The 120997-nt window shown below is 38.5% G+C and overlaps 4 protein-coding genes across 5 annotated transcripts; 1 reads left to right on the forward strand and 3 right to left on the reverse strand.

Moving 5' to 3' along the window:
* Positions 1 to 37352: 37352 nt before the first annotated feature.
* Positions 37353 to 46804, reverse strand: cbln4 (cerebellin 4 precursor). The gene is made up of 3 exons (XM_023266715.3): positions 45707 to 46804; positions 44210 to 44326; positions 37353 to 42587 (listed from the first exon to the last, which is right to left on the reverse strand). The coding sequence occupies exons 1-3, from the start codon at positions 45971 to 45973 to the stop codon at positions 42390 to 42392; spliced, it is 582 nt and encodes a 193-aa protein (XP_023122483.1). The 5' UTR covers positions 45974 to 46804; the 3' UTR covers positions 37353 to 42389.
* An 8161-nt stretch (positions 46805 to 54965) lies between these two features.
* LOC111566228 (uncharacterized) lies at positions 54966 to 100156 on the reverse strand. The gene is made up of 17 exons (XM_023266721.3): positions 99921 to 100156; positions 98996 to 99124; positions 97753 to 97833; positions 96793 to 96966; positions 96447 to 96604; positions 94866 to 95054; positions 93035 to 93662; positions 92554 to 92716; positions 87105 to 87216; positions 82894 to 82984; positions 79131 to 79217; positions 73898 to 74050; positions 67461 to 67590; positions 67296 to 67328; positions 66856 to 66953; positions 63349 to 63432; positions 54966 to 55411 (listed from the first exon to the last, which is right to left on the reverse strand). The coding sequence occupies exons 1-17, from the start codon at positions 99993 to 99995 to the stop codon at positions 55310 to 55312; spliced, it is 2487 nt and encodes an 828-aa protein (XP_023122489.1). The 5' UTR covers positions 99996 to 100156; the 3' UTR covers positions 54966 to 55309.
* Positions 100157 to 104368: 4212 nt separating this feature from the next.
* On the forward strand, positions 104369 to 112912 carry cd40 (CD40 molecule, TNF receptor superfamily member 5). 2 transcript variants are annotated; one of them, XM_023266713.3, is made up of 9 exons: positions 104369 to 104523; positions 105056 to 105137; positions 106070 to 106192; positions 107090 to 107236; positions 107350 to 107443; positions 109388 to 109446; positions 109917 to 110009; positions 110125 to 110147; positions 111427 to 112912. In XM_023266713.3, the coding sequence occupies exons 1-9, from the start codon at positions 104485 to 104487 to the stop codon at positions 111637 to 111639; spliced, it is 873 nt and encodes a 290-aa protein (XP_023122481.1). In that variant the 5' UTR covers positions 104369 to 104484; the 3' UTR covers positions 111640 to 112912. The 2 variants fall into 2 exon arrangements, with proteins under 2 accessions (XP_023122481.1, XP_023122482.1); XM_023266714.3 differs by having other exon boundaries at positions 109920 to 110009.
* Positions 112913 to 114234: 1322 nt separating this feature from the next.
* Positions 114235 to 115714, reverse strand: irx7 (iroquois homeobox 7). Its single transcript, XM_023266711.3, has 2 exons — positions 115459 to 115714; positions 114235 to 115241 (listed from the first exon to the last, which is right to left on the reverse strand). Exons 1-2 carry the CDS (start codon positions 115678 to 115680, stop codon positions 114486 to 114488), a joined length of 978 nt encoding a protein of 325 aa, XP_023122479.2. The 5' UTR covers positions 115681 to 115714; the 3' UTR covers positions 114235 to 114485.
* Positions 115715 to 120997: the final 5283 nt, after the last annotated feature.

Raw genomic sequence — 120997 nt, forward strand, 5'->3', positions numbered from 1 at the left:
ACAAACAAGCACACTCATTGTCATTTTTGCCTTTTTGGGACCAATTTTACAAAGACACGCATAAAACAACTAACTAGTTTGTGACTATATTTAGCTTAAAAAAAAACTTTGTCTAAACAGTCAACCGTGTCAAACTATTTATCTGCTTTATGCAGGAACTTCTCCTTTTGGTTCTTGAAGACATTTCACCTCTGATCCAAGACATTTCCTCAGTACTAACTGTCTGATGGGAATTCCCAATATCTCTCTATCTATCTATCTATCCATCTATCTATCTATCCATCTATCCATCTATCCATCTATCCATCTATCCATCTATCCATCTATCTATCTATCTATCTATCTATCTATCCATCTATCCATCTATCCATCTATCCATCCATCTATCCATCTATCCATCTATCCATCTATCCATCTATCCATCCATCTATCCATCTATCCATCTATCTATCTATCTACCTATCTATCAGGGCTGTCAAAATTAGCGTGTTAACATGGATTAATCCTGCACCATGATTAATCAGATTAAAATTTTTAACGCAATTAATGCATCTGCGGCGCAGAATGAGTCGAAATCCCTGAAACAAGGCATTTCGGTATTTTAAATTTGACGGGTCGCTTCTATATTACCGGTGCAGCTTTTCCAGTGTTTACAGTATTAGTTTATCACCTCAGGAAACACACAGACCAATTAGGCACGAGTTCAGACATCCCACGTGATGCTACTCAGCCAATGAATTGGTCTCTGCATTCTAGCTGCTAAACATCACAGCTGAGTTCAGGAAACAGGTGAGGGACAGACAAGAGGAGGACAGACAAAAAGATATACAATAAAAGCACTCAGAGAGTGCAGTGCTCCGCCAAGACTGTTCATTCCTCAATTTGTGTATTCAGAAATCATGGCAACATAGAATCTGGTCATTTAATATAGTGTTAACCGTTCCTGCTCAGCTGCCCGACTGTGGTCAGAAAGCACAGGGGAGGTCGGTTCTCCAGGGCCCAAGTTACCTTAGTTCACTTCGGGGTTAACCCCCTTCACTTCACCAGCGGTTGTGGAAGGCAAAGCACAGGAGCCCGGCCTTGTCTGAGAATGCTGCAGCCTTTAGTTGTAAATTGACTGTGGTTATACTGTACAGTTGCACTAACCCAGAAGCTACACTTCTTAACTCTTCTTCTCCTAACCAGCTCTCGTCTTCATTCGCTCTCGCTGCATTCAGGGCCGCTCGGATATCTCGCTGTCTCTCTCTCTCTCTCTCTCTCTCTCTCTCTCATATGTACACACACACACACACACAGACACACTGCTTTCTCTCTCTCACAACAGAGCCAAGCACTCTTATAACAACAGATCGACCCACAAACTAACTAAATAAATAAATAATTACCTTGTGTGAGCACAGCCATGTATTGTGCATGCGTACGTTATGTAGTACAGATGACGAATTGCGTGACGGAAATATGTAACATTTCGAGGGAACTGATGCAGATAAATGACACAGGGTTCACTTGTTGTCATGGTTACGGCGACGCTGTGCCGGCTGCTATATCTCGCAATGGAAAATCCTTAACAAATTCGTGAATCCAGACTAAGCCGTATTACTACCAAAATCTAATGAGGTGGTCCATGTGTCATTTCTGACCTTCCCTGAAAATTACGTCCAAATCCGTTAGTCTGTTTTTGATTAATGTTGCAGACGGACAGACAGATTCACAGACAAATGTATGCTGATCGTCACATAACTCCACCGTTCCTTGGCGGAGTAATAAACAAATCGACACCGAGAGGAAAGTCGCCCTGCACATGTTGACTGTGTTTGGCTCCACATACAGCTGTAAGCCAGCTTCTCAACTATGAATCCAAACTAAATATGGTTCCAGACTCACCAATGAGCTCCAAATGTGTTTGAGAACGACCCTGATACCATTCAGACCATGATTCAGAATACTGACAGCTCAGTAGCTGATGTATATGAGGATCAGGCTTTAGTTAATGCTGAAACCAATCCGTTAAAAAGTCCTGTGACTGGCCTCAGTCCTAATCTTAGGATTGTGGTTGGGGAATCTCTAGTCTTCAAGAACCAAAGAGAAGTCCAACTGTGTTTACCTGAAGCTGTAAGAATCTTCTAGTTAGACACAAATTGTTGTAAAGGTATTCTTTGTAGAACGATCACCTGAAAGAACAAGCAGGACTGCCTTAGTCCACAGTCAAAATCTTTATTCACCTTGCCATTTTCAGTGTGTGGATTGCTGCATGGAGGTTGTTGTTTCCCATAGCCAATGGGATTTGGATAATAGTAACATGCAGATACTAGATAAAGAGAAAGCTACCTGAACTACATGGCCAATGGCAGACTTATTTACCCACAGTCCACATTTGGTGAGTTATCCATCCACTAGCTATATCTGCTTTATTCTGTTGAGGGTCATGAGTGGCTCAGCTGGCACTGTGTGAGAGGAGAGGTAAACCCTGGACAGGTCACCAGTCCATCACAGGTCTTACACAGAAATATAGTGAGACTGTGTACAATCCAAAGAAGCACAGTGCTGAGATGCTGCAGCATCTTTATGTGGCAGTGCTACCTCAACAGTCGGGTTCAAGATAGTTTTCTTGGTGAAAAGAAAGCGACAGATTGTGTCCTCACGGCTGTATATTTCATTTTACTGCAGCATCTGAACTTCTGTTTTAGTTATTTTATACCACTGGTCAGCAGGTGTTACTGACTGTTACCACGCTATACTTATTTCCGAGCTAGTCCAGGGATAAGGTGTTTTAGATTTTAAATAAGTCTGTTTTTATTTTTCTAAAACTTGTGTTAGGCTACTCAAACACCATGAACACACACCTATTGCTACAGAGTAAAGTAAAATCTCTACGACCCTGGAAATTTTCTTCATTCTTCTCTCTAAAACTGATATAAATCGACTGAGGTCTGGAATCTGACTCAGCCACTTTATGACATTACCACTGGTTTTAAAGACATTCCTGTGCAGCTTTAGCTTTGAAGGTTGCGCCTCCAGACACACTACAGTCACCAACCCCTTGACTGCACACAGGTGACCTCTAAAACTAAAAGGTCACACCACTAATAATTAAGGTGTTTCTCATTAAAAGGGATTAAATAGTTTCTCGTAAGTCTGTGTAAACGTGTATTTACTATATTTAGATTGCCTTATACAAATGTGTTTTTACTCAGATTAAAGGGTCTTTTTCTGATGATCAGTCTACTTTGACTCAGCATTGTACAACAATGAAACATGGAATATTTCAAATGGGGTGAATTATAGTGTGAAATTTAATTTTTCATGGATGCATGCATGCACCAGCTGAGAGAGTAATGGATTTATTAGCATACTTAATGAGACTTCACAGAGAGAAATTCACAGGTAGGGCAGCTTTACTTAGGAATTTCTTTCTGTTTGATTTGTGCTTTTTTCCCCCCAGGTAGGCGTATCCATAACAAAACTTAGGATGACTTTTCATCTGTGTGTCATTATTGGACTAGAGGTTCCCAATTTGAGATAACATAAGATCAATGAAGTGGGCAGACTCCCATCAAAGGACGAGCTCAAAAATCCAATTGGAAAAGATTTCTTTGTCCGCTACAGAGAGGGACGGTGTGTGTGTTCACCTTCTTGTGTGTGGGCAGGGATTATCTCCAGCATGCATGCATTCTAACAATAAGGCATTTCTTTCTCTATCTTATTAATCTGACTCGTATGGAGATCAAAGCCATCTAGCTTATCGTAGGAAAAGAGTTGATATATCTCAAGGCAAACTTTGATGACAATACCAAGGCCAGCAATCAACATTACAAACAGTGCCTATGTGTAAACAGGCCTGGCTGTTTTTCTGTATTAGAAAGCTTACTGAATAGGCAAAGATTATGGAGATTAATTGCATAAGGATACCAGCCGCCTATGTGTTGTTGTCTGAGAGCCAGAGGTAGATTTGTTTGGATCATACATCATCATATGCTATTCACCACTGCCTTGAATAATCGCTTCTCATCTTCTTTGTTGCACCATGGGAAGTTACTTTTTGGCCGTTTCGCTGAACTTCACTGCAGAAGACAACACCTGGCCAATTACGCTAGCTGTTAAATCACAAATAGCAAAGGAGTGCCAGGCACTTACACAAACAGATAGCTTATCCTGCACCGTCTAGTGTCTGCATTTTAGGAACCTGACATTATGCAGAATCTGCACTTCCTTTTACTGAATAATTGGTCAATTATTCGCAGCACGGTTCAAGAATGATAAATGCACTTTTCTATAGGAGCAGAATATTAGACCACAGTGCACACTGAGACACTAACAAGTAAAGTATGAGAATCATCAGGAATGTGCTAACTGGATGCTTTAAATTATAGCTCACAACACTGGAGCATGTATGAAAGCATAATTAGTGTCTCATTACCATTCAAGATTGGAAGTCAAATTATGGGGATAAATGTGGGATTAGATGTGGCTAATGAGTTGGTATTGAACGGCAAACGTCGACATCGTGGATAAATGTTCCAGACAACATTAGACAGTGGCTCGTTTGCTGAGCTCCAGCTTCGGTGCAAGAGGACTGTGGGGATTTGGTCAAGGAAGTAATTGGACACAACAACAACCCGAAAAATTGATCACAGCTGCTGTAATTAGGAGAAATATGGGACAATCAATTTTTTCATGTTTCGGGCTCGATGCAAAGTTACTCACAATAATTGCATTCCGATATACAAAAGTGTAATAGAGTGTGATCCTCTTGTGTTTTAAATGATTCTGCAATATTTAAAAATAATGAATCAAGAGACTCCAATCTCAATCACAGTGAAGGTTTTGCATCTTATAGAATAACAATGACTGTCTAAATGCAGATTTGAATAGAATTCTTTCAAGCATGAAAGTTATTGGAGTTGGGGGGGTGAATCAAATTTTACTTTATCAAATAGCAAGAACCCTCCCCAGTGTTATTAAAGTTTTCTTTGGGCCCAATCCCCACCTGTCTTGAAGCAATTGCCTATATTTATTCCAAACATTCGGCTGTATTTCCCACATTGTCATTTTTGAATAAAATGCTGCAAAATAAATGGTTATGACAGTCTTATGCTGAATATAATCAAAGCCAGGATACTAATGTGGATGTAAACAAAGGTTAAATTGAGAGCTGTGAGGAGCCCTTGTCCAGTGATGCTGGGGTCACAGACTATACCATAGTACAAATAGGGGCTATTTCTGTAGTTTCACTGAAAACTAGATGGATTGTCCATTTCTGGAAATACATTTTGCACGAAGCTTCTAATTGTCTGTTTTATCATCTGAAAAATGCAATCATTTTCACCTTCACTGTTATGGTTAAATTTCAAAGCCAATTGACTTAAATCTAATTATCTGCACAGCCAGATTCAAACATTTTCATTATTTATTTTTCTGTACCTTTTAGTCATGTGGATGAAGTTATTTATTTTTTATTTTGTAAAAAAAAACTACATATAAAAACCCAAATGACGACAGCACAACACCCACATGTACAGGCCTGTATACCACTACAATGCGGTATCTACAGAATTTAATGAAGTGACCACTGCTACCAGCACAAATGCTGTATCAAGCTACAGTTGTTTAATAAATAAAGAAAAAAAGAGAAGAAGGCAACATTCTGCACTGTAAGAAAAGATACACCCAATTTACTCAATAAAATTAAGGCATGAGATTAGAAGCCATACTATTGATTAATGGTGTCCCACTCAAGTTGTTTTTGCCCCCAGTCCAATCTGAGTCAGTTTTTATTTAGTATAATATATTTATTTAGTATCATGTACAGGACATGATTATATTGAATACATTTAGCTATATAGATGATATGAAATCTACATATCCACAGAATCATGTACTACAGTGTGTTCAATGTGAGACTCCTGAAAGCAAATTTCAAGATATGTGTAATTCTGCAAATGTGAAAGACCCAGAGCTGCAGTCCAATTTTGCATCTGGATATATGCAAGTAAATGCATTTCATTACAAACTGATGGAAACAGCAATGGAAGAAAGGAAATTTTCATCAGTTTTTATCATCTGCTTTTGTGGAATATGTGCATGGAGCATTACTGTGACAAAACAGGAAAAATAATACATGGCAAGAAAGAAGTGAGAAGGTCGTCCTGCCACTTGTGTAGATGTTTTTGTGAAATGTAGACGTATGAACCATTACAGTTTGTGTTGCTGTATGTTACAAAGCTAGTATGTGTTAAACTAGGTGAAGGAGTTTAATTTTAATCATGCATTTACATGATCTGACTGTCAACAAGCAAAGAATAGGCTGTTTGCAAATGTTAGCTCAGTCTCTGTAATTCACTACAAGAGTTCAACATTTACAACGTACTTGATACACAGTTCAGATTGTTAACAAACTTAAGGAAGAGTTTTATGCCTGGTTTCCACATAGCTTTATTTACTGTCTGCAATTTCCATATATTATCTGGACTACACCCCTTAGTGTTCAATGCAGGGAAATGCATTGAACACACAGCTAGAACATGTTAAACTAGTTAGATGAGTCCCTTTTTATTTATACATTTAAACAATTTGAAGGTCAACATGCTTCTCCAGCTTCTTGGCTCAACACTCTTGAGGCAAATTCCAGATCGGGAAAAAAAATAGGAAGGAGGAGTTTCACAAACGCGTCAGAAATCACATAGTTCTCATAGAAATGAATGGACTTCCTGTTGATCAGCACATGTACACAGAGATTCTTCAACAAGCTCGCCACCTCACCAAGAAACAAGGGGCATAACTTCCATTTTGGGACATAACTGTATTCTATAAAACCTTACATCTCTGTCCATAAAAATGTAAATGTTTGCCGTCATTTCTTTGCAGATGATGCGCTTTGAAAATTGGTAGGTTAGAGGGAAACCAAAAAAAAGCACAGTACAGGTGGCAAAAGCAAGTAATTATGGTTTTGAATTGTTGCACCGGAGTCTGAAGGCCCAAGATGTGACCTTCTTTTGCAAAGGCATAGTGGAGTTTGAAAATTGTTGGATTAAGTGCATTGAAGTTAAAGGAGGCTATGTTGAAAAACAACCCAAGAACCAGTCTTTCTCCTGTGGCATTTTCTGGTGAAGCCAAGAGGTTTTGAAGTTTGTTACATTTTTAAACACTTACTTTTGTTTTCTTTCATTCTTCTGTTTGGTTAAGTTTGGGCACAGATCATGGTTTGGCTTTAGATGTTTCTGCTTAGCCCCCCCCCAAAAAACCCCAAGCATATCACAACTTTTCAGCCTTTTTGTAAAAATGGTATATTTTTCTCTGGACCAGCATAGTTATTACACATTTTGGTCAGAGCCTGGAGACTGCGGTGTTTTTTTTTTTTTTTGCCATTGTTGATTCAGCTTATCAAAACCAATAAGCATGAGATCAGGCAATGTTTTAGAATGATATTTTGGAGATAAGAGACTGTATTCATAACACATCGTCATAACTGGTCGAATTGGGAGAATAAATCAAGATTTCGCTCTGAACTTGATGTTATGTTTTTGGCCTTTTAGTAGTAAGGAGCTCCCAATACTATGAAAAGTTAAAGACAGCACAGAAGACTCACAGACAGTGACGTGGCGCCAATATTTTGATGGTGGAGATTTATTAATGATTCAGTCGACTGACCAACAATTCCAGTTACACTTGAGACGGTGGTTTGCACGATTCTATACAACTTCAACACCTAAAATTGAGAGTTTACAGCGCTGCTGATCTCAGCCTCAGCCATCTGACAGAATTATTCATCAAACAAAGACTGCTTTCTTCAGGCCCCACTTTGTTTGACAGGTCATTTAATTCACATCAAATAATCACCGGCTGAAAGAAATGCACAAATATAGGTGATTTCATCTGGGTCATCCAGGAGAATTGGCGCTTTATGTAGAATTACCACATCAAAGTGGGATGATTTGTTTTGTCAGTTTAAAAAAAAAAAAAGTTGGAAAAAAGCCAGCTTTCTGAGCATCTCTTAAGTGGAAAGTCTTAGTTGGGAACTTTTATTGCCATTTAACTCCTCCAGTTGCATAAGGTCCTTTGTGAGTGCTGCCACGTATTAAAGCATAGCATTAAATATCAACAAACACATCACTTATAGACTGAAGAAGAGCTACTGCACTGATTATCAGCTCAAATGCAGAAATGGTCACAATCATTGTGTTTGATTTAAGTTCATCAAAACAGTCCAAACAGATGGACACGTGATACAGAACAAGCACTGAGGTTTTATTTCATTTCATTGTAGTTCTGCTCACTCACTTTCAATTTTGCAGACTAAAATTGAATGCGAGCTGAAAGATAATTTGCTCTGAGAGATAGCGTCCGATCATTATTAAAGACTCATATCCATTCTGTCTCTCAAAACGGACGTATTGGTTCTGCTGGTTGATTTTAATGAGACAAATAAATCTGTAATATAAAGACATTTTTTTTTATCCCAACAAATATCACAAGAGCTGGCTGAGGTGGGAAATAAATCCCCATCCCAGCCTCTACCTCCTAATAATTTTCACACACTCCTGAAGTAACAACATCTGACAAGCATAAGTCATGATCCAATACATTTTGGAAATCATTAATTTCTAATGATATACAGCACGATTTCATCATATCTCTGAGTTTCCAGGGTTATTGAGGGAAGTGGAGAAAATAATCCCCATCGCAGATGGCCGGCAGAAACCATTAAAATCCAGCTTTGATTGATCTCTATATTGACTAAAGACTTCTGAAGTTATTTGACAAGGAAGTTGGAAAGACCGTATACTTTATCATGCACATTCAGTGAGTCATGGATTAAGTTGTGCTGCAGTGAGGATATCTGGCACGTGTCACAGTATTAAAGTGAGGGAAGGATAACGTCTCAGTCTCGGCTGATGAGATTTGTGCTTTGAGTGAGAGAAATAGACCTGTTATAGACTTCGATTTCTCCTCGAGGAAGCGACCGGGAGGATACACGGCCGCCTCCCGGTTATAGAGCGCTCGCTGCCATCTGTTATGTAACTCCATACATGCCAGCTGTCATATCAAGACAGATTATGTATTTGTTAGCTCTGCTGCTGTTTGTATTTGGCGCTGTAACACCAGATATCTCGGTCTAACCTTTCTACGTCTGTAATGCTGCATCCAAACCTCTTGTTCTCATTTTAGTCGATGTATGAACAATTCTTGCACCTGGTGCATATTTCAAAAAGACTATTAAAGTGTCAAATTAAAGCTATCATTGTTGGGGATGGTGACATTTTGTAAATTAGTGGCTATAAGAGAGCACAGTGGGATGTTTATAAATCTTAAAAGCTGTCTGTAGGAAAGCTTTGTGTTTTCCTCAGCCGGGTGTCACTGTCAACGCTGAGCAACAAGACAAAACACAGTGTGACTGGAGAGATGTGTGCAAGGTGAGATGCCATCTCTAAAGTGAATCAAATGGTTCAGATGCTGGGTATTGGCTGTCGTTGGAAGCTTAATATGGGATTTAATAGGCCCAGACAGAGAAACAACTTACATTTTTCATGATGCTATTCCTCTGGGGTATTAATGTTTGGACAAGCTGACAAACCTACAAGATATTTATAAAGAGTGTGTTGTGGTTGCAACAATTCAGGCGTCTCTGAGGATTATTTTGGGACAGAATCTTAGCTCTCGAGCGGAGGGTGGAAATGGATTTCTCTCCAAATGAAATACAGACATACCTGCTTGGAAAAAGATGAGCTCTGCAGTACAGTTCCTGCTAAATGCACCTGTGGATAAATACCTTTTGAACTGTTCTTTTTTTTTTTTTTAAGCCACTTTATACTGTTATTGTCTTACAGTGTGTCAATACTGTACTATTTCATCCTCGTCTCTCACCCCTGTATATATTGTAAATATTATTACTACTGTTCTATTATTATTTTATTCCTATTACTATGTCTATTGCTACATAAGCTGCTGTAACAATGTAAATTTCCCCTGGAGTGGGGAGAAATAAAGGACTTATCTTAAAAAAAAAAAAACCACACACAAAGGCAGATGGCAGGTTCAGTATAAGTTACCTTGCACAAATGACATAGATAGATAGATAGATAGATAGATAGATAGATAGATAGATAGATAGATAGATAGATAGATAGATAGATAGATAGATAGATAGATAGATAGATAGATAGATAGATAGATAGATAGATAGATAGATAGATAGATAGAAAGAAAGAAAGAACTAGTTCAGGAGCTGCAGCTGTTTCCTACAAATTTGCGTTATTATACTTGTTATTTGCAACAGCAAATATGTTTTTGAAAGGTGCATAATGCTGCCTGCATTACATTTTCTATCAAGAGCATGATGATATGTTTTTGATCAAATATGTTACCATGTGTATCGCAACTGAATATTTATTAGATTTTGTTTTCTTTCAGTATGTGGTTGGAGAAACTAAACCTTTATTAGCCTTTCTATGGTTTTTATTTAGACGCTCCCATCTCTCGGTAACACTGGTAAACAATTAAAGTCTTGGTTATATTTTGAAGGAACAAAATAAAAAAGGAATTAAAGGGACTTCTTCCTATGATGACTGAAGTAAATGCACAATTGCAACATAAAAATTCTAATTTTCTGATTTTGAGGAACCTTCTAAGCTGCAAACATTATTCGTTTTGGGTTGAACTGACATAATGTAGCTCATTTCATCAACTTAATATCAAGTGTGATGCAGACTCAGATTTCTGCGTTAGTAGATTACAAACAAAATTCATGTCGAGGTAACTTAATGAAATTGGCTTGGTAATTTTTTTCACCTTGTAGTCACAATTTCAAGTCCCATCCCATGTCCAATGAACAAACCTAGATAAGTTAAGACTGTGTGTTATCTATAGATTGAACAAGTATTATATAAAGGACATTTCAAGGTGAGTGTCATGCCTTTTGGAAATAGATTTCACAATTACATCAATGAATTTGGGGATATTTTCAAGTATTATATGACCAATAGTGGAGTTTTGGTTTAGTAGTGAAGTTGGGCCATCATACCCTTGAGTTTTGCAAACTAGTACATTAAAATAAAAAGAGAAAGTTTAAATTTACAAGTCTGCTCAGCTAGAGAGGGCTTTTCGAGTTTATAATTTGTGGGGCAATTAAAAAAAGATTTAAGTATCAAGTGTTCAAATACACAACACCAGCTTAAAATTAATAAAAAGTCAACAACCAACAATATTGTTGTTGAATTGTTTATTTTATTGAACAAAAAGATGAAAATATCAAAACCACTAAAAAAAAATCCAATTGGAATAAGTTTATTTTCTTAAATATTTGTCAACATATAAAGCTTAATGAAATCTGGTAATTGAGCACCTCATACATTCAAAATTCCTTTTAAATAATGGAAAACTATGTTGGAAAAAGCACATTTTTATGAATTATCAACGTGTAGATTTGTGTTTGTTCAGCTAGTATCACAATTATATTTGATTTAGGAGGAAAACCTCAATCCTCTAACTCAGCGTAGTTAGTTGGGTCAACATAATTTCATTAGAAGTTGTCTTAACTTATGAAGACTGATGCAAACTTGCCAGGTTTATTTTTTTTCTTGAGCCCAAACATTACATTTTACATCTGTATGTCGCCCTCCTCTCCTGACCACAGCTTTCTCTGGTGGGTTACTCCTCCAGCTGCATGTCTTTTGGATGAATGCGTTTGGAGGGATACCTGACTATTTTCTTTTTCACTTTTATGCTCTCCATTAAAAATCCAAATCCTGCATATTCTAGCTTTAAAGCTTTGTGCTTGTAAGTTTTTTCAAGTGATGACTTTAAAAGTTCATCTCCTGATGCCTTTACGGCAGAAATAAAGAAATGTGTCAGCAGCCAAGAATTACAGCTGTCACAAATGATGAGCTCAGAGAAGATGGTCTGACAAATTCTGTCAGAAGAATGGCTTAGACTGCTTCAAGAGGCTGACAGGACAGAGTGTGAGTATAAAAGTGATCAGAAAGCTAAATACACAGGAGCTTCACATGTTAACCATGTTTGTGTTTCACTTAAAATGAGAGACAGACCTCAGTAATGTGGACTCTCCTCTCCTTTTTTTTCTTTGAGGAACACAACAGGACAAGTGTAAAGATGTTTCTTATCCTTTAAATGTCTTTATCAAAAAAGATATTAGCTCAGGTGGGATGGGGATCATTATTTGATAATCATGCCATGTCTTATTTAGCAGCCTGTTAACACTGGATTTAGTAATTACCTGGGTTTTGATCAAACTGTAGTTCCCTACCAGCTTCCTCTAACCAATATACAACAACTAAGGATGCACAGTATTGGATTTTTGTCAATATCTCACATGCTGGTATATTTGCTTCACTGATTTTGGCAGATTGCACACGCTGACTTTTTCCATCTAGTTGCAAAGAATATCAAGTCTCTCCTGTAGTGAATTTAACATATAATTGTGATTGTCTTGGTGGCCCACTGGCAGATGCAGACGTAAAATACAGTGATTTACTATATCTTCAATAGGCAAAATAAGAAAACAACTTACATGTAAAACATATTCATTTTAAAGTAAAGAATCTCCTTTTGTGGAGTACTTGTAGACATAACAGTTGCTTGGATCACAGCATGTACCATATGCCCCGCTCTGAACCAAACATCCAAACGGGTTAGGACAAATTACAACCCTGTCTTCAGTGTAGACGGTGAGTTATTAACACCAGAACATTAGCTGCTGCTTGTGTAACGTCCCTCCTACTGTTTCTAATGCAGCCTTGGCCTACCTGAGAGGGCAGCGGACTGACATGTGAGGGTGACCAGAGGCTTTCAGGCTTTAAAGGCTGGCTTGTGTTCACACAGTTTCTCTTTTCAAACATTCTTTTGTGTTTGCACCTCCACAGCTGCTGATAATACCGACTTCCACGCTTCAGTGTTGTTTTGTGTTAGTATTAATAAATTACACCCTGCTTAAGTAAATCTCGTGTGGACTCTCTACTTGTCATCTTTTTGAGCCAAAGTGTGACAAATGGAGAATCCTCTGGGATATTCAGACCTGTTTGGTTATGTATAAGGTTATCTCGTGGGACATGTACCGTAATGCGGCTTTTCTATTTTGTATTTTGGCCTTGATTTTAGGGAGTACCATGCAAGGCTTGAAGTTCTGTTAAATAGACTATCTTGGTGGATGTGGAATGACAGCAGCATCATTCCCTGGGTTTTTAGGTTGCAAATCCATTTGTTTGAGACCTTCCTGCATGTCTTCTCCAGGCATTTGATGGTATCTGATTTGTTATCTGTTTAAACTGTTTAACTCAGTGCTATGACATAGCATAACTGTGGAGATCAAGAAGTGATGACTGCAAATTCAGGGCTGTGGCGTGTCCTGTAATTTGTGACGTTTCCCATGTTCTGGGTTTGTGTGAGCTTTGTCGCAACTTGGTTTCCTCTTTGTTTTGCACCTTGGGCCTTTTATGTTGGTTGGTGGGTCGTTGTGTAGAGGAACTTTTGGTTCTGCTACTGTGTTTTAATGCTCATCTGTTAATTCCAGTTTTGTGTTTGGTTGGTTGATCTTTTTCAAAGTGGAGAATGATACCAGTTTTGTTCTTGTACATGTGGTAAATACAAATACTTCTGTTACTTTGATTGCTCTCAAAAAGTACAGATATGGACCAGGAGTGAGCTGGACCTGACAGACACAGATATATTCAGGAGATTTTGATGTACTGATAATTTTGCTATATCCCTGATGATTTCAACAAGTCTTTTTAAAGAGTATTGCAAGCATTTTTTGGTTTTATACATAGTAGTTATACATTTAGATCTATATTTACTTTGACACATAAAGGTAGAGCATGTGATTTTGGAAATCGATTGTATATATTTAGCTAGCTAGTGTATGTACTGTAGTGACTGGGCTCTGTGCAATCGCTGTGTTTTTTTCAATGCACACACAGAATTTTGGATTAGAATCACAGGCTCCACCTTTTAATGGTCTTTTATGTTGATCACTGTCAAAAGAATCCCACTAAATCTGCTCTTATTCAATGCTGTAAGATGGTAAAAGCAGTAAAAAGAAGAGATTTCGGTTGAATGATCTGAGACTTTCTCAATGATATACAGAGATCAGCCAGTGTGTTACAGGGTTCACATCACAGAATATGAAATGCAGACCTGCATCTCTGTGGCTGCGCTGGCAGCAGTCTCAGCCATCTAATGCATTCCCTCCTATGGGAATGGATTTAGTTGGATTTTTAATTATCCAACACTGATTTCTAAATTAGGTTTATTATGCCAAAACTAATAATAACAATAAACAGTGATGGATCTTAGGAGATTTGAATATGCTTATGAAGAGAGAGATTGTTCTCGTTCCAGGCCGTCAGAGATTTCTACCCCCATTTAGAGGGCTATAGGCTAATAAAAACACTTGTAAGACAATGAAATGACACAGTCACACCAAGGTCTTAGTTATTACTGTTGATAGCATGAGCATCGGAATCACATTCATTCACATCTCATTGATGGCCTCTTTGCCTGATAGTTAAAATATTTTAGCTTTTTCATTCAAATGTATACACTCAGCGTCAAATGAAAATTAATCCAAAAATGCTTTTGAAGTGTATTTATGCACCAAGCAAATATACTGACATGATAGAGCAGAATAACTATGGTGATTTTCAGAACTATAACACTGCCGATTGCAAGTGAAACAACACTGGATGGTGGAGACGGCGTCTTCACATCACAGCAATAAGTCTTCCTCTCCAACTGGGTGAAAACCCACCCATCCGTCCTCCCACACACAGACTCGCTGTCACTACTGTCTCTCACACACACACAGATTTCTAGACAAACCTTCATCCTTCATTTGCTGGCACCGTTTCTGTCTGTGTCCCACTGTACAGCTGATACGCCACACCAATATCACTAAATTTGACCAAGCTACGCCTCGAGGCTGCCTCTGCTGGCGCTCTGAGGTGAAGACTCATGATTATTACCCAAAGACAACATACTGCAAACCAGCAGCTTGGGCATCAGCTACAAAGTACGACGGACAGATGGATATTTACTAATTCTGTGTGCCACACAGAGACTGAAATGTCTGCTTTGGATCTCTTGGTGTGTGCCATCTCTGGGTTTGAGTACTATCCAAGACACCCTGAATAAGCACATCCTCATGCTCCCTTCTCAGGAGACTTAATTGTTGCTGGACATTGTTTTTTCCTGCCAAGTTGCCAGAAAGTTTCCCTCTCTAGCAGCTTTTGTAGCCCCCACGCAGCAGGGATCTTCGTCCCATTATCTGATTCATGACCACGGGAAAAGCTGATGAGACTAAAATAAGCACCGTCTGAGGGGCATCATCAGTCACTTTACCTCCTCAGGGTCAAATACACAAACCACAATGCCCCGATCATGCTTGCATTTTAAATTTGCTCTGATTTTCTGCCTGTCTGACTGATGTTTCATTCAGTTCAAAAACTTGCAAAACTTTCCTCAACTGTGTAATGAAACCGATTATTATTCATATGTTACTGTTCTTTAAGATTTTTTTGTGGATTAGAAAATAGTCAGGCTGTTTTGCCAAGATGAAAACTTTTTCAGCATTAAGTAAAGATAAAAATTAAAGCCTATAATGATTTAGCAAGAACAGCATAGTACAAATTTAATCTCAAAGGTTCACCATGCCACTAAATGTGACTGTGAAAAAGCTTCAAATAGCTATATCCATGCTGGGCTAAATAGAAATGTAATAGGCACAGCATTAACAGAATTATGAGTTTGCACGCCCACTAGCAGCTCTGTGAGACTGTACTTGGATTCAGTGGTGCTTTGAGCTACAGGCTAATGCCAGCATGCTAATATGCAATGCCTGTAGCTGCGTCTCAAAGGATGCAAAGGCTGAACTGATTGTTGTTAAATGAAATGGTGTGATCTAGGTATGCTGATAAGGATGTCTCGATCCGAGACATTTAATATTTAGTGTCTGTACCCAACACCATTTTCCTACATAATACAATTAAGTATTGCAGATTAGCTGTAGTACCTAATTTTGGCAACCATATGGAGACTTTGCTGTGTAATATTTTAGCAATTGCAAGAGGTGGACAACATTGTTTTCAAAAATAGAATGTACTTAGATAGTAAAGGTGCACCATGACAAAGTCTTCTGTAATGTTTAAGGACTTCCAGCCAGCGCGTAGCTGTTAAACCAAGTAAGGAGAAAAGAGAACAAAGCCCTAACATCCATTTAGCATTGATACCAGCTCGCTCTGAGGCTTGCTTCACTAGCCTGTCTATTTAACATTGGATGTAAACAAAAAAATCAGGCTTAGCTTCCTGCAGGTACTGATCAGTTGCTGTAATTACCCTGATGACAACCTTGGAGCTTGGAACATTCATAGATTTTAATGAATTATTGATAATTGATCAATTGCTGTTCATTATTTAATCAATTCAATAAATACTAACTGTACTGAAATGTATTGAAGAGTTTCTGTAGTACCTGGTTTTGCCACCAAGTGGAGCCTCTAACTATTTAATAAGATGGAGTTACAGGTGTGTTTGTTGACCGCACGTAATGGTCTATACAACAAGCACATCTCCATGCTGTCTAATGGTTAGCTGTAGCAGTTGCATTGACTGTAGAAGCTGGTTGTAAAAATGTGTCTGGCAGTCGTACATGTTAACTAGCTCATGCTAATATTCAAGCCTCAAGCTGAGTGTCTTTCAGCAGAGACTTTCCTAGCATTGCCGGAAGCTGGACTAACATTAATTTCACTGAACAAGTCAATACATCATGTAGATCAGCCGTGAGGATTATTTTGATATAGAACCTTTATGAAGAGCTTAATAACATTACAAGTTATTTACTGTGAAAGACTGCGGCTCGTTTGCTGTGTTCAATATTTTTTGGGGGCTTATTGTCAAAATCTCTGTATTTAATTGATTTAAAACTAAACTCAAGTTGGGATAATTTAACATAATAGCAACTTTTTGCATCTTCAGTTCAGGATTTCAAGTCCCTAGTAAAGTAGTTGAGATTGATAATTAAAAATACCTTTGAAGAGGGAAAGCTAATTCTGCTCACTTGAACGAGTTGGTCAGTTAAACTTAATTTCATTAGGTGTTTGTACAACTCAAAAAGACTGATAAAAACTGTTGGTCAAACATTATTTATGAGAGTGTGTTGGAAACAGGACTGGATGCACCAAATGCTTACGTAGGCTAATATTAGTATTTTTCACAAACCATAAATGTCAGCATTACTGAACCAATGCAGACAATATGAGATAATCATCACAGTCATTAGGCTTAATCCTCTGGGGAAAATGAATGTCTGCACAGAAGTTTACTCAAATAGTCGTTGAGATATTTAAGCCAATACTACAAGGGTGGCTCTATGTATAAAGCAGAAGCAGAGATATTTCTAACTGAAGTGTCTAAGTGAAATGCTTTGATCTTCTGGTAGAGCTAGATCAGAGAAGTCATTGAGATTCATAGTGGTACTGCTAACCACTAGCATGGCTAATAAAGATAAAGTCTTTAATGATTCAGTCAGAACAACTTAACACAAATATATGTCGAGGTTCATCATGTCAGTTAAACATTGCTGTGAAAAGCCCCAAATACCTGTGTTGGGGTGAGCCAACATTTTAGAGGCACAATATTAGAAACTCATTGAGTGGGATTAAAAAACTGATGCAAAACTCCTAAAGTCATTTCAGCAGTTTAAATTGATCTTGATTTCAAATATGAAAAAACAATGAAATACACAAAGAATCATTGCGGCACAGAGTAAACCGACACACAGTTATGCAGCGTCATAAATATCTGTGGAAAGACGCAGGGAAATGAGCTCTCTACAGTACAGTAAATAACTGCGTTCAGTGTCATGCCAGACCTGTGTGCACCACTGCTCTGCTCTCAACAGCAAGCCAGACCTTGAGGAGTGTCTTCTTTCAATTTCCACCCTGTTTACTTTGGTATATCACGTTATATTATATTCTTGTATTAGCTGATATTTTTCTTTTATTGTGCAATTTGAGATATCTCGCCAAGAGCGTGATAACTGGATATTAGCTGCACTGTCTGTGTTGACTTGAGAATAAAGTTGTCACAGTCCCGCACATACAGTAAGAGACCTAAATGCTTGTCCTGTTATCTATTCTGCACTTGTGTCAGACGTAATACTGCAGCTCTGTTGATGAAAGCCGAGCTAGCAGCCTTAACGATAAAGGCGTCCGAGTATTACTGACATCATGTTTTATACTGTGCAAGTCAAAGCACACTTGAGTTGCCACTTATAATAATAACAATCTGATGATGGGTTATTGGCCCCCGCAGGGATGTTGTCTGTCTTTTTGCCCACTCTACAAAGAAGTGTGAGTTTAGGATGCAGTGTGTTGCTGAAGGACACTTCAGCAGGGCGGGTGATTGCTAATAATGGAGTCTGAATTCAGATCCTCAGAGTGATAGAGCTCTCTACTTGCAAAACTAACCTGCTCTTCATGTGGTATGTTGGGAGAAGACAGTGGATGAATGTAACAGAGAAAGAGGGAGAGAGATGGAGCTGTGGACCATTAAATGTATCCAATTAGAGACAGAATTGGTTTACTCAGACTTTTAATTCACTACACGAGCAAGGTTGCACTAACCCTGTGCAGGTGAAGGAAAGACTCGGAAAACGTATTTACCAAATGACAAATACACTGGAAAAAATGCTCCTCTCAAAACAAGAAAAAAAAATTATTTCAATTAACTTTTACCCTGAAATAAGTGAAAATATCTGCCAACAGAACAAATGAAAAATGGCTTGGTAAGATTTCTTGAAATAAGATGTTATATTTATAATCTTGAAATCTCAAAATTAGGGAAAACTTATTTTAAGCTATATTTTTACCAGGATTGTCAAGCTTAGGTGTCTTAAAATAAGACAGATATGCTAAAAAAAAAAAAAAAAAAAAAAAAAAAGAAGCAGTTTTTCACACAAAATAGATTTTCACTTTCATGTAACCTCCTAATTTGAGATGTATGAACCCTCCTGTTGTCTTCATTTACGGGCACCAAAAATTATTGTTTCTATTATATTCTATAATATTGTCTGAAAAAAATGCAAAAAATCAGCAAAAAAATTCTCAAATTTCTGAACATTTGCAAAACCTTCATATGTATCTTGGTTCAGTTTTAAACTTTCTCTGATCACAGGTCAGTTTTAAACTTTTTCTGATCCCAGGTCAGTTTTAAACTTTAGATTTAACTTTATATTTATCTGATCTCAGGTCAGTTTTAAACTTTATATTGATCTGAACTTGGGTCACTTTTAAACTTTATCTGACCTCAGGTCAGTTTTAACCTTCATCTGATCTCTGGTCAGTTTTAAACTTTATATTTATTTGATTTTTTGTGAATGTTCTTAAGAAACATTTTTAACAATTCTTTTTTTCGGCCAAGAAATGTTTAAAAATTTCCCAAAAATGTTGAAAATGCGGACATCAGAAGTTTCACTGTGAAAATAATTTTTTCCCACATTTTCAAACTTTAAAACGGGTCAATTTTTACCCGTAGGACAACATGAGGGTTAAACTTATTTTGAGTTTTCTTATAAAATTCAACTTAAAACAAGATAATTTCAATATTGTTTGACTTAACAAGATATTTAAGATGCGTTGTCTTAAAACAAGTCCCTCTATCTTGCTGAAATGTCACTTGTTGAATGAATTTATCTTAAATCAAGTGGGATGAAACAATTTGACTAAAAATAAGACAAACAGACTTTGTAAGATTATGAGTTTTTGCAGTGTAGATATTAACATGCTTTAGGAGTCAATGACTTTGATAGTCATCCCAAGAGCATTTTAGATTGAGATGGCATCATAAATGGAGGTAAATATTTGTGCGGGACGAATAAACCCTCCGTGTTTAGGAATTCAGTTGTTGTTACATGCCATTCGAGATACGGTTTTGCAGAAACAGTGGAGGAAAGGCGATGTGAGTTCAGATAATTGTGCATATTTCCATTTGCATTTCTGTTTAGCAAGAACTTCCACAATATGGTGAGGTAGGCGAAACTTCAGGACGGTGGTGATAAGTTTCAGGTACAGTATAATTGGGCTGAATGTTCTCCTAATAAAGCTTCATTTTTAACCCCCATCTGAGGTGAACGGCACAAGAAGAAATAAAAACCTGGTAAAATGTGTGCTGTAAATGACTGCCTGTGGTGATGTGCTTCTTTCCTTTGAATCAAGATTAATGTCCCTCAGCTTAAAGGTAATCAAAATCCACAGAGGTCAGTTTAGTACATTTTCAAGAGACCATTTTTCAGCAGTCAAATTTGATTCCGACATTATATCAGTTACACTGTAAACAATGAGCATCTGAACATTTTTTTAACAATTTAAAGTTTTAATGGATCTTCTCTCTTTTGTTTAATTCCAGATAAATAGTAAAATCACTGAAATAAATAATGTCCACATCAAAAATCTGTATTTTCACAGATTGTGAACTTCAGCTGTCAGTCAAGTATCCTTATATGTGAAAGGTTATTATCATGAAAAAGTTAACATTCTCATTTTATTTGGACTATCCTGTGTTGATACTTAAATTCATCTGAACTGGGCAAATAGGTGCAAAATTTAATTCGCGAAGAAATATATTTTCTTTTATTTTTATTTTTATATATATATATATATATATATATATATATATATATATATATATATATATATATATATATATATATATATATATATATATGTACGTATGTATTTGTGTATGTATTCAGCAACTACCATGGAAGTGTTATAAAGTCTGAAAGTAAATGCTGATGTCCAAAAATGTTTTGTTGTTTTTTTTTAGTTGTTTTTTTAAAAAGTGAAAAATTACAATTTATTACACAAAAACAACAAAATAGTACTTTTTCATTCCATTTTTCTATTAGTGACCAAGGTGTAAAAACTGGCTATACACATTTAGAGTATCTGAGAGCATCAACACTGAATTTAGGAACAGTGGAATTAGAAAATGTGCTTTTGATAGGACTTGAGAATGATAAATAAGTCAAAATTAGCAACAAAACCTGAAAACATGCTGTCTGTTCCATTCCATTTAAGGCTAATATGATATGAGCTCAATCAGAGGGTTTGAAAAACAAAAACTGTGTTTATGTTAAACTCTTAAAAAAATCAAATGATTTACACTCTACAACTTCTGCTCTTCTCCTTGGTCAAATTCTTCTTGAGGAAACACAATTAGTAGTTTGGATTTGAAAAATGTTAAAACAATCTACGTATGACTGATTCTGAACATTTTACGACGGATTTTCAGAGTGGTTAAGAGATACTTTGAGCTCTCAAACACAAGCGTGGGTAATAGTTGAGCACATTAGAATGAATGAATCTGTTATTCAAATCCAAAGAATACTTTTTTTGGATGTCACCATCTTTTGCACATTGAAGCAAAAATTGGAGGTGTTTACTTGCACAGTTTCAGTCCTGTCAGACTGTCACATAGGTGCTGTGCTCAGTGTGATGTCGCAGTTCCATGTCAGTAGAATGAATGTAGACTTGAAGAGCTCTCAGTGTGGGGAGATGTGTTGACACATGTTTACTCGGGCTGTAAAGGAATCTGTGAATTTGCACCCATTGTGACTGTTCAAATCGGTGTGATCAGCTCCAATTACATGGGCTAGTAGGACTCTAAACATGCAGCAGGTTCAGAAGGCTGCTTTTGTAACACCTCATCAACAAGCTGGTAACAATCAAATTCAGTTTTATGATGTTATAGGTACAAACGTGCTTTAAATTATCTGAAATTGCAGGTAGAGATGTGTTAAATTAGATCAGAAACGGGATGAATGAGCGCTTTAATTTTTGCTTTTAGTTTTATTTTACTGGTACTTTATATCCCACAATAATGACCATTTATGCAGCATCCAGCTCCCTTTTTGCACATCAAATGAGGTGGCTGTAGAACACCTTTTGTGATTTCAACCTACATGAAGAATGTGTTTATCCAGCCTGTGATTTAAGGACTGTGACGTAAGAATCCAGAGACACAACACTGCAATCAAGAAGAGATTCCGGCAAATTTCGTTGCTGGCTGAAAACATCCAGCGATTGGTATAAGGCTCAGCATGACACAAAACATTCAGACTTAGATGAATGGATTCTAAAGCACTGGATTCCTGCGTGAAATTCGAAAAGCACAAGCCTCATGCTAGAACTCAGCAAAGTATTATGCCCATGGAGCCGTTCTTTCTTCTGCTAGTTTGGCTGTATACGTACTAGAGATGATTTGTCTGCTGCAAATATGTCCTCTTGGCAAAGCTTACCAGTCATCAGACAGCATTCAGCACATTGAAGTGCCGAGAGTCTCCAAAAGGATGCAGGCAACTTTGTAGAACAAGCACAGAATACTGCAGGGACCAGAATTACAACACCGATAACAAAATCAAACACATCGAAGAGACAAGCAAAGGAAAAGAGAGACCAGTTGCTGGTCCTAAATTGTGAAATTTATAAAAAGGCTGCCGAGCTGTGACACATGCCATTAGAGAGATGGTGCTAATGGACAAACAGGGTTAAACGACTGTATAGGCTGTTTCTGCCATAAGTTGTGAAAAGAAAGTACACTAAGATAGTTTTTTTTATTGACATACATTTGAAAAACTAAATTCTCCCAGAAATTAATTTAATAAACTTTAAAAGTTTTTCGCTCTTTTATAGAAAAAAATAACATCATCTTATGTGCACATTTTGGTCATTATAGGTCAAAAAGTTGTAAAGACTGGGTTGTCAAGTTGTTTCTACAGTGTTGTTATGGCCCATGATTAGCTGATGGTAAATGTAAAGAGGCATTGTTTTCCTTTTAGTTTTGCTTTGCTAGACCATTCTGCATTACAGAATGGTTCGTAGAAAGTTCTAAAATCCCATTTTACACCACATGAACAGGACCAGATGGCAGACAGATTATTTTTTTGTGACAAACATGGCTGAGCATTTTGCACCTCAAGAGACAGATCTTTCTATAAGGAGGTGGTGGAGACCAAAAACAGAGCTACTAGCTGGACACAGACGTGACACTGCATGTTATGACACATGTAGTCTCATGTAGCCCAGGCAGCCCGTTCTGTAGTGAAGAATGGTCTGACTGCATCTCATTATCATTCTGCTATAGAGTACACAAATACTCTGGCTTGTTTGTATTTCTTTAACCAATCACAATCGTATTGGGCAGAAGGGTGCAGCTTCAATATTCCCAAAAATAGTGATGAAGGAATTGGTTTGGTTCGACATTTGCACATAGGGCGGCAAGAACTGTGATTAAAATGGCTAATTTGCACACAAAAAAAGGTGCTGGGCTGCATTACTGACTTATGGAAATGCTCAACAAACTTGAAATACTCAGTGTAGTAGGTTGCTGCACGGAAATTGTTTCCTGTAGTAAAATGGATTTTATTTACAGTGACACGCAAAAAGATGCATGAAATGTGCGGCCAATTGCAAGCTTATACCCACATGGTAGGATTAGGGTTACACTAACTATCTCCGTTATTCAAATATTGTAAATTGTATAATTTTCCCCAACAGGCAAACAAAACCTTATGATTGTCTGCTAGTGACAGTATTCTGTTTTTGCCAAATACCGTGTACCGAAAAAAATATTGTTGCCTGAAATAATGTACTTTTCATGGGGAACTCAAAGTGAATGAAGTGCCTCCAGAGACTGGGGTTTGCATTCTTAGTGCCAAATGCACTTTTGTTAAATTTAGAAAATGGCAATATTTTCAATTAAAATCACTTTTGACTTCTTAATTTTTTTTAAAGCTGCAGTCTTGAATTTTTGTTTCCCCCTTCTGGCAGTGAGTGAGTGCACAAACACTGATGACATGCTCTTGTAACCCATGCTTCACCATGGATACCTTTATCTTTCCTTGGTCACGTCCCAGGTTATTCCTATATAAACTTCACCATACCATAAAAACACCACACATGCTCTTTGCTCACATCTTCGGCTCTGGCAAAACAATCATGTCAAATGCTGCTGGTGCAACAGTATGGGAATGTCACCACAGAAACCCAATTTAAACTCAGGTGTACCATGAAATACTGAGATGTACCTGGTAGGCTTAAGCACTCAGCTTGCTTGAATGTAACAGATGTTCATTTACATGTGAAAGTCTCACACTCCAGCCTCAACAAAGACCATAATCTTCCCCTGTCTGAGTGCTTTTAGATGCTGAACAACAAGAAGAAACAATACCATGCTTTAGTTGCTATGAGCAGGTTTTGTATTGCAAGAGCTGATATTAAAATTAAACACTTTGCACATATGTTCTGTATGAATATTTAGCAACTTCACAGATTTGTGAATCATAATAGATACATACACCGATCAGCCACAGTATTATGACCACTGACAGGTGAAGTATATTGGTACTGTGTGGTGTTCTGCTGGAAAACTTTGGATTTTGGCATCGATGTTGATGAGACTTATAAACACTGTCCCAGAACAAGCACACTTCCTCGTTCAAATAGCAATCCCTAATGTCGTTGGCCTACCCCCACAGGAAAATGCACCCCACCACATCCCAAAAATGTCAAACAATCAGGAACATCTTGGGAAACATGGCAATCGCTCAAGATGTTGATTTGAACTCCAATCTTCCAAGACCCCATTTGTTACGAATCGGTTCGAAGACCCAGGTGAATAGCAACGAGACACGGAAAACAGGCGTAAGAATGCAATAATATATTTTATTTACAATAATAGAAAATCTCTAACAGAAAATACTCTTCTTCTACACAAGAATCAAAAATGATCAGTGAGGCTCGGAAACAACAGAGCTGCCTAGCGGAGCAGCGTAACAATACCACTGAACTTAACAAACACAGGAATGAATCAACTAACCCGAACACGATACTACCAAGTCAGGAAAGATAACCATCCAGGATTAACAATACAAACTAGGCCGATAACACAGCAAGACTAGAATACAGAGTAGGGTTACTAACTGAAAAGGTTCGGAAGCTAGCGGGGACTTAGCTGAGCAACTGGTAGTGACCTGGCTAGGGACGTGAGGTGGGCGGAGGTGGCGTGTGGTGGAGAAGTGGCTGGCACAGCTGGACAGATGATGTAATGGAATGGATTGAAGCCAGGGACCTTGTCAGTGCAGCAGGAGTGGGGAAGGGAGGAAATCCAGAGTTCCAGCTAGACGAAGAGTCATGGGTCCAGAAGAGCAGGCAGGAGCCCGGTGCTGAAAGGACGAGAGCAGATGATAAGTACAAGACCAAAAACTGAGTGCAAGACTGGCTGGTAACAATACTAACTGTGAGTCGATTACAATCCGGCGTCAAGTAGTGGCAGCGTCTGGTCTTTATGGAGGAGCGAGGATGAAGAGGCAATCACTCCCACCTGCTCTACGCCACCTCAGCTGGTTACAAATCGGCAACACCTGTCCAGTGAACCAGGCATCTCCAAACGCCCACCTAGGAGATAGAGAGAAGGAGGCGGAGAGGCTGTCACTCCCCAACATCAGATTTAGACCGTGACACCATTCTGATCAAGCATCAACAGGATGCAGTGGAACAAGTTTGATTCCCAGAGGCCCCACTGCACAACCCAGAGTACCCAAAGGATCCACTGCCAACGTCCTGGTGCCAGACCCCATAGGACACCCTAGAGGTCCTCTGGTCCAGGCCCAATGGTTCAGAGCATTTTTGACCACATGAGGGGGACTAACACAACATTAGGCAGGTGGTCATAATGGTATGCCTGATCAGTGTTTGTGTTTCATCATTATGTTGAGCTTTGTGTTGAAAAGAAAAGTAATTCTGGTACACTCTGTTTCTTACTGAACATATCTGTCATTGTAAATCAATCAAAGTGTAATTTGTAAAAGACAGGATACAAAAGTCATTCATGAAACTGTTTCTCGTATCTTATTTTCTTCTGTGATATCAAAAGAAATAAAATGTTTGAAAATGTCAGTCATTTCAGCAAATGTGCCAAAATAACATCATACTTAGGAAGAGAGCAGTAGGATGCAAAATGAGGAGTTCCGGGTTGATGAATGGATCAACAAAACATTATTATTGTAATCATAATAACAAATCTCCTCTGACCTTAACGAAATACTTATTTTAATCCATCCTGCAATTTTCCTTTAACTCAGCCAAGTTTTTTGTGCCCAACCAAGCCTTAACCATAAACAAATGTTGCTGACTTGTTAATAGTGGTGTCAAATCAATGGTGTTGTTCTACAGGGCTCGGATAAACGGTGCATTTTGTTGTTCAAGTTGGAGGACGTGTTCTCACATCTTATTTTCTTGTGATCCTGAAATGGGTTTGTGTGACTGTGACATAACAAGAAACAGTACAATCACAGCAAAATTGTTTTGACAGCTTGTCATGTCGAGTTTCCAATGTAATGATGAAATATTTGTTATGAGATCTCAAGAAAATGAGCTGGCATTTTGTGCACATGAAACACAAACAGAGATCTCACGGAAACAAAAAGGCGGCTTCAGTCTGGCCCATTCTGCTGCTCTGTCCTTCCTTTCTGCCACATTCCCATTTCCCCAAGCTCCTGCATTCCTTTGACACTTAGCAGTCATTGCCATTCTCCATTCGTCTACCACATTCCCTCAGATTTTCCCACCAAACCTAGTCACTTGACTTCCACATCCACCTGCTCACCTATTACTCATTCTTCCCTGTCAGTATTTACATCAGCCCAATTCAGCCCAGCCTCACAACGAAATGTGTAATAGCTACGTTGGTCCACGGCACAAAACATATTATTTTCACAAAAAAAGGCTATAAAATGCTTGTGAGATGCTTATGTTTTGTCAGGGGCTGTTTTTGTGTCAGGATTCTCACACAAGCAACCCAGAAAATAACCAGTTAGCATTTGCATGGGTGTATTTTCGCCCGAACCATTATCTTTTCCTAACCAAGTAGCTTTGTGGTGTAAACCAAAGCAAACAGCCTCTGACAGTGACTGAAAACAGCTACTGAAAAGTATTTGCACAGGTGTATTTTAAAGTAAACTATACATTTTCCTAAGTTTAACCAGCTACTTTGGTGGCTAAATCTCACCAAGTTTTTACTATATGCAGCAAAATCAAACAGCAACTGCAAACAGAAGTAAGTAGCGACTAAAAACACACAAAAAATTGTAAAAATGATAAAGAAAGAATAGTCCTACACAGGACTTGAACTCCAGCCTTCCAGATGAAGCTCCAGTTTTTTTGTTACTGCAAACATCAACTCTCCATCATCCCAGTGCATAACTTTGTTGTTCTTTCCATGTAAAAAAAAACAAAAAACAAAAAAAAACAATACTTGCAAGTCACATGACGTGAAACTTAACTATTTACCTGCAGCCTGCCAGTGTTGCCCTACTGGATTTGTCTGCTATCGTTAATGTTACCCATTCAAAGTCTGCCTGTCACCATTTTCAATAAAAAGTGACACAACTGTACCTACCTGTGAATCTGCATTTGGGTCCTCATTCCTTCCAATCCTGCACAACAACATGGATCCTGGATGAATTTTTACTGCAGCAACTGCCATGTAGTTTTGTTTTTTTGGTTTTTTTTAATTATTATTTGGAAAAATAAAACATGGTCAAAGCATGGCTAGACTGAGCTCACAAAAAACCTAGCTATGTGTTAAAGACCCAGCAACCAATCCTGCTAACTTGCAGGGGCAGGAGTCACATCTAAGCCATTTTAAGGAAAGAAAGGGTTAATTTAATGGGGAAAAAAGTAGATTAGAAACACTGATGTGTGTTGTTACGGGGAGTTTAAGATGAAAAAAGTGTTTAAACGTGAACTACAGTTAATGTATGTTAAGGCTTAGGTAACAAACCAGTGTACAGGTTTAGGAAAGATTGTGTTTATGCAAATAAAATATTGTAGAAAAGAAAACGTACATTGCAGACCTCTGATCAGAAACAAGCTCCTGTCCCCTGTATGAAAGTCCCAGATGGCACATCACCTCACCCTCTCAAACACTCTACATAATGGACTCAGAATTTCCTGCATCTGCACTGAGCATTAGTGCTGGACATAAAATGAGAAATGTAAAATTGTACGTTATTAATGGAATTCATTGGACGGGCTGGAGTGCGAAATGTAAAAAAAAAATAAATAAAATCCTTATTGGAACACTACAATGCTAATAAAATAAATCATATACAACTATCAGGAGTTCAGATCTGTTTTGTTATTGTTGTTTATTGTATTATTGTCAAGGCCGCTGCAGTAAGGCATGAACTACTTGCTACACAATGTTGCATAGCTCTTTGTTATTTTATCTCAGTATGTTGCTGAAATCTTCAGAAGTAGAAAATGAATCATGTTATATTTATGAAATTACACAGTTGCGTGATCACTGCAATCAGCTCGAGTTTGAGAAGTGTTGTCAATGTGCTGAATGTGTCGGTACACTCTACGCTCATCATGTCAAGGACCTGCTGCAGACTTTCACAACACACTGCAATTAGGTCTGTGACACCGTGTCGCAACACACTCACAGGGCAAGAATTTAATTTCACATTGTTCTGATTACAGTTTTGGATAAAAAGCTCTCTGAAATGCAGATTTAATTGTATTTTTTACATTTAAATGAGTGCCAGTTGAGCAAGTCAGCAATGGTCTTTATTAATAATGTGCAGCACCATATGTGAGGAGAAGAATGCAATGCTGAATTTTTTTAACTGTTACTTTTTGAACAGTTTACTTTTATTTTACAGTTTTTTACTGTTTTGTTTATTAATTTGTTTTGCTATTAACTAATAAAATCACATGAAAAAGGTATTTATCTACATGTTAAACCTAAAATCAACAGACCAGAACAGTAACGTCCATATAGAACAAGTATTTCTTTATAAATAATAATGATAATTTGTTCTTTTAGAAAAATTTGACTGTATTTAAATGTGCAAAACATTATTATTTCACCAATATTTTAAATGAAAATGTATGTATATTAAGGATTGGAAATTGTGAATCATTTATAACTGTTATTTTACAGATTTTTCTTGTTTTGTTCAATTACATTTAATATCCAGTAAAATCATAGAAAAAAAACATTAATTAAAAACTGTAAATACTAATAAAAATGGTGCATAATATATAGTAGTTTATGGTAATTTGTTCTTTTATAATGCGTGACTTTAAAATTTCACAGCTTTACTGTGTTTGGATCAGCTGAAAATATCATTATTTTACAGATATTTGATGTCATTTTTACTTTCCTTTTTATTTTTACAATGTTTGAATGTTACAGTATTTTACTTTTTTAAAAGTATATTTGACACCTTTGCTGCCACATTTTCACAGTTTGTTTTTACAGATTTCATTTTTTTTTACAGTGTAGTTGTTAAACCTGCACATGGTTATATGGGCCTAGAAAGTTATAATAGGTTGTTTAAGAACAGACATAAAGCTCCACTTCTGCTCAGATGCATCATGTTCAGCTTCAGGAAAGTCCTAAAGGTCACTGGCTGATTGGTCGATGCTATTGCTGTTTGCTCATACATCCATCTTTAGACTGTCGGAGTATTGTGCTTCTCTGGATGACAGACATGTTCATCCCTCTTTCACAACTTACATGCTTATTGTCCATCAAAGTCACTAATGCACTTTTGATTTGAGTCATTCTTGAGCTGCCATGCCAGTAAGTAGTTCCTCATCCCCCACCGTCCCGGCTTCTGGGTTTCACAGGAGACAGATAGATGACGAGACAACGGCAATTCATCTTCATCATGGCATCCTCATTACCATTAATGCGCGGCTCTTTTTCTTACATAATGCAGCACGTGTCACTCGTGAAGGCATTCAAAGGAAAAGTACAATATCCTGAGAGCCGACCATGTCAAATGTGGTTATTATCAAGACATTCGAGGAAGAGTGGAGTGGAAGGTGACTGAGCTGGTTTCCCCCAATCCTCCATATATGTGTTCGATATGAAATCGCTCACTGAAACAACCAAATCATGTTACAAAAAGATTTAGAAACATAATTTCAAAATACCCTGTATGGAGCTGTGAAGTCTATATACTCAAGTGTAAAATGTAATAATACAACATAGAATATTGATTTATTCTGTGGGGACAGCCTTCTGCGACTGCTCTACTCCCACTCTATTTCTGATGTCTTGTGTGCCCACACAGTACATAACCTGAAACTGAGATTCATGAAGAAGATAGGATTTTTTGATAAACAGAAGCTGAACATTTATGTATTTTTTTAATCAAGCGATTTTTATGTTTGTCGCGTTTTTTCTTTCCTTTTCAGTGGGATTTTTTTAATACAGCAGCATGTGTCAGGTATGGATTTGGAGACTTTTTGTACAGGCTGACGCTGAAACAACAAACAGTGGTGGATAATACAGTATATGCCACAAATCTCTGCATGTGCGGTGCTCTCTGACCAGGTAAATAAGACTATGATCATGCTGACTTTACTAGACACAAATACCAGCAGTTCTGTAAACTCCACCTGGAATTGATGGACGTATTGTGATTTAGCTCTTCTATTCTTGCTTTCCTCTTCCTGTGAAACTCTGTGCCAGAAATATCTCGCTCGTCCTCTCTCCAGCACTCAGTCCCCCCGGATACTGACAGCTGCCTGAATTACAAAGGTAGCAATGTGAGTAATGAACCAACTGAAATCTCATCATATAGAGCGACTTTGAGTTACCCTGAGCCGCCCCCCTGACCCTAACCCCAGCCCCTGAGCCCCTCCAAATGAGCTTTTCATTTACTATTCCGAAATCAGAATGAGGCATGTTGCAGGCACAGAGGTGTTCTGAACAATTGCACTGCATGCAGACGTGGTTTTGCAATCCTTAAGCCCAACAAATCAGCTATTCTGTTCCAAGCTTATTTACATACACTGCTCTCACACTCTGCCTGTGTGCATGGTGTGAAAGTACAAATTTCACAGCAGCCTTGTTTGATGCTCGTGAAAATGTTTGGAAACTGAAGCTGGACACTTTGATGCGTATCTTGTCTGGATTTCTGCGCAGCAAAACATGTTATTATTTAATGGCCAGTGCTTTGATCTGGCTAATGTATAATGCACCAGCATTAAAGATCAAGTTTAGCACAGCTAATTAGTGTGGTCTGGAAAATGAGACGCCATTAAATTCATGCCTTGATTGAAAATGCCGCATATTAAGGTAACAGGTACCAAAACAGATGCTAAAGAAAGGATGCACTACTGTGAAATATGATGTTGTTTGCAACTTATGTATGTGGAAAACATTCCATTCAAAATCTTTTTTGTAGTATCCTGTTTTTGTTTTAGTGCATGTAAGCACTAAAACTTGATTTCAGAAACCTTGCTAAGCCCTTATCCAGGTTTTGAGTAACCTTATTTTTCTAGCTGGAGACTTTCAAAAGACACCAAATACCATTGCTACTAAGTGTACTTCCATGAATCCTAAACTAGTTTGCAGTAAACCAATATTTTCTGCAACTTCCAGTTTTTCCCACACTATCCCACCAGTCTGTGCTGTTTATCTTCACACATTCTACACTGGACCTACCTGGGTGCAGTGACAGTCCGACATGGTTAAAATTGAGGACATGTTTAATATTTGCTGTTGCTCTCGTCTCCCATTGTTGGCAATAAGGTGGAGAAGCCAAATTCACAACACGATGTTGACATTTATTGGTCCTCAGTCCACTTCAAGCCAAGGTGGTCTCATTTTCCGTAGCCACAATTCAGTGAATTTACAGTTAGGCTACTGCATGTGCAGTTGTCATGTATACAGATATTGAATAAAATAATTTCTCTGCACTCCATGCAAACAGCACATCTGGAATAGTGGTGGCCATGTGAACACAATCAACTTCAGTGAAATGTTACTTGAAACTTAATTAAAACTGCAAGATTATGCACAATACTGAGCAGCGTTTTAGGCACTTAAGATCCCAAATTCACTCTGCACTCTTGGATGATTTTGCCCTTTAAAGAAAAATCTTCCAGTTAGCATAACACTGGCATGTCACATCTTAATATATAACCTGGTAATAAGCAAATGCTTCTGCATTTACAATACATAAATACTGATTCCTAGTAACAATGAAAGTCCTTACCTAATATTGTGTAGGTTCCCTTTGTCTGGCCAAAATGACTTGTAGTGACATGGACATAGAACCTCTGGGGTGTCCTGTGGTGTCTGGCACCAGGAAGTCAGCACTGAGCCTGTTGCGCCTTGGGGGTTGTGGGCCAACGCCACCATGGATCACACTTCTCCTGGTGCACCCTGCAGATGCTTAGTCAGAATGTGATAATAGCAGCTGAAGGACATGTCAATAGAGGAATTTCATGGTCGTGTTCCTTCTGAAAAATGAACTGTCTCTGAGCAATATTTCCTGTGTGGTGTGGCGCATTGTCTGGCTGGGGGACGCCACTGCTGGTGGGAAATGTCCTTTCACATGAATACCATGGCAGTCATTTGATGTTGTGGCTGATCAGTGTACATTCACTGAATGTGGGGTAGTCTGACTCACTGGATATAGGCTGCGGGCATAAGCCTGCTATTGATCGCTCATTTTAGGGTGCTTTGTCCTTCTGACCGCGTGTTACTGTTTTCTTCACAACAACAAATAACATCCACCTCCGAGTAGCAACCTACCACACTGAAAATTGGAATTTGAATCATTCCATAAGACAGCCCTGACAGTTTTTTTCAGTGAGTTAATGACTTAAAACATAATATTAATCTTCCTACGTGCAGATGTTCCCCCAAAACAATTCTGTCACCATTTTGACTAGACTGTTTTTCCCCGAAAGCAGAATGATAATGTTGTGCACTCAGACAGTTCTACAGAATGGGCTGGTAGAGCAAGACTTCATCTGGGGTAACATTTAGAATCACGTTTGTCCACTTACTTGCTCTGTTTTTGGTCTCCACACCCTCATTAAAGAAAGATGCGGCAGTTGAGCTGCAAAAATGCTCCACTATATTTCCTAGCTCCTCACAAAGTGGACCTGTCTGCCGTCTGGTGCTGGTCAGGGAGATTTTTGAACTTTCTGATGTCTTCTGTGGGAGAAAATGAAAGAGATTAGAGTGAACCAAATCTGTAAAATCGTGGGCAAAATAGGCACTAAGCTAAAGGGTTTCATAAAGCTCAGCAAAGCCAAAGGGAACTGCAGAGTCAATGCAATTCTGTGTTTTATCATCACATACATGCATATTTTTATATTTATTTTCAATCTGGATGGCCTATCTTCAATACTAGCAATCAAGAGGGCGAACTATTCATCTACAGATGTAGTTATATTAGTCATTTAAATGCATTATTATCGCTGCAGCGGCACTGCTGCAACGGAATCTAAGAATATCTTCTGAGTACGTTGGTGTGGTCTAATATTGAAGGTCAGAAGGTAATGTGGTAATTTTATCTTCACTGTAGACAGATATTTTTCAGGTTGATGCCATAACAACAGGTGTGTGGTGGCACATCTTTACTCCACTTAGAAAGGAAATCAAAGACTTCAGATCTCACAAGTGGCCTGGCACCTTCTCTAACAATGAACAGGAAAGCTGGCTGCCACCAGCCGACTATTCATCGCAGAGAAAAAGTGCTGCGCTTATTTATTCATTATAGCAGGTCATTTCATGCCTGATGCTCAAAATGTGTGAAACAAGCAGTGAGACAGACGAACTGCAGGGTTGTACAGAGGGTGGGCCTGATCACAGTAACTCCTCTACGATATAATGCAGATACTACCATACAACTGAATCGACCTTTTTCTCACACATTGTCAACAAAGATTAAACATTTTACTGTCACAAAACAATTGTTTATTTCAGAGAGGTTGTACTGGATTGCATTTTTCTGTGCCAGTATTGTTTCTCTTGTTCCATACTATAAGCAGTATAGCTATTGTGTACACCTCCCTCTGTGTGGCAACTAAAACCAACTAGAGAGAATGCAAAGATTTACATCCTCCTCATGAGTCATGTACCTCTCATCTTCATCTTTTGCTACCTGAAGCACGTAACCGTCTTATCTCTAAAGTTGTTTACTTATTCAAGAACTGACTGATGCCTCCAGTCATACAGAGGAGAAGATTATGAGGAATTAACACTTTAAGAAAAAAAACACTGTTAGGATTGTCCTTTTTGGATTCAGTAGCTATGCCTGATGAAGTAATCTAAAGGGAAAGTAACTGCCATTTTGCTAACAAATAAATATAGTTCAAGGCTCATGTCTCAGCCACTATACAGTCATACAGTTCCTTGCTGTACCGGTAAAATGTGGGTGAAGGACAGATATGAAACATCACTTTAAAAAATGAGACCTATGCTGCATTTGTGCTCCTTGCTGTAGTTGTATGCAAAAAAAAAATCAACACGCAGATTTAACACTCAAATTCACTTTTTTTTTTTTTTTTTAACAGTGGAGCTTAAATTTCACATGGATATAAACAAACATTTCCAACCAACAAACCACAGATCTTGTTGACTGAGATGGCACTGTCATAGTAGATTTTAATCATAAAACTCAGTGTTGGTTAAAATCTCTGTTTCTGTCTAACTATAGAGCAAGGTACAAGTCTTAAATACGCATAAATACATTAAATAATATTAAAAACTAGTGTATAACCAGCTGATGAAACATCTACAAGACATGGAAGTGAAGGAGCACCACTGTTTTTGCATTTACTGGTTGGAGACTTTGCCTTGGCATTAGCACAGTTACAAGTAAAGAGTACTCAGGATCATAGAAACAGTGGGGAGCAGAGAGCGATGCATTCAGAGTACATCATATCACATTTATCTGTAATAATAAATGAAGAAGTCAAATAATTACCTGTTCTAAGAGCAACCATGGTGTCACTTTTCAGGCCCTTTAACTCCTCCAGTTGGCCCAAGCGTGGAAAAACCATACAGGTGTTGCCTTGGTTTGACCTCTTGCTTTATCCATGTTTTTTGGTTTATTTTTTGGTGTTGTGGCCTATTCTTCTACTGCTGCCTTTCTGTTCTTGCTGTAAGTAGCAGTGCAAGACGTTGGGTTGTGGTGGAACTGTGGCTGCTCTTCGTCTGCCATGCTTGCTTCTAGCAGTCATGCAGGTATGTAGTTAGACAGGCAGCTAAGTCCATCCAGTCATTTCATGTGGAGTGAATACAGAGATTGGACTGGCTCTTTACAGGTTTGATTGTCACAGAGAGCAGATTTACTTTTTTTTCTTGTAATAATCTGAGCACTTGATGTATTGATTGCAGTCAGGATATAATAAGACTGTGAGCAAATATAACAAAAAAATGTTCCTAGAATACCTTGCACACTCAAGCTTTAAATAGCAATAGCAATTTAAACAACAGACAGTTGCTTCTGAAGGTTTGAAAGCTGTCGGAAAACATACTTGGATTCTCAGTGCAGTGGTCGGCTTTATGATTTAATATTGTTCTTTTCAAATTGTATGTTTAACTTAAATTATGTGAGGAATAAATGTAATATACCACCATCCCAAACCAAATAAGAGCAAGACAGACTCGCTTTCATTACTCTCCACTCTGATATATTTGCAGGCTGCGTGTCAGTCCAAAACATATGTTTTGCTAATGTATCCTGTAACCCCACAGAATAATGTAGTTAGCTTATGACATGGCCCTTACCTTTGGAAATAACACTTTGTGACAAGTAGCAGGGTAAGTGGGCATGTTAAATTTGCAGCTTACATCAGAGCAGATAAGCAATTTAAATAAAACACAAGCCTCCAGACTCATTGGATACATACAAATTGTTGCAGCCACATTAACATTAATTTAGCAAGCATAGCGTTTCAGTTAGAAGAAACCTGGAATTTTCATTTCACATCTCATCCAAGAATCCTCTGCAGTTCTGACTTTAAAGGAGTTCTACATGTACATACTGTCACCTCCAAATCAAATGGCTAATGGCCCATTTCTGACCTCAGACTCTTATGTCTCAAGATGTGAATGATGGTGAAACCATCTGTGCACGGATCTAAATACTGCATTATAAGTACCTGATAAGTGGTATCGTTAATTCCCTCTTCTGTTCACACATGGCTGTTCCAGTTTATAGCATAGATGCTTCCTCAACTCCTTTCTCAGCGTGTCTGTCTCCTGTATCCAAAATGTGAACTTTTCTGCCCTCAAAGGAGTGTCCCTTATCCTTTATAAGCAGATGGACTGTTGTGTCTCGGATGTCCATGTGTTTGAGGAGCGCTTGCTTAGTGTCGCCTGTGTATAGGTCTGTGCACTCCTCGCTGCATTGGACTGCATTCACAGATTGTTTTTGCATGTTTAGAAATCCAGAGAGTGACACGTTTGCTGGGTCTGATCACAGCCGCTGTCCACGTAAAAAGTTTAGCAAAGTGTCAGTTCTGCACTGTTGTTAGATATAAAGACAGCAATCTATTGTAGTAAAAAGTACAAAAAGTGCCTTGGAATGCCTGTACTTTATACTTCAACTCTCTTAAAATAATTTGACTGATTTATTTCTTTTTTTAATATTGCAGCATATTTATATGTTTTAGATATACACCGGTCTTTGTGGTGTTGTGTAAAGCTGTGAGAGCAGAGCTGCACAGTACGAATACCATTTGCAGCATCTGCGTCACAAGATTTATATAAAGCTATGCAAATCCTGAACGTAATACGGCACATGTTCATGCAAATGAAGTGTTGTTTTTTAAAAAAAAACTTTAAAAACACTGGCATTATGGACACCTTTACCCACACCTGGAATGATTTTTTTTATGTGTTAGGTTTATAAGAGGCTCATGTTTTGTTTTACTTGGATTAATGCAGAATTGTAATTCAGTTCAGGGGTTATATGTCCCGCTGGATGCAATCAAAGTGAATAGTGCTCTGCATATCTCAAACCAAGTGCTGGAAACAATCTACTTAAAGTGCTATACTGCTTAGAGACAATATATTCAATCACACCTCAATATTGTCCACTGAAAGGCTGGAAGAAAGGTCAGAAATAAGCTTGAAATTCAACACAGCACACCTGCCGCCATAGCTTTGAGGACAGTAAGAACTAGTGTTGTTTAAATCCTCTTTTCTGCACCAGAATTTTGTCCCACAGCCACACAGTCATAAAACCACAGAGTGTAGAGTTCCCAAGATGACCTTCTGGTTGCTGTTTAATGAAATTCATGTAAAATCAGGAGATGTGCAGTTTACTTAAATTGACTTTCTGCCAGGATCTTTCTTATCTCATAAACAGTCAATCTGACAGCCTGAACACATCTGGAAGCAAACCAAGCTGCAGTGGCAGATAATCTCCCCACAAATGATTGTGGAATCAGATTCACTAATGGGAGATATTATTGCTTTTTCAACACATACCACAAACACCAGAGAACAAGAGTCAACACATTTACTGCCGCTTTAATTTCAAATGAATACATGTTTGATTAAAGGCCATCAGAAACCTCTGTTCATCCATTAATCGTACTATGTAACAAATACAAATGACACGGTTAGCATGTCTCTTTTTAAATGAGAAATGCTTGGTATTCATGGAAGCGTAGCACCACAGTATATGCTGCACCAAACAAGACAAAAGTTGACAATCTGATGCATGCCAAATTATGACTCAGAGCTACAATATGCTATGATATAATTAGATAGATTTTTTGTGGGTGTTATTGTATCTCAAAAGTGGTGATACAATTTCATGAGCAACCAACAATATGCTGTGTTATAGCTACACGTTCAGGTCGGCCTGTTTACTCTGAACTTGCGCTTATGACTTTGGGAAGGTTTTGAGCTTTATTGTGTGTCATCAGTTCCCAAAATATGCTTTGATGGAACTTGAATCTGCTCATCCTGTCGTACATTTAATAAGCTCACGTCCACATCATTGGGGAATCACAGCATACAACTGCGAACATTTAATATTCACTTTATATTTACACCATTCTGTGCATTTGAAATACCACACTCCCTTTCTCTGCCAACACCGCGAGGACAACCTACACAAAAGAAAGAAATCTGCTCTTTTGTGTCCTATATGGATATAATAGAAATTCATAGCATCAGTCTCCACACAGGCTGAGCTTGAATACTTATTAATTCTTCTGTGATTTAGGGCAGTTCCCTGAGCCCATCCTCTACTTATCACTGGTTGATTTGAAAGGAGAAAGGAATCAAAGAGCCAACATTGGCTATTTCTATTAGTAAAATAGAATATAATAATGGGTTTCAATATTAAAAGCAGGCTGACGTCCAAATTGAAAACAAGCAAAAAGAAAGGAAAAAGCTCACAAAATTATACCATTTTTGGATATGGAAAGGTATAATGAGAAAAGCAACATTACAAAGTCTGAAAAAGTGAGATAACTACATGCAAATGCAAACCGACTTGTTTTACCCCTTCTTTCATCAGGTGTCATTCTTCACCTTTAGAGACCTCCTGTCAAGATATATTTTTGAATAATGCAGCTGCAAAGGGAAGTTTAGCAGGAAGAATCAGCTGCACAGGCTGAATAACCCTGGACTAGCCCGCATTGTCTTCACAGTGTCCAAGTATGATTTGATTCTCTTGAGGATACAAACTTAGAAACTTTAAAAAAAAAAATGATAGCACTGAAAATGTGGATTTGTGTTTTGGTGATTATTTTTTCTGCAGATGAAAAAAACATTCCATCACCACCTGGCACTGACTGCATATTTCAACTGAGCTGAAAAATACTGTGGTGCTCAGTTTGCTATAACCTATGTATAATACATTGATTGGCTGGTTGAGAACACATGGCAAAATGTGTGGATTGAACTTGGTGAAATGATAAAAGGTTGTACAGATGTAGCATTTAGAAAAAAACAGAACTTAAGCAAGAAGAAATGGACATTTACCATAAAAGTCGCAAAGGACAGACAGTATACTCTTTGTTTCAGCTCTAATATTACAAACTGAAGTCACTTGATTCTGCAGGGAAATAAATTCTACATTCGCAGACATTTATTCCAAGTGCAACACATTTCACTATGTAAATGAAAACATTTTGCAACCTTAGTTTAGGTAAACGTTATGTTTACATGTGATATACTGATATCTATGGAGGCTGGAGTATGTTACAGGGAAATACGACAAATGTTTACATTTGCATTTAAATTAGACAATTAATAAATTGTGAGACAAGCTTATCCAGATCATTAATTATATTGATGAATGATAAATATATTTATATATCTTGAACATGATCAGCATGTTTTGAGGTTTTTTATTTATGATTGTCGGTTCGTATCACATATAGACAGTTTGTGCCAGAATAACAATTAAAGAAGCAACAGGAGCTCTGATTTGTCGATTTAAAAAAAAGAAATAAAAAAAGTGGAGCTTTTTAATGATGACTGGCCAGTGACAAATGAAAATAAATCCTTTTATCCTTCCATTTTTAAAAAACACAAACTTTTATTCATCATTTAATGCCAGAATTCTTCAATACATTAATTAATACATTAATGTATACAAATAATACATTAATTATAAAACATTTAATGATCAAGTTAGACCTTTTGAACCCATAGATTTACATGTACATTATATAAATGCAAAGTTAAGTAATAAAATAATCAACTACTGAAGCTATAAGCATTTTGGGGGCACAGTCCAGCTTCCACAGTGATTATGAGTTCACCAATGTGAGCAAACACAAATGTAATATAGACACAAAAAAATATAGGTTATTTTAGTTTAGCAAAATAAATATACACAGCATGAAAAAACTAATTGCAGGAGGATTTGATAAAGGCTGCCAGTCTTTGAAAAGAAAAACTTTTAAACAGAGTTCTATCAGTGGATATATTTGCAGTTTAATTTCAGCCTTATTTTCTTCAGCTGTCGGTATGAAATGTGACACAACTGTAAGTGTAAATCTTCATGAGGCTTGTTAAGATGAACACTTTCATTTCTGTTTTTAACTGAAAGCTGGAAAAAATCATTTCCCTTCAACGCTTCCTTTCTGGTTACGAGATGTGACAGTGATGCCAAAGGCAACTTATCAATCACTGACATAAACATGTAAACATCTAATGCACAGAAACATGAATTTGATGAGTGAAAGTGAACACCCAAAACACTTCAGAGAGGTTCAAGCTAATGAGGGTGTGGATTATCATCTCAGGGTGAAATAATGATGTAAATAAGCTCTCCTTAGGTTGATTTTAACAATGCAGCTGCACACAGCACCAGCACTGCAGTGAGGACACTAACTCTGCTGTAGACATGAAGGGGGGAGAGCCATTATATTCTGTAGGCGCAGACTGAGCTCAAGAGCAACAATTAAGGAGTTTATTAATTCATCAGTTATCCCAGGCTGCCCACTGGACACTGTTTATGTTCGCCAACTGTGACAGGAATCTGTTTATTATCAGCATGTTAACCAATTAAGGTTCTCAGATGCCCATTAAACTTTATTGACATCCATAAACCATGAATTGACTTGTATAATCTATTATATATACATAGCTATAAATTTTCTTTATAGGCTACAAATTTTCAACAGTAAATATATTTTAGAAGAAATATTTTGCTGCTTGAATTATGTGTTCATTCAATAACATCAGATTTGTTAACCTGTGATAATAACTCTTGGAATACAGTTTCCAGCGTTCTTAGCACTCTCTACGATTATGTTGAGGTACTCAGAATTTTGTTAAGGTCAGGGAAAGACTGTGGTCTTCATTAAATACTGAAAAAGGCAACAGTGATTTGAAGCATAATTTACTTTATTCACATCTGACCAAAACAGTTATCTTTCCCTAATCTTACGTCTGCAATATATTTTTTAAAATTTATTTTTTGGCCACTTGGGGCAACACAAACATATCATAAACAAAACCCTGATGTGCAGAATCATCTTTTATGCTGATGAAGTTGTTCACTCAGAGCTGCCTTTTTATACACTACTGAAAACACATAAAGAGCAACTTTAGCATTCATTTGGAGTGAATTCAAGTCCACTGTTTGCTCTTCTGTTAGCTCTGGTTTTGGTCTCCACCATCTCTGGTAAAAGCGCTACACGTTAACCAGCTAGTTGCTAACATTGTGCTGTTTGTTGCTGGGCAACGTACAATACGATGCTGCCAGCTGTGGCCGAGAACAGCATGTAAAGCCAACTTCTTGAGGCTAAGTGCGTAGCTGTGGGTTCATAAACAACACCTTTCCAATGCAAGTAGGACTGTTTGCATTAAGTATAGCCAATTAAAATGTGTCTTTGTTGCCTAAACCTAATCATATGTGGCATTTAGGTATAAACCACAGACTCACAAAAGAAGTAGTCACTGAAGATAATATTGTGACTGAACATAAACCAGGCAAGAATTGTTACCATTAAAATGTAGGTGGCAAGCAAATTTGATGGAGTATATGTCTTCAAGGAAGAAGGTAAACTGACCACTATTGCTCAACAAAAAGACAATTTAAGTGTCAGCGGTGAGCCTAATTGATCAGAAATGTGATGAAGTCTGATCATGGACGGATAGTCACACAACAGGCTAGTAGACACACAAACCTTCCCAACCCAATACTGCCTTTAATTGTGGTCACTGTACTTCTTTTTGTAGTCATGTCTCCTTATAGCATTTTTTTGTGCTTCTGTGTCCCTTTGTGGTCGTTTTCAGTCTGTTGTAGTCATTATTAGCTATTTTTATCTCTTTGTGGTCACTTTTTTTAATCTTTTTGTAGTTGTTTTGTGTCTCTTTGTTGTCATTTTGTCTCTTTTTGTGTAATCTCTTAGTAGTCTCTCCTATGCTGTTGTGGTCGTTTCGCATCTCTTTGTGGTTGTTTTCTGCCTTTTTGTAGTCAGTTTGTGTCTCGGCAGTTGAGTTGGATCTTTTTGTGGCCCATTTCCATTTATTTTTAGTTGTTTCTTGTCTCTTTGTGGCCATTTTGAGCCTATTTGTCATCATTTTTGTTTTGCTAATTGGCGACCTACACCACTACCATTTGGCTCCAGCAAAGACATTCTCTGTTGTGAATACTTGTCCAAGTAACAGAGGCAAATACAGCTCACACCAAAAAGGCAGATGTACTTGAATGCAACAGCTGTCATGAAAAAAATTAGTATGCTAAACATATTCCAACAAGTCAAAGTTTGAAAAGTAGTTTTGGGATGTGTTAGCGTTCCTCTCTGAGGCTGCTTGAGTGACAGGAACATACAGTAGCGATAGGGAACATTTCAAGCCTCTTTCATCTGGACGGGGACTCAGCTCTTCCAGAGAATGTGAACAATTTCCAAAGTCTTCTTTCCTTTCTCTGTTTCGATCCATTTCCATCCATCATTTTTCACCCATTTGGCAAGATCCAACAGATGCAGCAGCAATGTTTTGATTATACTGTGACAACACATTATGAAGAAGTCAGTAAGCTTACAATCTTCGTTTTTTCTTTTCTTTTTTTTTCTTTTTTACAGAGGGAACACAAGAAAGCCAGAAAATGTTGAGTACTGCCATCCACCAACTAGGTTTCCTTTCTCCAGCTTTAGGTAGACTTTGTCCTCTTTTTCAAGATAGAGCAGAACTCCATTGGTGGCAGCCTCGCGAGTTACATCTTTGTCACCCGCAAAGGCAGAGATAACTGGTTTCCCGTTCAACATCAAGTTCACCTGGATAATCCAACAGAAGCAACAATTAGCAATAATGAAGGAAATGTGAAAGAAGTGTCTTAGCAGAGTTTACTTACTGGGTACTTCTAGTGTGTAAGATAGAAAGGGAAGGAATTTCAGGTTTATTTACGTTTTGCAATTTTTTTTTTTACATCCGCTATTAGAAAATTCACAGTCTGTACGGGTGTACATTTCACTTAATCACAGCACAACATTCAAGTTTTTTGGCTGCACTAAGACAATCATCATTCCCCACTAGGTCTATTCTCCAGATTTCTCTCCCTATGATTTCCTCCTTTTCCACAAAACGCAATTCTAGGTAAATAGTCACCATTTGTACAGTGTGGAGGAGACTGAGACCCTACCATGCTTAGAGTATGCAGCACGCTAAATAGCATGGGTAACATATGATATATAAACCATTATTCCTGGTGGAGGAAACGCGCCAGTGGTTTCCTGTTAAGTTTTTTTCTTCCAAGAGCTTCTCTTGAGGCAACAGAAACATCATCGAGTCACTGCAGCCAATTGCTGACCGATATTCAAATAGCCAATCATCGTCCTCCGATCTGGTGCAGTTTATTTCATCAACCCAAACATAATCAGTCAGCAGCAGTGTGTTGATGCTTGTCGTAAACTGAAAATGACGAACGCAAGAACCCAAGACTTCTAATTTCATAAAATCTTTCCAAAAATCCCTTCAAGAGCAGCATTTTTTAAAAAGCCTCTAAGTAAAAGATTGTGACTTGGATCAACCAGACATCTGGAAATTGCTCAATCAGAGAGCAAACTAACTTGAACCTTACATCCAAGCTTAAAATTGGTACAACACAAAGGCTCACCGGATGCAGCCATGCAAACAATGGGAACAAATACTACAGAGACTGTTAGGGGACAGGAAACGTGTCTGAGAAAATTAAGAGGAGCAGCGCAGCAACTACTGGATATCAATCTGACTTCAGCCACTTGATTTTCTTTTTATAGTATGTGAAGTTTCCTAGAAGCATTTTGCTGGCACACCTAATTAAATCATATTTGTGCAGATACTTGTATAGTAATAATAATGGCAACTCATTAATTTTCAACAAGAGATTCAACAAGATTTTAAATGCAAATGAAATTCTCATTAATTCAATCATCACGGAGATTAAAAACCTGATGATCAGACAGGTTCTTTCAAACCAGTCTACTTTTTTCATGTCATAACATTATGGGATGTTTGAGCTATGTGTTCAGTGTGTTTGGGTATGTGTTGGATTTTTTTTTCACTAACCACTTCTGTTTTAGTTTTCTCTTGTAGATTACTTCCAAAAATAATGAAATGAACAAAATAATTCATATTCAGTCAAAAACTTCAGATTAAATATTAAAATTAAGTTGCACCTTTTTTATATTGGTGAATCAAGTGGTACCACTGCTTTTCAAATATTTTGAGATATTACAGGGGAAAGGTCCAAATTATACATTCCAGTAATAATGCTGTTGAGTGTTTTACATTTAAATTAAAATGGAAGACTGAAGCTCATATCCCTGCAGTAATGATTTCTATTTTTAAGACAGAGATGTTGTCCCAGTCCAGAACTGTTTAAAGCTGTACAAGTGTGTGAAGCAAACAGAAACGATACCTGTATGGTCTGGCTCTGGTACACTTTAATCACATGGAAGTTGAAACTGTAGACTCCTTTTCTCGGGGACAAAAATACTGATTCAAACGTGAAGTAGTTTCCTATATTCACAAGAACCTGTGAGAGGAAGGAAAAAGAAAAACACACATTGTGACGAAGGTGTTTATATAGTCAGCACTTCAACAAAGGCTTTAATTTCACAGGGGCTTTAGGATTAAATATTTAGATAGGAAATCAGCCATGCACACTTCACTGTTTTTGGCTACGAGGCTTCCCTCCTGGTCAGACACAAAGTGAGTGTGACACACTTCAAAAAACATTTAATTCAACCTTTCTTCTCAATGGACTCCAACCCTGCATCTAAATTTCCGACTCCCGGAAAAAACAAAGTGCTTAAACTGGAGGCGAAATAAAATCCAATCAGTAGATTGAATAAACAAATTCCACTTTTGGAGCAGCAATAAGGATTTTGTTGCACACCGAGCGAACCGGCTGAGAAAAATCTGATGTTTTCCACATGTACAGAATCACCAGATGACTATTAGAGACTTGATAAATAAATAAATAATCTCACTTTTGCATGCTGAAAATGATCCAACCTGAAAATGTCAGTCAGCATATATGGCACGGCACTTAACGGTGTCTCAGGAGTGTCTCTGAAAGGCTTTAAGCGCGCTACAGTCTAATTAAGCAGACAGTATTTAAGTAATGAGGAAAATGAACTTATTTGCATGATAACTGATGGAGGCAGCAAAGGCTTCCCTCAGTATCTGCAGAGTCCCTCACACTTGAATCCCACCTGTTCCAGACCACTGCAGACTCAGCCAGGACCTTTGACTGCAAAATGTTGCTTTCATAGCAACAGCGTGCACATGATCCACACCAATCAGACAACTTGCAGAGAGTTCTGACAGCAAAAAGATCCCGTTATGTAATTCAGATGAGAGGCCAGAGGATCACATGAGCGCCACAAACACCTTACGCTGCCCACCGGTACATGACTAATCAAATTCTTCTTGTTTGTGCCGTTGCTTGATTTGTTTGGGTGTATTTATGTAGGCTAGGTGTGCGCGCGTGTGTACGAGCACGCGGGTGCGCGTGTGGTGGTGGTGGAGGGGGGTAGCTTGAGGCAAAAAAGATGATGTGCAGGCTCTGCAGGATGCCCGCCCTCAGACACAATCCACTCACTTTCCAACCTGCTCGCGTGTGATATGAGAACAATATCCACACGCCAAAACCAAGCAGCTTCAAACTAAACTCTGGGCTGCAGCTACACTCAAAACTGCACTAATGCTCTGTATCACAAGTCAGAACAGGAGCTACAGGATGAACGTTTCTTCCAAAAACATTTTTTTTTTAAAAAAGAAAAGACCAAAGGACTAAATTTGGTCTGGAAAATACTCAGTTAAACACAGGAAAGATGAATTGCAAAGTGCAACCAAGCCGCATTCAACCACTTTTTTTTCTGACATTACTGTTGTTCAGAAGGGTCTTAACCTGGTCGAAGTAGATTATTCTTGTTTTGTTGCTCATCTCCGACGGCTCGTGGTTGTTGCTCCGGACTGCAGAGAAAGCCACCTTGGAGTTGGCGGCGCGCACCGAGATGCCGAGCGGAGAGGATGAAGCCTTCCAGTCCGTGGCCGGGTTCGAGTCGCACACCACGAGGCATTTGCCCTCCAGGACGATCGGTTCCGTGTCATTCTGAGCCCTGGCAACCTCAGAGATCACAGTCCAGCTGAGAATCAGGATGAGGGAGTTCACCATGGCTCGCTCTCTCTCTCTGTGACAGCTGTGGCAGCGCCGATTCGGGAAAAAGAGAGACCGTCTCCTGCACCGCACCAAGTTTCCGAGTCCCTCCGCTGGTCTCCCCCGCCGCAGACGCGTCTGACGCTGTGTTTTTCTCTTATTGGATCCAGAGATGTGCCATATCCGAGCCTAGCATCAACAAATAAGAATCCTTATTAGGTCTAAATCTTCTTTTGCAAACAAGCGGCAAACACAGAAATCACCGTTTGTTGTCTGCGCGTCTCATTTTCAGGTAGACTTTTATTTAAGACAAAAGCAGAGCATGCGGGATGTTTTATGGATGAATGTTCCAGTTGGAGAAGGGAATCAGTCGATAAATCGTCCATAGCCTTCACTCCCACTCCAAATAACGCGTCTGACAACAGCTGTTCCCGCAGTGATGTGCTGCCTGTGTGCGCGCTCAGCCATCCACTTTACGCACGCACATGTGGCAGAAGTTATAATTAACTGCCCCGGCGTAATTCTCCCAAAGCTTACATCGCCTAATTCTCTGTAAAATAAGCACAATCCAAAGTAAATAACTGCCTTTGTTAATTATGAAAACTGCAAAGATACACTGCGGGTATATATTGGCAGTTTTGATCGTCTTTTACGAAGATTAATCCATGAAATATTTATCCCCAAACACATTTGATGATTTCCCAGTTTTAAACGACTCTGTAGCAGAAGCACATAACTGAATCTGCCCTCAAGCAAGAGTTTCACTTCCCTACTATCTCCAGAGCTGGCTGTCCACTCTGACTCTAGGTTTCATTGTAATGTGGTGACTCATCATAATCTCATGGCTCAGGTGGGCTGAAAGTCTTTCAGGTTTGACTTAAGGCGCTGGTGTTTCACACAAGTCAGTGATGGGACCTTTGTTCTTTATATGCTTGTCTCAGTGACATCATCCTTGAATCCCAGGGCTGCCTTCACATGTTCCTGCAGCCCCAACAAAACTGAAGTGTCTGCAGCAAATCTGTGAAACTGGAAGGCAAAAAGCTTTAGTTGAAAGACCATCATTTCATATTCTGTGGTAGAATATCTTTAATAACCCGGAGGGATTTCATTTGGCATATTAGGATGTAGGATGGAAACACTGATCACTCAGGAATATTCTACGTAAAACACTTGTCTGTCTTTGTATGCTGCAATAAATCAACAAGCTGCCCAAAGTGTCCTGTGAGGATTTTGACAAGAGATTAGTGGCGTGAGCACGTCACCTCTGTCCTTGTGTCACTCAGCTCCCCATAAAAAAACAGATCAATTTTAACGTCCTTCCTCTGACTTACCAACTGCTACATGGTTTGGCTCCCTCAGCCTGCTGCAGCTTCAAATGAATCAAAGATAGTTTCGTATTTTTCTGAGGTGAGGGTTCAGTTGCAAGTCAAGCTTTTTGTATTTTGATTAATTTAACTACAGGGATAATTTTGTATTAATGCAGAAGATAGATAGATAGATAGATAGATAGATAGATAGATAGATAGATAGATAGATAGATAGATAGATAGATAGATAGATAGATAGATAGATAGATAGATAGATAGATAGATAGATAGATAGATAGATAGATAGATGGGGAGCAGATGTTGTAAAACTAAAATGGGCCTGAATTTTGAAATGCATATTTGATGCTGGGGATTCATTTGCTTTCTCATTAGTCCATAATTATGAATGCAGCTTTTTGATCTCTGTGGCTGAACAACAACAGATCATAAGGTTACTCTGTTGAAAGTGAAAATATGGCATAATCAAGCAAACAGCCAACAACCAAATGGATCTGAGCACAAATCAGCCCGTGCCAACACACACTGTGGTGAAAAGTGTTTCGCAGATAAATGTTTGCAGTTGAGTACAGCTTGTCATTAACTGATTTCAGGTGTTCTGTGGACACAAAAATGACATCAGTACATTATTACAGTTTTGATTTACTCACGGTTATTTCCAGTGTACTGGGAAAAAATCTGAGCTGATAAAATTTTGCACTGTTCATCATTACTTCAGAAGAAAGAAAGCAAGAAAAGAAGCATCCTCACACTGTCCCATTTACATCAAGTACAGTCATTTAATATCTAACTGCACAGATAACTGGATGAATGATTTGATATCTGGACTTGATATTTTAGATCCTTGATTGCAGCTAAATCTGACTTCCCTTGTCGGCCACTGTATTGCTCTGGGCATCAAACTATCTGGAAGACAACCTGAGGATATCACCACCTCAACCTGAAAAGCATCCATTGCGCAAGACTTGTGTCATCACCCAGCTCTGACAAACTGTGTCTCACATTGTGTGCCTAATGTCGTGCATGTCAATATGTTGCCATGGTAATGGAGTTTGCAGAGCCGAGAGGCAATGCTTGTGATGTGCCAAGTAACACCATCCTTGGCAGTTTTCCAGAGGGCAGCAAACTTTTCCGATTTCTATTTAAATTTGAAGTAGCATGATGACTGTTAGCTGACCAGAGCCCCTTTTTGTGAGAAAAACTTCAATTTAATTTAATACTTAAATACCAAATAATCCTTGGAGCTTTGGGTCATGATGACTTTACAGAATAAAGATGCAAAAAACACATCCTTAAAATACAAATCCAGTGTGAAGATAATTGTTAGGTTTTCCTGAATGCTCTAACTGTAAGAAGTTTTTTCTTAAAATTTTCTTTGAAAATCTTTTCTAGCCGTGGCAGATAGAAGAGATCAACACAGAGACAGAGAATGTGCTGTTTATGGTCATACGCACTGATTTACAGCGATTAAGTAAATTTTTGCATGCCGACTTTCCGTGCTACTTTCTGCTTAAAACCAGTGTTAGTGATTGTTGTTGTTCGCTGATGAAATAATGAGTTCACACAATCCATGTACTGTTGTCTCGTAACTGTCAGCAAACTGTGCTTCTTTTGTAAAGCTGTTTACTCTCAGACACAGAATGGGTAAAATCTATGGTGACACGTGGCCATCAAGCTACGATAGCGTCCTTCACTGTAGACTCTCTGGATCTCTGTTTCTCTGAGGCCAGCGCTGTCAAGACCACTTGAGATGCAAAGTGGAAGGAGTGACTGTGGAAACCGCTGATTCTACTGACTCTTCCAATATTACATGACTAACAGTTGGAGCTCTTCAGTGGCTTGGATTGGTATAGAAAGTCTCTCAGTTAAATGATCGTTATGAAGTATCAACAACTGCATCAAAAAACCTGGTTCTGTGATATAAAAAAAGAGTTGAAGATACAAGGTTGTGTGCATAAAAATATTAAGCTAGGTATTGGGAGTATGCCACTCCCAAAGTAATAAACCTCCATCACTGAGCTTAAAATTCTTTGACCTGATGATGTTGATGAGAAATCAGTTCATTTTTAAGTTGCAATTCCATTCTGTTTTCTATATCTGACGTTACCTTCAAGCAGATACTTATATACATTTGTGTACTTCTACACCGAGTAGAGAACCATACAGCTATCTGTAAAGAGTGAAGCCCATGATTGCTGTCATGATCCTCATTCATTTTCTGACTAGGCTACTTCCTGAATTGTTTGTGAGAACATAGATGTACGGCTGTACCTGAACCAGAAATGGATTCGGCTGTTCAATATGGCAATTCAAAATGTTGGGTCTTCTTTTTGTTGCTGACTTGTCAAGCTATGTGCTGCCATAAGAATTTGTCAGATTACTGAGTCAGGTAGCACACAGGTGTTTCTGTTTGAGCAAACTTTGAGTTTAAACTCAAAACTAATGAATATGAATAAATGAAATACTTGAAAATAAATTGACAGTCGGGCAATGGGCCTATCTAGACACTTTCTGGCTAACTTAATTATATCTGTTGGCATACACGGTTACATTTTAGTAATTATACTTTCTACATGTTCGAGTTGTTCACCTACATCACACAGGTTATGCACAAGCCCATGTTTCTTTCAGGCAAAGACTGTTTTCTCCACCTCAGGTTTCAGGTTTTCTCAGCAGTTAACCCAAACTGTGCTCATACTTTATACAAAACTGCCTTTTCTCATGGTGTCTCAGATTTTTATTGTATTTTCATCGCATTCAGTGCTGATAAATGCGTAGGAATTCTATTTTATTCGTTTTAAAAGGCAAGCATGTAAGAAGCAGAACACATGGCTACTATTTCTTGGCTTCTATTTCTGACATCAAGGCAATTTTATAGGTTGAGCTGACCACCCTGAGTATTGACAAATGATGATGATGATGATGGGTATTTAGTATGTTCAAATGTGACGCCAAGGGGTCCTGGCAAACTGGCAGCATGTTCTGAACTGAGAGTGAGATCAGGTTTGTTAACGTAGCTTATTGCAAGGTTAGCGGTTTGATTCCACAGTCCCTAGAGTGCCACTGGGCAGGACATTTAACAGCTAGTCTCATTTTACCAGTTGATTCTGTGGAACATCTGGCTGCACCACACTATCATTCTGCTAAAAGGGGGGGGGGAAAACACCTAGCTTGTTTGTATTTCTTTAAACCAGTCACAGTCTTTGTAGGTGTGGCTAAGTGAAGGATGCAGCTTCAGTGTTTCCGTAAAATAATGACAGATGGAATCGTGTTGGTGAAATATTTGTATACAGGGAGATGAGTATTGTGATAATAATGTTTAATTACTGCACAATCCAAATTCTTGGCAAAACTTGAGAATTTCAGTGTAGTAGGTTTCCGCTTGGAGGTTGTTGTAATTGTTTGCTGTAATGGAGAAAACTGTAACATGCAGATAGCACAAGGGAAAGAAATAGATGCCCAAAATGTTTGGCTAATAGCAAACATATATCTGCATCCTCCATCTGGTGAGCAAGTGGCTCCCAATGCAAGGCGATCATCTTGGAAGCTCTGGTGTGTGAGTATGTGAACAAGAAACACAGTAAAGCGCTTTAAATATCAGTGAAGTGGAAAAGTGCTTTACAAGTTCAGGCCAGTTACTATTCTACCAGAAGCATGCACACCTTGTCATGTGGATAAATACTTGTATGACTCTGCGACTCAAAGTTGAATTGATTGATGCTTCAATCATCAACTTTCAGGGGGAAACCCTATATAAATGCTGACTTACTTTGTTGTAAGCTCAACAAAACATAGTTTCAAGGACCTCTGACAGCAGCATCGCTAGAACCTCGATGGTGAAGAGAATCGGGGCCTTTTTGATTCACTGGAATTCCATTGTAATTTTGATTGAAAGAAGCATTTTACTGTTGAAAAAATACAACTTCCGAAAATATCGCATACAGTCTTTTTCTTTTAGTCGGTATCTTTGGTGTGAAAAATGAACCAGCAGCAATAAAAAATATCTTGAACGTAACCTTGTTGTCAACAGCAGCAGTGACAGTCTGGCTCCTTCCTCGGGGTTCCTGCTTTGAAAGCTACTTCACCAAGGTACAGACATAACGTTATCTCAAGCGTTCGGAAATGTGTCAAGCCGAGATGAACTTAAGTAATTGAGTGTTAGAAAGCCAGCCAAGTCTAAAATCCTTCTCATCAGTTTGTATGAATGTTTAGCAAAGTATGAATGTCCATGGGGCTACCAAACCCAGCCTCCACATGAGAAGATGTCTCTAAAAAGACTTCAGTTACTTATCTGATAGGAAACAAATCACATTAATATTTTACCTGCTCCCTCCAGCAATTATTTCCTTTAAACAAATGGAGTCTATAGGGGACTCGGATCGTTTTATCATTTGAAAGGGACAAATAAAAAGAAAGGAAAGGAATTAAGACCCACCACTGGGTCTTGATAAAAAAGAACACGTCTCTAAGAAATTTTAATTAGTAGTCATAAGCAGACTATGTACTCTGCATACACCACACTGACCATGTCGGACATAATGAGTGCCTTTGGTAATCTTCAGAAAAGCACTGGCTCATTTCTACATTGTCACTGTATATACTTTTACACTAATTAAACATAAATACAGAACAGTGTAAGTGGCACTTTTCAAAGGGATAAAACAGACGGTAGGCCAGAGGCAATCAGAGATACGAGCAGTCAGTCTCAGGCAGAGGCTGCTATCCTTCACAGTGATATTTTAGCATTTGTCGGAGGAGATTTTCTCAGGTTGAATCATCAATTTAGAAGTATGTCTCCAAATCAATACCAGCCAGACTGACTATTCAATTTACTTTTGAGTCTTAAACCTTGTAAGCCTAAAACGTAGCAGCAAAATGTTTGCAGATTGCTCCTTCCTGGAGATTGGAAGCTGTGATCAACTTGGATTTAGGGCAATTTTGTGTAAACAAAAGTTTTTTTACAGCAGAAAAAAAACAGGTATCAAAGCATTTCTCAAACTCCCCCTGCAGCACAGTCACTTTCTCTGCCTGTATGCATAGTATTTTCTCCAAAGTATGATTAAATGTACTGCGTCTGTCTCAGTCCAACACAAACATCTTTGTTCAGCTCATTAGCAGGCATTTGTTTAGGTTGTCTCTTCGATTGGTCAGAACTGCTCATGGATTCATTAAGCAAAACAAACAATAATTAGTGGTTTAAATGTGCGTTTTTTGGCCACTTGGAGCAGTGCAACAAGCTGTAACATAACATGAACATTATTATTATTGCATAAACTTTAATCTGTCGCCTAACCAACAGCTGACACATTAGCATTCTTTTTGAGTCATGTTTCTGGTGATTTGTTTTTCGTGCAATTTCTCTTTAGGTGCTAATGCTCCACTATGTTTACATGGTAGTTGCACAAATGGCACAAAATAGTTGGCCTCAAGTTTGGAATTTGGTCATTTTTATCTTCGTTTTCTTTTTTTGACTCAGAAATGATAAGTGACGGCGCATCAAAGCGTCTCAGACATATTTGCATTTTTATTGCATTTATTATATATAATGCTAATAGGTGTGTAGGAGTTCTTGATGTTCAAACAAAATGTTGTATAGGTGATGGTGATGTAAGTCACAGGACAAGACGGAGGTTATTTTTCCACTTAGTTTTGTTTCATTTAGTTTTATTTTTGCTCAGTTTTGGCATCTACAGTACTTGGTTCGGTTTAGGAAAACATCATACCTTGAGTTAAGATGCAACCTTTGCAATCTTTAGCACAAGTTGGGTAGATGGTTCTGATTTGAAGAGGCTATGCTCGCCCATCGTGCTGTTATCACACCATGAAGCTGTATTATCTATCTTCCTCTAAATGGAACCATAATTTACTAAATTAACATCATGCTGTATTGAAGGAGATTTGCAACTAATGATATAAACCAGGTACTCATTAGGAAAATGTTTATTAAGATATTAAAGTAAATGAGAAGTAGGACCATTTTCTCAAACACTTCTAAAAAAATCTAACTAATTTTGGAAACCAGAGGTCTGCTGGTTGTTAGGGAGAATGCAGGTTAAAATCACTTCTGTATTGGCTTTATTTTTTCACAACCAGAGCCTTCATCCATGTGTTGTATACTTTCTATGGGTAGTTGCTGACTTTGTCTGTCCTTTTGTTGTGGACACGTGGTGCTCTGCCTGTTTATCAGAGCTTTGTTTGCTATTACAGAATTGATTAAAATGATGAGAGTGAAGCTATATGAACTCAAATCAAAACAATGAGCTTAAAAAGACTGAAAACCTCAAGAAGTGCAGGTCTACAGAATCTGGGGAATATTCTCTGAGGGTTTTCACTAATAGTGCCACTTTTCACATGACATATAGTCATTTGATCCATTATTTATATAAAAATATTGATTAGAGCAGCTTCAAAGTATTCGGCAGGTACACCGAAGCTGCTGAAATGTGACCCTGAACAAGTTTACTTTTGGTCCACTGTGAATTTGTTTTAGTCCCTCTGCTGCCAATTAAGCAGGCAGTGCACTCAGAACCAGCTGCCCAAAATAGAAATGCAGTCCAACATGGCACTACATACTAATTTCCATAAGGTATGTGCCCGTACTGACTTTTAAAATTCCTTTACATCATGTCACCACAGTAACAAACATTAAGGAGATCACTATAATCCTTTGACCAGACCTTGACAGTAATGTCTACTGTAACTACAGTCAGCAGTTCCAGGAGTACTAAACAAAAGGTGAAACCTGTAATGACCTGCAGAACTGTAGCTGAAAGGCAGTGTAGAGCAATATAGTCCAGCGAGGGAATGAAAGAATAAGTAAACAATTAGACAAATATTGTATTTCATGTCGCTTTTAAAATAAATTCATTCCCAAGTGGAGGAGAAAGTGGAAACCTGTGTAATTTGAAGTAGCTTTCAGTGTTGATTTTGTGTACACTCGATGTTAGATCACTTATCTCTTTTTAATTTCAAAAGCAGCACACAGACAATGTCATGGTCCATCCAGTTACAATTTTGACTGAATTCAAAATTCGAAGTAATAGGATAAAGCTCTGTGAAGGAAGCAATAATGAAATTGTTGTATATGTTTCCTGCTAATGAGTCACCAGTTTCTGCAGATACAAAATTTTAATTAAAATCATCGGTTTCTCCTTTAAGAGGCAACTTCTCCTGCTCAGTAAGGGGTCTCATTCATTATTCCATTATGGTTCACAGCTATAACTATAAACAGTTTTTTTTCCTGTTAGCTGATTAAAATGTCAGACACACAAAAGCACATAAATCAGTTCTAACCAGCACTAAAAAGACCTTTCTACCTCTTGAAGGGGATTTTTTTTGTGTGTGTGTTGTTGATCATGTCATTGCCTCAGTGCAGATGTGGACCTGAATCACAGGCGGCCTTGGAGCGTCTCCCGGAGCGGCGGGAGAGGAAATGTCCCCGAACAAAGCACGATTGAATGTTCAAAATAATCACACACCCAAAGAACGCCCGCCTCAGCTGGCCTCTGAAGTGTTGTCTAGTTTGTTCCTCTGCCAGCAGAGAGCTGTGGGTATTAGCAGCACACTTCAGCATCTGAGTGTTTCATACAGCCGAGGGGTTTCAAATGCTTCATTACTGATTTGTCTCAAACCACATGTCAGTAAACAAAAAGCCAGACCGAATCAAACCAGACGCTGACAAGAAATCGCGGGATGTTGATCAGTTTTATTTTCACACAATTGATTTCCACTGACATCGTCAGCCTGTCATTCAGGAACATGATCACAATACAGTTTGCCCATTATAAAATAAAATGTCTGTACAACAATGCAGGCAATTAAAACAATACCAAAAAAGATCATATAATCTTATTCCTCCATTACTATCATCTTTATTCACTGAAATATGAATTATACTACATCCCACAGTAAATTTTTGTATCTAAATCATTTGAGTTGTGAATAAAAAGATGGGATCCGTTTTTATTTTATTTTACAAACATCATAAAACAGCAGTGTCAGTGGCCGCTAATACGTATTCTGTCCAGTATCATACAGTTTCAGCATGAGCCCTCTTGAAGTCGTGGATGAACTGACAGATCAGCCCAAAGAGCTCCTGAGAGTCTTGGTCTGCTGGTTCTCCAAATTTAACCTGGACAAAATAAAAAAAAAAAAAAAAACAGGATTAGCTACATGAAAATTAATAACTTTAGCATGATACCAATTATACTTCTGGAGACCTTTGTGCTAGTAAAAATTGTTTGACAATTAATTTCTGCATTCACTTTCATCAGTAAATTGGTGCCTGGGTCGTGCATATTCTTCTGAACAATGGACTTTTGATGTAATTACCTCATATACTGCCTCAGCATGCAATCTGATCCTTGAGTGCACTTATACTATGTACTGCCAAATTAACACTCACACCTAGGTGGTTAAGGGTCACTGACAGAAAAATGTTTGTAATTCTCAAGTCAAATTTTATCAGAAAAGGTCACTGTGGCTAAGTGTACTAATTGGCTTATTTCATGCAGTTGAATGTGCAGACTGATGTTCAGAGTCAAGATCTGCTGCTGACTCTTTTCTAGCTCTGTATTATGCTTTACACATTTTTTTAAAAAAGCCATTAGATGCTATGTTTTCTTATTGTCTCATATGATTTTGCTCAAACAAACTGATGAAGCACAGACATCAAACTGTTCCTCGTACGTACAAACACATACACAATGTACTAATGACACTAATGACATTAACCAGCCTTCAACACACTTGGGATGAGTTTCACACATTACCCCCCATAAAATGCTAAACTGTTGTAATTCCATCTTCATGTTTCACTTTTTGCATGGATTAACCAAGTAAGATATAAGTCTTAAGACATTATATGTTTTAGGCAGTTTTCTTACTTTTTTCTCCCTATTTCCAGTCCTTATGTTAAGCTAAGACAACACGCTAAGCTGAATGTTGGCTGTAGCTTCATATTTGCCACAGAGATGTAACAGTGGTATATATCTTCTCATCTTATTCCCAGCAAGAAAGCAAACAAGTATGGTTCCCAGGATTTCGAATTATTCCTTTCTGATCAAATATTCATGGCCAAAATAGCTACTTGCGGTGGGTTTGGACAGATTGAGGCTTTCTGGAGACATCTGCTCTGGAGGCAGAAATAATGCCGTTGGTTTAGTCAATGGCAGAGCCAAAGAACCACAGTTTGTTCAAGTTTCAAGCTGCTTAATCAAAGTCACATATGTCTGTGTGGAGAAATGTGTACTCAGCTTAATAAAAAGCAAGCTTTGCTGTGAAATCATTTACCCGATCAGCCACAGCATTAAAACCACCCGCCTAATATTATGTAGCTCCCTCTCATGCTGCCAAAACAGCTCTGAGTCGCTGAAGTCTGGACTTCACAGATCTCTGAAGGTGTTCTGTGGTGTCAGATCTTAGCAGAAGATGCCTGAAGGACATGAAGTTGAGGGGAAGCTCATGAATCTGGTTTGTTTTTCCATCCAACAAATGCTTTGTCAGATTGAGATCTGGGGAATTTAGAGGCCAAATCAAGACTCTGAACTTTTTTCACGTTCCTCCAATCATTCCCGAACAATGTTTGCAGCAGGGCTTTGTCCTGCTGAAAGAGGTCAATATCAACAGGGAATACCTCTCCACTGTCATGAAGGGTATACAAGATCTGCAATAATATGTAGGTAGGCTTCAAAGTAACTTTCACATTAACGCCACAACTCAAGGTTTCCCACAAGAATATCACCCAGAACATCACAACATCCTCCCACAGTGCATCCTTCTGCCATCTCTTTCCCTGATAAACAACATACCCGGCGATCCACATGATGAAAAAAAAAAACAAATTCATCAGACCAGGCCAACTTCTTCCATTGCTCCATGGTCTAGGTCTGATGCTAATGTGCCCGTTGTAGAGCCAGGGATCAGTATGGGCAATCTGACTGAGGTGGTCCTTGTGTCATTTCTGCTCTTCCTGAAAATTTCATCCAAATCCATTAGTGCGTTTTTGAGTAATGTTGCGCACAGACACTCACAGATTAACAGAAGGACAAACGTACACCGATCATCACATAACTCCACTGCCTTCCTTGGCAGAGTAACAGTCTGTACTATACTGAGTTGCAGTTTGTGCTACAGTAGTGTTTCTGTGAGATCGGACTGTATAGGCCAGACTTCACTCCTCCACGTACATCAATGAGTCTTGGGTGCCCCTGACCCTTTGATCAGTTCACTGGTTGTCCTTCCTTGGACAGCTGTTGATCTGTATTAACCACTGCATACCAGCAACACCCCACAAGACCTTTAACTGTGGAGATGCTCTGACCCAGTCATCTAGCTATGAAAGTTTGGTCTATGTCAAAGCCGCTCAGATCCTCATGTTGCCCATATTTTTGCTGCTTCCGACGCATCAACAACCACTGATGGTTCACTTGTGTGAAAGTAAAGTCAGGATGTTCGGTTAGCATTTATTTATATGTTAATCATCTGGTAATCATATCTTAGTGGTCAGCTGTTTTCGTGTTTGTATTCAGAGAACAAAGGGCTTACGTGTTTTTCCTGGTTAGTCTGGACAATGTTTCAGTGATCTGTGACTGTTTAACTTTAGTGAACTGTAGTCAACTTTAGTCAGAAATAAGGACTTTGAGGTCCTCCTGAGGAATGGATTTACAGCGAAAGGACACTGCTTTCTGTATAAGAAATGTACAACTAAGAGTTTCTTGTATGTTAGGGAAAACTGATGACAGAAATAAATTTACAAAACTATGTATACTGTCCAATGAAAAGGAATTCTGAGTTTCTCTTGGGATAAATCCTTTTATATTTGTGCTTCTCTAAGAGATTCTGGACAAACTCTTATTCTCAGTATTGCGCAATACTGAATATACCAACAACCCACCGAAGTGTTTTTTGGGGGTTTTTTTGTTGACACGTACTCCCTAATTTATCTCACCGCTTGACTGGTGTCATAGTAACATCACAATCAATATTTTTCACTTCACCTCTCAGTGGTTTATATGTTTTGGCATTTTCGATTTATCGCAGTTTTCTACAGGTTGCTGGTTCATTCAGTTTGCATTAGCTGATTTTTTTTATCATTCGTGCTTCACACTTGTTCACAGCTTTGCGGCTATCAGCTGACTGGTAGCAGCTAATAATGTCGACGCAGGTGTAAGACATGGCCATTATAAGCGACACTAATCACTGTTACTGTGCTGATGCTCTCTTGCCAACTCTGCTTGTTGCTGCAGCTCTCTGTACCAGCTCAACCTCATGCACAGCTGCTGTGTTTGTGATATTGTTGACTGAATAATAATGCAATGTGTAATGTGAAATTGTATAGATGAGGAGTCGTTTTCTCAGAAGAAACCTTGTTGCTGCAAGCTGAGAGCTCCATGAAAGAGCAATGCCTCTCCTACCAAAATGTAACTCAGAAAGTCCTTGACTCATCTCTGACTGAATGAAGAATGATTCCATGGTATCACTTCATTTAAAAGTGGGCAAAAATTGAACAATGACAAATTAAATTTCATTTTAAAAGTCACATTTGAATATTCTTTTTTAGAGGTTTCTCATGGCACAGGTTTTAGATATAATTTAAAAGGTAAGTTAATCGACTGTTACATAATAATGATAATTTGTCACAGATTAATTGCAGAATAATACCTACACTGGCTGTAAAATGTCCCTTACCTCTTCCAAAAGCTCAACATGTAACAGCTGACGGTGACTATCTTCGTATTAATGTGTCCCCTGATATTTCTGAAATGTTTGCACAGGTGTAAGATGCTTTCCACAAAGTCCCTGGTAGCAAAAGAGAGATGCTAGCTAATAAACAGCTGTTCTCTCTGCAAAATATTACACTCTCACATCAGATGTGCAGATTAGTGCATTTGCATGCTCTTCTCCCAGCATTCTGCCAGGAATGCTCAAAATAACACATTAACTGGGGCAAATGACCTTATATTTTACTCATTTTAAATGATCCCCTGCACAGCCTGTTACTTGATTAGCTTCATTGTGTTTTCCAGCATTTTTAGCATTTCCGGGCATTTTTACAAACACATGCTGTACCCAATAAAACCAATTTACAGGCACACTTCAAATAAGCTTTAGAAGAAATAAAGGGAGTGTTACTCTTTGAATCGATGTGTTTTCATTTTAACGAGTGAGGATAAGAAGGATAATGAGATTGACTGTTGGTTGCATGTGTACCGTACCATGGTGGTTGACGCTAAGCTACAAAAAATAAGTAAAATCAAAAAGATGTGATTATTCAGAACTCCTTTATCTCCAAACTAGCATCAGAAATGCATAAACTGCGATCCTGAATCCACCAATGTCAGAAATGGAAGGTATTAAAAATTGAAAATATAAATCAAGATTACTAATCCTATACTTTAATCCCCTCTCTTTAGCATTCCTGTAAGCACTATATACACACATAAAATGTCCGTACATCAAAAATAATGATAGTATAGCTGCTGTTAACTTTATAAATACAAATAAAACGATGAGACTAGACATTGACATGTTTATTCCACCTAATAGAGCCATTTGAATCATCTTTCATGTTCAGGACCGACCTTTTTGCTTGAAGAAGCAAGATTAAAAGCTGCAGTTGCTGAGGAGGAATCGATTTTGTTATATCATGTCTTATTGACATGGTATATCAAAGATGTGTATTGTATGAAGACTGGTATTGGGGCACACAGAAGCTGTCAGCTTTTAGTGTTGAGTCATTTTGAAAATCCATCAAAAAAGGAGAAATAAGAGAGGAGATGTTACAGCATGTTACATACAACGTCTCCTTTTATTTAGCACTTGGAACGGTTTCTAAAATCAGGTCTCTAGACTAACAGAAAAAAAGAAGCCATCTGCAAAATCAACGCTTCAAATTTTTCATGAGCTCCTTCTATGTTTAATAAATTTCCATGTTGTCTATTCAAGGGCATCATTAGGAATTCTCTCCTTTCTTTCCTCCCCCGTGACATGTGACTAAGTGTGATGCTTTTTCCCTAACCTGCTGCTTCCCCGCAATACACCAGAGCACAGTCAGCCTTAATCATTTTCTCTAATGCTCCTGAAGGGGTTGATTGTACTTTTGAGATGTTTTATATGCACAATATGAGCATGCAGTCAAATCGGATAACAGGAATAGGGATGCAGGTGGGTCAGTGAAGTACAAACTGCAGTATGTCCATCCTGTTGTTCTGATTCCAGCAAAACATGGAAGGAAAGTGCTTGACTGCACCTTGTTCAGATTTTTAAAGAATACAGAGAATAGCCTGAGAAGGGGAAAAAAGTCAAATTAAGAAGATATGAACAATCCCCACAAATATGTATATCAACTTAGATTTCCAACTCTGACAAAAACATTCAGGAATGATGCAACATTTTGGCAGCTGTGCCTGGTGATTAAAATATAATTCGTGGCCTGAAGGAGACACTACAGTTAAAGGTCAACTTGTTAAACTTTAAAAGGCCACAGCCACTACACCACCTGACCATTTTTAATATTACTTGGAGAAGTGATTTATGTTAAGAATAGGGAGATAATATTACAATCTATAAAGATTAGGCTAATATTGAAATAAACTTGGATTCATCTATTAAGGATGTTCCTTTTTAAAAGTTTCACATTTTGAAAAATATGCGTATGTGCTTTCCTCAGATGAAAGGACTGACGCCATTCTAATATCTGTACAATAAATGACAAGCTCGAGCTGGAGGAAGAACATTTTCTCATCAGCATGTGAGACGCGTTTCTTCATTTCTCCATGATTTTGTGTTTAAATTAGAAGCAGATAGCAGTTCGTGCGTATGATGTTTTGCTTTATTCCAAGTTTAGCCCACTTTCTGCACTTTTGATCCAGCTGTGTTCTCTGCTCGATCAAATGCAGATCCACCGTGAGGACGCTGCTCCGAGGCCTTGTCTCCCACTGACCCGACTCTGCTGCCCAAATTAGATGCTAACCTGCTAACCCTCCTGACAGGGAGCGGCCTGCCTCCGAGAAAGGTGATATTTGCAGGAAAACTGGCTCATTGGTTTCTGAGCTGCACTCTACAATTACTTTAACTGGAAAAATCTATAGAAACTTTATGACATTGATTAAGTTCTCATGACCAGAGCTCTTATGAGCTTGGAGGGGCAGGCAGCCAGTTGTCCAAGGATGAGCACCACCCGTGGGCTCTGTTAAGGCGAGACCTCACGGGAAGTTTCAGAAGCACTTTTCACTCATTCATCCCTCATGAATCCTACAGAACAGACACACTTCTATTTTTATCAATCCAGCCGTCTACACAAGTGCTGTAACATCTCATGTTTAATTCACACACAGAACCGCCATCAAAAGTGAATTTTCACAGTCTACAAGTCTAATTTCTTCCGTTTTACTCATGTAACTTCTGTGATTGTGTGTTAGACTGCAAGTAGTTCCAAAACACAGGTGACCTACATTCACTGGTGTGCCTGGACACAATTTGTGTATAAACAGGCCCAAGACCAAGGTTGCTACTGTGCTAGCATGCTGCTTGCACCATGCAGCTCGTACAGACATTGTAACTGCTCCAAACTATTACTGCTGTCTGACAAGTGTGAGGACTTAGAACGAAAATCTAGGAGAAGCAATATTTATCTGGAACTTGCATTCCAGAGTTTGTGTCCAGCTGTTTGGCCAGATGAAGTGGCTTCAGCCAGTCAAGTTTGTTTTGTTTGTTTTCTGTCTTTGTGCTAAGCGAAGCTAACGATCTGCTGGCTGAAGCTTTCTGTTTACCATACAAATATACATGTCATCCAACTTTTGGCAAGGAAGCAAATACGGATCTTTCCCATAATGTTAATTCTAACATGAAGATCTGAATATGTAAAAGCCACAAATTATCCCTTTCGGATTTCTGTTTTTAAATCTACGCTAGTTGCAAAGAAATAGATGAAAGAGATGCTGAAGGTCCCCCTTTGTTTACTCCAGTACGAATCATTGGAGTGCACAGGAATCTAATTGTGGGTCTAGTATAACACAATTCCCTACCAGGCCTAAAGCTCACAGCTAATGCTATCATATCTCAGCGCTCAAATACAGCAGGAAGGGTAAGTGGACCCTCTATGATGATGGATTGTCCATAGAGATATGGGAAAGATGAGAAAATAGGCACTACTTTTGTATTGATTGCTTTTGGTGGTGGACTCCATAAAAACAAAAGACATAGCACCTGTTAAGATGTCCAGAGTAGGATTGAGCTCTTTAAACCTAATCTAACCAGGTTAGTGAGCGAAGAAAATGTTCTCCTTTATGGACAGTGTGATGAAAGAATACGCAGGGACCAGCGCCTCCACTAAATCTGATGATATGTGTGACAGAGGAGTTTTCTTTATGAGAGATCCCGTGCCAAGACAAAAGCTTAACGGCAAATGCAGTTCTCAGACAAAACTCATTTAAGGATATCACTACATTCAGTCCATATCATCAATCCCAAATAGTCCAGTTTTGAAGGAATGTACCTTTTTACAGATATTTTTCAAATAAGATGTCACAAAATGCACAACAAACACAGTATGAACCATGCAAGCTATAAACCACAAAAATGTTGTGGTATGCTTCTTTGCTTTTTAAAAAAACTCACCAGGGGTGAGCGAACAGCTTTTAATCTTCTGTAGAGCATTCATTTATGTGACATTGCACATTAAGGGTTGGGATGAACTTGTCTCTCACACTTTCCGGCTTCCGTGACAATTTTTTAGTAATCCTCAAGATATTATCCAAAGGAGATAGCGTAGCATATTTCAAACCTGCAAATCAGTTGTGGTAGGCTTTAAATGTTGTCAAGATCATCCATAGCTATAAACTGTACAGGAGATGCAATATATACTTGTATAAGTCCTCAAGGACACCAGGAGCAAAAGAAGTAACCTTGTGGGCTTCCTCCTTTGAAATATATGTAGTCTCCCACTGTAAGATGGGGAGATAAGATGACAAATAATTGAAGAGGGCCATCTAGACAGTACCAGAAAAGGAGACCATCCATCTTTGAAGCCATACAAAAGAGATATTGAAATAATAACTCAAGGATTACCAGTATGACAGAGTAGAGTTTCTTCATCTCCTCACACGTCTTCGTCAGTGCTGAGAGATCTGCGTTGTATTTTTCAATAGCAGTCTGTGTGTACAAAAAAAAAGCAATGAGCTTGGACAATCATCACTCTAACACAGTTAAATTGATTTTTATGAAAATGGAGTATTTTCTCAGAAAAATAGACAATTTATTATTTGGAAAACCTTTCTGTAGAAATTGGGGATATTACTAAGATGATGATTATGTTAATTATTTACCAAAAAGGAACACACGTACATCATTAAAGGGATATTATGCAAAAGATATGAAGAAATATGAGACAAGACCATCCCCTTGTTTATTGTCTTTCTCCGCTGATCAGAAAGTGTCTCTGAAAACGAGCTGTTCACATTTGCAGCCTATTGTGATGTCAGAACAGGATAAGCTCCGCCTACACCTGCCTCCTCCTTCTTTTTTGAGATCTGCTCAGCTCCTCAGTGTACCCAATCTCAGACTCTACCCTGAAGGCCAATTCATGCTTTCTCAATTCATGTACACAAACCAATATAGACTGTGACAGCGGATGCACGCAGCTGTTTTCACACTACAATAGGTATGCGTCAGTCTACCCAGGCATTCGCATTGTCCTGCATATTGAATATAGAAGAACACTTGTGCTTTTTTCTGTAAGTCTTCCTGTGATGGGGTATAGCAGCTAGTAGCAGCACGGTGATTATTCCTGACGTGTGGCAAGGACAGTGGGCAAACAGCACAGGACCTCTGGAGAATTTAGAACTTCCCACTGCATTTAGGCTCTTTCGTATGAAAGTATGAACAAATCAAAGCTCCTCTGAAGTCCAACTGCAACTGACAAATTACAGCATTTTTCATGATGATTTACAAATTTTTGCAGGACAAATTGATTTTTTTTTCTCATACATGTCTTGAGCACCATTTCTTTATCTGGCACATGTCCAGTGAATGATCTTGCAGTGCGGAGAATCTGCATGGTCACAAATTTAGCGTGGTAAACAAACTTGGGTGAAAGAGGAGCTTTACATCATGTTTATCCTTGTGGGCATGCGTATGTTGAAAGCATGAATTGGCCACAAGGTCTAGGCACTAAATCCTGAGTGCGAGTTCACAGGGGCCAAAATATTTTTTTTTGTTTTGTTTTTTTCTAGAAAAGAGGAATGCAACACAAAATTATGACAGCACACATGGCTTGGAAATTTGGATTTGCTATTCAATTCCAGTTTGATCAGCTGCTCAGTCGATCACCCCTTGTTTGTGACATTACATTGATTAGACTTTTTAGTAAGCTACCAAAAGTCAGTAAAGCTGTGAACATCTATTAATCAACCATGGACAACCAGATTTGATTAAAAAAAATTCAGAGACTGAGAGCAAATATCGCATTCCTTGTTAGTCAGCAGCTAAATGGTCCACCTTTTGTGTGGAGGATCATCACTGGTGATGGCAGGTGGGTCTGCAGCTACCACCAAGAGAAGTACAAACAGTTTTCACAGTGGAAGTGCTACAGTTTCCAAATTGGGACAAGGGGTGTCATGCTCGTTGTTTTCATTAAAATTCATGCGGTTGTCCACTAAGAATTAATCCTCCAGAGTCAGACTGTCAAGGCAGAGTTTTACAGGTACAGTTTTTGATTTTCATGGCTAAATTCTTGTAACTTTTTGCTAAACACTCGTATATATGTCAACATTCTAGCAAAAAACTAGTGCAAAGAAAAAGGAAAGTCTGCAGATATGCGAACTCACAGAACGAGTGCAAAATAGTGTTGGAAAGTTCTCTTTGAGAATGGGACAGAGCCAAGCACTCACACACTTAACGGTAGTGAGTGAGTCAAAGTTTGTGAGATTGGGATTGGACCATTAAACAGAACAGATGCAGAGAGAGGTGAGCCTGCAGGCCTCTTTAGAAACAGAAGCTACAGACACTGAAACAGATGATTTGGAACTGGCCTAAAACCAAAGGTATTATAAGCGTGATAGAATTAATGACCTGTGCAGTATTTTGAGCGAAAACCTGAAGTGCACATTTGAGACTTGCAGTAACTTGTTGAAATACAAGATCTTTCAGGGTACATTTTTCAGCTTTTGACCACTAGTGGCTTATTGCTTCAGAGTTTATCAGGATAATTCAAGCACAGTTAGCAATATATTTGCAGGCTTTTTATAGATCCTCAGTAGTTCTGATGTGTTAGTCTTGGTTAATCAAGGACCAAGGTGGGGCAGAAATAAAATAGAAACAAAGCGGCACTGCCATAGAGTGTGTGCATTTGTTGGATCTCATCCAATATGTATGTCAACACATTCTTGTGTAAAGGTGCAAAAAGTAAGAGAATGCTACTTCACCTCATTTAATTTTGTCACAAAGTTAACCTGAGAGAAAAGCAGGAGTGGAGCTGTAGCACTGCTTAGCCAACACACACACACACACACACACACACACACACACACACACACACACACACACACACACACACAGGGAGCGATTGGGTGGGTAGAAACAGTGACTGAAAGAGATGCAAATTTAAAGGTTCATTATAATGCTGCTTTATCAGAGTTGTCTGCTCAGAACCACAACATGAAATGAAAGACCAGGACTGTAACAATCTGCTATTGTTCCCACGGCTTTACAGTTCTGTCTTTCTGCATGTTTATCTGACTTAACGTGTTTGACATCGCTGTAACATGATTGAAGCAGCCAGGAACACCAGCTGTACCTTTTGTACCTGTTTGCAGAGATGATTTAGTCAAAGGAGTTTGAAAGTTTTACCAAAAATCTCCCATACTCTTCATGGCCCATTCAATCACAGATGGCTAAGCGGATGACATTATGCTAATGAATGATTTCCTCACTTAAAGTCTCCATCTTGATGGATAAATACGCACTTAGAGTTGTGAAGGTGTGTTCATTTTAAGCAATATTCCGCCCTCAGCCACCGAAAACACTTTAGTTTGTGCTGTAATTGTTCCCTGGTGTGCAAAATTCTTAGCAGATCAGTATTATTTACATCTTTAGCTTTGGTAAATATCGCACTAAGTTGAATAAATATGGTGCTGAAAAATTTTGGGCATCTAAAGCTGATTTGCAACAAGCTTAGAAAACACTGTCTCAAACACTTACTGTCTACTGACTGGCAACATTTTTTGAATGTGGGTTACTGTGTAGTGATTTGCACTAAAACACCAAGACAGATTCCTCGTATGTGAAAGCCTACCTGGCGATAAAACCTTCTCTGATTCTGATATCTATGAAGCTTTTTTGTGAATCTCCACCTGTCAGCAGTGGGTTGTTGTAATGGGCTGTAAAAAGCATCTATGTGCAAATGAAAGAGGAGATGAAAAGATGACCACAGGCTGATGTAAACAACACAGGTTGCAAACAATGAATGGGGCTGAGAAGCACTGAATGTAATCAATACTGCTGTTTACAAGATGACTCCGCAGTGTACCTTTAAATGATTGCATAAATAAGTACTAATCAAAGGGTTTGCTACTTCACCTTCAGGTCTTTGCAGAAGTTCAGGTGATGAGCTCCAGGGTTTCTCTTCTTGGAGTTTTTTCTGTACTGAATGACTTTCTGCAGCTCATTCTTCAGGACTGAGGAGACACACACATCTTGGTTATCATCCATGATATTTGAGCGCTGAAGCAAGTAGCTGCTTTAAATCTGATGCTGCCTCCTGTGTGATCATGTGGAGTGTTTTATTTGTGCCTGTGGCAACTGTTTGTAAGTCATCCTATATAGACCATATATTGGATTGAGACCCTACATTCCCTAGACAACGAGTGTTTCAACAAAGTATACTGGAATTACAATTACACAAAGTAAATGTTGCTATCACACCTTCTCACAAATAACTTCGTTGGCACAAAAAGGAGGGTCAATATTACAGTGATCTCAGCAAATTTGGACACTGTAGTAAAATGTGATCTACTCACCATCTACCTCTGCGGTCAAGCCTTTGATGGAAGCTGTCCAAGAAAGGGGGATAAAAGGAGGGAAAGACAGAAAATACACGTTTCACTTAACAAGCCTCAACTGAAAAGTACGACACAGATTTTTTTCGTTCCTTTGGTTTTGATCAAATCTTGACGAGCAAATACCTCCAGGGACAGTTTCAAATTCTGCCAACTCTTGGGTAAAAGAGGCCAAGCACGGTTCATGCAACATGATCTGCTCCACAAGGGCATGGAGCAAGGTGAACTTCTTGTCTCTCCCGCGGAGCTGGGAGAGCTGGGGAAGGAGAAAACACAGAGTTTAAAATGGGCCCGGCCTGAACAAACCTGTGGTCTCCCTGCTGCACAGCACAAAGAGACTACCATAAAGGAAACAGCACACACATGTACTGTATATCTGTGTGTGCAGCTTCCTTTACTGAAGGCCAAACAACAACAATCTATACATTCTGTTTACTCTCAGGATTTTTCTTTCTTTTTTTTAATTTTTTTTAAACTATTTTCACGTCTGTTTTCAGTAGTGAAAAAATAAGCAGCAATTGTTTGCATTTTTTGACACATTTGGACAAAAACCATCTGATCCTCTCTGAAATAGTGTCTGCAAGATGATCAGCTTGAACACCACAAGAAAAATTTTGCTTTTTAAATATGTTTTCTTTGGATAAAGTCAATACAACCTTGGCATCAGAAGCTTGAATTTCCTCCGTCAGCTGAAATAACTGCTTGTTGACATTTTGAATAATTGTCCACCATTTCTGATTCTGTTTTTGACCAGCCTTCAATGCAAAATTCCTTCAGTTGCAAGATGTGTGGAAGTTTTTCTGGCATGTTCTGTCTGTTTCAAAACCCCACACAGCATTTCAATGGGATTCAAGCCTGTGCCTTGTTTTGTTTTTTTTCTTGACTACTCCACAGCTCTCCAGTTCTTATTTTTGAGTCACTCCTTGGTGGTTTTGCTTGTGTGCTAAGGAGCATTGTCCTTTTGAAAGGTCCTGCTGTTCAACTTTCAGACAGATGGCCTCACATTGTCTTCAATCACTCTTTGATGATGTGCAGAATTCAGCTGAATCAGTGATTGCAAGCTGCAACATTTCCACCATCATGCTTCACAGGTGGTCTGAGGTTTTCTCCTGAGAAGCTTTCTTTGGTCTGCTCCAAAAACAGGTTACTGTGGTCAAACAAATCTGGATTTGTCTGATCAAAGCGCACTATTCCAAAAGACCTGCTCGTTGCCTGTATGTTCACTGGCACACTGCAGTTTTGCTCTAATGTTCTTTTTGGACGGTAAAGGTTTTTCCTGGCATGCCTCCCGTGCCGGTCAGGTTTGCAAAATCTCTTTCTAATTGTAGAAGCAGCATTCAGACATTAACAGCTACAGATAGTTGCCTGTGACTGGTGATAATCTGGAGTTCTAGGAGACTTCTCTTTTTCCATCAGTCAGCCTCCTCATGGGTTGAATTTGCTGTCCTGCACAAGTGGGCAGTTGTTTGAAATATTGACCTCTTGTACATGGTTATCCTGACAGTTGAATGATTGTTTTCAAACAATATAGAGTCTTTCTAAATCTATTGCTGGGCTCACAAGCATCCACAATCTTTTTTTCTGAAGACCTTAGAGAGCACTCTAGATCTTGACATGATGACACCACACACATCAATAGCAATGAGAAAACCAGACCATAGATATCAGAGGTTTAAATGAGACAGGTTTAACCTGTCAGTCCCAAAGGAGACTCTAACCATTGACTGCATCTCTGAATACAGGGCTCAAAGTTAAAAAAAAGTCAATCCTATCAAATTACTTTGAATTAGACTGAAATATGATCCTTTGTGGTCTGAGAATATTGACAATGTCATTAAGAAAATGGGAAATTATAGCTGTTGCCAGAAAAAAAAAGTCATTCCTTTAGTGATGGAAAATTGTAATAAATCATCTGTTATATCATTTGAAGTATTCCACAGTGATATGGTCTGTTGCTCAGAAGACAAACCTTATCAGACTTCAACTAGTCCAAAATCTGGCTGTCAGGTTAGTTAAAAGCATACAAGCATTATTAAAATGCACAGCAGACTGTTTTGCTCCCATGAAGACACTAAACATTATGATTGTTTACTTTTCTTTATAAAGAAAGGAGATAGTCAAGTAGACCGCATCCCTTTGCTGACCAGTAGGGTCCATCCATGTCATTTCTGACAGTATTGTTCTTCCACTGTTTCAGATTTTGTTCAGAATTTATTTATTTGTTATTTGGGACCCACAATTAAGTCTGTAAATAATTTTTGGCAGAATTTTCACATTTTCACACCTGGAGAGCCATTATAAAGGTTTAATTTCTCTTGAAATCAAATTTTCACAGGCATGAAATTTGGTGATCACACAGACAAGATAGTTATTTTTTTCAGCTTTTTTGCATTCTCATGGGCTAGTAGTTACAAAAATTGGCCTCTGCTGGAGCCATTCAGTCATTTGGATCCACTGGAATCAATTTTGTCGGTGTCTTCACCAAGTTTCGTGGTTGTGGGGATTATTTTTCTGGAGATATTGAACTGGAAAAATGCCCTCCCAGGTAAGACGCTCTTTTGAATGTGAAATGCAAAATGTGTCAGGTCTGAATAAATGAATAAATTGTTAAAATTCTGTAAAGATGTTTTACAGAACTTAGTTTTAGTCCCCAATAACAAATAAGTAAACTCTGAACAAAATTTGAGAAGGTGCAGAAACATATTTCTAAAATTCTGTCTGGGTTGACACAGACAGCTTGTATTTAAAATATATTTTCTAATTCTATGCTGTGTGAGTGTCAATATCAAAAACCAGCTGTAAAACAGCTTTTAAATTCTATCTGTGTGTTATTTTAATGCCTCAACTTTATTAGTAGTAGTATAAATAGCAGCTGCTTTCAAATTGTGCTTTATTTTTATAAAATGGTAATGATGACTCTGAAAGTCAAGCCATGTTTCACTTGATGGTGCCACATAACTAAAATGCATAAAGGACCTCTGTAGTCCTGTGATAGACACTCATAGTCTTTTTCTAGGTTATGTTGTTTACCAATTTAGGGCCCAGGCCAGTCTCTGAGGGATACAAATACAAGACATGCACCAAATATTGATGCTCACAAGCGAAAAGAGAGAAAAGTACCTAAAAAAGATCTGAGATAACCTCGATGCATTTTTCTTGGAAGCAGTCAGCCATTCATTTGAGGAGAGTCTGTCTCAAGCAGCAACAGTTTACTCTTCTCAATTACACCTGGAAAAACCTGAGGGAACACAAGGCCTCGGCTTCATTAAATGAGGCAGAGGACATTTTACTTCTGTGCCAAGAGCACTGCCCCTTAAACTCTCCCAGCAGAGAGACCCGCACACCAAAGAGTGGTTCAGACTAAATTCAGAGGAATACACGATCACAAACCCCAGAAAAAACTATGCATCCTTCAACTACATCAGCATTAAAAGAATCATTTTGGAACACAAATGGATTCCTTACCCAGAGTTAGATGAGAGGATTGATACCTCTCTTGTACCTGACTGATACATAGAGGAATAACAGCTAAGAAGCCCACTCACCATGTTTCTCCTCCTGACCACTAAGTATAGTCAGCTGATATTAAATGACTTTCCTTTAATAAAAGTGGCCATGTTCATCTTCAAATAACATTGAAATCATTTTTTCTGGTTGGAGAGAATTAAAACAAGTGGTTTTAAGGTATTTTGATGTAATATTTTGATAGAACTAAAGAAGTGTCTGTTTTTGATAAGAATGTGCAGTACATATCAGCACTTTTTTTACTGTGAACATTAAAGTCGTATCCCCATCCCATTTCTGTAAACAGATAAAGGGTGATTAAATCATAACTGACTACAACTTGCTACTATAAAACTAATTGTAAAAATCTTCTTCCAAAAAGATTGATCGTAGGGAAAGAAGCTCGTTTTCTCACCTGTCATTTTGATCTATACATATTTTTACTTATGCTCAAATAACATAGATTTTTAAAAAAGATTTTTAAAACAGTTGGTTATTGCTAAATAATTTAGAATTGATAGCCCTAGAACAAATGTGATGACTTCAATATAACTTTATTATCATTAATGTATGATATAGAAATAATGTCAAATCTTCAATCACCAAGGAGGCTTTGCTTGCACTAGCAAAGAATTTAAGCTTGCTAGCTAATGCTACATGAAGCTTATATAGCATACCTATGTTAGCTTAGCATAAAGTTAGCTAGTTAGCCTGTGAGACAGACAATAATACATTGTTTTTATTGCTGTTAGCTGTTGTGTTAGTGTATTACAAGGTAGTGTACATAATAATAAAGACTTTTGACAGTAATAAATTCCTCATGGACATCAATCATTTTCAATACTCCAGCCTATTTGTAATAAATTATGTGCACCATCTCCTAATACAGTAACATAAAAGCTAAAAGTAGTATATCATTATGTCTAAAAGGCAGATTCGCTGATTTTATGTAGCACCAGCTAACCAAGCTAAGTTAAGCTAAGTAGGATCCTCTCTGGTATCTCTAAAGTTTCCTAGTTTTCACATTATGTCACGTTCGTTTCATATGTATAAAATTAGTTGTGTGAAAACTAGATATTATGGTTTCTGTGGATTTTGGGCTGGACATTTTTTTTTTTTTTTTTGATTTCTTGAAGTCACACAACCTGCAAAAAGTTCAGGAAATTGCTTATCTTTTGAAGATTAAACAAACTAGATGCTACATTTTACTTGGTGAGCATTACAGGTGCTAGAAAGAAAACTTTGTTACCTTTGGAAAGAGCTAGTAGCTGCTTTCTGCTGTTTGCTAAGCTAACCAGTTACCAACTGCAGCCATGTTGGATACAAATGAAAGAAATGTTTATCTTCTCATCTAACTCTTGGACTAAAGGTGTACTGTCCAAAATGTTGAACTACTTCTTTAACTAAACCAGAAAACAGGTTCAGAGATTTTTGCTTGATGACAAGATTTACTGACTCACTGCTTTTACTGACAGTTCACCTCTAAAGGCCAGTTGATGGTTTCTGCTTCTGCATGTGCAGACCGATGTAGACTGTGAATGCAGACAGTGGATCATTGGTCTGCTACACGGACAGATCACATAGCTTCTCACATTGAACAAACAGCACTCCTGTGGATGTTTCTCTTAAGCTGGCTGTGACTTTCTGATTTTTTTTTTTTTTTGAAGGATATAGCAACAATTATAGAATGGGCTTTAGCACAGTGTTAATGATTATTCCAGAGATGTGCCAAGCGTACCTCAGCAGCCTGCAGCTGGAGTGTGTTGCCTGACCATCCCAAAAACAGTGAGTGGGGACACAGCACAGGATTTCTGGAGAATTTGGAACTTTCTACTGTATTTGGGTACCATAGATAAAAAGGGAGTGCAAAATCACAGCACCTACGAAGTCTGGCAGCGACTACTTCAATTTCAACTCTTCTAATGATAAATCATTTAGGTGTGGATAATAGTGAATGTTCTCAAAATAAGCATTGTTTTCTTTTAGTAGTGTATGCATGGCAGGGTAAAAGATAAGACAATCATGGTCTATAACAAGTTGTAAGACAAGGCAAATTCATAATTTCCTGGTATGATGAGGTTAAAAACACAGATGTTGTTAAATGGTTTGCCCAGTGAGTAAAAATAGAGTTTAAAATCAGTAAAAATTTATGTTTAAAGGGATAAAAATCCTCATAAAAGGCTGTTAATTATACATTGTTTTATTCTTTAGTCTTTAGATAAAGCTGCAATCACATGATCTGCAAGCGAATCTCAATCGGAGATCAGTTGCTTTGATCTGCAGTGTTTTTCTTTCCAGTTTAAGTCCTTTTTGAGGAAATGTCACCAAGTTACTGTTGTGATTATTTCTCCCTGTTTTTCTGGTCTAGTGTTGGTTGTGACACCTATGAAATGATTTCAACGATTTACCGACACATGTCAGTGTGTTTGTGTTGTGCTTTGACTAAGTTAGAGGCAAGTTTCATCAACCAGAGCTGAGCATGCAAATTTACATGTACACATCTAATTAAAATTTTGCACAGATATCCTTACGTTATTGTAATTTAATAGTTTTTCATGCAGTTTCATCTGGAAACTGGACTTGTTTGTGAAAATTCTCACAAGTTTGCTCCAGCTCCTTTCAGTCAAAGTCATGGTTGAGGAAACTTCACCAAATCACTGTGATTACAGATGTTCAAATTTTGGGCTGAAGATGGTCATCAGCAGACCCTTGGTCACAAGGGGCTCAATTTTTTAAGGCCAAATCATGCTTTTTACTTCCACAAGGATCTACTGGATGTGAATTTTGTCAGGATCCTTGTGGAAATAAAAAGCATGATTTGGCTTTAGAAAAAAAATTGAGCCCCTTGTGACCACATTTTGTGCAAAGCTTGATTGCTCCTGTGAAGCCCAGCAGTGACACAACTGTCTGAGTGACGGTGTCAAAGACCTGAGTGAACCTGAGTGACCCAGAGAAAAGTGAAAGATGCACAGAAGCCCTGCTGTGTATGTCAATGAGCAGTCTTATTAGCCTAGTGCTGCAACTCAATCAAAGGTCAGGCAACAGTGGTGGACTCGTACTTTTGTTAAGGAGGAGAGCCGGAATCCCTTGGCCTTTTCCTTTCCGGCGTTCTCGTTGAGGTAATTGCCAATGGCGAGGATGTACTCCAGCACGGAAACAAATGACCTGGAGTTGTACAGCTGCCTGCACATTCTGATCTTCTGATTAATCAGCTGCAAGACAAACACAGGGGCGAAGAGCAAAGTCATTTTGTTCTGTAATCCAACCACATACAGGCCCTCACATTCATTCCTCTACACAACAACTTAAGTGAAATGTAAATGGAATAAGGCTGAGGCTTGTTCGGGGGCTCTCTGCTTGCTGACAAAGAATTGACAAAAATAACTCGAGGCTTTACAATTTAACATTATAAACATAAACAGCCATCCCACAACACCTCATTTGACCTCATAAAATGAATAATCACGACCCTGTTGTTTGGCAAGATTATTATTTGGTATGCAATCATGTCAAGTACAAATAGCCCTCTAGAATATTAAACAAGTTGTCTGTTTAACCATTTCTGAACAGACCCTGTTGAATATGGATTGTAATCGTACTGGCAAAAAATTAAAGTGAGGTTTAAGGTTTTGCCAGTGGTGTATTAGCGGGGAAAGGAGTTGATGCTGTGGGAATCATAGTCCTTCACAAAGAGTTAGCTTCTCCAAATAAGGCTCATGCCAGCCTGCAACAACACTTCTACCATATGGTCCTGTTTTAACAATAACCTCCCAAAATCTACCAGTGGGACCGTCTCAATTAAACAGAAGAGAAAGCTGATATCCAGCTACTTTACATAAACTGGCTTTGCACAAAACCCATCTGTAACACTGTGAAAAGCTATTGTAGTTCAATAACAGCAAAGCTCAGATATATAGCCTGTTTTTATAAGAGCCTCACATTTACTAAAATGAATTCAAGAAGTAAACACCATGATAAATCTTGTGTGTTTTATCCTATTATAGAACCAATTATCAACTGCCAATTACTTTAAAGACATCATGAAATAAAAAAGGCATTTTCTAATCCTGCTTCCCTGTTAACTGTTATTTTATGTCTTGTGATGAGACAAATATGCTGTTGCACATTATCTCTATAAAAGAAAAAAAACTGTAATGAACCAACTAATGGGCAAGCATGTTAATTTATCCAATCAAATGTGACCTGGTTAGATAGTTACCACCTCCCATCATGTAAGACTTGCTTATAGGTCACAGCCATGTTCTTAGCAAGCAGAGCAATATCACTGGAGGAGATGTGCCTCTGACCTTTAGGTGGGAAGAAGTTGTGTTTGCATTTCTGAAAGAGCATGATTGTTCTCTAATTTATTCATTTCTCGCTCATATTCCACCTTCTCATCAAACAATGCAGAGAAGGGAGATGCGAGTGGAGGCTAGTCGCGTGTCCCATCCAGTGTGTGGGAGGTGGAAGGATCCCGTTGACAAGCTCAGAAAAACAGCTGTTTGCTAGTTCCTATTGGAGGTGAAGAAGCTAACTACGAACCAACTAGTTAGTCCTCTTCTTTACAACATTTTCTCTTGTAAAGCAAAAAAATACCTGTCATGAAGCATAAATCTCACATTTATGTGGCATGTCCAATTAAAGCTGGGGTAGGCAGTATTCTTTTTAGCAGCATTTGGCAAAAATACTAACCTTTTAGCACTTCTTTCAGGCTACCTATTCATGCTTTAAAAAGTCTGTCCAGTGATGGGAGATTTTAGCCTATCACAGGACTTTTCACCGATCAGATGAGATAGTCTTTTCTAATTTTCTGCCATTCAGAACGAGCAGCTGCCTCTCATTCCACCACGTTCATTTACTCTCTAGAGCTGTTTCTGCAAACTCTAGAATGACCCAAACACAAGCAAAGCTCACTAAATTTTCTGTCGTTGGTTGCAAGAGTGAACACAAGACACTTCATGTACTCCCAGCATCTTAGGAACTGAATATCCAGGTAATTACTTTCATTATTGTTGGCAATACAATGAGTAGAAAAAGCCTTTGTGTTTTTGCATTGTATGACTAATGTGGCTAGCGTTACCATTCACTTTGATGGCATGCCAGCAGGTCAGAGCTCCATGGAAACTGTAACACTGAGGGACATTCGGAGATGATGGATACTTTAAGAGCAATTTAAAACCAATAACCAAGAACTGGGTGAGTTACGTTGTTTTTAAAGTCACTCATGCGTTTGTGCAACCTAAATGCAGCCAGTGTTGACATCAGTTTTTCTTTTCTGATGCTGTCTGAGCTCCATTTTGCCTGACTAAATCAGTAAGACTTTAAAATGAGTTAAAAACAATGTTTCTACTTTAAAATTCCATTTAAAATGATCACTCAGATCACTTATTCATGTCTGTGTCAGCTGCCTTATTGTCAGCTGTTTTGTGCTGTGTTGTCATTCACAAATGCAGAGAGAGTCTTCTTCCTGAAGGAGGTGAGGAGCAGCTCAGCTGCACTGGAAGCTACAGACAGAAACAGTCCATTTAGATTGAAACCCTGGGGCTATACACTGATGGTGAAAAGAACCATCTCTGTAGTATTCTGAGCTGAGGTACATGTAAGGTTTACACTGATTTTGTGAAAAGGGCCACAACAAGGGCCCTTCAAGATTTCTAGTATTTTTCATCACATTCTGGTGCTCAGAGCTGTAATGGGCTCATTGCAGTTACCTCCACAGGTCAGAGGACCAAAAGCACCTACTGATACTTGATGACTGGTGAAAACGCAGTCGTAGTGGACATTTTTGTCCAAAAGCCAGAAGGGGGAACCACAAACCCATTCTAAACTCCAGAACAAACTGAGACAAGCAACACAAGGATTAGAGCTCTGCTTTATGAGAAGTGTTTTCTCACAAGAGAGAAGATTTGAAGGATGAAAGACTAACTGATTGTTTTGCCAAATGTACATCTGTTCACTTCTCCATCTGCGAAAAAGAGCAGCATGCAGCTGCTTTCCTAAGCTTTTCTGAAGGAATCATCCATCCCTGATGGAGTGGATGAGAGAGTTTTAAATGAGACGAGGTGGAGGATAACACATCTCAGTATCTCACCACAGTTCCACATTGCTTCGTATTGTCCACATTTGGGCAACCTTCATGTGACTTTACACCAGACGGACATTCTGTCACATTAAAGAAGATAATTGAGCTCTAGCTTGGAATAATTGGCCATAAACATAACCACTGAAAATGCTACATTTGGTTTTACCTGTACTGTACATCTCAGCTTTAGGTGATGCCTCCCTGCCCAGAACTCTCCCTGTCTACTGCATCACTGGCTTTGCTTCTGTGTCTTTGACGGCTGCACACAGAGCGCAGCAAACAGTTTAAAGAAGCAGCCAGGTCCACAATGCAGAGTAAAACCTGTCATCCGAGCACTGAAACAGCAACAAGCATTTTGCAGGTGAGAAACATCCCCCTTGGTGGTGGCTTCTCCATTTCCCCTCCTCAAGCTCTGTCTGTCAGGTGGCAGGTAAATCCTTCGTAATGTTTGGGCCTTAACGAGCCTGTCATTTCAGAGAATCAAAGGATTGAGAGTATTCTACAACTGAAAGGACCTTAACCTCTCCATGGTGGAACACATTGTGCTGTGAGGTTCTGAAGTTTGGAGTGCTGTATACTTTTCATCACGGCCCAGCAAACATTGCATCGCTGGCCAAAAACGGTTTCAGCTGGACGCCAGAAATGTAGGTATTCATCACATTGTTGCTATGGAACAAGCAAATGAATGTGTCTTTGTTTTTTGTAACACAACAATTGATTGACTACTTAGTTGTAAAATGACTGTGATCAGACAGCCATACAACCTCCACTGCCTATATTTTAATGCTGTCTACCAATCATCCCTCTATTCTTCCAATATATAATGATGTGTACGTCTTTTAGGCAGTGACCACTTGGCTGGTCATCCTGCTTGGATTGTTGTTTTTGCTCCCCTTTGCTAGATTTTTTTGTTACGCTTTTTTATTATACAAGAAGTGAAGAAGTAGGATATCCAGCAGACGGCCAGGTCCATCCCTGACATCTACACCGCTTTCATGTTGGAGTTATTTTTTAACCATAATGGAAATCTTCATTGGACGGTCAAACAACGAGCATACCTGCACGCAAATACCAAAGTTTTAATTGAATGACCTTTTTTTTTTTTTTTTTTTTTTTTTTAATAAATCTAAGACAGCAGAAAGAAAACAGCATCGGAAAGAAAAAGCCAAGTGTAAATTGAAACTTAATGAAATTGCTAATCCATCTTGTTGAGTCATCTTGCCAGCACACAATATGTTTGTCTCTGTGTGTTAGACAAAGAAAAATTACTGTCACAGTCAATGGATTACGGTGCCATCGTTCTTATCCATTGTTTCTCTTCATTCTCAGACAGCCAGCAGACAAGAGATTAGGACTGAAGCACTGATGCTGAAAGAAACAGAAGCTTGAGAGAATCACATAAAAAAATGAAAAAACCGTCGAGGAGCCGGGAGGTATTCTTGTCTGACTGCAATATCTTCACACCCTGCAGTCCCTGGTGCCAATAAACAACAATCCCCTATAAGAGTGTTAACGATTAGTCTGACTAATGATGAACCGGCCATGTCTGGATACGTATTACTGCAAGCCTGAAACATTCGGGTGTTAAGGTTAAGAAGATGCTGAAATAAAAACATACTGTATATGTAAATTGGAACTTTGTGTTTTTTTTAAATTTGATTTTACCCGTATTCATTTAGGAATGCTTGTATTTGATGAGAGTCCAGAAGTTTGCAGAATGAAAGAAAAGTCATGAATTTTTCCACATCTCTTCCTTTATCCAAAGTGGATTTTCATTGGGGTTTTGATGAAGATAAAAAATACTCTGTATGTTTTACAGCACCTACATAAAAATGGAACTTGATTTGATTAAGAGCCATCTTGTCTTCTACATCAAATGAAGAGAAATATCTTAAAGTGCCTCTCACGCCTTTCTGTTTTCAAGACTCTTAACCATCCGACAGATAGAATAAAAACTACTTCAGCCACCGCTTCAAACATAAAAGTTAAACTGGAGGGGAAAAAGCTTTCATGTATTAATGTCAGTTTGTCTACAGATGTTCTTTCCATTTATTTCTAAAACCACGATGTATCTGAACATTAAGAATTTGCATTACAGAGTAATTTGCATGTTTCACTGTGCACCGTTCAGACTGTGGTTTTTACCCTTTTTCAGCCTGTAGAAATGAAACAGACAGAATGTGATTGTGTACGTGTCTGAGTAAACTCACAGGCTGCAGGTCTTTCATGCTGGTGGGAAGCTCTCTCAGAGTCAGCAGCAGGTCCAGTTGTGTGCTCAGGTAGGGGATGTTGCACATCTGTAGCACAGAGAAGATGTAAGCTTAATGAACTGTGTGTGTACGGAAGCAAGTGCAATTACAACATCACCCCACAACCTGTTTACATGCGATTATTCAGAATTATCTAAAAAGCAGTGCTGCAGCGAGGTGCAGCAGGGAGATACAGTCGCTGGACGGCTGCAGCTTGTTCTCAGTCTCACGTTGTTTGGCAGGATTGCTGCAGGCGAAAGTCAAGTGCTGCAGGCCTGTCGACAGGCTGATTTAACAGACAAACTGAAGGCTTGACACTTTGAAACAATTGGCTGAGCTGCCTAGTCGACCTTTGTGTCTGTGCTAACCTCTAATAAATCACTCCATGTTGACAGATCGTCTCGCTCATGCTCAGGTACCATCTCCCAAAAGCCAAAGGGCACTTGGTCTGACAGATAGTTAAGGGAAGATATTAGGATTACTGTCTAGACCCTGTGATCATTTGGCTTTTTTTAAAAAATGTCCTAGAAAGTGTCATCCTCCCCACCCGCAAGCGCTGTGTTCATTGTCTTGTCACATTTTCTAACACATTTTAAATTCCTAATCGGAGGTTAACAATCACACTCATCCCATGCGAAGGTAAGACGGTTCTAATTTAATCCTCTGGGGATAAAAATGTGTTCACACATTTCTCACTGTTTAAGATAATCACCTTCTCGGGCTCTCTTTTTTCCCACTTTTTCTCCAATCTAAATTTCCTAGACACATAATCAGAAAGTCTCATGTTCACCAAAGTTGAGAGTTTGAGGCTGCATGATTTGTGGTGTGGCAGAGCACAGGATTTAAGTTCTCAGAGAAAATAATAGGCTTACGTACATACATAAGCCTTCACACACAAGTGTAGTGCAAGAAGGATCTCAGTGAAAGACAATTGCTACACAAAGGAGCACGACAACCTTGAAAGCATGAGTAGGATTTGATTTATTCGAGAGAAAAAAAAAGTCACTTCTTCAGCACTAACGTATTGATATTTTTGCTTAATAGCAGAAAATGTGTCTTGCGGATGCCACTATTATGTCCACAAACATCCAGAGAGGGAAGTGATTATTCAGAACCGTTAGGCGGATAACCAGACCATTTCAAACTGTCAACAGAGAAAATAAGACCATGAATCTGCTGCTATGTTTGCTGCTCTATGAGGCTGTTTTTAGGCACAGCAAGGAAATACTGACTGGATACCTGCACTGTATGCACATATTTTTACATTCACATTTAGGCTGGACCTAGAACTAAATTCATCTGTAAGAAGTTTTATATATATATATATACATGTATATACATCACATACTTTAAAAAAACAACTGAAAGATACAGAGTGTCAACAGACTTAGCTTATAGTCAAACTGCACATGAGTTTATAGTAAAACAGACACGTTTTGTAACTATTACTAATTATTATTAATATACAATGTGGCTACACTGCATTTACAAGGAAAGGGGTAAACAGAGAACCACTTTACTATAATTATGAAACAGGAAATTTGTGGTGTAATTGACTTCAAAGACCCTGTTAAATACAAAGCTGTCAATTGATTTTGTTGATTTGTTGATTTTTTTTAAGTGAAAAGAAGTCAATATGGCAAACAGACAATAAAAAAATTAGCCTTTTTTGGCTAATACGTTCTATTCGCATTGTCTCAGAACTTCATAAATGTGTTGGGCCTAGAACTCATAAGGAAGATGAGGAATTATCCTTAGAAGCTGTCAGCTGATGACAGTTGAGAGCTTCATGCGTTCAAGACTCTTCAAACTTTGTGATAACACTCAACAACTGTGGGCTCCTCCAAGCAACAGACTGGGGATCTGAAAATGGAGCTAATTGATGCCTGCAAAACAGGGGAAAGCTATAAAAAGATATCAAAGTGCTTACAGCTTGCAATTTCCTCTGCTTGAAATGCCATTAAGAAATGGCAGTTAAGGGAAATTGTAGGAGTAATGACTAGATCTGGAAGACAAAGAAAACTCTCTGTCCGTCTGCTGGGCTGAACGGGAAAAGCAAAACCTCCCAAAAACTGCAAATTAGCTGCAGGAAAGTTTAGCTGACACAGAGGTGAGGTGGTGCACTGTTTCAGCACTGATGAACGAATAGGCTCACATGAAAGAGTCATCAAAAGGAAACCTTACCTGCAACCTCCTCACAAAAGTCAGCGTTTGAACAAAGTAAAGTTAAAATTGAACACTTTGGCCACAATCACCAAAGATATGTTTGGAGAGAAAAAATAATCAACATTTGATGGAACATGGCACGGAAATAGGGAAAAATTTATTTCTCTAAATATCAGCAAATTGATTCATGAAGAATTCCAAGAAGTGGAAGCTAAAGCTTTTGGAGTTTAGCATAATTTAATACCTATGGGTGAAAATTCCTAAGAATATAAAAGGCTGAACTGGCTACAAAAAGTCTTTCCAAGCACCAACTTTGGCATTTGCCAAAAGCCGATCTTTCTAAGCTTTAAATATTAAAAACAATAATGCATTAACATTTGAGAAAATTTCCATTTTAATTTCTAGGTAATTTGCTCAGGAGTGCCAAAACTGTTGCACCCAGCTTTACCCAGTAAGTAGTTTTATTAATACCCCATTTACACAAAATTATTACATAGGAACTCGTAGGCTGTAATATAAAATGAGGTAACCAAATACAACAAAGCACCGGCAAAGCATGTGTTGTCCCACAGTGCAGTGCAGAAGAGTGGATGCTGAAATCTTATGTGCCTCTTGGAGGACACGTTTACCTCCAAGTAATGATGATAAAACTTACAAGGGTTTATACAGAATGTGTCAGCCGTTTCCTTTTTTGAAATAATTTAGTTGGTTTAAGGGGGAGAATGTGTGGAATGACTGAAAATGACAGAAGATTAGATGTAAAATTTTTAAAAAGCCTCAAAGGAGTGTGCAATCACCTCCAGTGTTGGGAGTTTCAATTGACACATTTCAGTTTCTTGTAAGTGCTACATCAAAATACCTGCTTTTGTTGGCGGCAGTAAAGAGGACTGATTAAACTGTCTGTTTAGCAGAACTCAGACTGACTGCAGTCTGCTACTGAGGGCAAAAACACATCAGGCTTCTGTAAGTGCTGCCACCCTGCCTTTTACATATGAAATCCCTTATGTCTGGTGTCAAATATTCCTGAAAGTCTCTGTGGGATGATCTTACTGTTCATCTGTCATCCCTCCTGCAACCTTAGCATGCGAGCTAGGTGACTGCGAGGCTCACTGGAAGGTGATAACCAGACGAAGCTTGTAATGACACCCACAGTGTGAGAATGAGGAGGCAGGGGAACGAAGATTCAAAAGAAAGCGCCGCAGAAGCAGGAGCTGCATGAGATTCTGGTTTGGATGATGGTGTTTTAAGTCAAATCTATAGGAATTACCTGTTTTAATCGTGGTAATGTTAATTTTGGTTTGGGTGGGAAGGTGGTGCAGTGTCACAGCAGAAAGGTTGCGGGTTTAAACCTGTTTTTGTGTGGATTTTGTATACTGTTCCTGTGCATGTGTGGGTTTTCTCTGGATGCAGTCCAAAGACGTGCGTGTTAAGTGAATTTGCAATTACATATTGGACAAAGGAGGGAATGTGAGTGTGAATGGTTGTCTGTTTCTCTGTGTTAGGCCTGTGGTGGACTCTCTCAAGAGTAAGCGTGTATACATGAAACTGAAAAGTGTACCTCCATCATGTACTGATCCACAACATGCAGTTCTGTCACAGGTCCCTTGTGGGATTTGTACATTTCCACGTCATCCACGGTGGGGACGTACCTTGAACATAAAAACAAACACAATTATTTCACTGTTCTTTTTAGATGTAGATTCTGTGCTTGCTTTTTTAAAAACCTGAAAATGTATTCACTGAATGCTATAAGTGATGGGAACCAAAATGAACCTGGCAAAGGAAGAAAAGTTGAAGTTTTTTCATGAGACAACCATTTGCAAAAAGGTGACTTTACATCCTTTTTACCATCAGTCGGTCATATTGTTTGGTCGTTATCATTTAAACCCGATCAAACCACACTCACACAGTCCTGATAAAGCAGACTAGCAGAGGGTTCAATTTGTAATAAACAGTACTTTGATGTTGTTTATTTAGTCATGAATATTTAATGTCATGGAGAGATATTTGAAATTTTTAAGGAGCTTAAAGATTCAAGATTCAGTTTAATTGTCGTCAAACCACACAAGATTGTATGAAGAAAGTTTCACTTATTCTACTCACAAAAAAGGATATTTGTGTTGTGCTTGTTAGGTGTCAACAGGGTAAATCTGCAGTGGTAAAGGTTGGCATTGTCTTTGACTATTCTTCAGGCTCTGCTTGATGGGTACCAACTGTGTTTTTGGCAGTGAAGAGCCTTCGTGTCTTGGGCCATGCATACTTAATACCAGTTACCAAGCTTTCGGTCTTGGTCCTTCCTTTGCTAAACTCATCAAAACATCTACAATTAGGGACACTAGATCTTTCAATAGACAATATATTTGCACAGCAGTTTGTGAAACAGTGTTTAATCTATTGATTTGTGTAAAGGGAGTGAGTTTTCCATTTTTTCATGAGCAATCACAAAGAAACACCAACATTAAATCTTTGCATTAGTGGCTGGTGATTTTGTTTCAGTATAACTAGCCAAAATAAAACATTAATTTTGTATCATAGTATTCCACCTTTCAGGACATTTTGTTCCATGTGCTATTTTGTGCCATTTTGTCCCCATCATGATGAGATAACCTCTGACATGAGCACCATCTTGGCAGCTGTGGATCAAAGATGAAACACAACTTTTTACTGGTGCTGTGTAGACTTTAGCAGAATAACATCTACCTGTTGCAGCTGTCTGCTGCCACTTGGGGGCAGCGTCAAACATAGGTTATGCAAAACAACTGAAAATGTTCTTGTTCATGTTTGTGCTGTTTCGTTTACCACCGATGCAGAAAAGACTGGGGACATATTGAACAAAGAACTTCTACTTTCATGTCAGGCCTGTTACGTTTGCAATCATAAGCACACAATGCTGATTTGAACTTTGCTGTGGTCGTTCCACCTTTCAACCAGTCACCATTCAAACTGCGTACATATTCAAAGGCTCACTTAAGGACTGCAGTCTACGTATATTGTGCATTGGTTGAATTATTATAGTCTGTCAGTGTATGCTGACAGAATTGCTGAAAAACGGAAAAAAAAACATGGCTGAACTATAAATCCACCTTCAGACCATAGATACCAAGTCAAAGGTTATGGTTAGAGAAAAGGCTTAGGTTGATTTTGGATTAGTAGAGCAATAATGTACCAGTTGTAGTTCTCTCTGACAGGAACAGCTCTTTACTTCTTCACTATGTCAAAACCAAACACACACCATTTAGTCACACCAGGCTGAATCACCGGCCACTAATGCGCTGATTTAAATTTGTATTATTCTTGTTCATTTACATGAAAAAACAAACTAAAATTCATGCCCACAAATCAACAGATTAAAGATCATGACTACTGCAGGCGAGACTCACAAACTGCTGTGTTGAGGCTGCAATAGAGATGAGCTTAATTTGAGAGAATTACTGTTGCAATCTGTAGTAGAAATTTTGAAATTAACTGTTGGAAAAACAGCAGTGCCAGTATGATATTTCATATATTTTCATTTTGCTCTGTCCAGCTGTGTCTATCCAGTTTGTCTGAAGTCTGCATGCCAGATGTCAGATGATGAGCTGTGTTTATTGCAGTGTGTGCCTGCCTCATTCTTCTTTATGAGTGTACGGGTGTGTTTCAAACATTCTTGACATTGTATGGCTACGGATTGTACTTTATTTAGATGTTAAGTCTCATCTTCCTTGTGTGTCTGTTCTGTAGTTAGTTTTACAATTTTGCTCCTGTTGTTTGTTCCTGGATGTGATTTGATGTTGTTTTGTCTTTCACTATAAAGTATTAATGTGTCCAGGGACGGCAACAGTGGCAATTTTTGGTCTAAATCTGACAAATTTTATTCATGAATGCTGTCCCTTTTAAACAAATGAATAAAGTCAATTCTAAGGTAAAGATTAAGTCAATTTGTTTGCTACTTATTTAAAAAATCTAAGTCATTAAACTGTCAATGATGGATTTTTTGGGGGCCAAACATGATCAAGTTGATACTTTAATGTTTTCAGCAAACTTTATCACTATGAGCTACATTTTGATTCATTTCAATGTCCACCTAATGATTGTAGTTTCCTCAACACAGGTGAGAGTCATTAACCAAACTGTAGAAACTGGAAGCCAAAATCTACAGGATACATTTCATCCTAAATCTACTCAACTTCACAGAGCAAAAGGGGAATATAGAGTCTGCTGCAAAGTACATGGTTACATTGTTATGAATAAACAAAAAAAAAATCATCAAGTTGCATCAAGTCACTGTTTTTATATTTAAAACAACAACAAGGTTATGACTTGAAAAAATATACACGAAAACCCAACAGATCTCACACTCCCAAGAAAAACCGGGAATTGAGGAAAGTTTGGAAACAATCACAAAAGCAGAAACTTTCCTTCTAGAGCTGATATCTTTAGGTGCCGCAGTGAATATTTTATTGCTAAGGGAGAAAAGCATATGTCCTCAAACCGTCTACTGTATATGGGGTTGAGGATCAGATTTCTGAAAAGTTTTTGATGAATAGGGACCTCCTTTACTTTCATATAAGTAACTCTGATGGAGGCTGATTTTGAATAGTGGTATAACCAATGTGTGAGCCTTGCACCCCCTAACTGAAGCTACTAGGACCCTTGAAAGCCTCAGAATGTAATTCTAAGCAGGTTATAAAAATCAAGCTCATTTTCTACTTTTTTAAGAGGAAAGTATATCCATTTTCACATCGTGTTGAAGTGTCAGGAGCAACACAAAAAAATGTGCAGCTGTCCAAAATATCAGTCCTTATTTATCCAGCAGAAAGATGAAAAAATTCATTTCAATTTTAAAAATTGATATTGCAGTTGGGGTGATGTTTTTGTTTCATTTTTATCATTTTGAAGTTTCCCCCTTCATATTATCACATGTTCCCTTGCAGACTCTTCTGGACTGATGCCATTAGACTGACTTCCAGTGGCCTGGTCAAAGACAAGTGTTTAAAAGCTAAGTGATGCCGATCGTCCTGGTCAGCTTCTAAAAAGCTGTGAAACGCTGAGGCAAACAGCCATTTACTCACTTGCACTGAATTTGAACCCCGCTTCCTCCCTTCTACTGTCGTTTCTGTGCCTTCTGACCTCGAACCAAACGCTTTCACGTTTTCCACGAGTCAAGCTATGTGCCACCGGAGAAGCATCGGCCATTAATATTGCAGCACCTGTTGGGAGTGGTTCTTTCAAGATTGTATTTCTCAGGCCTACGCCACAGCGCATTAAAATATATATTACGTTTTCATAGAATAAATAAAATCTTCCACACAGTACATTAGTCTTGCCTTCCAGGAGGTCAGCATCCAGAGCCACTGAGTAAACTGCAGGTAAGAATCAGGAAGCATTTTACCCGCTTTCAGTGTTATACTCCTGAGGGTATGTCAATAGTTTCCATCTCCACAAATAAACCGAGATAAAACTTTTATTAGTAAGCTGCTCTGGTAAAAGGTTCTGGCATCTGCTCTTTAGTATTAGAATACAGCCAAGACGGCTGTGCAAAGCTTGTGCCTTCCTCACATGAACTAGCAGCTGTTTCCACTGTTTCACATTGTCCTGGCTGTACTGTGCACTCACATCCCTTGTTGATGCTTTTCAAACCTGCAAGTTTCCGATGGTTTTGCCCCTGCCAATGAAAACACACATCAACCGCCCATGGACTTGGGCAGGAAAAGTCATTCACCTCTCAGCTTCAGCGGCGACGCTGTAAGGAATGAATACAAATCAGCATTTTTTGGCACAAAGTCATACCTCCTCAGAGAGGTGATGTGCTCATCAGACAGGCCTCCATCTTCCTCATTAATGACAAACAGTTTGTCCTTCAGGTCTCCTGGTTGCACTGGAAAACTTTTGAGGAAAATGTCTAGAGGAACAATAGATTAGAAAAAGTCAACACACTCAATGGTACATGAAAGCTTTTCTCTTGACAGATAGTCTTCTTATCCTGCGATGAAATGACTCAAAAAGCATTCCGAAGACAAAGGGTCCTTTGCTTAATTACTTTCTCCCAAATGCCTTAGGGAAATGCACAGATTTGCATTCTATCAAGTCAAAGCTGGTGTGATTTTTTTTTTTTCCTCTGTTTTATAGAAAATGCCTCTGCATAATTCAGGAGCTGTGAGTAACATTCATTAGGAGCCTCAGAGTTTTAGACATGTATGTAAAATACATGGTGAAATTTACAAAATACAGTTACTTAAGCTAAGTAAATTCTGAAAATACAGTGTACTACATGCGAAAGGAGGAGTTTGACGGTTTGAGAAAGATTTTTATTCACTTTGTGAGAGTTAGATGAGATTGATATAATTGTCATGTTTATCTGTTGTATATGATGCAACATCCAGCAGCTTATCTTAGCATCATGATTAGTATGAGCTGAGAAATGAAGCCAACGCTGCAGTGCCGGATAACTGCAGTTACTGAAATGGCCACTCGAGACTGACTCCTATATTGAGCCAATCCTCATATGTTAAAATGTCTAAGTTTACAGTAGAGGCAGACATGTTTAGAGCTTTACAGCTTATTTTCCCATTACTGGCACATGTACAGGTGTGGATTTTTATATAACTCACCCATTTCATTTGGACTGAGACTAAAACATTTCGCATAGTTAAGAGTGTGGCTGATTTGACTGACAGATGGGCACTCTAAAAGGACAGTTCATTGTCCAGCAATGTTTGCATGCTATACCTTTTTTCTCATTTTTGGAATCGCTGGGAGTTTGACATCACAAAGGGTCAGTCCATCTTTATATAAAGTGATTGGTTTAAATGTAAATGCATTACTTAAGTTTTTTACTTGACACTACATAGCTTGTTCAATTCATATGAAAACCAAGATGCAGTCATTTTTAAAACAGCTATCTTACATTTTTAGTTACATTATGAGTCTTATTCTAAGCTAAGCTAACCTGCCGCTGGTTCTGACAGACAAAGACTGTATTCAAAATTGCAAATTACGTTTAATATACATACAATTGGGACATACTACTTCATCATTGCACCTTAAATTTGTGACTGCCTACATTGCAGAATAAGCTGTCATCCATCATCTATGGGTGAAGTTTGTTTATACTCATGCAAGGCACTTTGAAGTAACTGCACAGAGGATTGTGGGTCAGAAAAGCATGCTGGCTTGCATACTGCAAAATTTGATTGAATGTAGTAGGACATATTGACGTCTTTGGCATGCTATGTTTGGAATACTATGTATTTGGGCTTTTTCTTGCACATTATTTAATATGAATATGGATTTTGGAACTCATCGATAGAAGTTGTGTCATTTGTCTTATGTAAGTCTGAGCAAAGCAGCTGGTAGTATTTCCCAGAATGCTGAAATATTCCTTTAACTGTCCTCTGATGTTGGCTTTCAGCATTTCCAGTCTGAAGTAAGAGTTAAACTAGTGGGTTCAAATCATCAAACTGATTGAAAATCTGCTCATGACCAAGTGAATAAAATAAGCATGTTAAATGAGAAGCATTTCAGAGGTACAAAGCTGCAATCAACACGTCTCTAAATCCTTGACATTAAAGACTTGAGACAGTAATTCCCTTAGCAGGACCAACAGAGGCTTTCATGTCACATTTTCAAATGAGGAATCACAACATCAAACATCAAAAACAATTTTGAGCACTACTAGTGTCCTCATGAGTGAGGGTTAGGCTATCTCATCTGGCCCCCCAAAACACACACACACACACACACACACACACACACACACACACACACGCACACACACACACACACACACGCAAACACAAGTACAAATTAGGCCCTTTGTTGACTGGCACTCAGACAAACTGGGCATTGCCCTGGCAAATTAGAGTATGGAGATGGAGAGTGTATCCCACTGGGCACAGGAAGCCACAGGTGTACTTTTAATTAGGAGTGCGACATTTCCAGTCCTTCAATAGGCAGCATGCACAGGGGCTCTCAAGGTAAATAACCATATTAGTCGGACACACATTCTAAACAGAAATGTACTTTGATCATACAACTCCAGCATGGATCTCATCTCATTAGAGGAATATTTATTACTAGTACTGAGCTTAGGTACAACTTTGAGGGATTTTATTTGAGTTGTGCCACTTAAAGCTACTTTCTACCTCTACTCCACAACATTTTAAAGTGAAATACTGCACTTTTTAAATCATCTATTATCTGAGAAGTAGTTAGATTCAACCAACATGGATAAGCATACACAGATCAGCCACAACATTAAAACCACCTGGATGGTTTTGTACATGTCCCCTTTGTCCCCTGATCCTGCCCTGCATCAGACTTGTTCTGCGTTTGGATGCTGAAGTGTTGAGCTAGATCTGGGGAATTTGGATGACTCAACATCTTATGTTCTTTGTTGTGTTCCTCAAGCCATTCCTAAGGGTTTTTTTTTTTTTTGTTTATTTGTTTTTTTTTGGGGGGGGGGGTTGGGATGTTTTTTTGGTATGTTTTTCCATGTAGCAGGGTAACACCCAGAGAATGACAGGATTCAAGGTTTCCCAGCAGAAGACTGTGTTCTAAGATGATCAGTCTTTACTTGTCAGTGGTTTTAATGCTGTGCCTGATCAAACACATTTGCTCCATTTTTTTTTTTTTTTTTGACTTGCTCATAATATAAGCAAAGTCTAGTTAGGCTCCCTTGTCATATTTCAGAGGTGCAGAGGTGATAGCCTGTCTGAACTTAATTTAAATCTTATTTACTAAACGTTAGAAACAATTTTATTTTATTTTTTTTAAATCCTATCCTCTCACATTAATCAACCCACATGTAGGGAACAGCTAGGCAATTAATACATCAAACACAGTAACTAGCACTGACAAATGTGTATTAATAATCAAATAGTTTTTTAATTTATTTTTTTTTATCCTGCATAAGTTTGAGGGCAGTTTTTTCTACAGAATAAATAATTGTAAGTCACTGTGGATAAAGCAAGGGTGCCAGCTTTACGCATGATGCTAATTATCAGCTCTGAGTTTGTTGGTTAATTATTGATCACATTCTTGTGATGTTATCTGACTGAGGTGGAGTCTCACTGTCTGCTGAGCTGTTTCTATCTTTGTTCAAAAATAAAAAGAATGTGAGATTTTGCATGCACACTGGCTCCCAGTGTAATGGGATCAGATGAATAAATAGTGTGGCAAAGAATGAGATATGAGCTGAATAAACAGCACAGATTTAGGCAGGTTTGTGGTGATAAACATGCAAACAAGAGCAGGGAGAGGGTACATGTGACTGTGTCTGTGTGGCGGATGCCAAGAGATTGAGAGAGAGAAGGAGAGTAGGAGAAGTCCTATTAACAACTGTGTTTTTTTTCCATCTTCGGCTTCAATGAAAGCTGAATCCTGTGGGAGTTTGTGTTTTTAATAGTGCAAACAGCCAGAAAACACCTCTGGACTGATTCTGTTCAATTTTTATTACAAAAACAAAACTTATTGATGAAAAGTTGCCTCAAAGTCAGATACAAAATGCAGTGATGTATGTTAATTAACAATTTCTACTCTTCTTTAGTCAGAAATTAGAGTATTTTTACTTACTAACTTTAGTGGTAACATTTTGTGTTCTTTTATATTGATATTTATAGCGTATATTTTGACCTCAGATCTAAATCCCAACCATCACCTCATCTCTAATATGCAGCACGCTGGCACAATGTAAATATGTATATAACATATATACACCTAGGTGCAACTCTTGCACAATGTACCGCACTTTAGTTACACAATTTCTTTGCTTCTTATTATATATGACTCTTCTCTATTTTTGAGGAATGTTTTCTATCATGCCTTGTTGTTGTTGCACTGCCATATGGAACAGTCACTTTTCATTTCACGGTCCACACTGTGAGCATGTGACCTCCTTAAACACTCTTGAATCTCAAATCATTCTATTTCAGTACAGCTCAGATATAAAGGTTATCCTTCTTAAACAGATAGTTTATGAATAGGAATGAAAATACTACACAAAACAGTCAGTTACCATAATCTAGTTTGTTGCAAGCATAAAATTTTGCCTACACATTCGTGCATCAGTAACAGCAGTATACTGTATAACATACTATAGAATAGCGTAACACTTACAAGAGCCATTGTGTTTGATATGTTAAGTACTCTTTGCTGATATTATTTACATACTTTTACCTAAGTGACATTTTCTTGGACTACAGTATTTTTGTATTACAGTACTGGAATGTCACTTTCTATGTTGGTGTTAATGGGACCAGAGACGCAGAAAGAGCCAGACAGACAGTCTCCCTTGTTCTTCAAATGTCTAAATTTTTCTAAAGCTTGCAGCTTGGCCTCGAGTTGCCTGCAGGCTGTCATCACTCAGCTCCTGCTCCTGACACAACCAAAAGTTTCCAGGTCAGGAAAGGAGGGTATTCTGTGTCAAGGCAGGAAATCACTGCCGTTGTCACTCAGATCTCCCTATCCATATTTCATGACCATGTGAACTCTAATTATGTTGCCAGTCTGCACATTCACACTGATTCCATTGAGCAGCCCACCACCACATCTGTATCGCCTCGCAGTGACTGTGTCACATGGAGGACCTGTGAGACGGAGCTTCTGAAGTGTACTCCCCTGGCTTAGGTCTTGAAATATACAAGCCACATACACTCAGTTAATCAAAAGTGACAAGCCATTAGATGAGAAATAGAACATATTCCACTCCACAATCGCTCTGCAGATTCCAAGGGGTAGTTCAGGCCCTGCTGGATTGAGGACACACTGCCCCCTGCAGACACACATGCAGAACATCCATCTGTCTGCTTTGGAGCCACTGTGTCTCAGTCATTATTTAAAAAGAGAAAAATGTCATCACTTTTATGCCCTCCCTAAAACACTCTCAGGTCAACTTTCTTTAAATTGGGGGCAATTAAAGTCTAATTTATGAAAATTAAAGAGCCTGGCATTAGCATTGCAGAGATCTTTAATACTCTTTCTGTGTAGTGCTTCCCTCTGGTGGTTGTAGAAACACACCTAACTTCTAACTCACTGATGGAAAAAAAAAAAAAAAAGCTCCCTTATTTGATTCATTCTGGAACAACGGCTTTTCATTACAACAAGGAAATCAAACTTATTATTTTGTCAAGAAAACCTAATCTCCTTTCTAAAATGCTACAAATTATGTGTAGCAGCCGACAATATTTATGAGCAACTTCACCTCAAAACTCAGGGACATATTTATTGTTGAGCTACTCACTGAAGTTGTGTGCAATCTTCTGGCTGAGCATAATATGCTGGGTATTACTCGGCTCAGCTGCTTCAAACGTCCCCAGATCTTTAACAGCAAATTGCTCGTATAAGCGCGATGTGTCGACTTCAATCCTCCCGGTGTTTTCCTGTATCCAAAATGATTTTGCAATCTGCCAAGAAACAAATTAATTCTGTAGCGAGACAGCTTAATTTTATGAGGAAATCAGTGTTAACACAAAACAACAACACGTGGAAAGAAATAACTCGGACGAAACCAAGAATATTTCACATCAATGATAAAATATGAGGAATAATGAAGTGAAACTAAGGTACTACTGACCTTGCTATTTTTGCAAACAATTGCAAACAATAAAGCACAGCATTTAAATATGAATGATTCACACTAATAAACTTTATAGTTAAGTGTGAAAATATGGTAATTTAATGTCTTCTGATGAATGAAGTTGCAAGTTAAAAGTGACAGTTACCTTCTCTGAGCCAACAGTGTCCCAGTGGAAAGCCTTGGTGCGTGTTTTTCTTGGGTTTATCTTTAATTTCAGGGGTAAAGGTGGGGGAGGTGGGATACTTGGGAGTGAAGGCTTTTTTATGACCAGACAGCCTGATTCATGGGTAAGAGACTCTGGGACTGTGGATGAGGATGTGAGGCCAGCATGGCAGGGTGAGGCTGGAGGGGAGGTGGGTGATACCAGGGTAGTAGCATGGGGAGAGGTTGGTGATGGGATGGCAGGCAAAACATCCGGTCCAGTGTCTTGATCAGAAGTCTTCCTAGCACGGCGAGGTTTAGGAAAAGGTTTTGTATAGTCAGCTGAGGGACAAGTTTGACTCCCATTACCTGCTGATAAATCACCTCCACCATTGGATGTGGGGTCTGCATTTTCATAGTCAACTGGAGGATAAATGCTACTTCCAGCACCGAATCCGCCACTTGACTCAAGATCTGTATCGTTGTCCTCTGAGTCTTCAGGTATGCTGAGATGTCGGAAGGACTTTCTCTTCCAGTCAGAACACAGTTTGTGAATGGCTTGGACCCAAGCATCCCGCTCCTTCTGGACAGCGCCTGGGGAAGCTGTTTGATCTGGTGTAGGTACCCTGAACCTGCAATAAATTAACAACACTGGCCTTATTAGCTGAAATAAATCTGATGCACAAATCAGATTTGAAAAAAATAAATCTATTTGATAATGTTTGGGCTCAACAATAAAAATAAGTAAATAATGCAACAGTTTGTGTCAGTCTTTTTTACAATTAACATACTAAGTTGACTTAGGGGAATTAGCCTTTCATCTCCAATTAAGGATAGTTTTAACTATCAGTCTTGACCATCTGAAATTGTCCAGGCATGTTAGGATAGAGGAGGGGATTTGAATTCCTGAACTTAAGGTGAAGAAAAAATTAGTTATCAAGCCAAATTCATTAAGTTACCTCAACTTGAGTCTACTTTTCACTTTAAATTACATATAATACTAAGTTGATGTAATTACCTACATTATTATGTCAACCTAACCTATCAAAATAATGTACGCAACTTAAAAAGTTTGTCTAAATCAGTAAATTAGATTGATTATCTTGCATTCATGTATTTGACTAGGTGGTTGGAATAGGTCCCTTGAATTAACAGTTCAGGCCTACGCTCTAAAAACAATGTTTGGGCTCAATTAACAACAATGTTCCTGGGTAAAAATTGACAGTTTGCATCAATCTTTTTCAGCTATGAAGACTTCTATAGAAATTATATTCAACTATCACAGACTAACATATATTCTTTAGTCTTAACCATCTAAAATTGTCTAGACACAGAAGACTGAAAATGCTGAACTCCAAGGTGAAGAAAAATTAAGTCAATCAAGCCAGTTTAAGGTACTTCAACTTGAATTTAGTTTTAAATCAGCTAACACAAACATAACAGTTGAAACTGCACACCATATTAAGTGGATGCAATTACCTACATTATAACGTCAACCCAACCAATTAAAATAACCGTTGCAAATCAAAAGGTAACTCTAAATCAGTAAATTTGATTCTTCTTTTTTTATTATTATCTTGTAGTATTGCATTTAATTAGGTCCAATTAAGTGGTAAGAGGTCCCTTGAACAAACACTTCAGGCCATTATGTATGGCATTATCACTCCAATGAAGCCACATCATAACTGCTAAAAAAAAAAAAAGATAAATACATTGTAAGAAAAAAAAGTCTGCTGAATGAAAATACACCCAGTCTGAGGCTGTAAATCAAAAGTCCAGCTGGTTTGACTGACAGAATTCATTAACTGCTTAGTATTTTTATAAACCTCACTCACTGATAATTATTTTTGTGGGTGATCAGAGTGAAAGTGTCGGGGCCATGAGGTTTCTGCACACTGGTGTTGCCATCTGACAGGTGAATGGTAATGGACGCTGGCACCCAGGATGTCATCTCGCCATCAGCAGGGCATCGCCGCTTGAAGGGCATCAGCGTTAGTTGGCCCGGGTGGAGCTGGACCTCATACCTGGAACAAAATGGAGAGGGATTCATGTATAGTGTAACACTCAACAACAAGACCTGGGCTGCGTCGTCTACAGTGTATGCCAGCTGTATTCAGTATGCACTCATGCACTATGCTGGTTTTGCTGCTAGTATACTTCAAGCCTTGAATTCTGCTGTTTTGTACTCGAGCCGACCAATACCTGATTTGTTAGACTGATTCTGACCTGTATCTGCAACAGTCTCTCAGTACATTTGCCTAGTTGACTTATTGATCTGGCTCTATTTTGTACAAAAATATATATGATGCACCCGTGGACAAGGTAATGTCACTGCCAGTTCAAAAGGAGAGAACCAGGCTTAAAAAGTAACAGGCATTTTGGTAAATACACATATTATCTTGTGCTATACAGATGAGAAAGTCAATACCACTTTCATAACTGTCCTTCTGTTGAATATAAAACTGTAGCCAAGACATGGTCAACTTAGTACAAAGCCCAGCTTGCCTCAATTCAAAATATTCAAAGATAACTAAGTCTGCCTCTCTGCCCACTATGACATGAGGAAACAGAGAAGAGGAGCCAGATGCAATGCGGAAAGACTCAGTTTGAGGAATTTTGCTTAGAAAGATGGTTGATAACAGGCTTCAAGTACAGGAATCTGACAGCAGATAGCAGCTGAGCCACATGATCTGGGGCTCACAGATACGGAAACAAATGCCTTCCTGCTTCATCATTAGTATGGAGACATGAGAGACATCAACATTCTCAACAGCACTCAGAAAGAAAGCAAGTAAGCAGTTTTGAGTATACTTATAGGTGCCCTTCAGTCCAGAATATTCTTCATTGTCAAACTATATAGTACAGCGTTTAGATGAGCACAGTTTGACACTAAAACATTGTTGGCTTATAGGGAAAGATTAAGATGTGTTGTCACTTAGCCAGTCACGCACAAAGTAGTATAGATGTTTTAGTTTAGAAATGAACCACAGACTTGATCCATGGTTAATTAAACATCAGTTTATTTCTCATCACTTATTTTCTTATTTGTTGCATTGTTTTTCTGATCTGCTTTCCTTTCCCCTCTCCCCTTTGCTCCAATTCCAACGAGCTGAGGCAGACATCTGCCCTCCCTGAGCCTGATTCTGCTGGAGGTTTCCTCCTATTAAAGGGGACTTTTTGCTTTCCATTATAAGCAAAGAGCTTGTTCAAAGGGAATCATTTGGATTTGTTGGCTTTCTGTCTTAAAACATATATGCATAATATAATATTGTGAGGTCTTCATATAATGATAATGGTGCCTTCAGATGACTTATATTGTGAATTACCATCATAATTAAAAAAAAACTGAATTGAATCAAACTGAATTGTTGTGTAGCCGTATTGCAGTGCTGCAATAACAAAGCACACATACGTACTTCACCCATTTGAATGATGCGAGGCCGCCTCGGTGCAGTAACAAGACCCCTTCCCGAAGGCTCTGTGATGCTTGAGGCAGCTGGAGGGTTTCTTCATTGTGCTCTTCAGCACTGCTGTAAATGTTCCCATAAATTATCTGATTCACAAGCTGCATGATCTATTCAAACAGACAGAACCACAAGCATGAAAAAAGGCACAAAGAAGGCATCAAGAATAAGTGACCGCAATGGAATACGTGACATCTTTCTTCCTCTTGATATGAATTATTAAAGAAATGACGTTGGCTGCTTTCCATACACTGGTATTTTAATAGCTTGAATGTATCCACACAAGTTATAAATTCACCTTATGTTTGTCCTCCAGTGATGTTGCCTCCAGTTCGTAGTCATGGTGTCCTTTAAAGGAAATGGAGAACCTTGAACCCACTCCATCATCACAACTCTTGACAATAGAGAAGGGAAGTTGCCGCTTGACGATGCCCTTCTCTATGCTGCACAGCAGTTTGGTCTTAGAATCAACCTAGATGTTCACCAAAATGTTATGTTAGCATATGCAAGTATCAATATAGTATACAATTAGTGTAAATGCAGTAAAACTGTCGACAGAGTTTTAGACATTAGCATTAGCAGCATGTCTCCAGGTTTAATGATGTTGGTTGATTAGCCAGTTTGGACTAGTCAGAAACTACAATAAGTAAGTAGCGATCTCTACTGTTCAAGACAATTTTTTCAAAGTTTTCTAACCCTGTGTTGGCACAAACCTAGCCCCGATCCTTTGTTTACATCTGCCGTCACATAGATGTTGTAAATTTGAATAATTTTCTGTATAATCACAGCATTATAGATCAAGAATTAATCAATATGTATATATGAATATATAAAATTCATATATACAATCTTTCAGATCCAATTCGATTGGGACTGGTACTCAGCAATCAGTTCCAATGGCGATCCTATTACTTTTCCTGTAGTGTCACAACCACCTTGGGGATCACATAATTTCAAATATGGTGTCATCATCAGGTGAAAAATTGCATTTGTCCAAGTCTCTGGTTTATTAAAAACCTGCAATGTTATTGACATTAACCTGACCCTCCACTTTACCATGTGTTTACTGCTAATTTACAAATGTTCGGATCCTAAGACATTAAATCTGATATGTTTATACTTGCTAAACATCGTCCTGTTGTGAGGGTGTTAGCATGCCGGCCTATGGAGCATGACTGTGCACAGCATCACAGAGCTGCTAGCGTGGCTGAAAGCTCTTATATCTGTTTGCTGCTGTTGTTGCTGCTCCTTAACTCACCTGAAGAACCCGCTTCTGCCACCTGTAGCGGCCGTGCTTGTGAACGCTGAAGTTGTACTGTGAGGGTTTCTGTTCCTGCAACTGCAAGAACCCAAGTCAGATATTAAAACTCAACGGGAAATCACCTTCTAGAAAACCATTAGATCGCCCTGTCCTTTGTTTGTTTCCTGCTAAGGCGTAGAACAAAAGCTACCTACTACATTCTTTCATAAAAATAGCTCTCTGCAACTCAAACTGGTCAGAAACAGATTTAGCCCAAAACTGACCCAACAGGCCGAGCAGCTTAAAAACACTGCAGTGTTTAAGGAGCAAAGGAAGACGTGTGTGACACAGTGATGTAATTTTAAATAAAGAATGTCTCGAGCTTCAGACTTTATAAGTAGGTCATTCACAAAGCAATAGAGGATGGAAATACTGTCTTTGAACTGGTTTCCTGTCAGAGTTCATTGCGGTGGCTGATGCCGCTCCCATGTGTCTATGAATAAACAGCTGAAGCCAAAGACCAGAAACTCCACTTTCTCTGTCTATCAAAGTTAAAACATATACTTGCCAATGAAATTCAAGGAAAAAAATCTTTTTCTTTCTTTTACTGACAGCTACCAAAACTGTCTCTTTTACTTGCCTTGCTATATTCAGCCGCAGGCACTAACATATCTGTTTACTGTTTGGTGCTGAGCAGATAACACATATTTAGCAGCAGTTTTTCAGTTAAACCAGCTGCCAAAACCATCTCAAAGCAGTGAAAGTAAATTAAGAAGTAGAGTTACAGGCCAGAAAACTAAAACAATCAGCTGAAAGACATTCAAATGCTTCATAGTGCTGGGACACAACTAGCAATCCATTGGTAATCTAAAATATTGATTTTAGTGTTTCACAGACATCAGATGGGTATTGAGCTAAATCTCTACAAGAGAGAAAATTAAATTGAACAGTTTCTTCAGAAAACTGAAATTCATCTTTCATAATGAGCAAAATCCAAAGATGGAAATGTCAAAGATCAAACTAAATTGGAGTCAGATTCTATCAGTCTCCAGAGCGGTCAGGCGCTTCTGTTATGCAGACTGATTTATTGATGTGGATCCTTTCCATGATTCATGTCATAAACAGCTCTATCACCATCATCTTACTCTACAGTTCAAGAGTCATTGCTTATGTACAGTCAGGCAACACTCAGACTCAGGACAACATGAAATTCTTGTACCTGCTTCAGAGTATGAAGGAAATTTGGTTAAAATGAAGGTACCTCTTCAGCCAGGCTCTGTTGTTTGAGCAGCTGCTCCCTGTCCTTCCTGGCCTGGTTCAGAGCATCCTCTATGGATAACTCTCCCCTCTTTACCCTGTTCATGATGTTCAGCTGCATCTCATTGCTCAGCTGAAAGCACAAGAGGGTAGTATAAAAAGATGAAATGTTTTTAGATTTTCATTTCTTGTATGTCCAAATGTGAGCGATTATCCCTATTGATCAAGAAGCATATTGTATATGAATAATTTTGTTTACTTTGCAAAATATGAATGGTAAAGTGACAATAGTACAAGGCAACAAACAAACTGACCATCTATTGGGTTTTTCAGGGTCTTCCTTTAACTGTTATTTCAATTAATTACTTCACCAAAGCTCTGCTTAAAAGTTTTTTTTTTTTTTTTTTTTTTTTTATGGATAAGAGAGTGAAAGCAGACTTTTTTCTGCTTCACAGACCATACCTACACCAGCGTGTGTCGGTCACAGCTCACTGAACAGCCATTGTACCACACAGTACAATGAGCATCTTTATCGTGGCATTACAGGAACCTACTATCTTCCTTAAATCAGTCATTATCTGACATATTTCTGAGTAAGTAACTGCTCCTATTGTGGGAAATTACTAACAGCAGGGAAGTCAGGCTGAATTGAGGAAGTAAAAAGAAAAAACAAAATGCTTGAGCGAGTCCCACAAACAGAAGCAAAACTGCTTCTCCTCTCACTTCACAGACCTGACGGTAATGAAAGCGAGAGGGCTGATTTCTTTGGAACAAACACTACAGTGAAGCCGTTGTTATTTAGTGACTCGTGCAAAAGCATTGATTTTACACTCTCATAAACATGGTAAATTAGAGCTTGGCAATTGCTGTTCAAAGAAATTACTGCTTAATGTTTTCCTTTTTGTCTAACTTATTAGCTGAAATCTTACCTGTGGCAAGTCTCCAGTGTTTCTATCCATCCTGGATTGATTATCTTTCCTTTTTGACCCTAAACTTGGTATCATAACTCCTTATCCATGCGGTTGTTCAGTCAATGAAAGTGTTCCTCTTTAATAGCAAATATATAAACAGGGCGCTCTGCCTTGCAATACCTAAACAGCTTAACTGACTAGAAAAAAGGAGAGCTGCAATGATTTCAATCACTCCTTCGACCACCGCCTTTCAGCTCAGGTTACACTTCTTCCAGGTAAGGCAGCCAGTGAGTGTTCAGCCACACCCACAGCTGCAGAGAGGCACATTTTCAGTCAGGTTAGGCGACATGTCTACACTTGCAGGACAATGTGTTTCTCAGGTTTATTTCAAACCAGGAGAGAGCGCTATAGAATCTACATACAACAAATCACACAACACAGTAGAGTTATGCAGTTAATCTCTTTAAATAGCAAATCTATCCGTAATAGCTTTGCTGAAACTCCTCATGTATCCCTATTCAGAATGTGATGTCTATTTGTTTGTGAAAGACGGTATCATGTGCAGTTTTTAAGGAGGATACACTCATTGACTGAACACCTTAAAACTCCTCTCTGCAAAGTTCCATCATTAGAAGTTCTTTCCATTAAATTAATTCCTCTCCTGCCTTATAATTGTCTTGATGTAACTCCACACTGTTGTGTTCTCCTGAATGTGCAGATGTGCCTGTCTCACCACTCACACCACCTTACTTGCTGCAGCTCGAGCACACCAGCTCACCTCCTACTCTGCTCAAACTCTGTAAAACTACTCTACGCTACCTAATGCCAAGTTGAAATATGAGAGTAATTCAAAGACATGTGATCAAACCAGACACCAGTTGTGAATAAGAAAAAGGATACAGAAAGTCCCACACTACAAACTGACAGGATTGGTTCGTGAGGTGTTTTTTTTTTTTGTTGTTTTGTTTTTTTCATTTTTACAAATGAAACCCCAGAAGTCAGAATCTGTGGTTTTAAGAATGCCACCGTTACACCGTAGTTTCAAGGTTGAAATGTTGAAATGCTCAGCCACAGCTGGACTGCTTATTTTGCTCATGATGTGTGATTTCAGTGGTGGAGATTTTTAAAAAACCAACAAATGAACCATATTGACAGCATAACAGACGTGAGGTTCCACACATTATCATGCATTCATATCTATTTAAGTTGATTATTTTGTCATTAAGAAACCATATAATGCTAAAAAAATTTGGCCAGAGATAATATAACAATTTGCGTTTTAAATATAGGATAAGTTTTCATCATTTAAGGGTTTTTTGCTTTGATTTGTTTTATTTGCTTTCCAGCCCCTTTGAAATAATCTAATAAAACTTAATGCTAACGTGAAGAATAGAGTTTTTTTGCAGACCCTCATGAAGAGTGAGAAATTAAGTTAACACTGTTGCAATTTTAAGAATGTTGATGTTCAGTTTGTTCTATTGAACAGTTTGCATTGAATGGGAATCATTTTTCCGCTAACTGAATGCCAGCTGAGATGCAGCTGCTGATTGTTACTGACAGCAGGAGGCTTCATGTGGTTCAGTTAACATTACCATTATTTAACACAGAACAACCTATTTAATTTGCTAAATTGAAGTATTATCACATTAAACACAGTTAACAGTGTCGTTTGACACTTTAATTAATGAAAGGCAATCCAGCAGAATTTCTCTGTAAAACTGTTCAGTGAAATACTTTATCTGAGTTCTAATCTCAGGGAAAAATTAATGTGTAAATGAATAAAATTTAGCAGCAGCCCTCAGGGCTGAAAGATGAAGCATCAAAAACTACAATTCCTTGAATGGCCAATTGAGGCTGGCCACCAAAAATGATTTCATCCTCACAGAGCTCCATGTAAAAATGACCAACTTTACAGCAGTAATGAACATGTTCATGGTCTGGTATTAAAATGGTTTTGGTCTCTATAGCTAATTTACCCATTCATGACAATTGTTCAGAGGGTTCATTTTTATTTAACTCTGTAATTTAAATTGTATTAAGGCTTGAAGTTATGCTGAATTAAAGGTGTGGCTGCTTTAAGTGAGGAGGAGTCAGGCTCTACTGAAGTGGCAACTGCTGGAGCCACCATGCCAAGCTTCAAAAGTGCTGTTCAGGAAACTTGGTGGCATCAGAGAGGCTTTGTCCATTTTCATATCCAGTCAGTGATTAAAACATATTTTACAAAACATTTTTAATACTGATAAGATGAGAAAAGAGAAAAACATTCTCTGTAGGAATACACTGTGCTTTTAAAAAAAAAATTACTCAGGATAAGTGCCAAATAAATAAATAAAAAATCTAGAGCTAAATTTTAGACATTTTAACATTACTTACTATCTGTTACCATTGGATGTATATAAAAGATAGAAGAAGTTGTGAACTGTCATTTTAAAAACGTCAGTTTTTTTGTTTTTACCTGGTCACCGTCTTGTTTTTGGAGCCAGAAGTGGCCATATTTGGAAGAGAGGGTGGATCTGGAGAGGAGTGAGGAGCGAGATTTGTCTTTTTTCTGTTTCATTTTAAAATTATTTTCAGATTGAATGCCAGAACACTGATCAGAAAGAGGGGAATTTATTAAATATATCATGATATGTGGTTAAAAAAAAATAATTAAATTGTGAATTAGCCTTTAAGATTTTTGAATGGGAGTCTATGAGAGCCAGAGCTCTTCAGCATTGACTTCACTGTTCAGAGCCTGTTGCTAATTCCATACTTTTTATACAGTTGGTGCCTCTTACTCACTTCACCATCATCAATCGTCCAATAAGGTAGTGCTAGAACAGTAAACATATTGGGGCAGGGCAAGCTGAAAAACATCTAAGCCACACAAATGTTAGTACAAAAGAAAGAAAGAAAGAAAACCCTAAACTTAGAGGTAAAAAAAATTAAAGCCACCAGCTCCAAAACTCATCTGTTGTATAAATCTCCTGTGGCAACGAGGTTCTATGAGAGTAGAATGTTAAGTTCAAATCTGTATTTAAATCATCTAAATAAATGATTTTTCAAAACCTATTAAGGAAAAAAAATGGTTTCTCTCCTTTTTTTTATATTCCTTAAACCTTAACAGAAAAATCACCATTTTTTTTTTTGTTGTTGTTGTGTTTTTTTTACATGGTAAGTGAAGAGAACACTTAAAAGGAATCTGTTGGAATTTCCAGAAGAAAATCTTTGTTTTGCTTTGGGACTGCTGCCAGTACTTGTACTGTAACTGCAGGAATACGTGTGCAACAGGATGTTCCCAGTGACTCGTTTGAAGTATATGCTAAATAAATAGCAGTAGAGCTCCCTCTAAGTTTGCTCAGTGGTCAGTACATTTAAAGAGGAAGTTTGTGTCTGTGGGGATTCTTCAACAGCTGCCACATGGGAAAACCCCTTCATGAAAACTTATTGGGGAATCCCTCAACAGTGTGGCTGGTTTTAGACGTTTCTACTGTAGAATAGGTGTGGTCGAGAACAGTGACAGGAACACACTCATGAGATACATTTGAGAAAACATTTATTGACTTGATATGAACTCCACAAGGGCTGTAAGTCCATAAAGAGCTATTGTAATAATCCCAATAAAAGATTATCCTTTTATAACGCAGCATGGTTACTAATCCTGGCATGTAACTAAGTACATGTACTAAAGAACTGTACTTAAAGTCGCCGTTTGTTTTGGTCATTGGTGATTCTCTTGGATGTATGAGCTTCACTTGATGATGTCAATTCCAGCGTATTGTGTGATTCACTGTGTTCTTCTTCCTCTATACCAGCTAGAAAGGTTATGCTAACAGGGTTGCACGCATGTTGTAGGACACACTTTCTATTCATAATAATTATTATTTAAAATATTATGTTGATTAAAAAAAAAATCCCACAATTACAAGAGACATCAATGAAAAAAAATTTTAAAAAGAGAGTTAAATGTAATTTTAACTGTTTTATTTGAGATTCAGTTTGGTCATGGGGGGGTGGGACAAGAGAAAAATGACAGTTTGGGGGGAACTCCAGTCTTATTTGGTATTTTAAAAAATATTTTCAAAGATTTGGTCTCAGGACAAGTAACTGTACACACAAATTGCATGTTTTAGTATTTTGTACATTGATTATTTGAAATTTGATGGGTGGGGTGTGAAATGTCCTCCAATTCTGGAATGACCCACATATCCAAATTCATCATGACTGGTGTGTTGCCTCTTTGAGACCTTTGTTATCTTTTTCTTTTTTTTAAGCCCTTTTGTACTTTTTTAAATTGTTGTCCTGCTTCTCTCTTGCCCTATCTGTATACAGCTGCTGTGACATGTAAATTTCCTCTGTGAGGGATCAGTGACGTTGCTCTCATCTTAAATGACATTTGAGGTGAATGTAGTTTACAGTAAGGGAAGAAGGCTGGGATGAAGGCAGAGCCCAGAAGCTTTACCAGGAAACGGTCAGTGAGGGGGCTGCCCTGCGTGGCTCCTCCTCCTCCTCCTCCTCCTCCTGTAGTTTTAAGAGGCAGCTGAAGGCAGGACAACGGTGTGAAGAGGAAAGCAGCTGCTGCAGCACGACTCATTTTAGCAACATGTCTTTATATCTGCTGCTATTGATGGGGGCTTTTATGGTGAGTGACATGATTAATATATTTCACCTTGTATAAGTCGACCCTTTTTTTCTTTCTTTAAAAAAAAAAAAAAAATCGACTTCGACCAGTGATACCTGGAAGTAGCTCTTCTTGCGCGTTTTTAATCCTGATCAGTTCATATGTTGCTGTAATTCAGATTACTTAGCTGTTTTTAACTCTGATGTGCTTTTCAATCGCTTATTTTTATGCCAAATTGCGCATTGCGCAAAGGCTACGCCCGACTGAAAAGTTACTTTCACTTTCGATTTGGGGTGATTTTGTGTGAATGTGCAAAAAATAAGAATAATAATAATGTCATTAACAGCATGGAGATAAAAAGAGAAAGAAACAAAAGGCAGAAAGACAGAAATGCAGCTGGCTGCGTGTGTAGCTCAGAGTAAACAGTTTGGTGAATGTTTGGGACTTTCCACAAGACACCTCACAGCCTGGGCTGAGGAAGTGAACCAACTGTCAGAGAAACCAGTGAGGACAGAAGGTCCAAACAACTGTAATCCGTGTGTTTACTGTGCAGGTGTTGACCACAGCTCAGCCCCCCTGTGACCCCCAGACCCAGTATGAGCAGGATGGTCAGTGCTGCAACATGTGTGGTAAAGGCAAGTAAACACGATGAATGAGACAATAGCTATGTAACTCAATTGAATTGTTGTCACACAAACACTCTGGATGGATAGATAGATAGATAGATAGATAGATAGATAGATAATTTATGAGACATTTTCATGCTATGACATGTTTCTTTGCCACCAAACGTATCTATCTATCTATCTATCTATCTATCTGTTACATTGAATATTTAAAAGATTCATTTTGCAATGTACAACAAATTACAAGATGACAGTCTCTCTCAAGCTGCTTCAACAATGACTTTTGCTTTCTCTTTCTTTCCCTCTTTTCCTTGATTTTTTTTCCCTTTCAGTTTCTCATCCTAACATTTCCACCATTTCACAGTCTTGAGTTGTAGACAATGATAGGCTCTGGCTATTTTTCGGCATTAAATGCAAAGATCAGCATCACAAATATCGGCATTAGCTCAAATTGAACATTTATTGGCAGATAACACTTAAAAGTTTACAGTTTAGTTGGAAAATGTTACATGTTTCGTGTTTTGATCAAAGCACTTATTTTGCCTGTATTGAATGTGTACATTTGAAAAGCTTCCATAGATTTCATATTAGAAGAACCTTTTAAAAATAGTTGGCAGATTATGTGATTATGAAAATGTTTTTAGTTACAGCCCTACAAGCAGCAGATGTTAGTTTAGTCAGTGAGTTTTTTTATCCATGATACAAAGCAGATATAAAGGTTTATTGAATGAATTTTTAGAGGTGCTGGTGGGTGTGGTTTGTTATCTTCAGGAAGAAGCATGATGGTTGTTTCCTGTGTATGCTAAGCTAGCCTAACTTTGTATTTGCAATTATGCTATTTCCCATGAATGTCAAACTATGCTTTAAACTTACCGGTCCACAAAGATGAATGAAATGTTGCAATACACTGCTTTTTGACTGTGAACCAACTTGTTTTGCAGGAACTTCCATGACGACTTTCGGCACTTGCGAGTTTCCTCAGTGCACAGAATGTTTGGACAAGGAATATCAAGAAGGATACACAAAGGAACGCTTGTGTAAACGGCAGCCGTACTGCGATCCAAGTAAGACCTTCAAACAAATGAGACAAAACTGTTCCTTTATACAGATACCACTTTCAAGCTGCCCATCTGGGTCAGTTCATGTCACTTCAGACTTGAGAACTGAGGAAATATGTTGCTGCATTGTCTTGGATTTTGTTCAGTTTTCTTAAGTGTTCATTGGGGCCAACAAATTCTGGAAAAAAATTAGGTTGAATTTTGACAATTTTTCTGACCCAGAAATGTCCTGGGGATTTTTATGCTCAAAGTACCTGGGAAGCCATTTTAAGGGTTGAATTTCTTTAGAAATACAAGCAGATCTAAATGATTGAATGTTTGGTACTTGAAAATGGAAAGACAGCACAAATTTTAAAACAAGGGGATTACTGGGGCCCCTTTGACTTTAAATATGTAGGTATGGATATATCCATATTTCCTTCTGAAAACAGTCTTAGGTGACATTTCATCAACTTTTGAGGTCTCTAGCATCAGTAGAATTTGAAGTGCAGCACATTTGACAAGCCAAGATTCCAGTTTGTTGCTGTTTTGACATTCCAAAATGGTGACATGGACACATTTGTAGTATCACAAAAATTGGTGTGCATAGCACTCTATACATTGTCATTATCTAAACTGCTTACGTGTGGTTTTCATATTGAAATTTAACCACATATGAAGCTTATTTTGCCTTCCTGAATGTTTCCATACATAAACTTGAAATGAACACTGGACAGAGAACCTGATGACAATTCAACACACATCACAATAGATCTCATGTCTATTGAAACACATCACGGCAAGTTCTCAGAATTCTGCCAAAATACGTTTAATGAGTAAACAGAACAAAATTAGAGACAGCGGAACAACGACGCCATCTGGAATGACAACCCATCTGACACCTGGAACCCATTCTTCTTTCAGATTTAAACTTTGAGGTCACAATCCATCACAGCAAGATAGCAAAAACCGTCTGCAAGTGTAAAGAAGGATTCCACTGCGCCAGTGCAGATTGTAAAGGCTGCTTGCGGCACAAAAAATGCGGACCTGGACAAGGGGCTTATCCCAAAGGTACACCACATCGTTTTAATCCAGCATTACATTTTTTACATTGAATATAAAGAATGATTGTTTGTTTTCACCATGTGTTCATGTCTTTTTTGACAATCACGTTTGGCTTTCAGGTGACCACACTCATGACACACAGTGTAAGGAATGTCCAGAGGGTACATTTTCCAATGAGACCTCGTGGTCCAGTTCCTGCAAGACATGGACACCGTAAGTTGAGGAACTCACAGTACATTTACATTTAAACATGAAATAGCAGCAATTCACACATAACAAATTTGCAGTTTGTGTTGAATATGGTTGGGTGCATAAGTTGCTGTTAAACTAGTTGTATTTTTCCTTTAGAGGTGTGATCAAATGTTCAATATCACTCGGATGACTGTCTGTTGAATGTGAAGCTACAGTCAACCAAGAAATAGTCACTCACTGGACCCTAATAAAGCCACAATGTGTCATTATGACATTTCAGTTTTGATACAGCTTACAGAAAGAGTCATACATCTTATTATATTCATATGTGCATTTAAGTGCTCTTCAGGTGGTCCTGTTTCTTGAGTTCATAAACCATTTTCTGACTGTGGTGCATTCATGGGTTCTTCACTCAGAATGTGGAAACAACACGGGCGCTACAAGAAAGATGTGTTGTATTTTATTGTTCAGAGATCAATTTGTGTGAGAATGAAGACAAAAGAAAACTATGTGGACAGAAACTGATGGTGACAACCTAACACCCTATTACAAATTGAACTTTAGTAGGAATAATGTTGCTCTGTAGATAAATTTACACCATTAATCAAACGTTTTTATTGTCATACCAACTTTTTCTCTTGTCTGTCATGTTTCTGTGTATGTGACGTCAATCACTTGGCATCTTGTACCAGAACTTCCTCAGACTTTCTGAGTTGTAGCTCCCATTTGAGGAGGCAATCACATGAATGCTCCCAGTCTGGAACAAATTTTTCCGATCATTCTGTCACCACATGAATGCAGCATAAGTGGGCTTTAGAGATACAGTTTTTTTTCTGCCGGTGGAAGGAGGCAGGCTGCGTGTTACTGGCTTTTAGGTTAAGCTCATGTCTGATTTCGCCCACTGTAGCTGAAGAAAAACGCCAAGCCTTGTGACCCATTTAAACTTTGAATGAAGCTTTCATTGTAAAATATGCCAGAGATACAAGGTTCCCACGATGGCTGGGTTTGGGATGTTGTCAGGCCAACTTCCCATTAATTTCAATAGGGATTTTTAACTTGTTTTGAATGAATTTCATAAAACCCCATGATGAATTCCTATCAAAAGTCATAGCATACCATTCCTGATTGAGATGCATGTTTTGATATATAATTGTATAGATTTTGTCAAAGCTGTGAGACAGCTTATGTACTGAAAATCATGTTGGAAGAATGTATAAGAATAAGCTCAAGGAATTGTGAAAGAAGTGTGCTTGATGCTTATGCATTGGCATACTTAATAGTTACAACTGAATCAACAGTTCAAAATAGAACCCCAAACCCCAGAAAACAGTTGTTTGAAGAACTTTGCTGAGGAGTTCCTCAAATAACCATTTTGAATCCAAAAGGTTCCCCCACAGTGGCAATGGTGAGGAACTCCAAGAGGTTCCTCGAGGTTCGTGCCTTTACTTTAATGCCATTTCTGATTAAATTCACAACACAATTTGGCAGTTAACTTTTTCAAGTCTTCAAGCCATCAACAGATTTTAATCTAGAGTCTATATACAAGCTAGTGATGAATTAGAGGATAAAACTTGTACAGTTGATGTGAGAAACAAAGCGAATGTCGTCAAAGAATGGCCTTCACAGTCAACATGATCTCCATCTTAGAAACACCAAATAAGAGAATAACTATTAGAAAAATGGCTTTTAACCATTGTAAAAATCTACATGCCAAGACGTATAGAAGCTGCTGTCGTGGCTCGTAGTGGCCCAAAACCTTCTACCTCATGTTGGTTTCCTTTAATTCGTCATAGCTTCATACAAACCCAAATGATGTTTTCCATTTTTACTAATTTACTGTTAATGTTGGCCAGGTGTTGTCTTTTATTTTTGGACCTTTCAGGATGCATAATCATCTGAAACTGAAACTTTGAATCACAAGAGAAACCTGGAATTTTTCTTTTAATGCTGTGGAATTCTTTGCAGATGTGAGGAGCAATTCTACACTGAAGAGGAAGGAACGCCGACATCTGACAGAAAATGTGGTAAGTTCAGCGCAGAATAAGAGGTTTCACACGTTTATCTCTCATGGCATCTGCATCTGTGGTTTAAACGTGGCAAGTTGTTCAAATCGAAACTGTCCAGGCGATGAGAGTGTGTGACTCATAAATGTAAGTTGGTCTGCGGTTGTGAGCGTGGGATTAGCAGCTTTCACTTACACACTGTTTACATTTGTTTGTAGACTCCACAAAGTTATAAAAGCTGAGTTGTTTTTTTAAGAATTAAAAACGTAATAATGAACTCACACCTTCAGTTAAAGTTTTTTTTAGTAATGCGCATTAAACAAATAAAGTGTATTATCATTAGTATTATTTTTATTAATAAACAAATTTCTAGTTCAATGTTTTTCTCAATAAAATAATCATCGTGTATTACTGGGGATGATAAAGTGTGAACCTGTGTTGGACACTACTGGAAGGATGTGACTGATTGCTTTTTTCCCCTCTTTGTTTAGCAGCACCATCACGGCAACATATCATACTAGCAATCGTTGTTATATTGGCCGTTTTTGTGGTTGCAGCTGTAATCATGATCTTCTTCTGCAAAGGTACGCTGTGCTCTAAATGCTCTAAACAAGTCCTCTAAATGTGTCAAATGAATTTCGCTGATTCACTAATGTACTCATGTTCTGTCTTTTCTTCCTCTTGTGTTTGGTATCGTAGGTCGCATGAGGGAAAAGGCAAAGGTAAGTCTGATTTTTTGTTTTGCTTTGTTGACTGCAACATTTATCTCTCAAGCACCATATTGTATTATATATGATATATATTTAAATAACCTAATAACGCCCTGGAAGTAGCACGTTATTGCACTTACTGATTCATTCGCACAAAAATAGACAATTTATAATAAATAATCGGGTTACTGCAGTTTACTCCACTGTTTATTGGATATATTTAGGAATAGTTTTATATCTGCAACCTAAAGATGATGCTGCAGCTTGCAGATAATTAGCTTAGCTTAGCATAAGGACAGGGGTAAACTGTTGAACAGTGATGGAAAGAAACTAAGTACATTTACTCAGGTACTGTACTAAAGCAGAGTTTTGATGCGATTCACTTCATTGTAGAGAGAAAATATTGTACATTCTACTCACTGCCACTGGCAGCTTTATTTACGATAAAGATTTTACACAATGGATAGTATAACAAGCTTTTAAAAAGAGTTCAAGTGTGTAGTCAGGCTCACATTTCTCTCTGAGTTGTTAACTTCACCAAATACTTCTCACGTGGTCTCATTTCAGACAAAGTTAAAACGATCCAAGATTGCACCAAAAATCCAAGGTTAGAGAAAAACTGAAAACAGATTTGGGCATCAGAACTTTAATTTCTTCTTTCCTCTCCCATTAAGCGTATGGTTTATCTTCTGTCTCCATATATAAAACTGGATAGAAAGTAGTTTAAACATGCAGCAGCTACAACAGTGACCTGCTGTGGACACACTGATGCTTCTCTGTTATTAACCTAATGATGTCTAATTTAATATATCAGTCAGAGGGATCAAAACAGAACTTTAACTGAATTTTGCTGCTTTACATTGTTGTATTGGTACTTTTACTTAAGTAAAAGATCTGAATACTTTGTCCATGCTGCAGCCCAGTGATAAAACATCCATCTACTAGCACCTGTAAAGCTTATAAAATAACTTGACAATTAACACGCGAAACCTTGTTTATTTAATACTCACAAAACCTGAACAGTGAGAGCACATTTTTGCTTCTGACAAGCCTGGCTAGCTGTCTCTGTACTAAACAAAGCTATGCAACACCTTCACTGTGGCTTCATGATTAGTGTACAGACTTGACAGTAGTGTTTAATCTTTTCATCTACCTCTCAGCAAGAAGGCAAATAAAAAGTATTTTCCCCAAAATGTCAAACTATTCCTTTGAATGACCTTTACATTATTATCTGCTGTTTAAGTGTTGTTTTCAAAACTTCTGCATTACTGTACTTTTGTTATTCTCACAGCCCTGCATTGAATTATGTCGGGGAAACGAACATCAGCCACTTCCAGACACTGGGATGAAGACACCAGAGGAAAACGACGCCGAGCAAAGTCTCCTGGAAATGAGCTCAGAGGGTCCTGTGACTGTCAGGGGAAATCCTGTGAGGGAAGAGGATGGAAAAAGTGAAATCGTCTCTAGACAGGAATCTCAACCAGATACATGCCCAAGTTTTTAATCTGAATGTAGAAATGGTTCTGAATGTAACCAGAGGAGTGAACTATGATGATTAACAGATTAGTTAGAAGCTATGTTGAGCTTGAAGTCAGAGTCACGAAGGTGGCGCTCTTTCTAGATCACCACGGTAACCTATACAAAGCAGGTTCTCTTCAGAGTTTGGGATTTAAATGTTGCTGGAAGAAGCACCTCACTTTGTCCAAGTCTTTTTCTGATGATTCTCTGTAATGCAGCTCCTCAGGTGAGAGAAAATGTTGTATCTGCAAACTGGTTGAGCTATATGAACAAAGCAGTGCAGTTACAGAGTGTAAACTGGTTGTGCTGCATTGCCATGGGAACCTGCATGTATTCAAGTGGTGATAATTGCAAAAACGTGTTTTAATGTTTTGTCCTGATTTGCTGCCAAGTCCGTTTTGCACTGCTGGCACTGCAGCTGATAGAGCACAGATTGAAAACATGGTTAGGTCATTGGTATTTATTACCAATAATATTTAATCATTAACATTGTTTCCACATATCATTCCTCATGGGACAGTGTCACACCTAAATGGACTTCTTCTATATCATGTTTAAATGAAGTTTAAAGTTTCAGACCTCAAATGTGCTGCTGTCGTGTTAGAAATAGCAGCTGCACTGAGACTCACTGACTAGTAAACTATATGTATATTGATTCACATGATTAACAGTTTTTGACAAGCATTCCTCTCGTGCATTGTTTGCCCTAACAAATTTTCATATTCCTCTTACTGTGATAACCTGTTTGTTTTTGCTGAAGTATTTGGTGCACGATTGGGCCACTTCATGTGGAAGAAGAGTCACCTGGTGCAAAAAACATCTCCTTTAATGTGAGTGCACACAGAGTCGGATGAAAAAGACCTGTTTGACAAACAAAGTAGAAACCACATTCAGGATACCCATTTTCTCTGACGGGTTTTCGGTTTTGTCGAGCCAGGTTACACAAAGAGGGTCTGGCTATATCAAACTTGCTTCATAGTAGACCTGCATTTTTTTGTATTGCTGTTTCCTTTGGCAATAATTCTCCAAAGCTATAAATGTATGTATTTTGTTTTCCTTGAGAAAAATTTAAATGTACAAATCATGTGCTGAAACACTGTTGTTGTAGTGTAACAATGTAAGAGGAATGTGTTAATAATAATGTTGTTTTTTGTTGTATTATAATGTAAGATGATGTCGATGATAGGTTTTGACACAAAGCTTCTGTATATATTTGCATGGCGTACTTGCATTAAATTTCTGTGCGTTCATTTTTAAAAGCTGGGTGAATTGTTTTTCCGACTCATTGTGCACCAAGGCCCAGACAAATCAAGATATTACCCATAATGCTCTTGGGGGCTGCAACAGGAAGAGTGTTGTTTAGTGAGTTGTCCAGCATGCTACACTTTTAGCCACGCTTTGTAGGTAGCTTTAACGTTAGCCGAATTAGCTTTCAGTAGTACCTCTTTGCATTGTACTCATTAGTGCACAGACGGTTATTAGTGAATTACTAAAAATTGAAGAAAACCTTAAAACATGGTGATTCTCAAACAAGTTTTGAATGAAGTGTATTTTCCCCCCGGTTCCTGAACGGGTTTATGGACGCTTATTCACGATGAACATTGGAGTTAATTACATCCTCTGGAAGTGTAAGTCGCACTGTATCCTAAATATGCGCAATGTATCTGTGTGTTCTGATATGAGAGTATTTAGAGAGCATTTTTGACGCAAATTCAACTTTTAAAGAACCTGAATTATCCACACATTGCGTCTGCGCAGACACCTGTAGCTGTCAGCTCAGTTTGCAAACTTCAGTGGAATAAACCTGTGCTGTAGTGACTGTTTATGTCCTCAGAGTGGCGCTGTAGACCGTTGAAACCCCAGATCAGTGCAGTGTTTATACAAACGTATGTTATTATAAGGAGAAAAGGCTTTTAAAACTTCAAAACAAAAGGAGACACCTTGTTTAAAAAATCAGTAATTCCAAACAAGTTTCATGACGTGATTTGAGATTATATTCATGTGCTTGCTGTGAGAAAAAGGGGCTCAGATGGGAGCTAATCTGCCCTGTGTGTGCTCCTGTTTGTAAGGATTTGCATGGAGAGATGTGATGCCAGAAGACAACTGCATTTCATCCCAGGAGCTTTCTCATTATCCATGGATTAATGGAGGTAGGCCCTTCGAATTTACATTGAAACCAGTGTGACTGATGGTGAAGATTCCTTCTATCAGCCCACAAACAATAGTAACACCTCCACAGATCTGTGACCTGCTGCTGTCTAATCTTAGAAATGCATGCTTATGGAGAGAACAGTTCAAAGAGACTAACTTTAAAAAAAAATCTAGTCTAAGTTTTGATGGCAAGGATTGCCTCTGTTAAGGAAAACCTCTTGGTTTGATGTGCAAAATAATCCCAATTTGCATAAATAATCCAGCCTTTTGTCTTAAATGCAGCTAATATTAAAGAAAATGGTTACCTTTGGTGTGTCTATTATCACAAGCTATTAGTGTGTCCTCACTTTAATGTTTCTCCATGTGAGCAAAATAATACAAACTGATTTCTAAAGTCACATCCAGAGAGTAAAACACATGAGAATTTAGAGAATTTCTAGAAGCCGGAGTTTATTTAAGCAAAATATTTCTTCATGATTAGACAAAGGAAACATAATTTACAGCTTGTTGGTGGAAAAATACATCTACATTTATTTACAGGAACACAACATGTTTAGTCTTTGGTCTTACAACAGATCCTCATTTCATTGCAAACTTCAGGAGCTCCCTGAGGTTTGAAAGTGTAAAGTGCAAAAAGATGTGGAGGAAAAAAAGTCTTTCACTTATGTCTAAATAGCAGCTTCAGACAATTTCATGCGCGGTATAACATGAAGGGACAAACAGCCCGTTTCTGGAAGCCCAGTCTGCCCACAGTCTGCCTGCAGGGGGGTAAATACTGTCCACGGGTTTCTTCACAGTCTCTGAGGTGGCGGTCTCTGCCAAAGACCAGATTTTGGGTTTTTGACTCGCGATGTTTTCTTTACTTTCCAAAGCTGAGGGCGTCTGTTCAGAGTCACTCTTTTCAACTTTCTTGACAAGTTCCAGCTCTTTGCCGTCGCTGCTCGGCTGCTGCTGCTGCATCTCCATCTCCAAACGCGCGTCCACTGGTGCCGAGTTGTCCAACGCGCTCTGCTCACCGCCGCCTGCGCCTTCACTTTGAGGCTCATCCAAATGACATTTCTGCAGAGGACTCTCCTCCTCGTCGCTCTCTCCCTCCTGCTCCTCATCCTCCTCGTCCGATTTCCCCTTCGACGCCCAGCTGACCCTGTTCTCCTTCTTCAAACGTCGCCTCGCGTTGGCGAACCAAGTGGAGACCTGCGTGAGGCTCATTTTGGTGATGATGGCGAGCATGATTTTCTCGCCCTTGGTTGGATACGGGTTCTTCAGGTGCTCGTTCAGCCAGGCCTTCAGCGCCCCGGTGCTCTCTCGGGTGGCCACTTTGGCGACCCTGCCGGGATCCTCGGCTGCTCCCGGGCGGTACGGAGGATAGAAAGGTGGTCCACGGGCCAGGAGAGCGTGGTGGAAGGGAGAGGCGGCCTTCAAATCGAAACCGTTGTTCTGGAAAATTAAAGGGAGGACCGTTAGAAAACAGCGAAGGAACGTGCGTAATTACGCAAGAAGTTGGAGAGACTTGACCTGTTGTGCAAAATTCAGTGAGTTTGTTGACTTGAGACAAACTTCAATACAACTCAGTAAAATCTCTATAATGATGCTCAGCCACTCAAGAACAGAGGTCCATGTAGTGACTAACTAATTTTGGAATATAACCACTCACCGTGTGTGCGATGTGCCTATGGTGTGGATACGGGATGAAGTTGTATCCCTGCAGTCCTGAGTATGTTATTGGAACCCCAGCTGCCATCGCTGCCAGATGCTGCGCCTGCTGCTGCTGCTGCACCCCCGGTGGGCATCCTAGCACCGGGATCTGATATCCAGCCGGCATGCTGATGTTCCTCTCCAAGAAGAAGTTTCCAAATCCAGTTTGCGATGCGGGCATCTTTCCTGCGTCCCAGCTGTAATCGAGCTCTGAGCGGCAATCCGACCTCCTGGATCTATTTATACACACCCAGCTGCCAGCGTGCGTGTGCTGGGGGTGAGGAGGAGGGGGTGAGGAAGAGGAGGTCCCACTGGTGTTGACTGACAGCTACGTTCAAAAGACCCACAGCTTTCACTGGCAACAAATCCCATCAAAGAAGCCCTCCGCTGTTCCTCTTTTCGTGGAGGGACTGAATACGCCGCTGCTTACCGCAGCACAGTGGTTTTCTGGAGAAGTTTCGATTCAGTTCCTCTTTTACTCAAGACTCTTAGAATTAACCTTCATCTGTACCTGACAGTTTTTTCTTTTCTTTTCATAAAACACCAAATGCGCAAATCTTCTCTCTACTCTCTAAGAAATGGCATCGCATGTGACCTTTAAAAAAATACACAGCTCATAAACTGCAAAGTAAAACTTTGTAGAGGTTCAAAATTACAAAAGTCGCTGCGGCGAATGTTATGCTTTCCATTTGTATGGTTTTGTTTGTTTGTTTTGTTATTTTTACGGTTTGAATTATATTTGGTTAACCGACAAAGGCGCTCATTGCCGTTTGATGTGATTTTTACGACGAATTTAACACCTCTCACGTCTCGCACAAATCGGCGGAGTGTTTAGATAAAACGATCCGAATTCACTTAACAACATGTTGCCAAACTCCTCTGTTGCTTCTGACACTTCATCACCTCCATATCTGGTCGTTTTGTGAATTAAATTAACCATCCCAATGGCATTAAATTACGCTAATAAACAAAGAGGAAACTTTTACGCACGCGTAAAAGTGTCACCAAGAGAGACCTGTTCGGAACAGACTTCTTGCAGGTCTTTCATTAAATAATTGAGAAAGTGAATATAACAACATAGTTATCATTCAGCCTCGCAGCCATACCTTTTGATTTGTTAATTTACTGACTCAACCATAACAAACTGCTCCTCTATATGTCGGATGGCTTTGTTTTGAGTGCTGCGCACCGTTTCAATGGCCCTAATTAAACGAAGTTAAGTGAAACAGGTGTTGGCTAATGTATATGATAATTGTGAGATAACAGATGCTAATGTGTGCGTGTGTGTGTGTGTGTGTGTGTGTGTGTGTGTGTGTGTGTGTGTGTGTGTGTGTGTGTGTGTGTGTGTGTGCGTGCGTGCGTGCGTGCGTGCGTGCGTGCGTGCGTGTGTGTGGATAGGGGTTGTTCAAGAGGAGAAGATTACACTTTTTATTCCACTGTCCCCCCTCATGCCCTTCAAAAGAGCCACAGTTAAGCTCAAAGGAGCGCAGCTCTCTTATCTCGCATAATTTTCACTATTTTGCTAACAGTATTAGAGGTGTAGTGCTGGTAGTGATAGCAGCAGTGCTTTTATTAAGTAGTAATAGTTGGAAAGAAATAACACCACCCGCTATTTTTCTTCTCATTTTTAAATTGGTGATCCTGACTGAAGTTTTTTTCTCTCCATTGCTTGCATTTTGGAGGGTTTCCTTTTGATGAAGCTCAATTGAAGTATACATATTTTAATGATGATTTAGTGGTAGCACGTGTTTCAGTATTAATTGATCTTACAGCTTCTTCCTTACTTCAAAAAGCGTTTTATTTGCTGAACTAAACAATGTAACTTTCTAATTAATTTTTAACATATTAGCCTAATCTGCACTCACCAACATACTGTGTTATTCACAATATAATTGTGCCCAGAAACTATTTGAAACGGTTGAGAATATATTGAGATTGCAGCTACATTAGTAATACTTTAACCATATAGTTTAATCCATTGATTGAATCCTGTGCAGCAGATTGAATGCAGCCTAAGAACTGAAACTCGGCTGTCACTTTATGAGAAACGTCCAGCTACTCCTGTCATAGATAAAGATAATAATGTTAGGTTTTGTATATTTTTGTCATACCCCACAAATGATGACAATAAAGCTGTTCTATTCTGTTGTATTATTGTTGTTTTAAAGAGACATTGGCTCAGCTTCATGGTAAAAGTACGCACAAATTGCATTAATGCACTTTAATGTGTGTAAGTTGCAGATTTGTAAATGAGGTATCTCCATGTTAGAGAAAAGGAATCTTTGAGGCGATATCCTCGACTTTGCTTTTGATGTTTACATGTTTTGCTTCACCTATTGTCAGATTCTGTTACTTTGTACTCTGAAAAAGTTACCTTTCAGAGGCAAATATTGTCATTTTTAGTCCACAGCTACTATAAATATAAAAAGCTGGCATACAGAAGATTATTGTATAAAATATTTGACATTAAAATGCTCATCATGATATAAAGCAGGGAAAATGGGCCCCTTCAACTTGCTCAATTATTTAAAGCCTTAAAATTAATTTTTTAACCTGAATTCTGTAAGATTCTGAATGCAGGACTTTTGAATACATTGGTGTATTTTTTCTATATATTTTGGGAACTTTTACTAAAGGACATAGAATTTTTAAAAAAAAGTAAACTAATTGTACTGAAACTGAGATGAAGTGTGCAGTAAAACACACAATGCCTCAGGAAATCTCTACTGATTTCAAGCAGTTTATGACTAAAAATGTCAAATACATGTAGGGGATTTTCTGTTGAATACTGTCATGTATGTATAAATCTGAAAGGAGTAGTGCGTATTATGTAAGAGCTATTAGACAGATAAATAAGTACCTCACACAGAAACGGGAAAAATGTGACACGTTATCACGAGCACAACTACTCAATGCAGGATTTTTGTCATTTAACAGAATAACTTTTGGGTTTTAGACTTTTGGCCAGAAAAGAAAAAAGTTTTAATAGTCACTTCAGAGTCTGCAAAGTTGTGATTTTGTTTTACTTTTTACATTTTATTAACCAAAGATTAGTAATAATCACCAATAATAAAAAAAAAGACTAGATTGTTGCAAATTAAAGTAATCATTAGTTGATAACATCTCTTGTTTTGTCGCTCCTACTTTAACCCTTTGGTGTTGTATTATCCAAGAGGTACTTCTAATGTTTTGTCATAATTTAGGCTGATTAAACAGAGGCCCAGATGTCAAGACAGAGAGCTGCTGGGGGTAGCAACAGAAAAAAAATAAGTGGAGGGAAAGGAGGAATTTATTTGGGTGGGGTCCACATAGCCTAAAGCAAATTTGTACAAGGGCAACAATGGGCCGACTAGAGAGCAAAGACAAGAAGGCTTATGGCATCAGTAGTCTACATCTCACAACACAAACAGCTCAGGGCAGCAGCCTTTGTCCTTCTTGTACTTCTTTTCATTCTCTTCCTCTTTTGGCAGCTCGGCCACAGTGCAGGTGTTGGTCCTGCTCTGACAGGTTTTGGTTGCGCTGTTTGCTGTTAGGATGTCAGTCGTTTGCAGGAGAGAAAAGTGACCAAATGGAAGGCGATTGTCCTCAGTGGCCAAAGAGATATTACAAGATAGCAGAGAGGATGAAATTATCGTTATCTCTGATAACACCTGAGCCACTGCTCTGTATTAAAACCGTCCCCTCTGTGCTTCTTTATCTACAAATCCTCAACATATTCCGCAGTGTAACTCACTAAACAGACTGTTAAATTAAGTATGGTCCTGGTTTTGGATAAAATGTGAAGTGACAGGGTCTAATGAGCAGCTCAGGACAATAGGTGTAGGTGTGACCTCAATTACAGGCCGTCCCCTACCTGGAAGCCCACAAAGGGACTAAACATGCAATTAGAAAAGCTCATAGGTAGGTGTGAACGTGACAACAAAAGCCTAAAGACAATCCACAGTCTTCAACACCTTCTGCTTGTTAGTTTATTTTTGCTTCACTCAATACTGAAAAGGGAAAAAGTCGACTGATCCAAAAGAGGGTGAAGACTTTGTTTTATTATGTGGAAGGTTTAGTGTTGACACAAACAAAGCTAAATGAAAAGATGAATAGTGTCCAATTTGAATGTTTTTAAAGATTTTTGCAGATACAGTTTCCACCAAAGACAAATACAAAGGTACAAAGGTGAAGAATTTCCTCAGTGAACAGAACTCAGTCAATTGACAACAATTATATATTGGTCTCCAAGCAGAGCTCCAGTGTTCCTCCCTAATGGGATTTTCCTGGGGCACCAACACAAATGGAGAGATGTAAGCAAAGTGTGAATGTTATCAAGCTTTCCCACCTCTTCACTATCTCCCCCCTCTTCCCAGACCCCCTTCCACTCTTTGTCCTTTGTCATTACTCTTATCAGGGCCACTCTATCATTCTTTCAAAATAGTAGTGGCGCTGAAACCGCTTGCAAATGTAAGTATGTCTTTGTTTAGGGCCGGGCAGCGGTCCGCCTCTCAGCTCCCTCCTGGGTGCAGCCTGATTGACGGCCCTCCGCTGGGTGAGTGACAGCCAGCGTTGGTTCTGCCGTGATGGCCGGTGTGACAGCTGGTGCTGCTGCTGGTGTCTCCCTGTGTCGGGCCCCGGTAGGCGGGTGCCGGGCCCCTCAGGATCCCTCAGCTAGAGGCCTGGCCCAGTTTGCCGGGGCCCGTTTAGAGCTGCTCCCCACTGGGCTCGTCCTTGCAGATCAGCTTGTTAGCACTGCAAGTTTCCTCTGCACATTTGTGCAACATATAAATAGAGGCAGATGCTATTTCAACTGCTCAGGTCAGATTGTTTTGTCAGAACAAATTTAAATGAGAAATCCTTAAGATTTTTCTTCAATTTTTCACCTTATTTACGCTGTCACCTCTCTGCACTTCTAGTGTAAAACATAAAAAAAGCAGGGACTCCATATCGACTTGCTGAGGGTGCTGTTATTGCGTACAGGTGATTTTAAGTATTTATCTTCTTATCATTATTATTTAGCATTCATACAAGCAGAATACAAACATTTGATCAATGTTTCCTCACATACCATGATGTCAGTATGTTTGTTAATGTGTAGTACTGCCCTTGAACATTTATCTTTTATTGTGGCACTCCTGTGACTCAATAGAAGACAGCTGTTTTTTTTATTATATTGCATTATAGTTGTTGGACAAATGCATTATTAAGAACTTATGTCTACTTCTAACTATGCGTTTCCGACCATTAATTAAAAGTTTACCTACTAGTTATGAATGCAAACTAGACTTAAAGTTAAGTTTTGCCTCTTTATTTTATAAAAGTTGTTGCCCTGCTTCATGCCATTTCTTCATTTAAGCTGCAGATTTAAAACAAGAGGGAACATTTTTTTGCAAACAAAGATGCAACCTTACATGTCATATTATATATATTATAGTGCAACAGTGGCATATATGGATTAATAGCAAAATGTATCCTTTCTACATCATTTACAGCTGAATAACAGTTTTTGAGAGTAG

This window comes from Amphiprion ocellaris, chromosome 8 (genome assembly GCF_022539595.1).
Source record: "Amphiprion ocellaris isolate individual 3 ecotype Okinawa chromosome 8, ASM2253959v1, whole genome shotgun sequence".
Lineage (NCBI taxonomy): Eukaryota > Metazoa > Chordata > Actinopteri > Pomacentridae > Amphiprion > Amphiprion ocellaris.

What these genes read in the sequence shown, in the direction of transcription:
- cbln4 (XM_023266715.3), bottom strand. Translation starts at nt 45,973, where the DNA reads ATGGTGAACTCCCTCATCCTGATTCTCAGCTGGACTGTGATCTCTGAG. An exon ending in GAATAATCTACTTCGACCAG is followed by an intron (nt 44,327 to 45,706) that starts GTTAAGACCCTT and finishes TTCCTCTCACAG; the next exon opens with GTTCTTGTGAATATAGGAAA. An exon ending in ACCAGAGCCAGACCATACAG is followed by an intron (nt 42,588 to 44,209) that starts GTATCGTTTCTG and finishes TGGATTATCCAG; the next exon opens with GTGAACTTGATGTTGAACGG.
- irx7 (XM_023266711.3), bottom strand. Translation starts at nt 115,680, where the DNA reads ATGCCCGCATCGCAAACTGGATTTGGAAACTTCTTCTTGGAGAGGAAC. An exon ending in ATAGGCACATCGCACACACG is followed by an intron (nt 115,242 to 115,458) that starts GTGAGTGGTTAT and finishes TTAATTTTCCAG; the next exon opens with AACAACGGTTTCGATTTGAA.
- LOC111566228 (XM_023266721.3), bottom strand. Translation starts at nt 99,995, where the DNA reads ATGATACCAAGTTTAGGGTCAAAAAGGAAAGATAATCAATCCAGGATG. An exon ending in GCATGAAAGACCTGCAGCCT is followed by an intron (nt 74,051 to 79,130) that starts GTGAGTTTACTC and finishes TTTGTCTTGCAG; the next exon opens with CTGATTAATCAGAAGATCAG. An exon ending in ATTTGAAACTGTCCCTGGAG is followed by an intron (nt 67,329 to 67,460) that starts GTATTTGCTCGT and finishes TTTCTTGGACAG; the next exon opens with CTTCCATCAAAGGCTTGACC.
- cd40 (XM_023266713.3), top strand. Translation starts at nt 104,485, where the DNA reads ATGTCTTTATATCTGCTGCTATTGATGGGGGCTTTTATG. An exon ending in GCAGCCGTACTGCGATCCAA is followed by an intron (nt 106,193 to 107,089) that starts GTAAGACCTTCA and finishes TTCTTCTTTCAG; the next exon opens with ATTTAAACTTTGAGGTCACA. An exon ending in GCATGAGGGAAAAGGCAAAG is followed by an intron (nt 110,148 to 111,426) that starts GTAAGTCTGATT and finishes TTATTCTCACAG; the next exon opens with CCCTGCATTGAATTATGTCG.